The following is a 131,137-nucleotide window of genomic DNA, read 5'->3' as shown; positions in this document are numbered from 1 at the left end:
CATCTCGTCCTCTGCCATCCCCTTCTCCTTGTGCCCTCCATCTTTCCCAACATCAGGGTCTTTCCCAGGGAGTCTTTTCTTCTCATGAGGTGGCCAAAGTATTGGAGCCTCAGCTTCAGGATCTCTCCTTCCAGTGAGCACTCAGGGCTGATTTCCTTAAGAATGGATAGGTTTGAACTTCTTGCAGTCCATGGGACTCTCAAGAGTCTCCTTCAGCATCATAATTCAAAAGCATCAATTCTTAGGCGATCAACCTTCTTTATGGTCCAGCTCTCACTTCCATATAGTTAAAGCGATGGTCCGTATAGTTAAAGCGATGGTTTATAGGTCAACATTTCCTAATTCATATTCATGATTATTATTCTACTGTCCAGACCCATGTTGCTGAGTCAGTGTTTTTTCAGCTGTGCTTCCAGAATGGAAGGAGGTAAGCATGTGTGGCACCTGCAGAGGAATAACAAGAGGTAGGGGATTGCCCAGAATCTACATCGGAATTATTGGGTATGCAAATCACATCCAGTGCAGAGATAGGACTACTGATCTATGTTAGGCAGAGGTACAGACCGGTAATTTCAGACTCTAGGTTTAATAGTCTTGGGGGTGGGAGGAAACTTTTTAGATAGCACTGTGTCGTCTCTTACTTCTGACACCAGTGTTGCATGCCACACCAATCTCTGAGCAGCAAGAGATTCCCGGGGGTCCAGGTGGTTGCCCAGGGTTCCCGTTTCCTTTTGGAAATGAGGCACAGCAGAGACTGTGGTGTCTTTATGATATATGGCTTATTTGCGCACGCACACATACACACACACAGCCTGAGCCTATGATGGAGGGGCTCCCAGCATTACACTCTGGCTTCTCCCATAGCTGAAGCCTTGGATTCAAACAGACTTCAAACATGATATAAAACATTCTAAACTCTCCATTCTGTTCCAGAAAGTCTCCTTTTGTCTTCTACCTGACACAAAGCTGGAAGAGAGGCCCCTCCCATTTTTATTCTGGCACAGAGCCTTTGCCCTTTGTCGCCTTTTAATGCCCATCTCCTCAGAGAATTATTTCATCAGGAAGCCAGCCTGGCTTACATTTTAACATTTGCTGGGTCCAGGGGTTAAAAGATCTGGAACCTACAAGTTTATAACAATATTATAGGCCAGCCCTGCTGAGTTTGGTGGTCATCCTGCTAATTCAGCTGAGCAGGGCCCTGGGCCTTTGTCCCAAAGTCGTGTCCTAATTGCATCCCAACCCAGAAGCGGCCAATTGGAAGTAGTTATTACCATATCAGTGAATTATACAGGCACAGCGGGCAAGCCCATTGGTCAGTGAATACTTTGAATTCACAGGAGCCTTTCATTATTTTTTATTTTTATTTGTCATGACAGATCATAGTTTCCTCATGGCACATAGTTTGTATTTACTGGCATAGGAAGAATACTTAGGAATGCTGCCTTCCCAAACTTCAAAAGTACCGGTATTTTGTAAATCATTGACCAACAAAGCTGATAGTCTTGTTCTAGTTCATGATGGCAGATGAGAACGACAAAAGGGCTGGTCATTCTCAAAAACTGTCCTATCCATTTCTACTAAGAAGTAAGTTCTGTTGAATTCAATGGTAAATAGGAAAGGATTCCAGCCTAAATAATGATGGACACTTACATGTCTTTGATCCAAGAATCTAAAAGTGCTTTCATAGCAATAATTATATCCTGCAGTGCATCTCTTAGGTGGGAGGTGAGTAGGGATTAATCAGTGCTCATGTTTTATATTGCTTTCAAAGTGCATTGCTAGCAAAGTTTAAATTATAGGCCTCAAAAGCTACAGAAGCACCCGTAACACCTGGGCAGCATGGGGAAAAAATGTCTATCAAAGCCTAATTAGAAACATCCTGGGAAGCAACACTTACTATACCTCTATGATTCTTTATGTCTGGCAACAGATCTTGGTGACTTTCTAGTTTCTGCTGATACTGATTGGAGGATGGGGAGAAAATGGTTATATCTATATTATGTTGTCTTCTTTATTAACTTCTCTCATTCTTACCTTAGATTAAACTATACAAAGATGGGGGTGACGGGACTTGAGAGGAACACTCTTCTTCCCTGTATCATTTTGGCTCTATGTCATTCTCTGTTGTGAATGGCAAGAGCACCATATTGCAACAGAGCGGTCATATGTTACCTGCCCCAGCCCACCCATTTCTCTGTAGGGATAACACTGGACTACATGGAGGGATTAATCAGGGGTCAGCAACTTTTTCAGCAGGGGGCTGGTCAACTGTCCCCCAGACCTTGCGGGGGGGGTTATATGGGGGGGGGAATATGAACAAATTCCTATGCCCCACAAATAACCCAGAGATGCATTTTAAATAAAAGGACACATTCTACTCATGTAAAAACACACTGATTCCCGGACCGTCTGCGGGCCGGATTTAGAAGGCGATTGGGCCGGATATGGCCCCCGGGCCTTAGTTTGCCTACCCATGGATTATCAAGAGCCGCTGATGTGCAGCCAGCACTCCCCCAACATTGCAGGTAGCTAATGTGGTGCCCTCCAGAAGCTGTTAGACCACAACTCTCATCAGCCTTGCCCCAGGCAGCATGGCCAACGATCAGGGATAATTTATTATTATTTATTATTTAAATGTTATACGGCTTTGAGCATATGAACATGATGGGAGTTGTAGTCTAGTAAAATCTGAAGGGCCCCAGTCTACAGCAACGGATACTAACAGCGGACTTGTGTTACAGAGTTGTTGCGAGTCATTCCCTGGTCATTTCAATAGATAATGAGTTTCAAACAACTGCAGGGTAATTTAGTGCCTATGCATAGTAGAGGCCGTCAGACAGAAGTGCATTTAGAAATGATGGAGTTGTGCCAGGGTGTTTCTGCTTTTCCATCTGGTGGCCTCAAAAACAGCAATCTGGAGATTTCTATCCTGGTCTGCACTGCAAGGCTGTATTTGGCCATTCGCTCTCAGTCTCAGCTCCTTGTTCTCAAATGTAGAGGAATAAGACCTTTAAAAATAGGGCGCAAGCATTTCAGCATGTTTTATGGATGATTTTCATTTTATAGTACGGCTTTGCTGGCTTTTATTGGTATTATGACTATTGTTTCTATGTCTTTTATTTGTTTGTATGCTTTTTATTGTAAGCTTATTAGCAACTGTACACTGCCCTGGGAATACTGAAGGGGGACCTTAGAAATTACTTAAATAAATCCCATCTCTCACAATGCCCCATGCAAAAGCAGATAATAATATTGGACAATTTATTTCTACCCAGTTTAGTAAAGGGAACATACACAACCAAGGCTTCAAAAAACAAACAGGAAATTCTTTTGTTAATCAGGAAACCCCAGCCAGAAAGACCCAGAAAAGGTTCATTCAAATTTGCAATAGCAGTCCAGAGCCAGGAGATGCTGCTTTAAAGGATAGTCCCCTAAATGGCAAAGAAATGCAAATACAGAATATAGAAATCCTTCCCCTCACTTGCACCTGGGATTTGATGTTATGATGCATTATGATATGTGGCTATGTTATGTAGTTGTGTATATGCAGTATATGTTATTTTAGAATATTACTTGCTTCTTAAAATAAAAGCTGATGGGAGCTGGAGCTCAACAACCTCTGGAGGTTCCCATCTATGTTCTGTGGAGCAGCTAAATTGCTCCCGCCCTCTGCTTAACTTTCATCTTGGTTTGTGCCCTGTTGGTCCATTTATTTCCATGGTCTTCAGTACCAGTGATATATTTTCAACGGATTTCCTAACCTTCTTTGGAATGTGACAAATAAATTAATCACTTTTTTCCAGAAATCTAATTTGCTCTGCCAGTTCTTTGCTTTGAAGCCTTCCTCCCTGCTGTCCTTTCATGTTATTCTTTACTAGTTCTGGTTGCCTGGTAACCCCAACCTCTATCTTTCTCTCTCACTAATTTCCTTCCCTCCTCCACCCCCTGCTCCCCTCCCTGTAATACATGATAACATTCATACGCACTATAATATGTTTCTTCACCATCTGCGTCTCTTTGACGCTATCTCTTCCAAGACTGCCAAGTGACCAGCATATGGAGCTCAGCCTGTTGTTTTGCTTTTGCAAGAGATTAGAAGTCGTTTAATGACCTTTTCCCCACTAAGGGGAAGAAAAATTTACACAGCTGAGAAGGCAGAAGGTTTCACCCTTATGTCTTCAAGCACCACACGACATCACCCTCATGCCTCTACTGTAACTTCCAAAAAGCTGTGTCTTGCAGTTTGTAGTGAGGGCCCTTCCTTACAGCATGCTTCCCCTCTCCGTTTGCTCCCACACAGACAGCCTCCACACCAGGTGTAATAAGCATGTCCTTTGTTTTGAGTGTGCCCCTGTATATTCTATATCCATATGCACAGAAAAAGCATGGGGCGGGTTGTACTGGGAGAACAGGCAGCCATAGCTTGTGGCAAACTGGAGAAGAGACATTGTGTCCCTGGGCTGGATCTAGACTAGGCATCCCCAAACTGCGGCCCTCCAGATGTTTTGGCCTACAACTCCCATGATCCCTAGCTAACAGGACCAGTGGTCAGGGATGATGGGAATTGTAGTCCAAAACATCTGGAGGGCCAAAGTTTGGGGATGCCTGATAGACACATCAAAAAAGCGTTTCATTTTAAAGTTGTAAATTTAAAACAGGGAAAACGGGTAGATAAAAATGGGGCTCCACGTCACCATCTGGTGGCACAGTGTTATATCACACATATGATGCATGTACTGTAAATCGCTTTTTCTTTACCACTCTAGCCAAGTCCCTGGTTTCCATATAGCTTTATACTTCCCTTTCCCCCCATTGTTATTGCATGTGGCAAGGACTGGGGGCAGACCTAACTTTTCCCTCAGGGTTTCCAGTGGCTGTTTAATTGGGTTCTCCCTCCTGCTGCAATTAGTGAGAAATGGCCAGAGGAAACTGTTCCTAATTAACCTAGGTTGAAAAGATAGGTTGCATATCTTTGTGACATTCCCCTACAGAAAAAGAGTTGAGCAACAGAGCCCTGTAGCTGCTGCCTGACAAGCCCCTGGGTGTGACTGCAGAATGTGCTAAACAAACTTCCCTGCTTAGTGTAAGGGAAATTTTGTGCTACTTCAGTCTATGGTATATATAGCTATACCTCAGACCTGGAAGCTAATTGTGGCCCTCCAAGCTTCTCTATCTGGCCCCTTGGAGCCACACCCTCTCCTTAGGCCATACTGTATACCTCACCAGCCCTGCTGCGCGCGCGCACACACACACACACACACACCGTGACACTAGTCTACTCAAAGCATGGGAAGGCAACCTAAGGCCCATGGGCCAGATGCGGCCCAATCGCCTTCTCAATCCGGCCCGTTGACGGTCCAGAAATCAGCATGTTTTTACATGAGTAGAATGTGTGCTTTTATTTAAAATACATCTCTGGGTTATTTGTGGGGCATAGGAATTCGTTCATTTCTCCCCCCAAAAATATAGTCCGACCCACCACATGGTCTGAGGGACCACGGCTGAAAAAGGTTGCTGACCCCTGCTCTAAATACTCTCTTTTCCTGTCACTTCACACCCAGTTACCCTGTTTCTCATATTTTAAGACATACCCATAAAATAAGCCATAGCAGGATTTTAAGCATTCAAGGAATATAAGCCATACCCCGAAAATAAGACATAGTGATAGGCGCAGCAGCAATGCCGGCTGCGGCAGGAGGAGGAGGAGGGAAAAAATAAGACATCCCTTGAAAATAAGCCACAGTGTGCTTTTTTGAGGAAAAAATAAATATAAGACATGTCTTATAATATGAGAAACACGGTACCCAGGCAACCTTCTGTTTTGCCAGGCCCAAGAATTCCTCTCAGATTGGCTATCAGCACCTTCTTTTATGTTGATCCCAGGTGAGGCCCTGGCTTAGAAAGAAAGCTGAGCCTCTCCTTTTCCACGCAGTACTCCAAAATAATCAAAATCCTACCAATTATTAATTGTTAGAACAATCTATAACAATATAAATTCAAAAGTCAGGGATATTGTGCAGTCTTTGTTCAATGAGCCATGATACAATACAGGGTATCCTTCAAAACCAGTGTCTCCCCAAACTTGGGTCTCCAGCTGTGTTTTTTTGGACTACAATTCCCACCATCCCTAACCACTGGTCCAGCTAGCTAGGGATTATGGGAGTTGTAGTCCAAAACAGCTGGAGACCAAAGTTTGGGAAACAAAGCCTCCAGGGCAACCTCCTTGGGACTAAGCCATAAACTAGCATAGATGCACAAAAGCCTGGCCATATTTTATTGGGGTGGCGGAAGATACAAATATACCTGATATTCTAACAAAGAAACAATGTTCTGCAGATCCTACTGAAATACTGTACTTTCCCATATACAGTGGTGCCTCGCTTAACGAATGCCCTGCTTAACGAAATTTCCGCTTAACGAAAGGATTTTTCGAGCAGAGCTTGCCTCGCTAGACGAATGCGTTTTACGAAAAATTCGTCTAGCGAATCGCGGTTTCCCATAGGAATGCATTGAAATTCAATTAATGCGTTCCTATGGGCAAAAAAAAAATTCAAAAAAAATATCAATGCATTTCTATGGGATTCGCTAGACGAATTTTTCACTATAAGAAAAGACCCGTGGAACGAATTAATTTCGTCTAGCGAGGCACCACTGTATAAGACTAGATTTCCCCCCTTTAAAATCATGCTTAAAAGTGGGGATCATTTTATACATAGGTAGTGCATAGAGTGGACGTAGGATTGGTTGCTGCTGCGGCTGTCAGCAGTTATTGTGCGTGTTATTGGTTGCTGCGTCAATGGGTGGTGTTGATTGGCTGACACTGTGGCAATTGCGCTGGCGATTGGCAGCTTCTGCTGGCGAGGGGACAGATGGGAGGTGGATTTTGCGATGCGTGAAGGTGAGCAATTTTCCTTAAAAAAACTCAACAACTCTTGGTAATCCTCCCCCAAAAAAGCTCAACAACTTTTTGCCACTACCCCTCCCATTTTCTGAAATGTCACCCAAAAAATAGGAGGCATCTTATATATGCGGGCATCTTATAGATGGAAAAGTACGGTAACTTGCTTGTTGCATGTTCAATTCTGTGTCCAGGGCAGCTGTTTATCAGCTCCATCTGGTACGCAGGCTGAGACCCTACCTGCCCGCAGACTGTCTCGCCAGAGTGGTGCATGTTCTATTTATCTCTAGCTTGGACTACTGCAATGTGCTCTATGTGGGGCTACCTTTGAAGGTGACCCGGAAACTACAACTAATCCAGAATGCGGCAGCTAGACTGGTGACTGGGAGCAGCCACCGAGACCACATAAGACCGGTCTTGAAAGACCTACACTGGCTCCCAGTACATTTCCGAGCACAATTCAAAGTGTTGGGGCTGACCTTTAAAGCCCTAAACAGCCTTGGTCCAGTATACCTGAAGGAGCGTCTCCACCCCCATCGTTCTGCCTGGACACTGAGGTCCAGTGCCGAGGGCCTTCTGGCGGTTCCCTCGCTGCGAGAAGCCAAGTTACAGGGAACCAGGCAGAGGGCCTTCTTGGTAGTGGCACCCGCCCTGTGGAAGGCCCTCCCATCTGATGTCAAAGAGAAAAACAACTACCAAACTTTTAGAAGACATCTGAAGGCAGCCCTGTTTAGGGAAGCTTTTAATGTTTAATAGATTATTGTGTTTTAATATTCTGTTGGAAGCCGCCCAGAGTAATAATAATAATTATTATTATTATTATTATTATTAAATCCACATTAGAATGAACTCACAATTTGTAAATTGCCAGGAAAGGGGCATGTGATTTGGAACCCACATTTCGCCATTCTGCCCATACTGTGGAAGGCAGCTGATCCACCAAATGCAGAGCTGGTAACAATCCAGTATGAGAGGTGAGGGAAAGGCCCCTGAGATGCAGATGGGTGCTTTCCAATGCTTTGCACACATCAGTGAATTTCCATGTGGTGGAATTTTCTCTGCAGGGCCAGATGGGGCTGGTTGCTTAGCATTTAGAATAGGAATATTCGGGGCGGGGGTGCGTGTAATTAATTAGCCTCACAGTACACGGAAAAGAAATGCATTCCAAGTACATAACTAACCTGCTCTTATGCAAAGAGCCTAATTTGTATAATTAAAGTTCCATAATGGCTTCCTGCTTTCCATACCAGATTAAGACTCATCCATATGTGTGCAATGCAATTGTTCTGCAACCTGCAGTGAATATCAGTATTTTTCTAGGAGCGCAGTGAGGATGGAAGCAACGTAGCACAAAACATTACTTATTTATATAGGCAAACAATTCTCATACAGGTCAGGGTTCTCACTTCCCTATTTAAGAAACAGGGGGAAAGGGAAGACAGAAGAAAATGGTAATTATGTTAATTAGCATCTATAAGACATCAAAGACTTAGTGCAGGCAACTCATTTGCACAAAGCCCTCCCCAGATAGGTTCCTCTTGTCCTTTTAACACAAGGTGAAGACCTTTTTATTCCCCCCAAGCCTTTGAATTTTAGTGCATTTTAAATCTGTGACATTTACTATTTTCTCCCTTGTTTTTTTATGATGGTTTTATGTGTCTTAGGTTGGTTTCATAGCTATTTCTGTTTATTTTATGCTGCTACAGATATTATATTAACATTGCTTTAGTTTATTTTTATTGCATTCTTTATTTTTCATGGGGGGTTTTTCTTGGTAAAGTAACCACGGGATTTGCTTCATAGGTGTATAAAATGCCATAAATAAAATTAATACATTAGCACATTGACACTGTTTCATGTATCTCCTAAAAACAAAAGAAGAGGCTGCTGGATCAGACCAGTGGCCTTATTTCAGTGGTTCCCAACAGGTGGTCCGGGGACCCCCAGGGGTCCGCGAGCTATGCCAGAGGGGTCCGCAAGATGCTATTAGAATAAAAAATATATTAAATATATTTCGTATGATAACAGATTTTTTGTTTTGGCCGCTTCCTGCATGAGCAGAGTCTAGCGCAAAACTAGAATTAGATAGAGGCAGCAGTTCTGCTGTATGCCGTTAGGTGGCGCTTTACAAACACTACTGTTTTGCAAAGAGGCAGTGCGCGCATTCTACTAACGCTCACCTCCCCAAGATGCTTTGCGCGCGTCGGCTTCATTTGTGCACTACTGCGCAGGTACCCTGTCTTCTCCATTCCCCTCCCTCCTCCCTGGCGTGCGCTGCCTCTTTGCAAAACAGTAGTGTTTGTAAACAAAGCGTTGTTTTTCACGGAAGCTACAGTTCGCGTAGTTAAAAATGGACCGTTGGTTAAAAAGTGGTCCGTTAAAACGACAAAGGCCCACAGATGAAGAGGAAGAACTGTAAAAAACGTATAAATATAAAATATAAAATGACTCTTAATTTGGCTCTCACTTTTTAATTTTAGGATTAGGAATTAATGGGGGTCCTTGTCACAATAGCGGCTCGATGAGGGGTCCTCGAGAAAATTTTGTTGGGAACTCCTGCCTTATTTAGTCCAGCATTCTGTTCTCACCATTGTCAAGCTAATACTTCAGGAAAGCCCACAATCAGGACCTGAGCCCAGCAGCACTCTCCCTTCCTGCAGCTTCCAGCAACTGCCATTCAGAGACATACTGAAAGTCAGTGTTCTCATCCCTACACACAGGTGGTGCTGTGGTCTAAACCACTCAGCCTCTTGGACTTGCCGATCAGAAGGTTGGTGGTTCAAATCCCCACGACAGGGTGAGCTGCCATTGGCTCTATCCCAGCTTCTGCCAACCTAGCAGTTTGAAAGCACACCAGTGCAAGTAGATAAACAGGTACTGCGGCGGTGGGAAGTTAAGCAGCGTTTCCATGCGCTCTGGTTTCCGTCACAGTATTCCATTGTGCCAGAAGTGCTTTAGTCATGCTGGTCACATCACATTACCCGGAAAGCTGTCTGTGGACAAATGCCAGCTCCCTCAGCCTGAAAGCGAGATGAGCTCTGCAACCCCATAGTCGCCTTTAACTGGACTTAACCACCCAGGGACCTTTTATTATCCCTACATAATAATAATAACAATAATAACAATAATTTATTTATTTATACCCCGCCCATCTGGCTGGGTTTCCCTAGCCACTCTGGGCGGCTTCCAACAAAACATTAAAATACAATACAGTAATCTATAAAACATTAAAAGCTTCCCTAAACAGGGCTGCCTTCAGATGTCTCCTAAAAGTCTGGTAGTTGTTTTTCTCTTTGACATCTGGTGGGAGGGCGTTCCACAGGGCAGGTGCCACTGCCGAGAAGGCCCTTTGCCTGGTTCCCTGTAACTTGGCTTCTCGCAGCGAGGGAACTGGCAGAAGGCCCTCGGCACTGGACCTCAGTGTCTGGGCAGAACGATGGGGGTGGAGACGATCCTTCAGGTATATTGCTAATAAGACCTGAGGCAGAGCACCAAACTAAGATCACCAAGTGAACTCATGGTAAAAGTGAAGTTAGAACAATGGCTACCTGGTTCACAGCTTACTTTCTGAGTGACTGTGCTACACTAATTCACAACATAACAGTCTGTTCATTATATCTTGGCTATGGCACTTGGAGCTTAATAGTACTAAATTTGCTGGGCCACCTTCCAGTTTATACAATCACCTCCCTCCATAGATATCGGGGTGACATAAGTGGATCTTCCTCCCATTTCAACCTCACAACAATACCCTGTGGGGTTAGGTCCAAAGTCACCCAATGAGTTTCATTTGTGAGTCAGCATTTGAATTCAGGTCTCTGATGCCAGCAGGGCTTTCTGGGAGTGCTAATCAGTTGATCAATGAACCCCAGTAAGTAGGGATTGGCTGCGCTAGGGAACCCCCTCTGCTGGCATCAGGGGTGGGGCAGGGGAGCAGGGTTTGGTGGAAATTGCCAAATAGGGACCCCTGCCTTTCGGCATTTCAGCACCGTGGAACAGCTCTGGCATGCATGCTCATCGCTGAAGGCTGCAAAAGAGCGTTGAAATGACAAATGGCCAGATAATTTTGTAAGATTACTCACAGTGTTTCACTATTCCCAGAAATACATTATTGGCACTTTTCTCTTCTTCATAGATGCAGCCAAAGCACTCAGTCATGTCAAGTAGTTTTTGTATCCCAAGCTATAAAAAGATCTGGAGGTGAGGACATCTTTGGAAATTAGCCAAAGCAATTGGACAGGCACTAAGACACAAGAGTGGTTGAAAACACTGGACTGGTGAGTTGCACGGTGTGATTGTCATGGAGAATTGTCTGGTGGGAGAGAAGTGCTCAACTCTTGCTCTGCCTACCACTTTCCCCTCTGCACAAACTGTGAGTCTAGTTTAAAGGTAAAGAACCGTAAGCACAGGCCTTGAAGTTGATCATCTGAGGAAGCATGAGCACCTGGTTATTGCCTTCTCCAATATTTCTAGATTCACATCTATACATCTAAATCAGCGTGTTATGCAAATTCGTGTGTGATTCATCTCCCCCCTCGCTTTGTAGATGTGTGATCGCCCCCCTGGTGAGCTCTCTTTCCATACTGCTTGATGTCTCTGAATTTCAGTTGCTCATAAGCTCTGCTGTGGGGAAGCAAATTTGAGGACAGGCCCTTAAGAGCTCTGAGGACCCACTTGGACAGCTCACAGCCAATATAATCCTCCCATTTCATCCCTTTCAATGTACTACATCCCCCTGAGGTTTTTATGCTAGACTTCCAGTGTGTCCTTATCCCTTTGGGGAGAGGAGGTCCAGTGAGACCAATACTTACTTATGCTTCTTTTTTCATTACTTGGCACCTTTTCAGCTGTAAAGCAGGCACATCCCTTCCTTGAAGAGCTTGTCTAAAAGCCTCGCATGAGAATTTAAATAGAATCTCTGTGTGTTGCTATTACAGAAATCATGTGATGGAGTTGCCCGCTTGAGAAGTCCTTCCAGAACTTAATTTCCAGGCATGCAGTTGAAGCTGTCTAAATACAGATCTGTGCTGCTTTCCCCCGCAATATGTTCTATTAATTTGACTGCAGTGAGAGGGCAAGAGTCAGCAGAGGAACCACAAGTGTGTGCTGGGGAAGATGCAGGCAAGAGCAACAATGGGAAAGATTATGATAGGGCAGAGTTTGGCTTCAGTTGTACCAACTGAACCTTGGGCCCTCCAGAACTCCAATTGGCCATGAGTGATGGTGCTGATGGGAGCTAGGGTCTGAGACATCCAGAGGACCACAGGTTCCCCATCTGTGATTTAAGATGTGTATACATCTGGAGTTGGTACAGGTTTGTTTTGTATTGTTGCAGGAGACACTCATGCTGTGACATATGCACCTGACTCTGTTCAGAAGTTTCAATAACGAACACATGGCAATCAGATTCAGTTGCCATGATCCGCTTCTTCCACACATTCATATCTGCATGAATGAGCATGTGAATGGGGCTAAATGCAGCAACACACATCTTTGCGACTTACAAAGTGGATGGTTCTGTAAGACTTTAAAGTGTGAGTTTGAATTCCTCTTGCTGTCTGGGTAGGTTCCTCTCAGGGTCTGGGTAGGTTCATATGGAAAGAGAAGAAATAAAATTCTTTCCATATGAACCTACCCAGAACCTGAGATCATCTTCTGAGGCCCTCCTTTGTGTGCCCTCCTCCTTGAGAGGTCCAGAGGGTGGCAACACAAGAACGGGGCTTTCTCTGCAGTGGCTCTTCGTTTATGGAATGCTCTCCCCAGAGAGGTTCACCTGGCACCTTCATCACACATCTTTAGGCGTCAGTCAAAACCGTTCCTTTTTAACCAGGCCTTTGGTTGACCTGATTGACATCCTATACCCTTTTAAAATGTGGCTCTTTGGGGGAGGGGGTGTTAATTGAGTTATTGTTCTTATTTTGATTTTATATATTGTGATCTTTTCTGTGAACCACCCTGAGACCTCTGGGTATAGAGCGGTACCTTGGTACCTTGGTTTAAGAACAGCTTAGTTTATGAACAACTTGGATTAAGAACGCTGCAAACCCAGAAGTAGCTGTTTTGGTTTGTGAACTTTGCCTTGGAAGCAGAACATGTTTCGCTTCCTGTTGAGTGTGTTCCATTTGTAAATTGAGTCCCCCGCTGCCATGGGAAAGCACGCCTTGGTTTAAGAACGCTTTGGTTAAAGAACGGACTTCCGGAATGGATTAAGTTCATAAACCAAGGTACCACTGTGAATTCAATAAATAAATAAAAATTAAAAATAAAATATGCATGGACATGGTAAGAATACAAAAGAAAAACAACATAAATATAATTCTTGTAGTATGTTTACAGTATACGTTTAGAGAAAAACCAATGAATGAGCAATAACATCTAATTGTAAGGAAAAAATAAGGGGAAAATAGGCAAGCAACCTAAGTCATAAATGGGAAAAGGAAACTGGGAAAGCGCAAATTATAGCCACCGTATATACTCAAGTACAAGCCAACCCGAATATAAGCTGAGGCACCTAATTTTACCTCAAAAAACCTGGGAAAACTTATTGACTTGAGTGTAAGCCAAGGGTGGGAAATGCAGCAGCTACTGGTAAATTTCAAAAATAAAAATAAAAACCATCCTATGCCTTCCCCAGCTGTCGCCACTTCTCCCTCCCCACCACCTCGCACAGAGCAGGCATAGGACGGGGGTTCGGAGAGTCGCAGCGCAGCGTTTCTCCGAACCCCCGGTCCTGTTCCTTTCTCCGCCGCCACCTGCCTCTCTCGAATATAAGCCGAGGGCGGTTTTTTCAGCACTTTTTTGGTGCTGAAAAAGTAGGCTTATACTCGAGTATATATGGTACTTCCAAATGAATTCATATTTTATGGGAACTATATTGAGATAGGGTTGGTTAATAAAAAAAAAAAACATCACAAGGGTTCACCAAATGTCCACGTAATCTTCAGGCTCCACAATTCCCCACTGCGTTGCATTCCTAGCCAGTCAGATCTTCTGTCAGCACAGGACTTGGTAGCAATTCCAAAAGAATCGGTCTGAAAAACTGAATTGGGAGGAAAACATCACAGGGAGTACCAAGGCTTCTAGGGCCTATTCCTTGAGGTGGGGGAGGTTTGTGTCAGTATTATTTTACCATCTTATTTTGAAGATGACTACGCCTGTGGGTGGAGTGGAAAGACTCCCACTTCTTGTGGGTTAAGAGATTGAAAGAAAACTTGGGTGTATCTGAATTCATACCTACAGGATTTCCAAATATTGTTGCGGCACTCCTTAACTAATCAAATGTCACCTTCCACAAATGACAAGACAGTGTGGTATGCAGAACATATCATCCAAGTCATAGGGACAGGTTGCTGGAGAAGGGAGCATAGTTGGTGTGCCTTATGGCCCACAAGGGAGGGAACCCAAGGTGAATAAAAGGTAGGCAATGCGTAAGCCAGAGAGAAAATAGATTGTGTCACATAAAGGCCACAGTCCAGATGTAATTGGGTGTGACCTTGGCAAGCAGACTGGGATACATGAGGGAAATCATGCAATATGAATGCAGACTAGGCAATGTGCTTCTATTTCTATCCCAGCTCACTTAGTTGCAAGCACACACGCACAAATCACCCCTAATAATAGCAAGATTTTGCAACACTTCTGCAAAGAATTCAGAGATAATTCTGACAAATCTCCAGAGGGAGGGAGCACAATGATCATAGAACAGCCATTACAAATATCTCTGTGTGCTCCTGATAGTGGAACTTGATGCTAAGAAGGTGTTCTTGGCTAATCGGAGGGTTCCAATAAGATGAATATTATTCTCATCTATTTTGGGGAGAGTGCTCTTGAGCTCAGTCCTGTTTGTGGGTTTCCCACAGGCACCTGTGGGAGGCGATGCTGGACTAGATGTGCCATTGGTCTGATCCAGCAGGTTCTTATGTTCTTATATTCTTAAGTAAGGATGCTGGAATCGTATGCTACTAAAGAGACCCAACCTTGTTAAGATGAAGGCGATGCATTCCACTGAACTGTTTAAACTTCAAGGGAAGCCCCATCACGAGTGCCTTGCAGGAATCTATATATTTGCCAGGGACTGGGCAGAGGAGGAATGGTGGAGACGGCCTCCCCAGCTTGACCCTTCCAGAGAGGAGGAAGAGGAAGGCAGTTTAAATTTACAACAGGGGTTTGAGGGAGGTCACAGCTCAGAGGCAGATGGGGGGGGGAGTTGGGAAAGGGGAGGAGGAAGAGGAAGCACCAGGGGAGCGACAGCTGCTGGATACAGTGTCTTTAGAAAGCACTCCAGACCCCCACCCCACCCTTCTCCCAAAACCCAGAGAGCCTTGAAAATAGGAGAGCAAAGAGCTCAAAGACAGAGGGCACGTAGCAGCACCCATAGGAGTGACAATGCGAATGACGAATGAGGAAGTGGGAGAGATGGGGGGTGGAGATTCACTCGGAGCAATGCCATTATCCAAGAGGCTGGATTCCATAGCCGCCTTCTGTAAATACTGAATAATAAGTGGGCGGTAAGAAACATGACCTTGTCTTTGTACGTTCCTTGCAACCAGCTGGGAGTCACTGGCAGCAGCCTGACAATATTTGTATTGTATTGTATTGTATATATATATATATATGTTTGTGTTTATTAGTATATACTGGTAAACGACGTTTCCATGCACTCTGGCTTCTGTCACGGTGTTCCATTGCGCCAGAGGTGGTTTACTCATGCTGGCCACATGACCCAGAAATGTCAGCTCCCTCGGCCTGCACCCCATAGTCACCTTTGACTGGACTTAACCATCCAAGGGTCCTTTACCTTACCTTATTAGTATATGCTATAATAAATTTTTCTGAGTTTAAAATATTCCAGCAGTCCATCCTTGAGGGTAAAATATAGCATACTGTTGTCACACTGCAACACAGTTTAAAGGAGAAGACAGAAATAAAAGAAAGCATCCAGTTGAAATTGAGAGATTAAAATATGAGACGGGAAGCCACAAGAGGTGGCAAACTCAAACCACGTGTTGTCTGATTGCTTGGCACCAGGAACCTATGAGTGGCAGGTTTTAAAGACATCAAAAAATGTGGAAGAGCCCTCCTGTGAAGCTTAGAGATATGAAAGCAATGGAATCTTGTTCTCTGCACATCAAGAACGAGTTCTGCAAGAGCTATGATTCTAGTCTTCTATGAAAATGGGTTAGATGGGTGGCAAAGGCAGAGCACCACTGAAAGAAAAACAATGAAGGAAGCAGGGGGATGTGTTGTAACAATACAAGCTCAACACACAAATGCTTGATATTGTTAATTAGATGGCTGCCATGCATCCCAGTGATGAAGCAAGGTGAATTTCAAGTATTTGATTGTTGACTGCAGATCATGCTGTATTGTATTAAATAGATTTTGCCAGTATCAGATCTTTCTAGTAGTAACAGTGAACTTATAAAGCATGATCTAAAACACAACGAAACAACTGATCCTATCTATTCCCAGTGTGAATTTAAAAAGTGGAATCCTTCTTGGAATATAAGGTGAACAACATGACAAACTATTATTTAAAACATGAAATGAATGGTGAGAGTAGCTGATCTTAAAGTGGAGGCAGTGGAGGATCCCATCTCAACCTTCATTTTAAACAGACAAAAATGCCAAAACATTACCAGACAACTGGAAATAAGTTGTACATTGTTCAAACTGCAGCCTTCATCATTTAGAAACCAGTGTTTCTAAAGTGTTTAGGCAATTGTTTCGAAATATGTATATCATATACAAAAGATTCCACTTATTTAATGCAGAATCAGCCTCCTTGTAGAGAGAGGTGAAATGTTGTGCTCTTTTAAACGTTAGACTGGCTGACGCAATGGTCGGTCACGACTGGACCTAATGGTCAGGGGTCCCTTTACCTTTACCTCTCTGCCCAAAGCATTGGAGTCAATCTGATATTGACCTGGGTAAATCTTTACAGTACTCTGCATAGACTGGATGATGGTGCCATAATGCATAAGGTATTGTGTGCATGTGTAATATTTCTCTGAATCAGGATGGCTCATTCTGAAATTGCACTGCAAGCATTCAGGTGACCTAGGGCAACCACTCCTTTGACAGAAGCCAGGTTGCCCCCAGGTCAGGGTGAGTTGTCTCCATCATTTAATGTGTACTTTCTAACCTACCAGTCCAAAAATATTTAGCTTCCTTAAACCTTCATCCACAAAGGCCTTCTCAGGTCTCTGCCTTGTGAGTTGGCTATGATAAGAGAGCTGCTCAAATAAATGTCTACTCCATAGACTAGACTCCCCTGCTTGGTCATCTATATGCTACTTGAGTTTCAAAATCAACCCAGTGGTAACCTTTTAAAAAAAAAAGTCTCAGCCATGCCCTGGAATGTGCCTATCTCTACAATAAATACCTTGATGGACGTTTCCATTCATGTTTGGACATGGACAGACTTTTCGTCCCATTTGCACTGTGTCCTTAAAACTCTTAAAGTCAACAAACACTGTCTTTTGTGGCCATAAACATGCTGACTAAGCAGATAGTCACAGACAAGGAAAGGCTGAATATATCCTTGTCCTAGTCATCACCCTTTGCCCATACATCTGTGCTTAATTCTTTAAAACGAAGTAATCGCAAGAAAACAACACACCTACACACAACAACAAACTGCCTGGGCTCCCATTCATCCCTTCATCCCTTTGCTTCACCCCTCCATCTGTTCTCACCCTGGCCCCACCAGACTTTAGATTGTATGCCCCTGTCGGGGACTGGGCAGAGGAGGAATGGTGGAGACTGCCTCCCCATCCTGACCCTTCCAGGGAGGCGAAAGAGGAAGACAGTATAAAGTTACAACAGGGGTTTGAGGGAGGTCACAGCTCAGAGGCAGATGAGGGGAAAAGTTGGGAAATCATGGAAGAGCCGGAACAACACCTGGCTGACACGTTGTCATTAGAGAGCATTCCAGACCCTCCATTTCCTAGAACCCGGTGAGCCTTAAAAGTAGGAGAGCAAATTGCTCAAAGACAGAGGGCACGTAGCAGCACCCGTAAAAGTGATGAATGAGGAAGTGGGAGAGACAGGGAGTGGAGATTCACTTGCGACAATGCCATTCTCCAAGAGGCTGGGTTCTATAGCCTCTCCCTGTAAAGGTTGAAATAAAAAAAGACTGTAAGAAACTTTCCTTTGTCTTTATACTTTCCTGGGCGACCAGCTAGGAGCCGCTGACAGCATTCTGACAGCGCCCTGAGGAAGAGGCCTGACTACTTTCTAATTATTCTCATGCTGCAGAACGCCCTGCGTGTGCACTGTTGGGTTTAAACAACAAATAAACAAAAGATCTGGATGCAGGGACTAAGGCCCTGGAGGTCAAAGAGCAACAGACAGATTGCAATCATGTTTAAAAGAGAGTGTGCAAAGTGTAGCGGTTAGAGTGTTGGACTAGGACTTGGGAGGCCAGGGTTCAAATCCCTGCTCAGCTATGAAACTCACTGGGTGACCTTGGGCCAGTCACAGTCTCCCAGCCTTCTTCACAGAGTTGTTGTGAGGAAACAAACATTTTAAGTGAAGAATATTATCCCAGCCTGTATTAGATTTGAAATTATTTTTATATATGGGATTGTGTAGAGACAATGCCAGGCTAGGACAGACCAATGGTCTAACATGGAATAAGGTTCCCTCCTATCCCCATCTCTGCTAGATCCATTTTACTAACAGGAAACCAAGAGCAACTTGCCAACGGTGGATATCATGTGACTTCATGGCTGAGCCGGACTTTGGAAGCAGCGTCTCAGGTCCAAGGTCAACACTCTGTTCATTGGCCCAGCCATCATACAAAAGGAAGAAACTCTGCATAATAAAACTGATGTTCTTCAGTAGCTTTTTGAGCAGAGAAAATGCTTAGTTAGACAGTACATTGTAAGACTAGCCGTGACTAACCAGAGTGTGCAGTATGTGTGTGTGTGTTGGATGTGACATTTGTAACATGTCTATAATGCAAAACACAGAGACTTCATCATTTATCTGGATGGTCTATATAGCCCTGCTATGCTGATGCTAAAATTCTTTTTCTGTTGTTTAAGTGCTTCCACCCGCTTATTTTATCTCCATTTCCAGGCTCTATCTGCCTAGCTTTTTCTGCACTAGTAAATCCTGCCATGTTTAAGAAAGTGTGACTTGTGCTGCCATATTCCCCTCAAGCCCTTGTAGGAACTGCCTGCCTTGTTTGTAAGTATCGCTAACTCCCTGGGACAATTTCCTTTTCCTCCTTTGGCAAAGAGAATACTCTAAAATCCAGCACTGTGCATTTTATTGCATGGAATTCATCAAAATGCAATTAAATGCCATCAACAAAGAGACTGATTGAGTCGTTTATACCTGAACAGGAGATAGTTGCCAAAAGATGACTAACGGCAGTCTAGTAGGATTTTTGTCTCTTTAACACACCCACACACCGTATCTGTAATTTATATGATTAAAGCTCACAGGTTCTGTCTCTGGTTTCTACCACACACACCATTATTTGTTGCAGAAACATACACTCAAACACCCAGGGCCAGATGAACTACACCCAAGAGTATTAAAAGAACTGGCAGAGGTGATTTCAGAACCACTGGCAATAATCTTTGAAAATTCCTGGAGAACAGGCGAAGTTCCAGCAGACTGGAAGAGGGCAAATGTTGTCCCTATTTTCAAAAAGGGGAAAAGAGAGGACCCAAACAATTACCGCCCAGTCAGCCTGACATCAATACCAGGAAAGATTCTAGAGCAGATAATTAAGCAGTCGGTCTGTGAGCACCTAGAAAGAAACGCTGTGATCACTAAAAGTCAGCATGGGTTTGTGAAAAATAAGTCATGTCAGACTAATCTGATCTCATTTTTTGACAGAATTACAAGCCTGGTAGATGAAGGGAATACTGTGGATGTAGCCTATCTTGATTTCAGCAAGGCCTTTGACAAGGTGCCCCATGATATTCTTGTAAAGAAGCTGGTAAAATGCGGGCTAGACAATGCTACCATTCAGTGGATTTGTAACTGGCTGACTGACCGAACCCAAAGGGTGCTCATCAATGGCTCCTCCTCATCCTGGAGAGTACAGTGGTACCTCAGTTTATGAACACAATTGGTTCCGGAAGTCTGTTCATAAACTGAAGCGTTCATAAACTGAAGCGAACTTTCCCATTGAAAGTAATGGAAAGTGGATTAATCTGTTCCAGACGGTCCGCGGAGTACTTAAACTGAAGCGTTCATAAACTGAAGCAAACTTTCCCATTGAAAGTAATGGAAAGTGGATTAATCCGTTCCAGATGGGTCTGCGGAGTACTCAACCTGAAGCGTACTTAACCCGAAGCATGGGTGTAATTGGTTCCGGAAGTCTGTTCATAAACTGAAGCGTTCATAAGCTGAAGTGAACTTTCCCACTTGAAGTAATGGGAAGTGAATTAATCCGTTCCAGATGGGTCTGCGGCGTTCGTAAATCGAAAATTCGTAAACCGAGGTGTTCATAAACCGAGGTTCCACTGTAGTGACTAGTGGGGTGCCACAGGGTTCGGTCTTGGGCCCAGTCTTATTCAACATCTTTATCAATGACTTGGATGATGGGCTTGAGGGCATCCTGAGCAAGTTTGCAGATGACACCAAATTGGGAGGGGTGGCTAATACCCCATAGGACAGGATCACACTTCAAAATGACCTTAACAGATTAGAGAACTGGGCCAAAGCAAACAAGATGAATTTTAACAAGGAGAAGTGTAAAGTACTACACTTGGGCAAAAAAATTGAAAGGCACAAATACATGTTTAGTGAGCATTCAACCTGAGCTGTTTGTGGAGGGGTTGCACCACCATGCCAAATGTTACCCCACATTTTCCAGAGCAGTTCGCCACTTTACTTACCACAAGAAATAACTAATTTTTTTTGGGGGGGGGGGTTCATTGCACAACAGCTCCAGATCCACTTTAATTGGGCAACCTGAATCCAGTCACAATGGAAATAGGGCAAAGGTGTCATTTGGACACAGCCTTAAGCAGAAGTTAATATGGCCAAGGACCTGGGCAGAGGGGAAGCATGTGGAAACTTTTAGGACTGGGAGAATGGGTTGTGGGTAAGCATGGGAGAGGGTGTACAATTGGGCCAACAAAAGAGATGGTTGAATGCATTGAGGACAAGGCTATCAGTCATCATGATTGCTATGAGCTCCCTTCACAGTTGGGAGGCGGTAATGCTTCTGATGTATGGATGTGAGAGTGATGTATGGAAGTGAGAGCTGGACCATCAAGAAGGCTGATCGCCGAAGAATTGATGCTTTTGAATTATGGTGCTGGAGGAGACTCTTGAGAGTCCCATGGACTGCAAGAAGATCAAACCTATCTATTCTTAAGGAAATCAGCCCTGAGTGCTCCCTGAAAGGACAGATCGTGAAGCTGAGGCTCCAATACTTTGGCCACCTCATGAGAAGAGAAGAATCCTTGGAAAAGACCCTGATGTTGGGAAAGATGGAGGGCACTAGGAGAAGGAGACGTCAGAGGACAAGATGGTTGGACAGTGTTCTCGAAGCTACAAACATGAGTTTGACCAAACTGCGGGAGGCAGTGCAAGACAGGAGTGCCTGGTGTGCTCTGGTCCATGGGGTCACGAAGAGTCGGACACGACTAAACGACTAAACAACAACAACAACAACAATGCTTCTGAATACCAGTTGCCATAAACCACAGGAGGAGAGAATACTTTCCTGCTTGAATCCCACAGTGGCTTTCCCATAGGCATATGGTTGGCCACCTTGAGAACAAGATGCTGGACTAGATGGGACATGGGCCTGATTCAGCAGGCTCTTCTTATGTTCTTACTATGACAGTGCAGGAGGTTCAAGAGATAAGGACACCTTGAAAGTTGTAGTTAGGAAGATGTATGATTTTCTGGACCAACATTTCAAATTGTGGGGCACAGGAACAGGAAGGAGATTATCGGACACTAAGGTCCACTTCTGAGGGTCTTCTGGAGGTTCCCTCACTGTGGAAAGTGAAGTTTACAGGGAACCCCGGCAGAGGTCTTCTTGACCATGGCGCCCTCCCTGTGGAACACCCTCTCATCACTTGTCAAAGAGGGGAAAAAACAACACAAACCTTAGAAGACATCTGAAGGCAGCCCTGTATCAGGAATTTTTTTAATGTTTGACATGTTGTTATTTTTAATATTGTTCTGGAAGCCACCCTGAGTGGCTGGGGAAACCTAGCCTGATGAGCAAGGTATAAATAAAATTACTACTACTACTACTACTACTGGGGGTTGTACTAGATGACCCTTGCAGTCCCTTCCAACACTGTAATTCTTTGATTCTATGACATGAAGGACAGACCTTCCAAAGACTCAGAGCCATTTGAGGACGAAAGAAAAAGGCTCTGCATGCAAAAAGCCCAGGTTGGATCTACGGGCATAGACAGGATTTTTGTTGGGGAGGGGGCAGGCTTTTGTTGGGAGGGCACTGGGCAGAACCTCAGATTTGTATTGATTCTTATTGTTTTACTGATTTGGGGGGGCAGCTGCCCTCCTGCCCGTGGTGGCTGAATTCCCCCAGCAGCTCCTGGTAGGGCCGGGAATGTCCTCTGAAAAGCAGCTGCCACTCAATGTGGGCAATACCGACGAGACTCCGAGTAAGGCAGCTCTTCGGCTCTGAAACCAAATGAATCGATCATGCCCTCCAACCTTTGGACTTCAACCGTCCCGCCACTGCCCCCCTGAGCTTCCTGTCCTCGCGCCTCCGCTCCAGTCGCTCAGCGCAGCTCCCATTTTGCGGGAACCCAGCACGTTCTACGCAGAAGTCTCCCTCGTGCCATAGACAGGCGCCGCCCCTCCTCTCCTCTCCCACAGCCAAGCGCAGGCGCCGGAGAGCCCCCACCTCCCCGATTTCTGCCCCTAATCCGAAAGCACCGCCTGCGCCTTTAAGAGCTCGCGTACCTATGCTGTAAACAGCGAGGAAGGTGGGGCGCCGCGGCGCGCGCGTGGCTCAGCGTCTGTCCCACCAATTTGTCGCGCGCACTTTTTCCTACTCTTCCCCTGCCTACGGTACGTCGCCTCCTAAGATTTTCTCGTTGCCCCTTAGTCCTGGCGGCGGTGTTAGGGGAGTGAGGTGAGCTGAGCTGAGCTGATCAGGGATCCGTGTCTCCTCGCCCCCACCTCTCCTCCCCTCCCGTCCCTCCCGCGTGCAAAGCGAGAAGCTCCTTCCGGGTTAGCCAGAATTACCCCCCTCGCAATCCTCGCCCCAACATAACACAACGCGGGAGGCGGCAGCAGCCAGACACCCGGCGCGGGGAGAAGGAGCAGGAGCAGCGGCATCTCCCTCCTGGCCGCGGGAGGATGGGAGCGAGCAGCCGAGCCCAGCCGAGAGGTGGCACCACCAGCCGCAGCCAGACGGGAGGCTGTGGCGCCGCCTGAGTGTCCGGGCAGGCAGGGCGAAAGGCGGCGGCTCGCGGCGACGAGGAGCGAGGCAGTGGGCATGGAGCGGCAGTGCTCTGGCGCGGCCGGGAAGCCCAGCGCGGGCAGCCGGACGGCCCCGGACGGCGCGCGGGGCTCGGGGCCGTCGTCGCTGTCGTCGATGGGCGCCCTGCAGCGCGGGGGCAGCCAGAGCGCCGAGCCGGACGAGCTGATCCGCAGGGCTCTGGATTTCAAGAGCCAAGGCGCGCAGTGCTACAAGGAGAAGAAATTCCGCGAGGCCATCGGCAAGTACCACCGCGCGCTGCTGGAGCTCAAGGGGTTGCTGCTGGCCCAGGAGGAGGACGACGACGGGGACGGAGACGCCGCCAGCTCCGCCGCCGCCACCGCACCCTCGTCCTCCTCCGTCGGCGCCGGCGGCGGCTTGGGCAGAAGCCTCACGGGCGAGCAGAGCCAGCTGCTGGAGAGTATCGAGATCGACTGTTACAACAGCTTGGCAGGTCAGCAAAAGGGCTCTTTCGTTCCTTCTTGCGGGAGATCACTCGGAAAATCTTTGGAGGGGCGCGCGCCGTTCCGCTGTTCTCGCCCCGACGGCACCTGTTAATAAACTTTGCCCGGAGAGCAGAGAGTGAGGGGCGCCGGGGAGCGAGGGAGGGATCTTGGGGAAGTGTGCCCAGTCTAGCCCCCTGCTTACAAGGTCGATTGGATAGCGCCGCGCCGTCGACAGGTGCCGTTTCCCTCCCACCCCATGGCCGGAATTCCGGACTTGGGTGCAGATGGAGGCCGCCCTGTGTTTCCCCAGGGTCAGGAGAGGCCGCCTCTCCAAGACGTTTCAGGAGCCCCCCCCCCAGGGAAGCAGCAGATTAGACGCTCCTGACTCAGGATGGCAGGCGGCTCTCTCCCGTCCCTGTTGCATGTTGCCTCCTAGTCTTATTTATTAGGAAGAGCCAGCAGGCGATAGAACTACCGTACTGCCAGGAGCCCCAATATCTAATGCTGGAGTGTACAAACGTGCGGGTCAATACACCATGGAACTTTCTCAAAGTAAATCATGGAGGTAGGTCTCTGCCCCAGAAGATTGCCATTTAAATTTTAGCATTAGCGAGGGAGAGAGAGGAGGAGGAAATGTCTGTCTTGTGGCACCGTAAAGACCACATTTTCCTCCTGGCATAGGCTTTCATGGACAAGAGCCAGCTTTGTCAAGGGAAAGCCTAGCTCAGCAGTAGAGCATCTGCTTTCCATGCTGCAAGTCGCAGGTTCAATCCCTGGCATTGTCAAGTAGGGATGAGAGAAACCCTGGGGAGCATCTGCCAGTCAGTGTGGACAATACTGAGCTAGATGGCCGAATGATCTAACTCCGTGTAAGGCAGTATCCTGTGAGGTGACAGATAGAAATAGGTATCGTGTCGACTGTGAGTAACACTTCATGCATCTGCCAAAGCGGGCCCTGCTCCAGGAAAGCTGAAGCAACAATAAATCTGTCAGGGCCCCTCCAGATGGGTGTTTTTCTGCAACATGTCATCGAGGCAATAACAGGGCATTAGTGGTGGATTTATACCCGGCTGTCCACACATCATTCTGCTTTATTAATCGCTCTGCGATGCTTCCCGAATGATACTGCATTATTGCCTTCCGGGGGTGCACTCTTGCGCACAGTGCTGCAAAAGCAGAGCAAAAACAGCCCTGGAACATTGGGGGGGGGTTATGAAAAGTCACAAAATTTCAGCAGGAAGTTACAGGACGTTCCCTGGCTGGAAACGAAATAGTCTGTCTACCCCAAAACTCTTGCAGGTGTTGGCAGGATTGAAAATGGGATTGCATATAAATGTCCTTATACTGTACCATCCTCTACAGATAACCATAAGATGTGCAATAAGGGAGACACCAGGAGAGGTCCTTCATATTTAAGGTCTGCGGGTTCTTTCTGCTGTTTTTCGTTGCAGCCAAATAACACAGCTCTGCCTCTGGAATGGGACACCAAGGGGAATTTAGCATCAGTGTAGGTCTCTCTCTCTCTCTCTCTCTCTCTCACACACACACACACACACACACACACACGAGAGGAGAGGCGGGAGCACAGCAGCAATGACATGTTTTTAGAGAGCGTAGGGAAGCAACAGCAAAGTTCTTAGCTCATGGTGTATAATTTGTGTCAGGAGACCAAGAGGTTAAGCCAGAGGTTCCACTAAAGAAGAGAGAAATTGGAAGAAATCCAATGGTGGTGGTGGTGGGGTATTTCCATAACTGTGTGGTGAAGAGAGGGGGACAGGAACAGAGGGGCAGCACTCAGCAGATCTCTCTTGGAAGTTGGAGCAGACGAAAAAACAAGCAAAGCCAACTATAGTGCCTAGCAATGTTCTAACTCTTAAAACCCATCATGCAGTGGGGTTAACGGCTCTGTTCTTTATGTCTCTCAAGAGCTGTGTAAAAGGGAACCTGCAGTTCTGTGGGGCAGCTGCTCTGATGTTGAAAGTGCTTTCCGTCCTCCGAGCTTATACACCAGCTTTTTCCGCCTGCCTGTTTCCTGCAATTGTTTTTACCGTGGCTTCAGTTCAGTCATTTGGTATGAGGAGCGTTGCAGTGGGGAGCGGAGTACTTGTCTGTCCTAGGATCAGTCACCATCACATATGTTGGGTGTTTTTGTTTTAATTGTAGATATCAAATAGGTCAGTTAAATTTTAATTTGTGCCAGCTGTGGGGCACCAACAGGAACTTGTGGCCAAGCCTGGATGTACAACTTACAAACAGTTTTATTCTGTTCCTGTAGTATTTACTCCAACCAAAACTGACCTTAGCTCTGTTTGTTTATTTGTGTGTGTGTGTGTGTGTGTGTGTGTGTGTGTGTGTGTGTGTGAGAGAGAGAGAGAGAGAGAGAGAGAGATATGATGCAGTGGGGAGCATATGCAAGTTTCTCTTTCTTGTCCTGCCCTCTTTCTCAAGCTTTTAAATACTGTACACATTTTATTGACTATATGCTACGAATGTATAAGAAGCCTACACTTTGGTGTAGAGAAGAGTGTGACAGCCCCATGAAAAGGATGGCAGTTGTTCTATACTGGCAGATTTGTTTCTGTGCTTTTTGTAAGGCATGCAATTATTGATAACAAAAAATGTTGACTGTGACCTACGGGATGGCAAAGACTGGCCAATCCAGTCTTTGCACTTTGAAAACACTTTGAGTAGGGCAAAGGCAAATGGAAAACCCTGTCAAGAGAGGGTCAGCTGAATGAGAGAGCTCTGGCCTACTCCCGTGAGCCACAATGGCTGAGAGTGGCACAGCTCCAAAGGTCTGGCAAGGAGATTCCTACCTTGGGATGAAAAGGCAGCTCATTGCTTGTTGTGTTCAGCCCTGCTCGATGCAGCAGCATCCTTTGCACTGCTGGGTGCCAATTCTCCTTCTCCAGCTCTTAGGAAGAAACAGTGACTGGTGGGTTGCTCTGACATGGGTGGGGAAAGGAGCAGGGCACAGCAGCCTTTTTGTGCCCACAGCAGCTCTGGAAAAGGGTTCAATTTCTCATAGCAAGGGATCTTTCTATGAATTGCACTTTGCATTCACAGAACAGAGGCATGAGAAAGCCAAGAATTCAGAAAGCTCTCTTGCTCCTCTCCTGCCTGCCTTTTGCATGTTTCTCAGGTCTGCTGGATCTCCATATACCTAGGAACCGTTTAACATGTGCCTGTAAATCAGTTGATGCTCCCTGCCATGTGAACATGTGAATCACCACCTTTGAGAAGGTTGGCATTTGAATGTTGTCAGATGCAATGCAAGGTCTCTTTATGGCGTTTGATCTGCAATAGCTTTTTCTTGCATTCAACCCCTCCTGGGATGTTGCAGTCAAGGAACGATAAACATTTATGTGTGAACTCCCCCTGAAGCTATAAGGCTGAAACTCTTTTGCTTGCAAGTCAAAGCAGCAATTAGCTTCTCTCAAAACACATTTGATGATTTTGTGCAATGCCGTTCCTTCTTTTCATCCAACATGCAATTTTTCTTTTTGCTGTAGTGGAACATTTTGGAGAGAGAACATCAAATGACTTTGGGTTGTCCCCACATCACACCCCCAATTCATTCTTGTATATGTATAAATGCTGCAACATTGCTATCCTTATCCAAGGCTAATTCTGCATCTTTTGTAAAAGAAGCTACACTACACTACACTACACTACACTACACTACACTACACACATTGATTTGTTTCCATCTCCCATTGCACTTTGTGCTTGCAAGGTACTATATACATTATCAGGGCTGCGGCATTAATAATTCAGCAAATGCTGAAGTGCTCCCTAGTTTTGAAAAATAGATATTGTTAACTGGAAAACATCTGCATGATCGTCAGTACAGAGATGTCAATCAAACAGATCCGAAATGGCTTTGGGTGACGTTTTGGCAGTGCTGGTAGCCTTTCCGCTGAGCCTGCAACTTCCCTTGCTGAAAATGTCTACCCGGGCGCTCAGAACTGTTTTGCATCACAATAGCGGTGTATGATACGACGTGCTTTTTCTAATTCCTTGCACTGTACGGCTTTGTTATTGTTCTTTCCACATTTTACTACAACAGAGGGGAGAGCACATTTCTTGCACTTTCCCTCAATGTTCCCACAGGGCTTTTTGCCTTGGAGTGGCAAGGATGCCCACTGACACTTACCAGCCTTTCGTTTTGTGTACCAGACAAGTGAGACACGTTTGTGTGCCGTCCTTTCTGTATGAATCCCACAGTAGTACACACTGCTGTAGATCAGGTGTACAGGTCTGTGTCGACCTACATGATTTCATAAGGGTCAGAATGCTTTCAGAATGGCATAAAATATGCCCTTTGCTCTGACCTGCTTTGTCCTATCCAGGGCAACTCCATTGATCTATTTCTTCCTATTTCTGACATGTTAGTACACCTGCCTGCCATGGCTCCTCTGAATGCACCCAGCTTCCCTTCTGCATAGCTTGACATCCCAAGTCACCTTGCAATGTCAGTGCAAGACAACTGGCTTGTTAGAGAGGACAGCATAATTAACCTTAGCAGCAAGGACAGTCTCATCCACAAATCACTGAAATACAGATACGCATTGACACTAATGGGACTAAATTAGCTGACATCCAAACAACCTGGCATAATTTATTGGTGGGTCAAGCCAACAGGGTTTCCCTGGCGACCGTTCCATACCTTATACAAAATTTGACTGTAATGCGTGATCTCCTGCTCCTCCGATGTCTCCAGCTGTATTACGGAGCTACAAAAGGGAGCACAGCTGTAGTGACTTCAGCGCATTGTTTCAGGTGGGGTGTGTGTGTGTGTTACAGTGTATTTGAAGGATGCTTGGCATATCAAAATGGAGTGCCCATCACCCATTTTCTCCTGCTGCTTTTCCACGGTGAGTGCCTGCCTGCAGATTTGGGGTGAGTGGGGACTTCAGCAAGATGCTCTCAGTGGTGCCCCCTCCATCAGTAGGCCTGCCTCCTCACTGATGCCACCACTGCCTGCTTGTTGATTGTCCTAGGAAAGGAAGAGCTCCTTGGCTACCCCTGTATTGCTCTTAAAGATGTTTGACTTATGTTCTTCTGAACAAGTTGCCCATTTTAATCTGCTAAATAGAGTACATGGACCTGGGAGGGAACAGGATTCAAAGCCCAAGCTAGTTTTCTGATCACTATCACTACATAACCAAGGCAACTGCTTCCTGAAATCGTTAGGGCAGGTCCTATGAAACCTAAAAAACCCTCCTGCAAAACTAAATCCCATCATGTCGGCATATGATTACAAGGCAAACAGAGCTCCGAGCAACCATTTGGTTATGACTCATTGCCTGTCTGTGACTTTGAGCAAGGGAAGGACTTGACCTTCTTTTGCCTCTGTCAGAATGAAACCACAAACAACGGGGGGGGGGGGGGGAGGGCCGGGAACGACGTCTTGATGTTGCCACAAAACTGAGATTAGCTGGGTCAGTAGGTTAGATTCTAATGGTCCTCTCCGCAGTCAGTAACAAATAACGGCTCAAGTGAATAATTGCTCATTTCCACTGTTTTGCCTGCTCTTTTTATCCATTATTAAATCACAGGTGACCCTTCCACCCATTTCTGTTCTTGAGCTGTCCTGAACCTCTTGTTGGAGGTATTGAAGGCACACTGTTAACGCTTGCTGCTTTCCATCTCCTGCCCACCTTGCTTCTGATGTGGAAAGTATTATTTCCTGCAAATGTATCAGAGCAATAAACATTGATGAAGCGGAAAACAAGAGAGGGGAGCTTCAGAGGAGTTCCCTCGCATGTTAATAGCAGGCATAAAGGGGCGGACATTGCACAAACAAGTGTTTAGCTCTGCCTGCTGGCTGCATCTTCCTCTAAGTCAGGCATCCCCAAACTTCGGCCCTCCAGATGTTTTGGACTACAATTCCCATCATGCCTGACCACTGGTCCTGTTAGCTAGGGATCATGGGAATTGTAGACCAAAACATCTGGAGGGCCGCAGTTTGGGGATGCCTGCTCTAAGTACATCTTCAGTGAACACAAGAGGGGCCTTAGGCATGTATGAATGGATCTGCATAAGAATATTAAGGAGAGTCCTGCAGGGTTAGGCCTGTGTCCCATCTGGTCCAGCCTCTTGTTCTCATAGGGCCAACCAGATGCCTGTGGGAAGCCGGGAAGCCAGGCATGAGCGCAGAGGCTCTCTCCCCAACTGTGATTGCCAGCAGCTGGTATTCAGAGGTATGCTGCCTCGGACAGTAGAGGTAAATTCCAGATTGTCCTAGGTTATCAACTTACATCTACCTGTGCACATTCGTGTATGCATAGGGTCCCTTCTTACAGTTGCTGAATGCATGACTGGCAGGTGAGCTCTGGTTGGTGGGTGTGGCAGAGGCCAGGCTAGGCTGCTCTGCCATCCCCTCCTGAGTGGTTCTAATGCAGGGATGGGGTGTGTGATCATCTTTAGGGACTGTCCAAGGTCTGTATACATCTTTAAATGAGACTATTGCTGACCCTAATATTCTCCCACTCCCCATTATAGGACTCTTTGGGAATGAATAAGGTAAGGACATTTTGTTGCATCTCCTGAACTTAGCAGTTACTAGCAGCTTTTCAGTTGGCGCCAAAGTTTGTTTAGGTACTGTATCTTTTAAATATTTTAACAGTATTTTTTTAGAATACTGTATTTTTATAATACTTAACTGTTTTTCATTGTTTTAACTGTTTTTAATTATGAATTTTAAATTATTGTAACCTGCCCTGAGACCTATTGGTGAAGGGTGAGTAATAATAATAATAATAATAATAATAATAATAATAATAATAATAATAATATCCAAAGGAAAATTATTATGTACTATATCCCTTATCACTTTTATTACAGCTTTTTTTTAAAAAAAAATGGTACAGTTATTCCACAAGCACCATGTGATATTTTGATGATTCAAAAGCATCTGAACTGGCTGCCTATATGCTGAACCCAATTCATGGTGTTAATGCTATTCTATAAAGCCCTAAATGATTTGGGACAAAGATACCACTCCCTATACCAGACTGCCTGGTGGTGTTGCTACACCAGCTTTAGTTTCAAATGGATTCTTGTGCTTTGGACTTTGGAGGTGTTGTTGTCTGGGTAGCCCAGGACCTCCATACACACTGCCCAAGCTTGTACCCCAAGGAGGTCACTTTGGGGCTGCTAACACAGTTGTTTGACTTCACCCTCAGAGTCGCAATCCGTTGTCTCTCAAGACAGATGGATGCCAACAACAACGTGTCCTGGGATCATTCATTGTATCAAGTGTGGGCTAGAAATACAAATCAATCAATTATCAGTAAATAAAATATCTTCCATACCGAAAACATGACCTTAGGGCTAAAAGTAACCAACCCTGACTTGGCAGAACCTAATAGCCCATTCTTTTGTCCATTTCCCAATGCTCAGAGAAATGCAAGAGCCAAAAGAAAGAAAAGAACAAAGATGTTTATCGTGCTGATTAAGTACAGAGTTGTGAATCAGCAGCTTTGGGTTTTAATCCTGACTCACAGGCTTTGTGATCTTGGGCTGGCACTATCAAAAGGAGATAATGAAGCTTACTTACCATCTCAGCGGGGTGGTGGTGGCAAGGTTTAATTAATTACATCCATTTCAATTTTCATCTTAATTAACATAATAAATGTTTCTTTTTTAATCTAAAGAGTTTGAAGAGGGCCATTAGGCACCGTGGCTGAAGGTGCTGCTTGTGTTTAACTGTAAAGTCTTATGGTTATGGGTTGAGATTAGCATTCAGCAATCAGAAGACCAAAATTAGCAACTTCAGGATTTAAATATATTCTCTGATTGTCCTCTCAAATGGAGGATGGGATGGGGAGTAACCAATACAGAATGATGGGCTGCCTTCACAGCATATTGCAATTGGGGAGGTGTGCAATAAATTGGCATGTTATGCAACTATGTAAGTGCCCAGAGGAAAAATGATGGCAGCTCTGGTCCTGCTGCGCTTACGTAGAACTAAACTATGGTTTGGTTCAGCATGTTGTCCAAACCAAGACTCGCAATCTGTCATCTAGACAAAGCACAAGTGGTAAGCCAAGAATTAACATTGGCTTAAGTGCATGGCTTCATTAGAGCTACACAGACTGTAACATTATGGTTTTGCTGAGCCCAAACCATAGCTTAGCTCCAGGTAGTGTAGGAGCAAAGTGGCCGCCATTTTTCCTTTGCGTACTTGCAGGTCTGCTGCTTCACTCTCAGCCACGGTTTGGCTGAGCATTATGTCTGAACCAACCCTATGAGTATGGGTCAGGAATGTATTCTTCCTTTGGATTCAGTATCACAGTCTCCAAGGACAAATGGTTCTTAGTGTGTTCTTTTTCTTTTATATCAACTGTAGCTCAAATCCAAGGCTGCTCTGTCCTTAAACAATTGGACCGTTCAAGTTGGTTTTGCGTGAGTATCCTCTAGGGGAGTCAGAGTAACACAGCAACACCAAGCCAGCCATCCTGGAGCCTTGTGGATAAGGATCCCTTGTATGTGTAAACAAACCAGTCCTACCCATTGGGGCATTAAAGGATTTCAGTCTGCTTGGTGCAAAGGCTAGGAACTATTTTGTTCCTAGGACTTAGTCATTTTTAACAAATACTATGAACACATTCACCCTGCAGCTTTACACCAATGTGCCATACTAGTCACGGTCCCGTGCTCTCGCAGCAGCAAAGTTCAAAGCACAAGAATCCACTGGGTACCAAAGCTAATGTAGCAACACCACCAGCTGCTTCCACAGTGCCTCTGGTCATTCCTTTTACCCTCACCCATCCTTATGGTTTTTGCTGGTGATGCTCCCATGGTACCAGTGACATTGCGTGAGAAGAGCCAGAGGGGCGGTGGCCCCAAGCCCATTTCGGGGACGTGTTTTACTCCTCGCCAGCCGTACGCTGTGCTGCGCCCCTGCGCAGGTACAACAAGCTCTACCCCCCTGCACTGCTTTGCGATGCTGCAGGGCTGCGTGAGGAGGATGCAGTGGGTAAGCCCCTAACTCACCAAGGGTTTGAAACCCATTGGCTGCCCTCACCTGGTTTAGCTGGCCTGTCAAAGCCATTTCCAGGGTGTGGCTGCTGAGTGCAGGGTAGAGGCCAAAGGTGGACACATTACCCCAGAAGGAGTGTGACATACTACCACTCTCCTAACACCTCACACACAGCATACACACACCTTTAAGGCCACTAAAATCCTATATGCATTACATGGAAGTGAAAACCATCAAAACCAGACTTTCTATGGCTATATATGCCACTTGGCTGCCCATTTCTTTTGCAAACAACAGCAGTGTGGTCAGCCACTTACTTGAGAGGTTCATTCAGACAGAGCATACAAAATAGCCAGAGAACCATGACTGGACCACTTCAGGGAGCCTTGGTGAGCCTCCAGAGGCAGCGTGAGTTTTGTCCTGTCTTTCTGTCATGATTGTTGTATGCAGGTAATGAAGCTCTCAGCTTCTCCATAGAATTCAGTCAGCAAAGACATTCACAAGAGACTAGCATCCCTTAGGGATAATACGTTCATCTGCTGCAGTAAAAACAACAGTGAATTCTGGCACCTTGGAGATGATCACGGTATTATGGTATAAATGGACAAGACTAGAGCCTGATTTGTCAGGCGTGTGAAATGTGTATGTGTACGTGTAGGAGGTACCAGTAGGAGCAGGGAATGAGATTTCCAAACAAGTGAACATAGATCCTGAAATCAGAGCGGTCAAAGCAGTCTCACAGTTGGGTCCAAGAGAAAAGGAGGAGGAAAGGACAGAATGATGCAAGGGATCTTTCTGGGAAAGAGCAACAAGGAAAGAAAATAAAGGGGTTTTTTTTCAGGCAATCTTCTGCTGCTTCCAGGCAGGAACTTGGTTTGTAAATAGGTCATTGAGATATTGCAAATGGGAAATTGGCAACAGGTTTTGTTTTTTTTAAAAAAGCTTGGTTTTCTCCAGATAAGGAAGCTCCAGATTAATTTTTTGGGTGGGGAGGAATAGGGGCTGGTATTTTGATGCCAACAACATTGCATGGATGCTGCCAAAAAACCTGCATGCATGATGAGAACATAAGAAAAGGCTGCTGGATCAGGCCAGTGACCCATCTACCCTGTTTCCCCGAAAAAAAGACATACCCATAAAATAAGCCGTAGCAGGATTTCTAAGCATTTGCACAATATAAGCCATACCCTGAAAATAAGACATAGTGATAGCGCAGTTCTGGAGGGCGCCAAGGAAGAGGCGAGGCTGGACGCGTAATAAAAAATAAGGCATCCCCTGAAAATAAGCCATAGTGTGTCTTCTTAAGGAAAAATAAATATAAGACTGTGTCTTATTTTCAGGGAAACATGGTAGCCCAGCATCCTGTTTTCACAGTGGCCAACCAGATGCCTTTGGGGAGCCTGCAAGCAGGATCTGAGCACAAGAGCATTCTCTCCTCCTGTGGTTTCCAGCAATTGGTATTCTGCTGCGGAGGCAGAGCTTCGCCATTGTGAGCCCCAATCCCCCAATCCACACCCATCTAAGAGTCTGCTTCCTGACATGCCTTGCAAAGGGGGGAAAGTAAGTCAGGAAACGAAAAGGAAGAGCCTCAGCAGGCTCCGCAAGATGAATATTGATTCTGAAAGATAAAAGCGAGGGCAGAGATGATTGGGGTAATTAAAAAAAACACACAACAGGAACAGAGATGAAGAAACTCCCCAGGGCATTTAACCTGCTTAATCAACAGTAACAAATAAAAAATAAAAAAACCAACCCACAACCAGAATCAAAAGGAACAGTAGAAACTGGCCAGAAAGCAGAGGAGGTTGGATGGGCGGGGGGCGGGGGGGATATTCATCAAAGCAACATAAGCTGGTTAATACAGAGAACTGGGTCTTGCCTCTACTGAGTTCCTATTATTTATATGGTTTCAGCTTTGTTAACAATGTGAGCAGTACCCAAAGTAAGGCTAAAAGTCACAGTGAAACTGCAACCCACAGAAACCCTAGAGAAGGCACTGTGCGCATGTGATGAAAGACTAAAGATGAAAACTTCCTCTAAGCTGGGTAGCCTTTGAAGTTGCATCCAAGCCCATACTTTTCCTATGCCACGCTTTCTTTCCTTAAACTTGGTTTCTCATTTGCCTTTCCATAAGCCTGGGCTGAATGGAATGGAGTTGACTGACCTTTAAATGAATCTTACCACAAACCACCTGTTTGCTTCAATTGACAAATGGTTCTCATTAAGACTTACTAGAGTCAAGTTTTCATGATTCCGGAGCCTCTTGGTGTCTTGGGGAACAAAATAGGGCACATGGTGTAAAGCAGGCAACCCAGTGCCTGACCTGCGACATGCAGTGGTCCAGTTGCACCCAGAGGCAGTCCCATAGTTGTCACAGTGGCCAAGAAACCCTCATCAATCCTAGACAAGAAGGCCTTGCAAGGATGTCCCTTACTACCAGTAGTCAGGGTCCTCAAAACTGAGCCTGAAACAGCTTTTGTCAACTTAGGTTTTCCTTCTACTAGCCATGATGGCTCTATTTTACCTCCATTGCCGGAAACATTATGCCTCTGAATGCCAGTTGCTGTGAATCGCGAGTGGAAAGGATGCTCAGGTCCAGCTTGCAAGCATCTTGTAATGGGCATCTGGTTGGCCACTGTGAAAACATGATGCTTGGCTATTGGCCATTGGCCAGATCCAGCAGGCTCTTCTCATGTGTGTCTGTTGGGTGGTGGGGTGGTTGATGCACTAGCTGAATCCCTGTTCTGTCTCCCAGATCCAGAACTGGGCACAAGGAGCCAATATAGGTCACCTTTCCCCATGCAAAAGCTGATGGTGGAGATTTCATCCCTGTACTGGCCGCTGTCTCCCACACTCTTTCCCTAGGCTGCTGCAGACATGAGAACTCAATGGGAGACAGCAGAGATAAAGTAGATTTTTCTCCTGCTTCATCCAACCCATCAACCCATCACTGACCTATCTTTGCACATCAGAAGCTATAGCCTCAAAAGCCTTTATCTCCCAGAAATCCCAGGGTTGCAGGGAAATTCAGAATTTAAGGTCCCGGCTACCTTAGTATTAATTTCCCTTGCCTGCCCTGTAGTTTTATTTATTCAAGACATTTGGGGCTATCTATGCACCCCTTTACCAAAAGGCTGCAGGGTGGTTTGCAAATTTAAAATTGTATAAATGCACCAGCTCCTTCCCCATTCCGAGCCTGTTCTGCCAAACACATCTCCCAGCAGAAAAGAAACAGTTGAAAACATTCCACACTGTTGTTGCTGTTGCCTCCACTCACCCCATGCCCCCAAATTGCTAAGTCTACCTTTGGGCCCCTGAATCTTGCCTGGTGCAGCACAAATCGATTCTGGCTAGATTTTCAGGCTCACACACATTTTGCTGCACTTAGTGCCACATTGTATGGACGCTGAAGGGCATAGCTAACATAATTTTAATAAACTAATAGGAAACTTAAATGAATCAGCTGTTAGTTGGAAAGTGGCACTTAGTTTTTTTAATTTTCCCATTTACCACACTACGTCTGCCAAGCAGTAGTATAGCCAACGGATCTAATTAATGCCAAACACTATCAAGGAGGCTGTAAGTAGCATGTCATTTGTGAGACAGTCGGAAAACCCTTTTTGTTTGCAAGCTGGTAGCAATGGGAAACCTCTTAAAGAGATGTGCTTTGGGGTCCTTAGTAATATGGACAGCGATGCAAAGGATCTTTTTAAGGAATGTTGACAGCACTGGGTCAATGTGGGAAAGGATGCCCATAGACTTAACTCAGGGGTGAGGAACCTCAGGCCTGGGGGGCCTTATAGTGTGACCCCTGGGACTCTCCCTAAGCCATGCTCCCTTCCCAAACTACACCTTCCACCGAATCTGCTCTACATTCTCTTTGACTGTTTTTGCTTGGCTGGAATGGGTCCTTGTGATGATGCTTCATGCTTCCTGGATAGAGAAGGGTGTGTGTGTGAGAGAGAGAGAGGTGTGTGTGTGTGTGTGTGTGTGTGTGTGACTGGAATGTAGCCTACCCTGTAAAGGTTAAAATTTGTGTCCATTGCATCACTCACTTTTACCTCTGGCCCTTCCAACCCCTGGCATGTGGCCCCTGAAAGGTTCCCCATGGCAGAATAAAGCACCTCAAGCTGGGAAAGATTCCCTAGCCATGGCCCAAGTGTGATACAGCTATCAGATGAACACTGGGAGCTGCCTTACGCTAAAGTCAGACCATTGAGACATGTAGCCCAGCCCTCTTTACTCTCAGTTGCATTTCCAAAAAGTAGCCTTCCTGCTTGGGCCTCTCACACCCAAAATCAGAATGGTGAGGTGAGATCAACAAGCTTGGCCTGTCGCCTTTCTAACACTGAAGCCCAGGCTCTCTTCAGGGGAATGGGCAAATCCTCATCAATGAAGATCTGACAGAGTTGCTAGGATTGAGCAGCTGCTCAGAATAATGCAGTACTCTATAAGGCAGGGGTTGGCCGGCAGATGTCGTTGGGCTACAGCTCCCATCATCCTTTACTGGCTTGCTGGCTGAGCTTGATGGGACTTGTAGGCCTTTGCTGTAAGGGAAGGGGTGTAGCTCAGTGGCAGAGCATGTCATTTGCATGCAAACACTCACAGGTTCAATCCCAGCCATCTCCAGGTAGGACTGGAGAAAAAACCCTGAACAGCTGCTGTCTGAAACCCTGGACAGCTGCTGTCCATGGGCTGCGGGTGAGGGACCTGTGGCCCCTGCAGATGTTGTTGGGACTCTAACTCCCATCAGCCCCAGCCAGGATGGCCAGTGGCAGGGGTGGTGGGAGTTGCCATCCAGCCACATCTGGAGGCCACCAGGTTCTGCATCCTAAATGCAGACAAACCTGAGCTCAACTGACTGATGTCCTGACTTGGTAGCTACCTGTCAGATAATTAACGCTAAACATGTTGATGCCTGTAGCACTGCCTTACTTCACCTTTCACACTTCATATAAGTTTGCTTTCTCCGGGACCCTCCGGCACCGTTCCGAGACTATCCCGTGCCGAGGGATTGCTCTCCAGTGCTGTTGGACGGGCCTCTTGGATACCTCAAGGGCAGCTGCTGCCAGTGCTGTACCTGTTATTCGACACATAAATATAGAACAGCAGTCTCCGAGCTGTCAAGGGCTCTAGCATGAAATTCACACTTTAAACGCTCAAAAGTGTTGAGAGAGGGAGGGGGAGAGGAAGCCTAGGCAGGATCATTTCAAGCTCTGTTAGAAGCGGGGACAGGAAATCAGCATTTGAGAACCAGGAGAGAATAGTAGTGAATAAAAGAAGTATTTTGCACATCATTTTTGAGGCTGCACCGCAGCATAGTTTGCTATGGAAATCTGCTGTGTGTGCCCTTCTCTGATGACAGCCACAGTTTTAGAGGTTTACACCTCCCCACAACCACCACAGGGATACAGTCTGTAAAGCTCATTTCTCTGAGATGTAACTAGTCCAGACAGCTGCTTCCCGCCCTGCTGGCTTCATGATTGGCTGCACTGAACTGGAAGCGAAGGACACAAGATGAGCAAGAGAAGAGAGGGTTAAAGCTGCATGGGAAGCTGACAAAACAATTCCTTGGCTGGCAATCCTTGTTGGGAATCCCAGGTGGCAAGCGGGCTCTTGCCCTCAGGTCCTGTGTGCATGGACTTCCTACGAGCACCTGGTTGGCCACTGCAGGAACAGGATGCTGGACTAGATGGGCCATTGGCCTGATCCAGCAGGCACTGATGTTCTTCATTTGGACTGTGTCACCCCTGCTGGTCCTTGCTCTGCTTAGTCTTCTGCTGCTTGGATCAGCTCAGGGGCCAAACTAAGGCAGGACCTTTAAATGGGCATTTGCAATGCAATGCAGTGTGCTCTAGCACTGAACCGCAGCCCCACCAATGAGTCCTGCCCACAAAGCCTGAAAACAGCCTCCTGCTATGCAATTGCCACTTTGTGTAAGCAGAAGGGTTGCTTCTTCAGCAGTTGTTAAGTACCTCTTAGTTAGTGACTCAGAGGCTGAGCTGGGAGTGCTCAGGAGAAATCTTGTCTCTCCCATGAACTTTAACAGACAGCTCTTGGGCAATTCAGTCCACTCCTCATTTGCAATATGGGGGGATATTATATACTGACCCGGCAACTTGGATAAAGGATACTAAGATAACGTATGAGAAAAGCTTTACTTTAAAGTGCTATGTAGTGGTATTGTTAGAGGGGTATAGAGAGTTGGGTGAGTCTGCAGGTACAGTCCATGAATAAGACCTGCCCAAAGCAAACTATGAACAATAAACAAATTTTGGGTTCCTATCCTCATCCTTTTAGAAACCCCCCTTTGCTTTATAACATAAGGAAGCAGCATTGCTAGTGCATGTGTGTTGCCGTCCTTTTAATTCTCTCTAGTCATAACCCACAACATCAAAAGAGAAATCACAAGAGTGAGAAAGATTAAGAATAATGTGTATCTTTGTATTCAGTAACCTATTATGTTCAGTTTTTGGTTTTTTTAAAGTCCTCCCTTTGTTTTGATCTGCTTTGAAACTGCCGGTCACAATTCACTGCCCACATTCACTTTTCCTTTGCTAATTCAAAGCCACCCACCTGTTTTTCTAATGTTTGCTTCCTAGCCCGCAGAGAATCCCTGCCTCTTTTACAAGGAAAACAACACCTACCAATGTATGTTTACTGAAATATCTAATAATAGGCCATTTCTCTTGAGATTAAGGACTGACAAACTGGATTTGATGCTCAGGCTAAATGGCCGTGCCATTTCCTGAGTCATCCGCATCCCCTCTCGCTCGCTCTTCCCCCAGCAGTGGTGAAGAAGGGGAAAGAGCAGCTCTCTAAACATTGTCATTCATTTCCTCTTCTCTCGTAGCCTGCCTCCTTCAAGCTGAGCTGGTGAATTATGAGAGAGTCAAGGAATATTGCCTGAAAGTACTGAAGAAGGAAGGAGAGAACTTCAAGGCACTCTATCGGTCAGGCGTAGCGTTCTACCACCTGGGAGACTACAACAAGGCACTTTACTACTTGAAAGAAGCAAGGTCTCGACAGCCAACAGGTACAAGTAAAGAGGAGGAACCACTGTCAGGTTGCATCTGAATTTGTGCTCCCTTAAAAAAAGAACTCCCCTCTTCTCATCCTAGTAGACTTCTCTTCTTCTCCTTTCACATTTGTCATCCACAGAGAGCACACACATAAGTCAGGAAGAGGTATTAAACTTGGGATGGAGTTGCTGCTCAAGACTTCAATGTGTTTCCTTCTCCTCCCTCTCCCCATTTACCCGTGTCATAACATCATCGCATGCCGCATTTCCCTGCACCATTTCAGCAACTAATGATGACAGAATCAGGGAAACACACAACATAACGGTGCCTCCGCACAGATAGGCTATGATGGATAGGCCTCCTGTGCTGTTTCAAGAGATGGCTGGGAGCACTCACAATTCACAAAGGGAATCGCTAGCAGGAAGGGCTTCAACCTGCCTCATGGAGCGCTTTCTCCAAAGCTGATCCTCAAAAGCAAAAACCCAACTCTTAACCCATTCAGCTCTGAGACGCATCAGCTCTGAAGCCTCAGGTAGAGGGTCTTTTCCAGCCCTGGTACTGGAGGACTGGGGAGGAATGGACCTGGGAACTTCACCTATGCATGTCATGGGGACCACTAAGCTGTGGCACATGTTTTAAAAATAATTGGCTTTCTGCCAGAATAAATGCTTTCCGCACCAAGGATAGTACATGCATCGGCCCTTGCTGCATTACAGGCACATCAACTAAAGACTGCTGGCAGAGTCCATTTTGGTAGTAGTAGTAGTAGTAGAAGAAGAAGAAGTAGTAATTATTTTTATTTATTTATTTATTTATTTATTTATTTATTTATTTATACCCCGGGCCATCTGGGCAGCTCCCAACCACTCTGGGCAGCTCCCAACAGAATATTAAAAACACAATAAAACATTAAAAAGTTATCTAAACAGGGCTGCCTTCAGATGTCTTCTAAAAGTCAGATAGTTGTTTATTTCCTTGACATCTGATGGGAAGGTGTTCCACAGGGACCTCTTTTGGACAGAGGTGCTGAGTCACCTTCATGGTGCCACCTCCACCAGTTATCAGCGCAATCAAAACAGCCACCAGCAAGCATCTGACTGGCAAATGAATGGAGCAGGGGCAGAATCTGCTCATAAGGACTCATAGATTGGGACTCTAATATCCAGATGGGTTGAGGTCAAGGTCTCTACTTTAGTCAAAAAAAATGCAAGATGCGTGGTGCTCCGTTTTCCGCAAGACGTGCAACAAATTTAGGCTCGCTCTGTCCTCTTAATATCCCATGTGAGGCATTTTGTTTCCATCTGTTGTGTTTGGGCAGCATTCTGCCTGAAGCGGTTTCCATTTGGCTTGAGCAGCTGCACACCCTATCCATGCTCAGCCAATGTGTTTATACACCCTTTCAACTAGCCTGGCTAGATTAGAGGCTACCATCCCTCCTCTGCCTTTCAGTTAGTTCCAGGAAATGCCTCGTGAAGATGACAACTAATGAGAGGAGAGAATTGAATTACCCTCAATTCTTCTTCTTGAGGTCCAAGTAAGGTTCAGATACAGGCCAGTTTTTCCAGCCATTGTACATTGCATCAGAATCCCTTTTATGGCATACAACCTGCTTTTATTCATTTATATCATAGATGTTTGTTTACTTTTTAAAAATAAGTTGCCTCGAAACCACATTTTTTGAGAAGAATGTTTAAAAACTAGAGTGAGTTCCTGTTTATGTAAAGAAAGAGAACTGATCTGAAACTGCCAACAAACCATGGTAGCCCACCTCTTTGTTTTCAAAAACATCAGGACCAGTTGCCACAGTTTAGCCGCCCTTAATTTAGGAGCTGGGAGCTGTCCCTGGTCCTGCCCTGCTTGACCCAACTTTAGCTATTTGGGTCCTGGCTATCTGGCTACAGGGATGCTTCCTCTCCTCTAGCCCTTATTCAGTTGCCCCTCATGGCTTTGCCAGAGGAAGATACCTGTCAGTGTCTTCCAAACATTGGAAATGTCTCCTGGATCTCTGCATTTTGAGGGGAGAGTGGTGCAGCCAAGAACAACTGTGACAGCTCTTTTTTTTAGAAAAAGGCTGGAGTGGTGATCTAAGGTATTTGGAGCACTCTCAAAAGGAATGTGTTATATAAATGTTTATTATGACTCTTAACTACCATTCTAGCCTTCCTTGCCCCCAGTTTTTCTGTCTGTGAAATGGTGGCATTTATTTCTCCTTAGCTTTTTGTGAGTCCTCACGCTTGAAGTATCCCAAGAGTGTGCTGTCTGAGTATATCTATTTAATAAGGATGCATTAGGACAAGCCGGTGGAAAATTACTTCTCCAAACAAAAGAATTTCTTAAATGGCCAGCAGGAGTTTGCTTCACAGAAGGCTCCTCTGTTCTGAAAGCCTGCTGGTGGTGAAGCAAATCTCTTAAAGCTATTTATTTTCCTGCCAAAGGCTTACAGAGCTGAAAACTAACCTGCCCAAATTGCTTTTCTCCCTGCCCCTTAACCTCAACCCACAAAACAAGCTGAGGTGGATCTGAGGTAATTCTGCAGTTCCCTCATTAAACAAGGCAATCTGAAGAAAGACAGGAGGCCATTAAAAAGTTGTGGCAGCTTCTCATACTCCATAGGGACCCAGGTGGCGCTGTGGGTTAAACCACAGAGCCTAGGGCTTGCTGATCAGAAGGTCGGCGGTTGGAATCCCTGCAATGGGGTGAGCTCCCGTTGCTCGGTCCCAGTTCCTGCCCACCTAGCAGTTCGAAAGCACATCAAAATGCAAGTAGATAAATAGGGACCGCTCCGGCGGGAAGGTAAACGGCATTTCCGTGCACTGCTCTGGTTCGCCAGAAGCAGCTTTGTCATGCTGGCCACATGACCCGGAAGCTGTCTGCAGACAAATGCTGGCTCCCTCGGCCTATAGAGCGAGATGAGCGCCGCAACCCCAGAGTCGGACACGACTGGACCTGATGGTCAGGGGCCCCTTTACCTTTACCTCATACTCCATGCCAGTTTGATATGAGCTAGGCTGTTGGTACAGCTGAAACTTTTGACTCTTCTTCTGCAAGGATTTCCCTGTGTAGAGAACCTAACAAGAAACTCATTTCTGGTAATTTCCTCTCTGGAAAGGTAGGCAGAGGCTGGCCCCAACCATCAGTCCTACATTTACAGAAAGGAGGAAAGGCCTCCTCTATAAGTTGCTCCCACCATGCCTGACCACCAGCCAGGCAGATGGGACTTGGAATCCAAGAACTTACGGGAGAGGGGCAGAATAGAGGATACTATTACTAGAAATGTGACAGTGATAATGTCTTCTTCTTACTCTTCTACTTCTTGTCACCATCAGAGTACAAGGCACTTTTAAACATACCAGAGGACAGGGTCCCTGCCTCAGAGAGTTAACAGTTCAAAATTTGACATATGGGAAGTAACAGAGGGAAGGGGAGGAAGGGGTAAACAAGGGGGTCATATGCAGCTATTTCAGTGGCGTGTCCTTAGGCTTAGTTACAGGCTGGGTCGCAGAGGTTCATGAAAACTAGGAGGTTGTACCAAAAGCTTCACAAAAAAGGTGGGTATGGAGGAGGAACTGAAGGAAGTAAGAAATGTTGCATCATGAAGGAGGCTGTATCAAGCATGTGGGGCAGCAACAGAGAAAGGGTGGAACTATTGGCAGTTTAGCAATGTACTGTTTACTTGCATTCTTTATTTCCCAAGTATGTCAGCTCCTTTAGAATATAAGACCTGCAGACCTAAGGCACATCTAGTCTAGCATCCTGTTCGCAGAGCAGTCAGCCAGATATCCCAGAGAAACCCACAAGTGGGATAGGAGCACAGATGCAACTCTCCCCACTGGTGTTTCTCCAACAACTGGTATTCGGAAGCATGTTGGAGATAGTACACAACCTTAAAAGACGAGCAGCCATTGGTAGCCTTATCACGAAGGAATCTGCCTATCCCACTTTCAAAGCTGTCCCAAGTCGGTGGCCATCAAAAAATATTTGATGTGGGCTGTGACCACTTTGCCGTGCTTGCAGTCATATCTGGTGCCTTCCCAGTACACATTCCCAGACCAACAAACACTCTTGGGGGTGCCCCAGCACACACATAAAATGGTACAAATTTTCTGATGAAAAAATGTAGCATTGCAAGACATTAACCAAATGAAAAAGAGGTAAGGGATGTTAAGCTGCAGTATTATCAACTCCAACTGAATGCAAAGCCATTCGTACTCAACTCCTCAGAAGAGAAGAGGGCCTATTATCAATGGAAATGTTTGCAAAAATCAAAATTTTTGGATTTTCAAATGCCTGGATCAAAATTTCATTGAAGAGTTTCTTTTCGTGGGGGTCGGGGCTTGCAGGTGGGTGTGGAAGGACTAGACCCCACAGGATCTTCCAGACTTTGCTTCTGAGAATATAAGTTTTGTTGTTGTTCTTGTTCTTGTTCTTGTTGTTTTTTTAAAAAAGGTCTGAGATTCTGTGCTAAGACTTGCCTGAGAGACTTTTAGCTACCGTGTTTCTCCGAAAAGAAGCCATTGTGATAGGCTGTTTAACCTTGTAGGTTAAACTGTACCATACTTAATTTTAAAAAATAAGACATCCCCTGAAAATAAGCCACCGTGTGTGTTTTTGAGGAAAAATAAATATAAGACGGTGTCTTATTTTTGGAGAAACACGGTAGCAAGCACTGAGAGTGTCTTCTGGCATGTTAACTTGCTTCTATTCTGCCCCTAGCTCTTGAAAACAGAATGTCTTTGAGAAATTATCTAGGTGGATGGATATGTGCTGTGTTGGGTCACTGCTTCTCTTTTTTGGGGTGCTGATGGTCTCCAATTGGCACATTATTGGGCTGATCTATTCCCCCTTCTCCCTCCACTTTTAGGTATCTGGTTGCTGCAAGCTTCAGCATGTGTGATTTCCTAGCATGCCCAGGCAATCAATGCTCACTATGTTCACTTGGCATACATTCAAGATGGTAAATGTATGTCATGAGGAAATTTACAGAGGATAAGAGAGGAAGCTGCATTCATTACCTTGGTTCCATTTGGGGGTTAAGATCCATTTGGAGTACAATGACTTATATTGTAGTTCCACATATTTCAAATTTTCAGCAAGGAGTCAAATCTGGTTTCCTTTCCTTAATATGAAGGGTGCTGAAGGGAGCTGATTAGCCACAGAGCTTGTAAAACATGCACAGATTTTCCTAATTGCCCACCATGTTATTTATTTTGATCCTGCTGTTCCGTCCAAGGACTCTCAGAAGTGGTGTGCAGATAATTAAAACAATTAAAAAAACGGTGCAACAACAATACCCACATTAAGAACTGGGAAACTTAAGATAGGAAAGAGATGTACTCAGTATGTGCACAGGTCTTTTGGGCTACCACTTCCTCAGCCTCAGTTGTGTCAAGTTGGCAAAGACTGCACTATTGGTTCAACAAATGATACCGTACCTCTTATCTGTATGAACTGATAAAGCATTTAAACCAAGAAAACAGCGCCAGTGATCCAGCTGACTAGATGGTGGTGGTCACCAAGGGAGGCTAGGAAAGAATTAGATAGACCATAAAATCATAGAATTGTAGAGTTAGAAGGGACCCCAAAGGTCATCTAGGAATCCTGCCCACAGCCATCCCTGAGTGAGCCAGAACTGCCCACTTTCTGGTTAACAGCTTGGTGCATTGACCTACGGTATATTGCCACTCTTCTCAGTACCAGTAGACAGAGGGAGATGGTGCATTAAAGGGAAACAACAGTGAAGTCTGAAATCTATGTACTGTACTGTAGTCATACCTTGGTTGTCAAACACCTTAGTTGTCGAACAAATCAGCTCCTGAACAATTGAAACCCGGAAATGTGTGTTTCAGTTTTTGAAGTTTTTTGAAAGCTGAACGTCCAATGCAGTTTCCGTGGCTTCCAATTGGCTGCAGGAGCTTCCTGCAGCCAATCAGAAGCTGCGCTTTGGATTCCAAACGTTTTGGAAGTCGAATGGACTTCCAGAACGGATTCCGTTCGATTTCCAAGGTACAATGGTACTGAGAATGGAAAGGTCATCAGATGTTTTTTTAAAGGTGATTGGGGATATGTAGCCCAAGATCTTTTAAGACCTTGTAAGGGAACCCCTGGGTACAGTTCTTTGATCATGCAGTATTGTCACTTCAGACTGCAAAATGTCACAGACACTCACCTTGATTGCACGTGGAGAATCAGATTTCTTGTTCCCTTCTGTCTCTCCCCCCTCCCCAAGGTTAGCTGCTAGGATCTCAGTTTTCATCTTTCTTAAGACAATGAATCTGCACACACTTGACTTCAGTAATTAAAACCACCCTTCCTGTATGTGTGATCACGTTACAGGGCACAGTTGGCCGGGAACGCTGAAAGGTTGCAGCAGCATCTGTGTAGTATCATAACTTCCTGAGATTTTCATATTTACCTAGCAAGATGGGTGGGGGCAAATTGAGAAGGGAGATGAAGAAGGGCATGGGTAGAGGAAAAGAAAAGATACGCAATGGAGGCCACAATTCCAAACAGTTCCAGAGACAGAGATTTTTGCCATATTCTGTGAAGCAAGTATTAGAATAATTTTATAATAATTTATTCTTTATACCCCGCTCATCTGGCTGGGTTTCCCCAGCCACTCTGGGCAGCTTCCAACAGAAAAATACAACACAATAATTTATTAAACATTAAATGCCTCCCTAAACAGGGCTGCCTTCAGATGTCTTCTAAAAAATAATAACCCTATCAAGTCTAAAAGTCCACCAAGAATCCTGTTTCCAACAGTTAACCAGCCAGAAGCTTCCAGAAGGCCCACAAGCAAGGTGTAAAGGCAGCAGCCCTCTTGTACCCAGAGGCACAGCCTGACCCTGGCAAGGAGGCATTTGAGAATGCATTTTGATAAAATAGCTGGTGTTGCATTTGAAGTGCAAGGATTTATCATGACAGTGCCCTCCAAGATGTGCCCCAAGCAAAATCTAAAAATCCAGACCTTTGTTCTTACTCAGTGCTATTTTTCTCAGTATATTCTATTTTTCTAGAAAAAGAGGTGCCAGAACTCTCCAGGAATGCCTTCCTTGTTCTCTTAATAATGGCAATGGCTCTCCCCTGAGAGGTGCTGGAAAAGGAGTTCCATCGAGTTCCAACTGGGAAAAAAGCCCTGCTTTTATCCAGCAGGTGTCTTCTTAAGTTCTAGCGTGCACAGCGACCTGAGAGTAAGGCTGACTGAACTCAGCAGTGCTTACTTCTGACTGCATAAGTTCAACTTGTTAAACAGAGTGAGCTTTAACAAAAGACCTTCAGCCAGCTGAAATGCAACCTTGAGCTTTTAATTAGAAATGAAAATGATGGCACAAAGAAGTGTTAGCATTGAAACTGCTAGTTCAAAGTAGGAAAGGAAAAGAGGCACATAAGCTTTTTCTCGATGATCTCCCTCTTCTCTGGCTCCCTCCGTGCTAACCTGTCAGATGCAAATGTTTTCACTTCACACAGCAAAGAGGGCCCATCAATTATCCTGGCTCTCTGGCAGGTGACATCATTGCTCCTGCTCTGGAAAAAGTCCCAGAGTTGTGCTTGTGTATGTCCTCCCCACTGCTCTGCACCAGTGCCTCTCTTCTATGAAGGATACATGTCAGGCTGTAGTTCCTTTTTTGACATGTCCACCTGGAGTCACTTAGCAAAGTCCAGCGTGTCCAAGAAACAGAACCAGGCAGGGTTATGCAGATGAATGGGTGGGGTTATGCTGATTGGAATGGACTCGCTTCTCAGCAGCTCCTGTTGAGTTCTATGGGACAAAGCAGATAATCTGGGGGTCAGAGCCTGCCACATGTCTGCCATGGTGTTGCTAGTGATCCCTGCAGCATGTAGACCAGCCTTTGCCAACCAGATGGCCTCCCGGTGATTTGGGCTACAATCCGCCCCAGCCTCTTCCCTGTCTCAATGATGCCTATTTCACACTTAACAACTATGGTCTAACACAGGCATAGGCAACCTTGGCCCTCCAGATGTCTTGGGACTACATTCCCATCATCCCTGACCACCGGTCCTGTTAGATAGGGATCATGGGAGTTGTAGTCCCAAAACATCTGGAGGGCCGAGGTTGCCTATGCCTGGTCTAACATGACTGGCGCCTGTGCTAAGCTGGTGTCTTTTGATCCTCTTTCCCCCTGCAGATACCAACGTTGTGCGGTACATCCAGTTGACAGAGATGAAGCTTAGCAGATGTTCCCAGAGGGAAAAAGAAGCTTTGTGAGAAGGCGTCGGACTGCATGAGGGGATGTTTCCTCCCCAGATGGACTTTTCCTCTCTCATGGCTCCACCTTAGCTGACAGTCTCTTCCCACCAACTTCCTGCTTTACTTTTGATCCCAGCTGGAGTGCGGTGGGGTGGGGTGTTCATTGGTATTAGAAAGAAGAGACTCAAAATCCTGGTTCTGGCTTTGGCAGCTTGATGGCACAAATCGAAGCCCTCAAAGCACAATCGATACAGCCAATGGCCTTCTGGGACTTCTGGACAAAGGTTCAAAGGGAGCGATGGAAGGCCATCTCCTCCACCTTGTGCTTTTCCCATTCGCTGCTGCTGTCACACTCACCAGCAAACAGAAGGATCACCAGCCTTTCTTCTCAAATGCAGAGGCAACAAGGAGGGCTGAGAGTCTGCAGCCGCCTCACCAGAGCCAGACCCCCGTTGGGCAGCTTTCTACACTTGCAGATTTTTACGTTCCAGCAAGAAGCGGCCTCGCATCCCACAGAGGCTTATTTGGCAATACATTCTGATGAAAGCACACTGGGGAGAAATGTACTTTAAGCAAGTACTTTATATAGAGTCCAAAAACTGGGTGGGGCTTTAGGGACATGGAAGAACCTGAAACAGAATGTGAAAGGACACTGTATTGTTTGGGGAATAAAACTGTGGAATGGTTAACTAATATCAAATACACGTTGTTTAACAGGCAGCAACCCCATATATTATAACAATAATAATATTTTTCGGAAGGCGCACCTGGTCCCTTTGACCTAAAGAGGCAGCATGACCATGTAACTAGTCTCAGCTCAGACAGTGCAAACTGGAGCACCATATTATGATTTTGACATCATCTCGATAACCACCCGTGGGCAAGTCACTTACCCTTTCTGTGCCTCAGTTTCTCCATCTGTACAGTGGGGACTATTAACGCCTCCCTACCTCACAGGGGGTGTTGTGAGGATTTGTTTAGTTGATGTTTGTATAGTGCTAAATATTATTATTGATACGCTGGACTGACTCTGCAATCCTTCCGTCTCGTATTAGTGCCTCTCTGAATCGTCTCTCTTTCATTCGTACGGGGAATGCTAATGCCAGGCAGCGGTTATGCAGTGAAAACGCCTTAATCCAAAGAGCCAAACAGGAGGGATGGAGCAGGAAGACTTGGTTTAAGCCTCCCCTCCTCTCCTGGCCTAAGCCACTCAAATAATAATAATAATTATTATTATTATTATTATTATTAAAATTCTAAATCACACTTCATCAAAGAACTACAGGGCAGTTTACAATATTAAGTGCATGTGCTTTTTAGGCTCACTTATTTCATTGGGAAACTAAACATTTTCTTAATTTTCTCTCTCATGGAAATCAACTTTTAAAAAATGTAGTTCTTCACTCAGAGGCACATTTATTATTGCCAACTGGAATGTTGTTGTGTGTCATCATCACCCAACTCTCTGCAGACAGTTTCTGCAGTGTGAATGGTAGAAACACACTTCTCTTTCTTGCAGGGGTCAGCAAACTTTTTCAGCTGGGGGCCGGTCCGCTGTCCCTCAGACCTTGTGGGGGGCCGGACTATATTTTGAAAAAAAAAGAAGGAATGAATTCCTATGCCCCACAAATAACCCAGAGATGCATTTTAAATAAAAGGACACATTCTACTCATGTAAAAACATGCTGATTCCCAGACTGCCCACGGGCCGGATTTAGAAGGTGATTGGGCCACATCCAGCCCCCGGGCCTTAGTTTGGGGACTCCTGTTGTAGCACTTCATCATTTTTTAAAAAAATGCTTTTGGGGGCACAGCCCAGCACTCTTACACAGCTTCCTGTGGAGCAGCAGACGGAAACCTATCGAGCTAAGTGTTAATAGTGGTCCTGTTTTATGGGCAATGGTCCCTGTCACATACTACCATGCAAGTACCTTCTCACAGATATACCAGGTTATATCCAACACTATGAATTTGGTCTAAAACATACTTATAGGCTGGAGGCCAGTCAAAATCCTCATGCTGTCTTTGCATCCTGATGATGAAACAGTATTTTGTAGGTCATGTTTTTCAGTCTTCTGCAAGCTGTGGGCTATTTATTTTCCCTGAGGTTTGTGCAGTGCCCCTTGTTCTGCATATCTCCACTATCCTGAGAAAACCCTTTAATCCTGATTTTTATTTTTTGTTAGATTTACAAAAAGAAAACACACACCAGTAAATAAATTTTAGAAACGGAGATTAGAAAGCATTTTTTTTAATTTAAAAAAATCAAGACTCCTTGCAGTCCGCCCTGCTCTTCTTTTCTTCCCGCCCAGGGCGCCCTGCCTCAGAAACAGTTGTCATGTGGGGCTGGGCTCCGGGGGTAGCAGCCCCTCCTCCTCTTCCTCCACTCTCCAACAGCTGCTATGAGCTGCCCAAGAGAGGAGGCCAGCAGCAGTCGCCATAGAGAGGGCATGGGATGCTCCCTTGCCGCCACTGTTCAGGTGCAGCGCCAAGCTCATCCTGCTCCCTGAGCTTGGTGGTGACAGCACTGGTAGGAAAAACAAGGACATTGCGGGGTCCAATCAGAAGACAGGATGGTTTTCATAATTCCAGGAGTGTCCCTTGAAAATCGGGACACTTGGAGGGTATGGTAGCAGTATGGACCTGGGACCTCACTTTTGGTGAGCAAGGGTAGGATTTTTCTCTTTTTCAGCAACACATATTGCCGAAATTGTGCTAGCTTTGTGAATCAGCGAGCCATGAGCAACCTTGTTGCCTTTCCTTCCATGTATCAGAGAGCTGTGAGCTGTCAGTGGGAAGTCGAGTCAGTGTGGTATGGTGGTTAAAGCGCCAGACCAAGACACGAGAGACCAGAGTTCAAATCCCCACTTGGCCAGGAAATTCACTGGGTGACCTTGGGCCAGTTACTGCCTCTCAGCCTAGCCTTCCTCACAGGGTTCTTGTGCAGATAAAATGGAAATGGGAAGAACCATGTATGCCACCTTGAGCTGCTTGGACATAAAAGGTGGGGCGTTTAAATCAATAAATAAGAGGCAGAAGTGAGTGGCAGGCTGGATGGAGGCCGAAATCCCTTCAGGATTCCACACAACTTCAGACTTTTCCTGGTCTAGAGCCAGCCATTGGTTTCCTCATTCCAGCTTTAGGGAAAGAGAGGCCACTTTTACCATTTCCATACTTGCATGAAATCAATTAGTTTATAACCATATGTGATTTAGGCCTTGGTTGTCACATTAATTTGCAGTGCATTATTAAGGCCACTATGGGGTCTTTATATCATGCCTTCCTGCATCCCCGTGTGATAAATAATATGCCTTCCTAGGGTTGTTGTTTTTTTAAAGCATGCCAGAATCCATTTCAGTTTTCAGAGTTTCCCCTTGACATGGTGAAGACACACAAGAGTGCCTTCAAGTATCATATTGACTACACAAAACTGATACAGTGAAACACACACATAGCAACTCCTCCCACCCTTAAAAAAAAGGAGGGGAGAAATGTTTGGGGGAAATTGCTACAGCCGTTGGACAGCTTTTTCACCACACACATGCTTGCGTTTGAAGAGACCAAAGACATACAGAGAAAGGGGCAAGCCATTGCCACAGACAGAGTAGAACAAAACAAGATTGGAACAGGCCCCGAGTGAAGGCAATGTAGTGCACATAGAGAGACTGACTTCCTTTTGCCTACCCATTAAAAACAACAATACTTAGGTTGCACCGGGACTTCTAACTGTTATCAGATGGAATTGCCCTTTAAAAGTTTCTAAATGGCTACCTTCATAAAGTTCTTAGCTTGGCTTCATTCACTTGCTCAGAAGGATGCCCAGCTGAACAAAGATCCAGGTCTTGACAAGCCTTCCAAAGAACAGAAGTGAACTACAGGAAAGTTAATCGCTTCGAAATAGAAGATGATTGCGTGACTTGATGCTTTTTCTATTAATATTTACTGTAGGTGGAAATGAAAGAACACCTGCAGATGTAATGATACCACTCACTTCACATTTGCTATTGGGCAGGCATACATTTCTGTCAACCATTATATATGTGTGTGGGTGGCTGCTTGGCGCTCTGTGTGTGTGTGTGTGTGTGTGTGTGTGTATGCGTGCACATAGGTTTTCGGTTTGTTTCTTAAGCCACAACAAATTGACTCAAAAAAGAGAGAGAGAGAGGCACAAGTCGCTTCAAATCCACATTAAACTCCCATGTGGATGATGCAGGAATAGTCAGGCCTGGATTAGACAAGAGGGCAAAGCAGCTAAGAAGGGAATTTGGCAGACTTTGATAATATGGTACCTTGAGTGAGGACAACATTTGATTGCCCCACCCTTTTTAACATGCCCTCCTCCCTCTCGCCTTCCATCCTGTGTCCCTTTTTCGGTGCCTCCTCAGCCAGGCACCCTGTGCAGGGGAACTGCTTGCCCCACCCTAAATCCAGCATTGGGTGCATTATCACCATTTGGGCCTCGGAGAAATGAAGATGGTTATGCATTACAATGTGATAAGACACTCTCTAATTTTTAAAACAACAGAAGCTTTCTTCATATGTTACTTGCCTGAAGGAACACAGACAAGAGAGGGCTATGGAGTTGCACATTTAGACTTGGCCCTGAGGTTGTGTGGCTCCTTTCAGCCCATCACGTGCTGAGGGATAACCTCTGCAGCCAAAGAAGTAGGTGTATATAAGCAACCTTTCCAATTATTACTACTATTATTATTACTATTATTATTATTTCCCCCAAGGCAAAGTGTGAAAAAGTGATAATAAAAAAATAGATGGAAATCTCCATCAAAACTAAAATTATGAAACAGGGAACAATAATAAAAAGCGGTGAAAATGCAATAACGTCATTTCAATTTAGCTAGTCAGTTTAGCGTGAAATTTAAACAGCCGCGAGAAAAACATAACACAAGCCTGACTTTAGTGATGGTTGGTGCACATTGGGACTGGTAGGGTGGAAAGCAAGGAGATCAACAGCCAGAGCCAATGACAGCCAGAGCAAACTCATTCTGGTTTTGTTCCCATCCTCTTCCCTGCTGAGATCTACAAGCGCAACACAGAGACTAAGAAGGAAACTGTCAGGCAGCTCCACCTCCTGGGCTGGTTGTAAGAAGGCAGGTGAGTAGGGGCTGACTGAAGGCAGACAGAGATTGATGGGGCAGTGTCTCATGGACACTGATGGAGCAGCCTCGACTGCCTAACCTATCTCTTCATTAAAGCACTGCAAAACAGAACTATTTTCAAGACTCGTGTATCTCCTTAGGAAGAGAATTATGTAACTGCCCGAAATCCTTGTCTTTATCTTTTCTGCCTGGCAACCTAACCATCCCCTCCGTGGCTGTTCTTTATATCTGGGTAGGTTCATATGGGCGCAGACAATTCTTTGAGTAGCTTGGCCCCAAACTGTTCAGGGCTTTAAAACTGAGAAAATGGAGGGGTTCACAGCACTAACACCCCAAAAGGGTCTTGCTTCTTCCATAGCCACAGCCTTGGATCCCAGCAGAAATCAAACATGGGTCTCTGGGCTGCATCAATAGGAGTATAGCATCTAGATCAAGGGAAGTAATAGTACCACTGTATTCTGCTCTGGTCAGACCTCACCTGGAGTACTGTGTCCAGTTCTGGGCACCACAGTTCAAGAAGGATACTGACAAGCTGGAACGTGTCCAGAAGAGGGCAACCAAAATGGTCAAAGGCCTGGAAACGATGCCTTATGAGGAACGGCTTAGGGAGCTGGGTATGTTTAGCCTGGAGAAGAGAAGGTTAAGGGGTGATATGATAGCCATGTTCAAATATATAAAAGGATCTCATATAGAGGAGGGAGAAATATTGTTTTCTGCTGCTCCAGAGAAGCGGACACGGAGCAATGGATTCAAACTACAAGAAAGAAGATTCCACCTAAACATTAGGAAGAACTTCCTGACAGTAAGAGCTGTTTGGCAGTGGAATTTGCTACCAAGGAGTGTGGTGGAGTCTCCTTCTTTGGAGGTCTTTAAGCAGAGGCTTGACAGGCATATGCCAATAATGCTTTGATGGTGTTTCCTGCTTGGCAGGGGGTTGGACTGGATGGCCCTTGTGGTCTCTTCCAACTCTATGATTCTATTATTCTCTCTCTGCCTTGCCATCCTCCAGCTCTCGCATCTAGCTTCTAGCTCAACTCTCAACTCTCAGGCCATTTGTATTTCTAACCAGCAGACAGGGAGGGAACTGTCTCTGGAACAGAGGCACTTCCTTTGTTCCCTTAAGGATCCATACTTGTTGTTGTTTAGTTGTGTCCAACTCTTCGTGACCCCATGGATCAGAGCACGCCAGGCACTCCTGTCTTCCACTGCCTCCCGCAGTTTGGTCAGACTCATGTTGGTGGCTTCGATACTTAGGATCCATACTTATGGGTCCATTAACAGGCTGGCCTGGTGTGACGACCCTGGTCCCACTCTGCCTTACTATCACTGCGACACAGGAATCCAGAGGGGAAAACACCCACCCTCTTCCTCCTGCCGCCTCAAAAATAAACCCCTTTTACTAATGGGTTTCTAAGTAAGGAGAGCCTTCCAGCCTGCGTGACCTGGTACCTTAAGGAACTCTAGGCTGTCCCCCAGGAATAACCTCTTGCCTCCAGTAAAGGGTCTCCCTCAGTTGGATTCCCTCACTGTAGAAGTTTGCCCTCTGCACTCTGGCAACTTCTTGGCACCTCAGGTTACCCTTCTAAGCCTCCTCCGTGTAACTTCAGGACACAAACCACCACCTCCCTGCCTGAGGTGAGTTTTGCCCTCTCTTGAGTCACCACGGCTGTGAGTCCTGGTACCTCGCTGGAAAAATACAGACGGACCTCTTGTTGGCAAAAACAAAGATGAAGTTTTATTGTGTTAAAAACATAAGTGATTCTTTAACGTGTCATTTATTAATTAGCTTTGTTCCAGTTGTACAAAATAAACTCAGTCAAACATTTAACTTTAAGTTTTCCTAGCCTCTTAACTGTCTTCATATAAGCCACCACATAACATCACACCACACCTTCCTCCCTCTCCCTCCTCCTCACTGCTCAAACCGACACTCCCTCCTTTCAAACCGGGCACAGTCCCGCCCCCATCAGAGTTCTATGCCAGTCAGGCTGGAGGTGGGTTAACTCTTTGCCAGCCGGGCAGGAATAAACATTTTAAAAATGCTTCAATTTGTCACATATCTCCCCCACCACAAAGACATTGCGTCGGCTTGCTCTTAATTAACTAGAGCAATGCCAAAGCAATGGGCTTGGGGTCCAAAATACTTCAATGCATTCTATAACATTCATATTACAAAGTCAACTAAATTAACATCTCATAAACTTGTACACAGATAAACCATGTTTGGCATGTGTCAGATTATAACGCCTAAGCACAAATGTTCTGCTAGGGTTATCACCGTTTCATATAATCATTTGCACCATTCTATACCTCTCAAAAATACCTGGATAAAGCGTCCGCTATGATGTTTTCCTTCCCACTTATGTGCTTGACATCAAAGGTGTAATCCTGTAACTGCATGCTCCACCTGATTAACTTGCTGTTGTTACCCTTCATTTGGTTTAGCCATTTCAGCGGTGAGTGATCGGTATATAGGGTAAACTTTCGGCCCCACAGGTAAGGCTTCAGTTTACCTACGGACCACAAAATCGCTAGGCATTCGAGTTCTATGGTGGAGAGGTGCTTTTCCCTCTCCAATAGCTTCCGGCTGATATATAATACTGGGTGTAAAAACCCTCCTTCTCCCTCCTGTGCCAGCACTGCACCTAAACCAACACCTGAAGCGTCCGTCATTAAATTAAAAGGGCAAAAGAAATCAGGTGCTTTTAAAATGGGCTCTGTCATCAGAGCAGCCTTTAAAAGTTCAAAAGCTTGTTGACACTGTGATGTCCAGATAATCTTGTCCGGGCGGCTTTTCTTCGTACAGTCACTCAACACAGCCGCGTGAGTGCTGAACTGGGGGATAAAACGCCTATAATAACCTATAGCTCCTATAAAGGCACGCACCTGCTTCTTAGTTTTGGGAGCCGGCCAGCTTCTGATGGCTTCCACTTTGTTAGTATCTGGCCTGATCACTCCCCCTCCGAGAACATGGCCTAAGTATTTAACCTGTCTTTTCCCCATCTGACACTTAGCCGCTTTTACTGTTAAACCTGCCGCTTTTATCCTCTGGAAAACCACACTTAGGTGTTGTAAGTGATCTCTCCACGATGGGCTAAATACCGCTATGTCGTCAATGTAAGCAAGGGCGAACGTTTGCAGACCCCTTAGCATCCTATCGATGAGTCGCTGGAACGTGGCTGCCGCGTTCTTTAATCCAAAAGGCAACACTTTAAATTCAAACAACCCATCTCTAGTGATGAAAGCGGTTTTGGGCTTGTCTAAGGGATCCATTTCCACTTGCCAGTACCCTTTTGTTAAGTCAAGTGTAGATATATAATTCGCTTTTCCTATGGTCTCAACCAAGTCGTCCACCCGTGGCATGGGGTAAACGTCCGACACGGTCACCTGGTTCAACTTTCTGAAGTCTACACAGGGACGAAAGGTATTGTCTGGCTTCCTGACCAAGAGCAGGGGCGATGACCAGGGGCTGTAAGAGGGCTCAATCAATCCCAGTGCAAGCATCTCCCTGATCTCTGAAGAGACCAAGTCGGCGTGCTCCCCCGTCACTCTGTAAGGAGGGGTAGCTATGGGTCTTGCTTCCCCCGTATCTATTTTATGAGATGCTAGGTTGGTCCTCCCTGGGATGTTTGAGAAGATCTGAGCAAACTGAGCAAGGACTATTTTTAACTGCTCCTTTTGCTCTGGGGTCAGACCTTCGTCGAATGACACCTCTGCTAGAGTTGTGCCCTTACTTAGCTCTCCCCACCCAGTTAAATGAATCCCTTGGGTCACCTTCCCCTTTACTTGTAACACCAACTTATTTCTGTCAAAATAAGGCTTAAGTAAATTTACATGAAAGTTTTTACATCGGTTCCCTTCCCCATCTAACTCTACCAAATAGTTCACCGCAGATATCCTCTCGACCACTTTGAAGGGACCGTCCCACGACATCTCCAACTTCTTTCGACGTCTTGTTCTTAACACGAGCACACTGTCACCAGGCTGGAAAGATCTGTCTCTTGCGTGTGCATCATACCACTGCTTCTGTCGACGCTGTGCCTGCTGCAAGTTGTGAGCAGCTTGCTCCCGTAGCTCTTGAAGGTCGCTCTGCAGCTCATGTAGATACGTCACAACATCAGGGCTGTCGATCTGCTCCTCCCCCGACCACGCTGCTTTCATCAAGTCTAGGGGTCCTCGTGGCTGTCGTCCAAATAGGAGTTCAAAAGGACTGAACCCTGTGCTCTCCTGCGGCACTTCGCGATAACCAAATAGGAAGTGTTGCAGCCTCTCATCCCAGTCGTTAGGATGATTGATGGAATAGGTTTTTAGCATCCGACTCAGGGTCGAATTAAATTTCTCCGTCAAGCCATTCGACTGTGGATGATAAGCCATAGTTTTAACATGCTTAATCCCACAAAGAGTTAAAAGCTCTTCCATGGTCTTGGACGTGAAGGATGTCCCTAAATCTGTTATAATTTCCTTGGGGAATCCAAGCCTTAAGAACACCGACATGAGGGCTTTTGCTACAGTCTTTGAGTCAATGTCCTTCAGAGGTATTGCTTCTGGATAGCGCGTAGCATAATCCACGAGGCATAAAATAAATTTATTCCCACTTTTTGTAACTCTGGAGATAGGCCCGAGGATGTCCACTCCTACTCTGGAAAAGGGCTCAGTAATTACGGGAATAGACTGTAACAAGCCTCGCGTTTTGTCCGCTCTTTTGCCTGCTTTTTGGCAGATCACACAGGACTTGCAATACTCTTTGATGTCCTTGCCCATCCCAGGCCAGTAAAATCTTGCTTGGATTCTATCACTAGTCTTTCTAATGCCTAGATGCGCTGCTGAGGGTGCGTCGTGTGCCATTTGTAGCACTTGCAACCGGTAAGCTCTTGGCAACACTAACTGTTTCTTCCTTTCCCAAACAGCAGCAGTTTTCCTCCTCCTAGAAATTCTATACAGTCTTCCCTCAATGGTGGTAAATAAGCAGGGGTTTTCCACAGTTACTTCTGCAGTAGGACTTTGTGCTTTACCCCACAGCTCTTTTATAGTTTCATCCTCTTTTTGATCACTCAAGAATTGGGCACCGTGCTCCTGGACCACTGGCACGCTAATCAGCCCTTCATCCTCACCAGGCTCTATGGGTGTCTCTATAACTGCAGGAGGATTACTCTCAGTGACTTGAGACTGTGACCTAGTTATCACTTGAATACGGTGCTTCTGACTAGCTAGGTCATTCCCTATTAAAAAGGGTACCTCCAATTCATTTAGGATTCCTACTCTCCATTTGCCACAAAATCCTTTGTAGGTAATATCAACTTCAGCTAATGGTACTTCAAAATGTGGGCCCCATATGCCTTTTAAACTATAGGACTGACCCTTGAGGTACTGCTCCTTTGGAACAAATTGTGATTTGACCAGTGAGACTTCTGCTCCAGTGTCCCTCAAACCTAAACAAGACTGACCATTTAATTCAATTGGCTCCATGTAATCTTGGTTGCACTCCTGCTCAGCCCTCCAGACCTGTAAGACCGCCTTCTGTCTGAGGCGAGCTATTTTCCTGTGACTGCATTACCAGTTTTACTTGTTTAGCTGCAGTAGGTGTAGTTTGCGACTTAACCAGCAGGGGGCACCTGGCACGTACATGGCCCTCACGATTACAGAAAAAACAAGTGATTTTCTTAGACCCTGTCTTGTCAGAAACTGATTCCCTGACAGGAAAATTTTCTTGCCTGTCTTTAATTTCTCTGTTTCTCCATGGATTACCCTTCTGTGAGTGTTTTGGGAATGCTATTTCATTGAAATCACCTTGTAGTTCGTCTAAGACCTCGGCAACCTGTGCCACAGTTTTCAGTTTTTTATCCCTCAAGAACCAACGTAAATTGCTAGGGATTTGCTTAAAAAATTGTTCTAAACAAATTAATTGTTTTAACTCATCAAAGTCCTTCACTCCACTCCCTTGAATCCATCTGTCAAGTAATTTATCTAAGCGGCTAGCTAGTTGGGCATAAGTCTCTTTATGTTCCTTTTTTGCCTCACGAAAAGCCTTTCTGCTTTGTTCAGCCGTGAGTCCACATCGAACCCTGACCCTTTGCTTAAATACTTGGTAACTTGACAGCTCTTCTTCCCTCAGGTCAGCATAAATTTCACTTAGTATCCCACAAATTTGAGGTCTTAAATAAAGCATCCAGTTCTCCTCAGGTATTTGAAATTCCACACAAACGCGTTCGAAGGTAAATAGAAACGATTCGACATTATCGTCTTTTCCAAATTTGGGGAACCTTTTTAAATTAATTGCAGTACTATCATTATTAACTGGACTCTGAGTTAATTCTGATCGCAAACGTATCTCTTCAAGCCTCATTCTGTCCTGTTCTAATTGTGCCCTTATCCTCTCTGACTGCATTCTCTCCTCAGATGCCATCTTTTCCCTCTCAGCTTCAATTCTAGCTTTTTCCCTCTCACTTTCAGATGCTATCTTTTCCCTCTCAGCTTCAATTCGGGCCATCTCAATTCGTAGTTTCATCAGTTCTACCTCAGAACCTGGGCTTCCCTCAGCCCCTTCCGTTCTTTCATCTCCTTTTGCCTCTCTGGGTTTTCTTACGTGAGTCATTTTCCTCACAGGAAAATCCTGACAGACTCAAACCAAACTAGGCGCGTGAGCTTTGAATTTCGATCCCACCGCTGCCACCAAAAATGTGACGACCCTGGTCCCACTCTGCCTTACTATCACTGCGACACAGGAATCCAGAGGGGAAAACACCCACCCTCTTCCTCCTGCCGCCTCAAAAATAAACCCCTTTTACTAATGGGTTTCTAAGTAAGGAGAGCCTTCCAGCCTGCGTGACCTGGTACCTTAAGGAACTCTAGGCTGTCCCCCAGGAATAACCTCTTGCCTCCAGTAAAGGGTCTCCCTCAGTTGGATTCCCTCACTGTAGAAGTTTGCCCTCTGCACTCTGGCAACTTCTTGGCACCTCAGGTTACCCTTCTAAGCCTCCTCCGTGTAACTTCAGGACACAAACCACCACCTCCCTGCCTGAGGTGAGTTTTGCCCTCTCTTGAGTCACCACGGCTGTGAGTCCTGGTACCTCGCTGGAAAAATACAGACGGACCTCTTGTTGGCAAAAACAAAGATGAAGTTTTATTGTGTTAAAAACATAAGTGATTCTTTAACGTGTCATTTATTAATTAGCTTTGTTCCAGTTGTACAAAATAAACTCAGTCAAACATTTAACTTTAAGTTTTCCTAGCCTCTTAACTGTCTTCATATAAGCCACCACATAACATCACACCACACCTTCCTCCCTCTCCCTCCTCCTCACTGCTCAAACCGACACTCCCTCCTTTCAAACCGGGCACAGTCCCGCCCCCATCAGAGTTCTATGCCAGTCAGGCTGGAGGTGGGTTAACTCTTTGCCAGCCGGGCAGGAATAAACATTTTAAAAATGCTTCAATTTGTCACACCTGGCTATTCCAAGAATTAGAAGGCGGGCCCAAGCATTATAAGGGTCTGGGCCTACCCCCCTCCAAACTCATAACAATACAGAAAGGCAGCTTCCATGGATGATTCAAGTTTCTCTCCTTTTCTGTTAGTTGATAGAGATGATAATGTGTCCTTAGCAGTGGTATAACCTTGCTTCCGCCAACTTTAGACTTCTCTGTTTTCTGCTCTGAACTTATTATTTATAAATTCATGCATTCTCAGCAACCCCTACTCAAATGTTGGCATTAAGCACGCAGTTTAAATGCATTGTAATTGCTGACAAAACTTTTAATGTTCAGCTTACCCAGAAGGAAACATATGGACAAATGTCTTTCCCGATTTTGCTTAGCAAAGGCAGCTGGGGATTTGAAGCTGGAGGTAGATGCTGATCACAAAGGGTTCCCCCCTCCCCCCCATGCCATCTTTCAAGCAACAATGGTTCACAAGGCTAGCTGATTTGTCAGCCATTTTCATTCCTTTCTAGGTTTTGACAACCTGAGACAGACAGCTTGGAACAAACTTGGGGAGAGTCAGCTTCCTGGGCAAATTGTAGGAGTCAGCTTGTCAGCTTGTTCAGAGAACCTTGCAGAAATAATACAGAGCTATTTTGCGGCATTGCATTAATCAGTAAAAAGCTATTCCTGGGGTGTTTTGAAGTGTAACAACTGCTATAGGAAGAAGGCTAGCTACTTCCTCAAAGTTTATATTGTGAAAGGAAGACAAAGAGCATTTTATTTGGTGTGTTTTCACAACACAATAGCTCTAGGAAAAGGGAACAAAATCAAGACTTTGTATTTGTCACTCTCACCCAAACCTTTGAGCAAAGATGGGTTCCTGGGAAGAAGCTCCCTCGTGTATTTGGCTGCTTGGAGAGATGTCAGCATGGCTCAGTTTTCCCATGGAGTGATGAGGGCGTACAATAAGAATCGTAGTAAAACAAGCAGAACTTTTTGTGACACAAATGGCACAAAGTAGGCTTTGTATCTTGGTAGCGCTCCTTTCAGGTGACAGAAAGCAGAAGAGAGACATTTGAAAACCAAGGGGCCATTGCAGCCAATGCACACTTATATTAATAATAATAAATTTTTATTTATACCCTGCCCTCCCCAGTCAAAAACCGGGCTCAGGGCGGCTATTACAGGCATAGGAAATGCAAAGCGAAACCTGCAATCTCAGCATAATGTTGTGAGTTTGGGGTAGGGCAGGCTGTATGCCTGAGTCCTTTCTAATTCCTAGATCCAACATGGATTCAATTGCTGGACTAGCCAGGCAAGTTTATTGGAAATGGCCTCAATATGGGTCATTAAGGCAACAAACAAAGTGGCTCTGTGCCAGAGATCAAAAGGGCTGGCCCCTTCTCTCAACTGTCTGCCAGAAAGACAAAAGTCAGAACTGAGGTGTGTGAGCTAGAAGCAGGCTAGGCAGCTGAGAGACATGCCTGATTGTGGGAGAAGCAAGACCCTCTTGGGGTGTTAATGCTGTGAGCCCCTCCATCGTAGACTCAGGTTGTATGCGTGTGTAAATAAACCATACATTATAAAAACACAACAGTCTCTGCTGTCCCTCATTATGAGGAAACCAAATCCTGGGAACCCCTGGAATCTCACACCACTCAGATTGGGGTGCCATGCGACAATTACAAGTGACAACAATAACCCCCCAATTTTATATTGTATTCATATTCTTTGCCACTGTATTGCATTTCATTTAAGCTGTAAGCAGTTCTGGGTGCTCCATGAGTAGAAGAGATGGGGTAAAAGCAACCACAGAATAACTTTGCAAATTCTCATATTTGCTCATTTTATACCATTAGCGTAATTCATGCAAATTGTAAAAATTAAGATTTTCTTGGCAGAATGTTTATTCAATTTGGGCCCCCCAAAAAAATGGAAGTTTGGTTATAGCACCATCTAAGCCACAAACTCATGAGAGAGTTCCATTGCTTGATAGTTACTCTATTTCAGATTGCCAATATACAGTAGATCCTTCTTTCCTTCCAGTAGACAACTGACAATTTCACTAAGTAGGGAAAGAACAAGTGGGCTTTTTAACCACAGATAGTATTTCTGTGCTAACATCAGCAGATATGATTTAGCTCTCAGAACGGGGAGATATTGCTATTTATCAGGAGCCCCTGTCCCGGGAATATAATTAGAAAACGTTCTTAATTGGACTGTGAAGATGAGTTCTGTATTTCTTTTTGCTTGTTCAGCTTATTGTATGGTCGAACAAGACATTCACTTTAAGAGGAGATTGCAGACTTTAAAGAGGGAAAAGGAAGTGTCAGCTCAATATGCCTTGTCGGAATCTGAACAGCTATGATTTCACAAGGCTGAGGAATCCCTCTGTCCTCTATTTAGAAACATATCATGGGAAATATTCAAAGGAAAAAAGATGATTAATCTCCAGGGGTGGCTGTGCAGTGGATGAATATTAACAACATCATAAACTCTGCCTGGACTGCTTGACTACTCTGTACTCACAAAGGCTTTTGTTTCTGCAGTATCCAAAATGAAGACAACACATTAACTAGAGTGAAGATTAAACACTCAAGTGACATAGAAGCCACACTTGCAGGAACAAGAAATATAAATGGGTAAGGGCATCTGAGCCAATTCCAACAGTTGGAGTGGCTTTAGATCAGAGGTGGTTCATGTGTTGTCCCCCAGATGTTGGTGGGACTCCAGCTCTCATCAGCCCCAGGCATTATTGCAAATTTGTATTATGTTTTGAATGCTTGTTGTAAGCCACTTTGGACACAGCTGATGGTAGAAAAGTGGCATATAAGTAATCTTAATCAATCAATCAAATTATCAGGGGTGATGATGAGAGAGACAGCCCACAGAAAACTTTTGGACCCTTAACTGAAGCTGTCATATCACTGTCCTGTCAACACAGGTGGCAAGATTGACATGCTGTGCACATTTTTTATATGTTCACACAACACAGACTAAATCAGAATGCCTCAGCCATGAGATATCTGGGAAACGTTTATCTCCATTCCCATTGAATTGCTGAGAAAACTGCAATGGTTTCCACAAAATCCTTTGAGCATGCTGGTAGCCATATATTCCATTTATTTTGTATACTTAGTCAGGGTAATTAAGAGGAATGAAAGGGGGAAAAGATCCGTCCAAATGTTCCTGCAAACTAGGGAGTTTGGTGCAAAATGATATGAGTTTGCGCATATATCACAATTGAATTACTTGTCCCTGCTATTCTACCAGAGCTTTTCCCAAAGATGCTGCATTTGCTTCAGCAGATGTGTGAAATTCCAAAAAGTATTACACAAAGTGGCCAGAAAAAATAAAAACAAAGGTCTTTGTTGCCACTTTGTAAACAGTACAAGACTCTGAAAATAGGCTCTTAGATCATTGCATACAGAGATTTTTTAAATATGGCATCAAATACAAGGTCCACTGGGAATGGCTGCACATGAGAGCTCCTGATCAGAACTCCCTTGGACAGGTGATCTCTGCCTTGAGCAGGGCTTGCTTTTGGCACTGCATTTAGCATCAAATGCAAGACCTGCCCCAGATTCTTCTTTTACAGTAAGGGCTGGAATGGAAGCCTCGGGAGTGCATGCTCAGCATGCTCCCAATTCTTCATTTGAAGCATAATCACCTGATGACAAATGACATCAGGTGATTGGCAGGTGGGTGCCTCTGCTTTTATGTCAAAACTGGCCAACAGTTTGGATGTAGTCTGCCTGCTACTTCCAGTTCATCCCTCCTGCTCTACATAGATGGCTGTTTGAGGAACTGAGCATGCAAATCCTTGAGCAGTCAGCCTAACAGGTTGTGACAGATATACCATTGCTGGGTTTTTTTGCCACTGCAGGCAGCTTTTTAATTGGAAGAGAATATATGCATTTATATCAGTCATTAAAAGGCACCTGTAGCAAGGGAAGCAAAAGCACAGAGATGGATGGTGGTGTGCTAGAGTGTCTTAATAAACATCTGTGCTCCTGTTTCTTCAATAGGAACATGCAGAGCTTCTTTAGTTGGAAACACCTCTTGCCAAAAAGATAAAATGTCAAAGTGTTTCATCGGTGAGTAAAGACCCTGTGAATTGTTTTCCGTCACATGTAAAACTAGCTGGAAGGAGCTGCAGAAACTCAAGTATGATTGTTGCTGAATACAAGAACAGTTTCCGATGCTGAATAATTCATCTGAAGCCAGGAGCAGCCAACGAGTCAACGAACAAAAGCAGTGTACAATGCAACATAATTATGAAGTGGCGGCAGCAAGTGGAACACACAGATGGAGCTTTCAGATCCACTGATTATGACATCAGACACCAGGCAATAATGCCAGATGAGCACCCTAGTCTGTTTTCATCTTTAATAATGGTGCTTTGTTCTTGTAAGATGAGCCTCTTAAAACTGCTTTTAATCCTTGATTACACTTCACAGGATCACTGTGAGACACCCAAGCAGCAACCTTTGTAATCACAGGGAGAGAAATTATTTTTAAATGCTTTCCCCCACCTTTAAAGGTCCCTGCTGGGTATTGATGCTTTGCTGTTGACTGAAGAGTGAATATAGCTGCACAGGAAACATTGGTGCGTGATGCCAAACAATTTACATACACCTCAGTGATAAAGTGCAAGCTATAAACCCTGGGTACCTGAATTGCTCAAGTAGTTCTATACTAGGGGTTGCCATACATCTGGAATTTCCTGTCCAGGTTTTCACTTTTTGAAATATGGCAACCCTACCCTATACTATGGGACCCAGGTGGCGCTGTGGGTTAAACCACAGAGTCTAGGGCTTGCTGATCAGAAGGTCGGCGGTTCGAATCCCTGCAACGGGGTGAGCTCCCGTTGCTCGCTCCCAGCTCCTGCCCACCTAGCAGTTCGAAAGCACATCAAAGTGCAAGTAGATAAATAGCAGGAAGGTAAACGGTGTTTCCATGCGCTGCTCTGGTTCACCAGAAGCAGCTTTGTCATGCTGACCACATGACCCGGAAGCTGACTGCGGACAAACGCCGGCTCCCTTGGCCTATAGAGCGAGATGAGCGTGCAACCCCAGAGTTGGACATGACTGGACCTGATTGTCAGGGGCCCCTTTACCTTTACCTTTTACCCCATAATGGCATATAGATAAAAGGATTTTTATTATGTTTGGTTTAGCAGTTTACATTGAAACCAGAAAAAAGGAAAACAGCAGCTGCTGGGAAGCTACAAGTGGGTAGTTTGATGTTTTGCCGTCCAGAATGTACAGGGATTCTAGGAAGGAGCAACAGACATGTTAGGGTCAAAAACCACCTGTCTGCAAATAATGCAGCTCATCTCTTTAGAACCTCCTCCCAGAAGGATTTCAATGGTGAGCATAATGGTGCCAAAAGACACCATTATTATCTCATTATTATTTCTTCAGCATAAGACACTACGAGAGCATTGGATATGACCCATAAGCTATTGTGTAAAACCAATGGTGAATTAACAGAGTTTTCCTGAATATAAGCTGGCACAAAGGTAAATGGTTTTGTGGACCATTATCCATCTGGCCAATTGAGCTATAGCCAGGTCAGCTCCCACATCTCTCTCCCCAGACTGCCTCCAAACCCATAAAACGAGAGAACGAGGCTTCCAAAATGATAGAATAAATCAAAGAGACCATGTCCTTCTGGTGACCTCACCGCCAAGCTTTCAAAAGCTATCAGAGACCTCTTTGCTTGACCTTTAATGGTGACATCTGATAGAAAATAGCTGGACTGATGAAGTTTTAACCTGTTTTAACTAGAACTCCTAAATCTCCTTGAGTGCTGTAGTTTAGTCACTGGGAAATTGTTCGGAAAATTTTAAGGCATGCACTTAAAACTGTAACAATGAAAGAGACATCAGTGATGCTTCAAATCAGACATTTGTCTAACACAAGATCCTGTACACATGTACAGCTGTATGCACTTTGATATGTCTACTTTGTTCAATCAGATTATATGGAAGCAGCTGCTTGCTTTTTTTTTTTAATGGGGCTTCCTTCCACTTCTCCCACGATGCCTCTCCCAAATCTACTCTGGAGGGTCAGGAATATCCCCCAGAACAGGGCACAGGGGGAACTTGTGCTGATGGAACAATCAGAAGACTGTTACGTTGAATCCCCCTCCTAATTTCCCAGTATGTCTTTTAGGGTGGTATTCAACCACATTTTACTCCGAGTACACCCATTAAAATTCATGAACACAACCAAGTTAGGTCCGTTAATTTCAATGGGTCTGCTCTGAGTACAATTTAGCTGAATACCAATCCTGATGTTTTAATCTAGTTATCAGAGCATTTAGTTTATTGTGCTAAGGTTTTGGTTATGGGGGAGGGATGGTTTTTACTAGAAGTAACAGAGCTTCATGTGAGATAAACAGGAGTTACTTACCAGGGACTAACGAAGGAAGCAGCGGGGTGGGGGGTTAAGAACAAAGCACCTATCTGTAATGTTGTCACTTGATGCCCCAGTATACCACAGAGTATAATCTCTTGTGCTTCCAAGTCTCAGAGGATTTAGGCATATTTCTGATATAACTTCCATATATTTTTCCTTGAGCAAATTTGTACCTTAGATATACTGTCGTTGATCCTAAAGGCAAGTGACGGTCTGCTGCACTCAGTCACTCTGAATAAATTTCCTGGCTACAAAAGGCCTTCAAGATGAGATTGATCTAAAAATGTGGGATTCTCTTCTGATGCTCATTCATCTATTGCATACAATAATAGGATGCCTGCTGAAAAACTGTCTTGACATTAGAAGTAATGAACAGGATTTTTTTGTTTGTTCATAACTTACCAGAATCCTGTAACCCATGGCCTCAAAAGCAGTGAGTAGAAAATGGATCATATCTCAAGAGACCGATCATTCACATACAAATGTTTAAGATATTCTCAAATCTTTTCCTACATTGTCATAAAAACCCTATGAGACAAAACCCTGTGGGCGTTTTATCTTCCATTTCCTTACACACAGTCACTATGTTTCTCAGGAAATTAAAGGCGTTTCTCAACCGGATGCCACCAACAGATTAATTAAGATTGTTTCTGAAGTCTCATTTAATTATCTAAATTGATGACAAATTTGGCAATTAAGGAATTTATCTAGGTTTCACTTTGTTGAGCAGAGTGGGAGAGAAGGGATATGGGGGCATGTCTAGCAACTGCTTCTACTACATAATACAGCTTTAAAATTGTGTGGTTTAGTAATAATAATAATAATAATAATTTACAGTGGTACCTCGGGTACTTAATTCATTCTGGAGGTCCGTTCTTAACCTGAAACTGTTCTTAACCTGAGGTACCACTTTAGCTAATGGGGCCTCCCACTGCCGCCGCACGATTTCTGTTCTCATCCTGAAGCAAAGTTCTTAACCCGAGGTACTATTTATGGGTTAGCGGAGTCTGTAACCTGAAGCGTCTGTAACCTGAAGCATCTGTAACCCAAGGTACCACTGTATTATTTCTACTCTGAATATTTCGCTTTTTCCAACAAAAGATTAAAATTACATAGAACTAGGGAGGACTGGGATCCAATCCTTGTTCTGCTAGGTGGTCTCAGAACACTATTTTGCAGTCTAACATTCCTAACTTAACTCACAGGAATGTTCTTTGAGGATAAAATCCCAGCAAGGCTGTCACGAACTTCTTGGAGAAAACAGAAGGATACAAATAATACTGTTATGAGTTTGTGGGTGCCAGGCCCCTCTTTTCCCTGAATACAGCAAGTGTAAAAATCTAATCAAGCCTTCTGATCCCTAGATCCATCAAGTGTTAAAATATAAGCCAGGCTAGTTTCCTGTTGAGGCGATCGCCTGGGCGATGGGCCATTAATTACAAATGAAAGGGGGCTCAGTGCCAGAGGGCAACTGGGTGGGGCCCCTCTTTCAACTCTGAGATAGTTAGAGGGACAAAAGCCTGAGTTTAGAGTTGAAAGGGGCTGTGATGTGAACTAGAAGCAAAGCAGCAAGCTGGAAAGCACCGTCAGACAGCAATGTTTGATTTCTATTTGAATCCAAAGTTGTGGCTATGAAAGAAGCAAGACTCTTCTGGGCTGTTGATGCTGTGAACCCCTCCATCGTAGGTTCACCTTCTATATATGTGTAAACCATATATATGTGCAAACAATATATCATAAAGACATCACAGATTCCACTGTGCCTCATTCCAAAAAGAAGCATGAACTCTGGCTAAGTGCCCAGAACCCTTGAAATCTCGCACCACTCAGAGATAGGGGTGGCATGCAACAATACTAATACAAGCTGGAACACAAAGCCCTGGTTCTAAGGGACAAAGCCAGAATGCCTCAACTCTATTTCTCAAATTTCTCTTGGAACTTACCCAAACTGGGGTGGGGGAGGCAGAAGCTGCAGAGCTATTGCATGAAGACAGTATCAAACGCACATGTAATGGACTGTGGACATGGCATGTGGAAGGAGGTTAGCTTTGCAGTAAGGGTACAAAATTACGGTTCATTTGTTTTTGTTTTTTAAAAAAGTATCAAGGGAGATAAACAACATGAGCAGTGGAGCATCTAGTCTTCAAAGCTCTAAAATACAAAAAATTAAAGTTCACAAAATGTCAAGCCATTGCTTGCTTTTTAAAGGTAACAATAAAAACAGCAAACAAATTCAAGTCTGCCCACTTTTCACCAGCCCTTCCTAGAACTTTTGGTGCTTCCTCACTTCCCTAATATACTAAAGGCAAAATATCCATTATCTTCCACAAACCACCAGTTTTACCAGGGTCATATTCAAGGATGCTGTTGATCTCCAGAGATGCTCAGTTTGCAATGCAAAGCAATCGTGAGAGAAAGTTTACATAAATAATAAGTGTGTATTAGCTGACAGATGCCTGTATACTGATTTATGAAACTGATTTATACTCAAGGAGTAGTTGTGGGAAAATAGTTTAGGTTCAAAGGTCTAGCTCCTCAGAGAAATTAGATTTCCACATGACTTGTTCAAGCTAAGGCAGGAACAGTTCACAGAGTCCCTGGAAAAGCTTATAGATATTCCCTACACACCTGATATCCTCAATTCCTTTAACATCTCAGTTGAATAATCCTAGTTGCTGGGTATAATCCAGTGAAAAGTCTAATGGAGCTGCAGAATCAATGGACACAATCTCTTCAAAATGTATTACTGCAGAATCTAAATCCTTGCAGATTCATCAGCTATAGCTGGAGATCCTGAATACTCTCCGTGATCCCTTCAATCTAAAAGACATTTTTGCCACCTTTGGGCTGCCTGAACATACTGTAGATAAACGTTCCTTTATCAGCAGTCACTGTGAAATAGCAAACAGCAGCAGAGCTTCGTTTTTTTGCTTATCAGACAGTACAGAACTTTAGAAACCCTGAACAGCTGATTACAGATGCTACTTAAGTCCAAGTGATGCAGCGTTCAATGTATTTCAAACTTCGTTATCAACAGCTCAAAGTAAACCACTCTAGCTGTGGCATTTGATCTCACATAATGCCTAATGCATTAAAGATTCATCTGCACCCCATTAAGAGATTTAAGTATGGAAGACCACCAAGGAGGAGGGTCAACACTGAAAAATGACCACTCTAGTAAAAAAAGAAGAGTGAAATCTGAATAAGGCATCCCCCATCCAAAGTAAAATATTTGTATGAGTAGTAATTTAGCTTAGAAAAAAGGTCAGTTATATAACATTGTGCATGGTGTGAAGAAAGTGGACAATAAAAGTTTCTCATTCTCTCATATTAGAGCCACTAGACCAGAATTGGACAGATTCTGGACAGACAAAAGAAACTACTTCTTCACAGAGTGCATAGCTGAACTATATAATTCATTCCTGCAAGATGTAGGATGTCTACCAATTCAGATGGTTTTAAATGTGGATTAGACCATTTCATAGCAGATGAGGCTATCCGTGGCCACCACCCAGAACTGTCTACTATCTCTACTATCAGAGACACTTTGCTTCCCCATAGCATCTGGATGGTCACTGTGAGAACAAGGCTGGAGACTCGGTGTGCCTTTGGCCGGACCCAGCAGGGCCCTTCTTACATTATTGGGGGTGGGTCCCTGAAAAGAGGGACCCAGGTGGTGCTGTGGTTAAACCACTGAGCCTAGGGCTTGCTGATCAGAAGGTCGGCGGTTCGAATCCCTGTGATGGGGTGAGCTCCCGTTGCTTGGTCCCAGCTCCTGCCAACCTAGCAGTTCGAAAGCACGTCAAAATGCAAGTAGATAAATAGGAACCGCTACAGCGGGAAGGTAAACGGCGTTTCCATGTGCTGCTCTGGTTTGCCAGGAGCGGCTTTGTCATGCTGGCCACATGACCTGGAAGCTATACGCAGGCTCCCTCGGCCAATAATGCGAGATGAGCGCGCAACCCCAGAGTTGGTCACGACTGGACCTAATGGTCAGGGGTCCCTTTACCTTTACCCTTTACCCTGAAAAGAGGGGCAGCTGAAGCAAAGGGAATAGATGCCCTCCCTGCCTGCATCATCATAACCATCTTTACACTATTAAGCTGCCTTCCCAAAGCCAAGTAAAGGAGGTGCTGGACTTTGGAAAGGAGGTGTCAGGGCTCTGGCAGGGTCCTAGAGTCCTCCTGTCTCCTTCCCAAAGCCTAGTTAGCATTTTCCCAAAAATTGGGTCAAATGACTTACATCTCATCCTTCAGGTGAACTTAGATCCTTCAAACTATGCAGTGGAATGCATCTTTAGTTTAAGGGGCGGGGGTAGAAGTCTGCTTCCAAGGATATGCATCAGTTGAGGATAATTCTATACCAACAGCCCCAGGGCATTTTCATTCCCATGAAAGTTTTTACCATATATTATGTCACAGAGTTAGAACAGATTAATTCCAGGAGATACATGCTGGATACATGCATCATGCTTAATCCATTCTTCCTGATCTCCCAAACTAATTTCATTATCATCTTGAGTTCATCCATTCTCTTTCACCTTCAGTGCTTTTGAAATCAGTTTATTTCCCCTCCCGAGAATATGTGGATTTTTATCAAGTTATCAGAGTCTACTCATCCATGCGTCTCTCTTCTGCCTCCTACATAAACATATTTTTAAAAACAGTCTTAAAATGAGAAAGATCTCCACAATCCGAGCTCACACAGTTTAAAATGGCATCAGCTCCCCTACAGTTGCTTCCAATTAGTCCAACCCTCAGCACTTAGGGTTCTCAAAAGGAGAAACTCATTGGCAATTGACTGCTGTTCTAAGCTGCTCCTTACCAACAAATGTAGTGGACAGAACTAGTCTGCATTTTACAGAATGAATACATTATCTCAAAGCTAAATGCAATGCACCATTTGCAAAGACAAAGGGAAGGGAAGCATTTCCAGAAGAGCAGCTGTGTTGATCTGTCACAGAAAAAAGCAACACAAAGTATTGTGGAACCTTACAGACTAAAAAAAAAAAAAACCTGAAGCTTTTGTGGGTGCTGCAATTCATTTCCTACCCAACCTCATTTCATTATTTTCAGTTCACCAAATGCACAGCTTATTGGAGTTGCTATTTTGAATAAAACAAAAGCCTTTCATCAGACAAAAAAAAAAAGCCCATGAATCAATTAATTTTATCAGAAACTGAAATAATTCATTTTCTAAAAAAAAGTTAGGTAAAACCTGCAGGTGGCGGGTGCCCATTTGAAAGTGGCACCCCCTCACTCTCACCCACAGAGAGGGGCTCCTAAGGTACTGCCTGCTGTTACACATGCGTGTTCACATTTTGAACCCTACTTTTGTGCAGAGGAGCTTTACTGGTTGTGTAAATCTACACAGAGTTAATAGACAGAACTGCAAGCATGGGCGTACCCACGCCCCCCCCAGCCACCCGATTGGCTGGCTGGCAATGACATGGCTGGGATCCCCCAGGAGGTGTGGTCAATGTCCACGTCCCCCAGAGGGGATGGGGCCGTTTCCAGCCGTTTCCGAGGTGGCACACGGAGCCACCCGCACTTGCGCTTCTGCCTCGCCCGCTCCTTTACCGGCAGTAGTGACTAAAATGAGGCAGCAGCAGCGAAGCTGCCTCCGTCGAGGGAAACCTGGACCTGGGCTAACTTCAGCCCACATTCCTTGAAGTCACAGCGAACACAGCACAGAAAGTGCTGCCCCACAATGCTCCGCGGGACCTCATTTGCATACATGTCCAGGTTTCCCTCGACGGAGGCAGCTTTGCTGCCGCTGCTGCCATTTCACTTCAGCTGAACAGGCCGAGGCAGAGCACAGCTGGCAGCGTCCCTGCCTGTCATGCTCTCCAGCTGCCCGCCGTGCCTGGCCCTGGCAGGGCATCGGACCATGGCGGCTGGTATAGTTAAGACGGCCCTACCCGCTGCAGCAAGATCGTGTACCCGACCGAGAAGGTGAACTGCCTTGACAACAGCATGCACCGCGAGCTGTTTTATACCAATTTCCCCTTTTTTGCTTCTAGGGGGGGTAGCTTCCCCCCCTGCTCCGCGCTGGGTACGCCCATGACTGCAAGTCCTCTTAAATCTGCAATTGTACACCTCCTCAGCAGGCTTTACTGCACAGAAAGTAGAACCCTGCCCCAACTAATTCGGCTTTTCTTCAAGACAGTGAGTGTTATTCTCCCATCTCTAAAGAGGCTTATATCTGTCAAATTTTCATTAGAAATGAAGGGGAATCAATGCTCATTAGTATTAGCTGTGTCAGATGGAGAAGTGTGAACTTTCCTCCCTTAATCAGATTATATTAGGAAAGCTACTAGGAGATTCTGAAAAGAATGAGTTAGTTGGTTCACAGGAGAATAAAATGGTTTCTATAGTGCAGTGAGCGCCATCTTCTGGCTACTGTGAACTTTTCAAATTTAAGAGATGGCAAGAAATATTAATGCTTAGGCTGCTGTCCTAACCATGTCTATTTAGGATTAAATCTCAATCAATTCAGTAGGGATTATTCACAGGTAGGCAAGGGTTAGGATTACAGCCTTTCTCTTCTAAATTAATCCAAGAGATGGCAGGTTAAATTAGCAAATGCTGGTGAGCAAATGCAGCCTGGGCCTCATAGAATTAATAAAAGAAAACTATTTGTTCTGGATTCAATTTCAGGTGGGTGGGGGAGAATGTTAAGCCGCATGGAGTGTTCCGAGATGGGAAGCAGTGGAAGGAGAAGAAAAGTATAGAATAAAAATGAATCACATCGAAGAGTATGGAAGGGGGAAAAAAGGAAAGAAAGAAACTTCTGGCCAAGTCTGGAAAAGCATGTTGTATGGTGGGGAGAAGAAATGGCTAGCAGGTGGAATGAAGACAATATTTCATGTCTATGCTACTTGAAGTGCAGTGTGGGCCATATTTATCTATTGCCTCTACTTAAAATGCTAAAAGTTGCTTACGAAACACACATGATAATAAAATCACTAAGGCAACAGAAAATATATAGCTTACCTCACCAGGAAACTTTAAAAGATGGGAGAAAAAAATGATTCTCCTTCCTATATTTGTTGTTCTGTCTACAGTTTGTTTCTGTTGCTATTGATACTGTCTCCCCTTTGACCTTAGGGCGGAGGCTTGATACAAACCCCTAAAATAAATAAATCCTGTTACTATTTACCTGGAAACGAGCCCCACTTGGTTCAATGGGACTTCCATAGGCAACCTTTCCCTTCAAGTAAACAGTTTTGCTTAGTTACCCTTACATGTGTATGGAGAGCTAAACAGTCAAACAGAAATATAGTATGTTGCCTATAAATGGACAATCTACTGTGTAGGAGGCACATCAGCTGCACAGTAAAAAGTTTTTGATTATGCTTCTAGTTGCATAAAGCCTCTATTTAGCAGTAAAGTAGCATGTTTTAATTCATAAAGCAGTGCTTGTTCAGGAAATATATGCTTTTCAAAATGGGAAAACTTATTTTAAAATCTATGATTGAAATAATCTTGACTGAAATCAATCCATGGTGCTCAGGCTCAAGACCGAAGAGAACAAACAAAGGGTGCTCTTCATCAGAAATTACCTGTACAGTGGTACCTCTATTTACGAATAACTCTACTTACGAATGTTTCTACTTACGAATGGAGCTCCGTCTGCCATCTTGGATGCGGTTTAGATAGGATTTTTTCTACTTACGAATTTTTAGATAGGGTTGCTTCTACTTACGGATTTTTTCTCCCAATGCATTCCTATGGGATTCGACTTACAATTTTTTCCGACTTACAAATGTGCGTTCGGAACGCATTAAATTCGTAAGTAGAGGTACCACTGTATTGGCAAAGCAGGTTAGGATATGATAGAAAGCAAGCACAATGATATAACATGCACACAACATCATTAAAGCCCAACATTTCTAGGTAACATTTGCAAAAGAGAGAAAATGAAGCTCCCACTACACAATTGGTGTTTATAATAGTTTTATTCAAGTTTGTGTGCTCTAATCTTGAGACAAGGCCTAGAATAGCATTACACTGTAATACAATAATAATTGTAGCCATTGAACCAAGCCTGCTTGGCATCCTTGGTTTACTTTCCCATCCCCCACCATACATCCAGGGAGGGGAAGCAAAGAGAAAAGCAAACATATATTATCAACTTCAATTAGCTCCATTTTAATTTAATTATTATTCTCTAGCATAAATTAAAAATGTATCAAAGATATACACATAACACATTGACAAAGAACGGAGATACAGTAGATTATGCAAAAGTATAACCTGTAGATGTGTTAGCTACAGTGAAACAAACCAGTCACTGATGCCATTTAATTACTATTTTTAAGCCCCAAAGGGTAAGAGGCAACAGGTTGTGTCACAAAGCTTGTTTTTTTTGGGGGGGGGGTGTCAGTCATTCCCACTGCCAGCTTACAGCTGAGCTGAAGTTAAAAGGCAGGTTCCAACATCACTTAACCACCATCACAAAACAAAGTACACAGTAGCATTTATGTAGTAAACAGACTAATATTACCGGTAATTTTGGAGTGGGTTGGGGAAGTACTTTCTAATGCTACTGCGTTAGAGATACTTTTGTGAACATGGCAATTGGGACAAAAGCCCTGAGGGGGGTTCAGCACAGTAGACTGAATCAGCAGATATCAAGAACCAAACTCTCTCTACAAGGTGCCTTACAAAACATTTGTCACATTGCACCTACACAAACATCAGACGTGAGAGTATGCTACACCTGGGCATGCAAGATCACAGGGGCTAGCCTATGAGAAACATCCTATATGTGGAATTATTCCACATGAACACAGCCTTTCAACAAAACATAAATCAGACCCATAAAGGAGACCCAAGCAAATCACCTTAAGTGCTGACAAACATGAGCTCTTCAAGGAAGCTGACTTTGCAAGCCAAAACAAAAAAAAACAAAAAACGTAGTTGTTTTGGATTTGGCAACATGATCAAAAATAGAAACACAGATATTAAATTGTAATTAGTGTTAAAGTAGTCATCTGCAGAGTTACACAAATGGGATCTCCAGGTATGCCTAGCAACCTCCAGAACCACAAGAGTTTGGGCTGGCAACCTAGGATGCCTGCCTTCTCCTCTCAGGAAGAGCTTGTGAGAAGAGGAGCGAGCACCTTTCACTCAGCTGTTGCGGAAGTAGTGAAGAAACTGCAAGAAACTCTTGCAGCAGAAAATGCAGAGGGGTGTTGTATGATTGCACAGAGGACCACACAAAGAACAGTTACAAGTAGGAAACTTGCATACTGTGGGCTTATAGAGATTACTAGGAAACTGATGCTCCTGAAGGACAATGTTGTGTCCTAAAAGGCAACAGCTTTAAAGAAATAGTGTACTGAAAGCTGCATTTGATGCAGAATGTACATCGGATGCAGAGCTGGGATAGCTCAGTCGGTGGAGCATGAGACTCTTAACCCCAGGGTCATGGGTTCAAGCCCCACATTGGGCAAAAGATTCCTGCACTGCAGATTGTTGGACTATGATTATTTAAATCATAGAGTTAATAGTAATGGGCCTGAATTCTTTAAAAAGGTATAGTGCCTAAACATCACTATGAAGTGGGAATAGGGAACCTGTGGCCTTTCAGATGTTCTTGGGCTCCAACTCCCATCAGCCCCAGTGGCCAATGGTCAGGTGTGATGGAAGCTGTAGCCCAACAGTATTTGGGGGGGGGCATGGGTTCCCCCACCACTTTCCTAAAGTTCAGAGTGCTCTACAACACCTGCTTCATCAAGGGCAAGACCCTGGCAGGGCTCGCCTGATTTCTTTTTTTTAATGGATGCAATCTAGAATAAGGAAAGTCGTTGACTTCAAATTACCAGTACCAGAGTTAGGAATGAACCACCCTTGACTTGCAGGTGCTTATAACTGCAGTTAAGTTAAATGCTAAGCAGGGCTTGACTCTTATGGGGTGAGCCATTTAGACAGTCTACATGTCTTCAAGAAAATATAGTTTATATTGGCTCATATGGACTGGCATAGAGCATAGACTCACCTTGAACTAGCAGATCATTTATATAGCACTAAAACTGCCAGAGGGGGACTGCTTCCTCAGCATATACAAGAACTCAAGAATGTTACAAAGTTGTAGAGCCCCACTTCTATTTAAGGTGCACTGATATGGTTCAACTTGCACAATAAGACTACACTTCTGCTGCATGAGGTAGCTCTTGGTACAGATGGAGAAACTGAGGCACATATGGCAAAAGTGATTTGCCCAATGTCATACAGCAAGCTGGTGGCAGAACCAAAATTAAACCTGAACTAGCACAGATTTTCAGATTTTTATTATTTAGTTGCTAGACAACAATATTTCTACAAGTTTACACAAAACCCCTTAAGAGTGACCCCTTTCTATTCCTAGTAATGATCTATACCCACTTTTTCAACAGAGATAAGTAGTAAACTGCTATAGCTACAATTCATGACATGTCAGGAACAGAGGCAAAAGGGACTACAGCCTAGGAATAAAAAGAAACTTACATGAGAGAGGTTTTAAATACCTTTTCCAAAACTTCAGATAGGTCTTTATTTTAATATGGCAACAATAATTTAAAATCAGATGGGAGAAATAGATCTAATCATAAAAGAGTGTGATAGCAGCAGGGGTCCAGGGATTTTGGCTAGCCTCAGTAGCTTGCCAAAATTCATGCACACCAAATTCATGCACACCATGACAAAATGCTTAACTTTGGAGGCACAATGAAGTCCTCCTGAAATCTGAGGTGGTGGGGGTGGGGGAGGAGATTGCAGAGGGCGGGGTAATAAGCTCTGTTATGCTCTGAGCACTATTTGATACTAGACCAGTGGGATGGCATGTGCTCTTCAGTTGCTGCTGAGACTTGGCGATACTTGGAAAGCAAAGAGAAGTCTCCAAGTCTTGTCATTAAGGTCAAGTGTGCAAGCTGTTTCTCTCCACCAGAATCTCTAAAATGCTCGCTGTGATTTTTCTTTTTGGAATAGCCATGTACATGGTATTGGGGGTGGGCTATTTGTCAGCTCAACATTGGGGAGACAAATTGATTATTAAATCTGGAAATTACTTACCTAAATGAAGTAAGATTTGGGGGGGAAAGGGCATATCCTGACTAGCAGTTTTTCATGCAACGTACTACCAAAATTTGTGCAAGAATGCAACGTTTCATATCAAATTACAAGATTAATCATTGTGTTTCACCACTTCCTGGTTGTGTCTCATTAAACTTCATGCTTCTGTATGATGGGTCTGAGCCAAAATCTCAGAGTCCCACCTCTATTTCCCCCCCAAATATATTTATTACAGTCCCACCTCTATTTCTCCGCTATCAGAGCTCCACCCCTTTGCCCCAATCCTTTTGCACCACTGTGACCTGAGACATCCCTTTCTTTATTTAACATTTACTTCCAGAAACTAAGAAACAGGTAGCTCCACCTTTTTTCAGCACAATGCCTAAAAAGCATAGAGGCGGGTGCTACGGGTCATTTGCAAGATCCTGAACCCCCCCCCCAGCAGCCAGTTCTAGGAGGAGGAACTGTATGCATACCAAAAGTGAGTGAACATTTGTTCTGGGGCATCAAGGGAGAAAAGCTCAATCAAATGCAACAAGAATGCTGGTTCAGACAGACTTAAACCTTTATATACATTCCTGTATTGTAACAGTGTAGACAAACACTGCTTATCATTGCATTTAAAAGGAAGGAGTTGAGGTTATTACAAAACCCATACCAAGAGAGTATCTGAGTTCTTGACAGTCAAGAATGGAGGCATACTTTCCCACATTAATTGTTGCTGTATAACACTGTAATACAAGGAAGACCACAGGAAGCCCCACAAGAAGAGTCAGCAGCTCTGTGTAGCTTAGCTACATGTACTTACAAAAGGCCAGGTACCCCAATACCGTATCTGTTAGTGGACACAGCACTGTGATATGACCTCAGCAGCATCTCTCTACTTCACCTGTCTTCAAAGTGCATTCTTAGTGCAAGAAGTAGAACTGAATCTAAAGGAGCTTACCAGTCCCTTGTGGATTTCATGCTAGGACCAGAACTCTTGTTTGAGTTCATATGCTGCAGGCTTGCGTGTTCTGAGTTCAGTTCTGCATAGCGGCACGGTGCTGTCCTGGCTCTGCCCTTCAACATCCATGTCCAACAGTGTCCGCTCCTCTTCAGGCAATCTGACACGGAAAGAAAGCAGTGCAGGCCTCTCTTCAACAGTGCTGCTACTGCTGGCAAAGCAGGAGTCCATGTTACTGGGAGTTTCAGTACTGGAGCTATTAGCAGAGGACTCGCCCCTAGCATTATTGGGGGATGCAAACCACCAGGGGTCAACCCGCTGCCTGTTAGCTGAAGGGCGTGGCCTAGGTAGGAATTCCAAGGTCTTGGGTCTCTCCAGCATGGAGTCTTGCTGAGCATTATAGCGCCTGGGGGTTGGAGGAAAGATGAGGTTGGGGTCTGGCAGTCGAGGGACTTCATTTGGACCCTGACTTGGACTGGGAGTTTTTAATACACCTATTCCCCCACCAGAAGGAGGAAAAGGGGGGAAAACACAATGAACACAAGAAAGGAAGGGGAAGGAAGGGAGAGAAGAAAGAGAAACCAACTGGTTAGACAACACTGATGAAGAGAGACACCGGGCTCATTAAGTAAACAAAGGGTGATGCCAGACAAAGGATTGATTCAGTTCACCTGATGCATGCAAACCACATGGGAACTGCAATGATCTTCATGCTGATCCCTGCAAGCTAAAATAGTAGATGTTGGCGGTAGCAAGGCTGACAGAGTCCAGATATGTAACTGTCTAAGGATTGTTGTGTGAATGCACAATATGCATCTCTGTACCTCCTTTTTCCTTGATTTTTCTTCCCACACCAGCATCTTAGTGCCAAAGTGCAACCAGCAGTATGGATGCAGCCATAGACAGGGAAGAGGATAGCATACTTAACGTTGAAAATATGTTGGATGCTCATAGTGAAACATGAATCTTATGAAGCTAATTTGCTTTTTTACTACAGAAATGTTACGATTACATTTTATTTACCAACTGTTCACAGCTCTTAGGTAGCTGTGTCTACATAAACATAACCCACGGCCAGAGAAAATCAATGAAGGTTCTGAAGTTTGTCCCCATTAACCATTGCTGTCTCTAGGTAATACATACATATTTTCAGGGGAGGGTATAGGTTTTATAATTAGGAAGTGTTAACTTGTGCCCTGAAGCTCCCATTTTAGAGCCAATTTAGCAATTCCCAAAAGACAAATGGAGAAGGAAAAGACTCAGCTTGGAATAGATCCCATTTTTAAAGGATGGTATTGGGGAGCTGCCTTTTCTACTTGCTGAGGAAATTTCACAATTCTTCCCAGAGGGGGTTGCGCAAGTGGCTGGGTCACTGTACCCAAAACAGTCACACTCTACCAGATGTCTTGCACCCACATCAGTTTGCTTATTATAGTTGGAACTGCACAGCACTGAAACAGAATGTTAAGGCAGAATGAAGTGGTAGGAATGGTTAATCCCAAGAGATGACAAGTTAATGTTAACTGATTAAAGATTTATTTCCTTGACTGTCTGGATTTCAATCAAATTTTTCAGTTAATTTATAGAATTCAAATGAATATTTGTATTGCAAAGCCTAAAAGGTGGCAGCACTAACCATCAATGAAGAAAAGGTGAGTTTTCCTTAAACTGTAATTGTAGTTACACCTTTACCCAACACTACCATTCACTGTTTGAAGTAAAAGGAATGTTCAATTTTTTCCCATTAAAACAGGGAACAAAGCACTCCTATAACAGTTAGCACATCTAGTCCAAACTAGAGTCACATTCAAGTTATTCTTAGGAGTGTTACTGAAGATTCATGCTTAAGCTGCTAGTTATGGATGACAGCTGGAATCAAAATGTAATCTTATGAGACAAGAAATGTAATTTTATTTTGCCATTCTTACTGTGTTTTATTGTATTAATTTTATACTATAAGCTGCCAAATGTAAACCAGATCAGTATATGAATGCTAAATAAAGAAATTAGGCACAGAGAAGGGAGGGAACTGATGCAATATAATTTATATGGCTACAGGCTTTCTCATCAATGTAAGAGTGTTTACTTTGCCTTAGAAATTCTGTTTTATACTCTACCAGACCCTGTGTCTAAAAGGTTTCTTATGACAATAGCTAATATTCAGTTTAGGGAAAGAAATGCCTATATTGGATTCTTTGGCTTTGACAGTCCAAGCCTATGTTGAAAATAAATCCCTCATTGAATGTCTATTACGCTGTTAGTAAAGGGAATAGATTAGGATTTTATGTTGCAGCAGTGCTGTTCTACCCAAAGTAGTATTTCTTTTGAAATATGGCAGAGGGGATGCTCAGTGACTTGTCATTCACCACTAAGACAATAAATCAAGAAGCAGAAATGCCTACTGGCATGAAATTTAAGCACATTCAAACAATTATGGTGAGAGACTCTGAATCACTTCCAATGCCAAATCTGATGTTATTACATGCACCAGATAGGGTTAATTCAAGACAATTTTTAAATGGGAGAGGAACTGGGTTTGAGGAAGAGAAGGAAGCAATCATTAGGGTGGCAAGAATTCTTGAGAGGAAGAAAATACTTGAGGACCTGGATACGTGCAATTTGTGTGACATGAGAAAAATGTGTTTAAGCAGGGAAACCATATTAAGGGAAATAGAGGAGGAGGGGAAGCTGGAACTAGCAGCCACACAGAAGGCTGCAAAGTATGAGGAAAGATGACTAAAGACCACACAAAAGCAGCCTTCATTGCTCCAGTGTTTGGGGGATTCTTCTGTACTGTCCACCCTATCCATACATGGAGGACAGCTCCATCCTCAAAGTATGCCTGTTGTTGTAAGCATCTGTCTGTCACGAGAGACAATGGACTGGGGGTGAAGTCAAACCACTATGTTAGCAGCACCAAAGTGACCTCCCCAGAGTGCAAGCCTGGGCAGTGTGTTTGGAGGTCCTGGGCTGCCCAGATGACAAGACCCCACTCCCTGCCTCCCAAAGGAAAGCAGAACAATACATTTGGCACCAGCTTGGCTGCAGGAGTTGCCAGAAGTAGGCATACAAGGCACCATCCAACCATCTTAGGGACTCCACTCCAGATTTGTGTAGGGTTTACTCATTAGTCTTGTGGCTAAGGCACAAGGCCGCAGATAGTCAGAATCAGAGTTTTCCTTCTCCTAGACTGGCTACTTTCCCAGGTTGATGAGCCCCACCTGCCCCTCACTTCCCTCTACATCATGTGCAGAAACCACCCTCTTGACTGCTGGATCCACTATTGGTCTCATTCGCATGCAGGGGAAATCCCTAACTCAATGAGGGTTTGAGACCCTCAAAGTACAGAAGTAAAAAGTATACATAGTGCCTCTTGTTTCCTTCAGCTATTGCCTTCCTTCAATCTTACCTCAGAGGCAACATCTGCAGGAAGTGCAATGGGCAAGGGCATTCACTTTCTGGAGTACAAGAATGGAAAAGAACAACGTACCTGATCCTAATGCTCCTGCAGAAGAATTCCTGGAACGGGATCCATTGGCAAGTGGACCAGTCACATTTATGGCACCATCAGAGGGAGTCCGCCTGTGCCCCCTTTGCCGGGCTTCAGAAGAGAGAGTCATATGTGTGGGAGTCAAGGACTGGTTGGGATCTCGCTTGAACCTTTCAACACAGATATTAACTAGTGGGTTACTAACTACTGGCAAGGGAGCCTTCACTGTCACTGGGCTGACTGGCATCTCATATACCACAATCTCATCGCTGTCTGAGCGTAAAAGGGAACGGGTTGAATTACATTCAGAAATGGAAGACAAAGAGAGAAGGGTCAGGGAGTTGGATGGCTCGCCCAGCAATAATGTGGGCTCCTCTTTTTTGAAGAGCTTCCTTGAAGGTGGGCTGGTGCTCCGACGGGAACGTCCAGCCCGCTGGAAAATACTATCACGTTTCTTCTTCTCTTCCTTGGGGGCATCCAGCTCATCTTGGCTTAGCAGCTGGCACTTGCCAGCCTCCAAAAGATCAAAGCCCAGGCCAGCAGCTGCTAACACAGCCCCACAGCCCAGAAAGGCAAGCTCGCATCGTTTGTGCTGGGAACCTCCACGTTTCAGGCTGTTAGTGGGGGTGAGCTGAGGGGTGCTTGTGGTAGAGTTCATAGGAGTGGTCTCCTCATTGGCATCACTGGACTGGCCATCCCAGTCCTCACTTCTCTGAAATGGGATGCAGAGGTATGATTGGTTAGACCCAGGTGATTGCTGCATCTTGGTCTCTCCATTTTTCAAAGAATCACTGTCTTCATTCTCTGCAAAAGAGATACAGACACACACACACAAAAGAGTGGGGCCTTGACATTTTGACTATGAATAAGAATGGGCTATGCTTCATCTTGTATGTAAAAATAGAAACACACTGCTACCATGGAAAAACATGTTTGCATTTTGAACAAAGAATATTGAAACTTTGTCACTTTCAAATGATGGCAGCTGTCAAATGTACATGCCACATGCAGTTTATTGGATTCCAATTTCAATATAAAAGCAATATAAGTTCAGACGATCTTCACTAAAAGGAGATTTGAAATAATGCACAGCCAAAACAGAAATGAGCCACTTGTTGCTCAAAGCAGCCACACGTTTCTAAGGACAGCTCCCTTCAGCCTAGCCGCTGAAGCAACACCAATAGAACAGAGGGAGGAAAAAGGAACCCTCCAGTATAAAGATCATGCATGGTTTGTGTGAGGGTGTGTGTGTACGTGTGTATGTACGTACGTACATACACACACACACACAGCAACTTCTCTCAAAATAGTCCAGTACTTAAATGGATCATATATATCAAGGAGAAAACACCTGAAGGTGAATGACAGCACACACATCTACCCAGGGAACTGTCTGAGGAATCACATTTTATAGCACTGGAATGTAAGTTTTTATTTTGCCATTTAATCACTATTTTAATACGGTGGTACCTCAGGTTAAGTACTTAATTGGTTTCGGGGTGCCATTCACACCCCAAAAAGTACTTAATCTGATAAAGGTCAGAGTTCAGTTCTGTGTGCGTGTGACAACAGAACCATAGAATCCCTTCATCATATATTATTCTGTTGCCCCTTGCACATGGTCCCTCAGACCAGGTTTTTATCCCCCTTAATATCAGAAACTTTGGTTGAGACTCCGGAATCTCAGTTAATATATCTACTACAGGACAACGATCCGGGCAGATCGCTCCTTGTAGCCAGATATCTGATTGCAGTTTTATCCTATAAGAGGAAAAATGGGTTACTTTATGATTATTGACATTCCATCCAAGTGTCTGATTTATAGTGAACCAAGTGTTATATTGCTCCTATTTTGTAAATGAAATTTATAATTTTCTTTTATCCTATTTTATTCTGCTGTATGATGTATATTATTCTGTGTTGGTATCTAAATATGGGCCTATGGCTGTAATAAAGTATTTGATTTGAATGGTGAATGGTACTTAATCTGAGCTCTGACAGCTTTGGACTCAGGTAGCCTTAAACCACATGTACTTGACTATGCATTAAGATAGTTGCATTAAGATAATTGACATCTTTATCTGAGTGTTCCCAATTTCTGAAGTGACCTGATAAATCTGGGAGGCAAGGAGCAGAATTGCATTTGGTCCCAACCAGGCCAATGGTGTGAACAAAACTTTCATGATACTGTACATATTTAAAAATACATTATGTGCAAGTCTTGAAATTTAAGATTACAGAAGCAGATTCTGAGGTTTGCTTTTTTGTAAAGAGGTAAGTGTTGGTGGACAGAAACAAATGAACATGAGATTGAATACAGTGCATTTAAGAAATTCATTTAACAAGTACTTACCCATCTCTGTTAGGCTTGTAAATCCTGGGAAAATGACTGGTGTTCTCTGAACTTTTCCTAGATTTGGCGCACTGGATGACCACTGTTTGGATCCATCCAAACACTTTAGACTAAAGTAAAGAGAAGAGAAGACACATTTGAATGCAGATACTTTATTTCCTCTGTCTGTTTTTATGACCAACATTTATCTCCTTGTTCTTAACTATTCTATCACAAATATTAGTTTACTTAGAAAAATAAGCTCCCATGGTGACAAGAACCAAATTCAGTAATAAACTAGAAAAATTCAGAAAAACAGCAGCATCACATTCAATAACCCAAATAAAACAAAGATAATTATTACGCATGCAAGAATATGTGGACATTAAAAAAAAATATTTGCCTTGACTCAAAAAGACACAGCATACATTAGACTAGCTTTTCTATTTAGCATCTTTCCAAAATGTAGCACATTTTGTCACCACCCTCCTAACTGCAGATGGTAGTGGGACTCTTGAAGGGGTCTTCCAAGAGCCAAACCTCAAGTCATTTAGGGCTTTGCGTATTACCATCAGCACTTTGAAATGTGCCTGGGAACAGACCATCAATCAACTGTTTACGGTATACAGCATTTCTTGCCAGCTCTTCTAGCAGATCCTAGTTAGTAACTTAACAATCGTATTCTATACCAATTGAAGTCAAGCCTATAAAAGCTTGTTTAAAATGTATGGAGGCAGTCCAGTCTTGAGGTTATCAGGGTAACCTTACCCCCAAAGCGTATTGTTACCCTTTGATGCATTTTCCATCACACCAGTAAGGCCTAGGGTCAGGTTAGAGCATGCCTTTTAGCTCAGAGCTAAACATTAGTGTGTTGGCTGCAGTGTGTAGGTGTGTTGTGCGAATGCCCCCCCCCCATGCTCCTCCCAGGGCTGGAAAGGGGTTAGTTCAACCTCTGGTTTGCTAGTAAAACTGAATTACTGTGTCACAAAATGATGCATGTCTAAAAAGTGTGTCACCAACAGGAAAAGTTCGGAAAGCTCCGCTTTAGCATATTGTACCCTCACAATGAGTCTGTGAGATAAGCCCAGAAAAGTCCAGTGAATTTATGCCAGTTTTAGTTATAACCATATACTCAAAATCTTACTCCCCTGCTCAGCGCCTGGAGGCCCCAGTCCTGCCACTCACCACCTGGTCCAGGGCGGGGCCTGATGGGCTTTATAAAGGACTGTTGCCGCCGCCGCCGCTGCTGGGCAGAGAGGGCTCCATTTTGTTTTGTTTTGTTTTTGGTTTAAATTCCTGTTATTTTTTACGTATGTTATTTTAAACTGTATTAAGGATGAATTCTTAGTATTCTATTCGGTTGTGTATTTTTGATGTGGTTTATGTATTGTTTGTGACTTTTGTAATTGTGCTATTGCTGTATTGTTTTGATATTCGACTGGAAGCCGCCCAGAGTGGCTAGGGAGACTCAGCCAGATGGGCGGGGTACAAATAAAAAATTATTATTATTATTATTATTATTATTATTATTATTATTATTATTATTATTATTTTCCTTGTGGACCAACCTATTACTGAAGGAATCAGCCCAACAGAAGAAGTTCATGTATTGCATATTTGCAATAAAAATTATTTTATGAATTTACCTTTGCAAGTGCACTATTCTCTTCTATGTTTCATTCATCCTTAGAGATAAAAAAATTATAGGAAAAGCATACTTGCAATGTTATTTATCATCTCATTTATACTCTGCTGTTTCTCTGAAGAGCTCAGAAAACCTTTGATATGATTCACAGCTGGTTTCTTATCTAGGCAGATCATAGGGATAAATCTGTGTGCCTTTAGAATTTGAACTGCAACATAAGCCTTACATTCAGAGCATTATATAAGGAGGACCCCAATTAAAGTAACTAGATAAACATCACTAAGCAGGTGACACATACAAAAGTGGAGTTAGCATGCTCACTTCAAAAATAAGAAGAGCCAAGGTAAAGTATGTAATTTGGTAGACGGCTGTATTCTTATCCTCCACTCAGTTAGGTTTGTGTTGCATTTCTTGGTTTTGCCTACTACAGGCAAAAAACCCTCTCATATATAGAGACAAAGTGCTGCCTTCATCTTGGTCTTGAGAGTTACACAGTGCTCTGGGTTGTCCTTTGTAGCATGGCAGAGCAAATATTGCTTCCTTCATAAATGAAAACAGAGGATGACAATTCTTTGGCAAGCCTTAGCTGAAGAACAAAACCTGTGAGTTGAAAAAAATATTTTTTTTTCTTATTCTGGAAAAAGTTTTCTATTTTCCTAGGTTGTAAAAAAAACCAAAGTGGTCACTAGAGGGTGCTAAAAACAATCCAGTCTCTTCCCTACATAGCACAACAATTAATTTACAACAAAGTAGATTGTACTTTATACCTTAATTCCATAGTGCCCTGGAATTGGGCTTACTCTGAGACATACTGAAAATGAGGGCCTATTTGAGCAGTGGGGTCAAGTATAAATTCCAAAGTATATATGAATGAATTTATGCCCGATTCACTGCCCACCTGGATTTCTGGCAAGTATCTATGTGGCAACAGTGCCCTTCCTGCCAATTCTATAATCACTGCACTCTTTCAAGAAATCTCTCCCTGGCTGCTCATCACCTTCCCACATGGTCTTCCAGTACCATAGTGCTTCTTCCCCAATCAGAATAGCATGTTGGTCTGCTCTATTTCTTTCAAAGAGATATTCCTTTCAGATAATCGATAGCAGGACTTCTGAACTAGCTCTCCCCAGATCACAGCTCTCCCCAGGTTTAAAGAGCCAGGAGAGGGAATATATTCCCATAAAATCCATTTTTTGTGCTGTGTGTGTTCATTATTTCTAATTTAGGGAACACAGCCCAAAAATCTTTGAAGACTTTATTGTCTAAAGACCTCTCCCTCCCTTTACACTAGGGTTGACATACGTCTAGAATTTCCCAAACATAGCTAAGATTTGGCCATCGGAAACAGTGTCCAGGCAGAAAATGCTGAAATGTCCAGGAAAATCCAGACGTATGACATCATTTAGGTAGTGTTGATTTTGGTGACTTTCCTTAAATACTGTAGCAGGAAAACTTTTGGGGGGGGGACTCAACAACTTTTGTGTCCAGATTTTCTCTTTTAAAAATTTGTCAACCCTACATTACATGAAGATGGAATACTGCACTATTGCACTGAAAAATGTAATTGTAGAACACTTGACATGATTATGTGAAGAGACTTTGGTTTTGATGCCTGACATAAGAAACCAAGTAATTATTGGTTGGAAAGACCAACTAGCCTGAAACTTGAAAAATCCTGTTCTTAAGTAAAGCTTAAAGAATAATCCCCCTACTGCTAGTGACTGCTACTTAACACCACAATCCAAAAGGAAAGCATGTGAGCCACCTCTCAAATTTGATGGAGTTTTACTTGCAGAACCTGTTTCATCCACATTCCCCATTTTCTGACCACATATACCAACTGTGTATCCACTTTAGCAATAAGCATCTTCTAGATTTCACTCTTAAAGGTAAAGGTAAAGGGACCCCTGACCATTAGGTCCAGTCGTGACCGACTCTGGGGCTGCGCGCTCATCTCGCATTATTGGCCGATGGAGCCGGCGTATAGCTTCCAGGTCATGTGGTCAGCATGACAAAGCCGCTTCTGGCAAACCAGAGCAGCACATGGAAACGCCTCTTACATACCATATATTCCGGCGTATAAGATGACTGGGCATATAAGACGACCCCCAACTTTTCCAGTTAAAATATAGAGTTTGGGATATACTTGCCGTATAAGAAATATGACCCAGCATATAAGATGACCCCCGACATTTGAGAAGATTTTCCTGGGTTAAAAAGTAGTCTTATACACAGGAATATACAGTATTTATGAAGGATGCGATCAGCTTTGGGGAGGATAGCCCAAAAGATATAGAGAATTGATTGCATTAACAGCTGTCACTTTTCACAGCGATACAGTGCTCCCGAGGCTCCTTGTAGTAATCACAATTTTGCCAACAGAAGGCTTAAAGATGAAGCTTGGCTGCTTTGTTCTGAGCAAATGAGTCTGAATCATAAAATATTCCTCTTCAAGGTAATCCTACAAACTGGTTGCAAACGTTACAGGCTGATAAACCACAAAACAGTAATTTGGTTGAATCCACTGCTCAAGAAGCCTCCACTGGATATAAGTCAATTGCACAGACTAAAGGAGTCCTTCTGTTTGTTGAACAGGTCTGAATCCACCCAATATGGTTCTTCCATTATTACTACCCACCACAACAGCCATTTGTATCAATAAATTTAGGTTCTTGACTCATGTGTAATTTGTTACATAATGGAGCCCAAAGTATGAGAAATGTAACACAAAACTCAATTGAAATGTGTGTCCCTTTGTCTCCTAAGAGAAATAAGTTTGTCCAAATCAAAGATATTACTGTATTAATAGGACAGATATTGCAAAGCTGGCCAAAGCCCAATGCACTTAAGAGGAGCTGGATGTTCTGCTTGGGTTTTTTCTTCAAGACAATTAGATGCCCAAGTCTCTCCCAGCCAATTAACAGAAGCGACTTCTGCCTTTCTCATTTTAGGAAAATGCCAGAAGTCCCGTCTCTTTTCTTCTGAAGGACAGCAGGAGGGTCATGGTGAAAATTTTGGCTAGTAACCAAGGCAAGCCAAGATTCGTTGAACCTTGTTGTGAAAGTAAGCTGCTATGTACACACTGTTTTTTGCTTCATAGAATATTTGATTGCTGTCAACTGCTATTACTTGGCTGGTCAAACGGCCAGCTGGCCAACCCTATGACAATGAAAGAATAATTTATAGCTTGAGCCAGTAACTTTAGCAAAATTCTCTCTGTCTGCATTCACCTAAGTGCCAGACTACAGGACAGGAAAGGCATTTCTATACCTAGAAACTGAGTAATAAACAGAATTCTGATTAAATGGGGTGGGCAAGGAAGCATGGAAATACTAAGATTACAGAACAATCTTTGAAGTAGCAGTGATGTTACTGGGAAAACAGACTGGCAAAGAGGAGATGGGATTTTGAACATGAATCTCTTGCAGATGAGATAGCTGATTTTGTATGTTTTATGCCTCCAATCTCAAAAAAATAGGAGGCAATCCTCTCCCTGTGTGTTAATGATCAACTAAAGAAATGATGCTTCAAACATCTTCAGATTACATTGTTAAAATTGAGAGCAAATAATGCCAAGACCTTCTCTGAGACAGTTGTACCTTTGTACAACCTCCACACAAATGCCCATGAGACCATATTGTTATAGTATTTAAGGGGACTTTTTTTGTTTCAGGTTTGAGTGGGGAAAGTTTCAAGTATTAAGACTCACAAATGTTCTGTTTTAATTTTAACAAGTAGGCAGTGATGTGAACCTTTTCTCTCTCTCTCTTTTTGCTATCTGCAGTGAAGTATAAATATTATTATTTATTAAATTTATAAAATGTCCTATACCTGCAGGTCTCAGGGCGGTTCACAAGATAAAATCACAATATAAAAACACAAAATATATAATCAAAACAAAAACAATCCAATACCCCCAACACATTTTAAAAGGGCATATTATTATTTATTAAATGTATAATTTGTTATTGGAATAAATAACATGAATGTAAACTGCAATGAATGTAAACTGCTTTGACAAACAATTATACCAGCTAAAGTATGGCAGGTTTGTGGGGAAAAAAGGAAGCAGGACTGAGGCTTTATGGCACAGTGGCAGCTAAGATTATGCTTCTCACCCATCCTCGTCTGCTGTTAGCTCCTTATGACAAAGAGAACTTGGGCCCCATGTGCGACCTTTCTTCTTCTGGCCTCTTTTTTCTTCTTCTTCTCCTTCCTCTTCCTTATGGCATACAGAGTTGCGTCCCCATGTTTTGCAGCTTTCACTGGGAGTTACTGGGGGGGGGGACAATAGTACAGAAAAAACATGAGCATGCATTAATGCCATTATTTTGTATTACTGCAAGCAAATAATCAGATGCCCATAGATTTTATTCTTCACCCTATGTTCTTACTCAGCACTGATCAGTACCCTACTGACTGCCCATATAATGAAAATAGTCTACAGGGGAGGGGGTATCCTTACTGTGGAAAAGATGACCATTTGCTACTTTTGATCTTGATTTTTTTAAAAAAGGTATTAATATAATGAGTTTTTATTTTATTTTAGTATCCCTATGTGGGTTTTTGTTAATTTGGTTTTTTTAGCTGTTAAGTCATTTTGAGTTGAGACAATAAATTCAATTAAGTATTATTATTATTATTATTATTATTATTATTATTATTAGGAAGGGGTTTGTGGGGAGAAAAGTTTGCTTGGGGGCCAGACCAGGACCTCTAATTGGGCATCAACCACCCCACTATACAGGAAGCATTGTGGAATCCTGTCCTAAACAGAAACCATAACCTATTGGGAGCTGGCCAAATTTTATAGCAAACTACTTACACTGGATGGCCCTGAGCCTGGGAATGATGGTAGGGCTGGCAGGAGGGCTGGAGCAGCTACTGATCAAACTTTTCCTTTTATCCATCGTTGGAGAGGCCTGTACAGTGAACTTGTGCTGGAAATCTGTTAATAAAACAAGACCTGATATACTCATTCGTCACTTCACTATGACATCACCTAAGGAAATGAATTGCTTCTTTCTGCTATAGCATTTCAGCAGCATTGTAATATGAATTTAAATTTAAATCCCCAGTGAGATGTACATTTTTCACTAAATGATCCTCTAATATGTACTTTTAGTGAATGCACTTTTTTCACACAAGCCCAAGAGGTGGTAATAACCAATTTATTTAAATTCATCTCACTTCTTTAACAGAATTCAGAGACTAATAGGAATAACCCCATCCAGCCATGTAGCTTGATTTATCTTCAGAGATTTGTACACTGAAGTATTTACCCCAATATAATGATAGATCAGTTGCTATTTGTCTTTTTTGGTCATCCCCATGATAAAGATATAGGAGACATATCTTTCTTTGTCAACAGTTGGAGAGAGAGTTTTGGCAGGTACAGCTAAAATTCTGTTTTCTACTCAGTTGTAATAGGCACAGGAACCAGAGCCCAATACTGCTCCCAAACAAGAAGGTGACAATTAAACAATTAAACTGTAGCCTGTAGACAAATCACAATGAGTTTTCAGGTAATCTGCAAGACTATAATAAAATAAGATGAAAATGTTAGCGGTCTCTTGCAGAGCACACAGTGAAGAATGAATAATTTTTAAAAAATGCATTATAGTTACAATGAAAAGCATGGGGAAGAGCTGGCTTAGTGGAAAAAATGTTTGTCAACTTTGCATATACCTCATGTGATGAGACATTTGCCAGTCAGATACTTATACTAAAAATGTATTTGTAGTACTGTAGTCCTTTTAAGATATTTCAACCACTGTCACCAAGATCACACAGAGCATATTCTATATACATGTCTAGAGGGAAGCTACAGCAAACAATTACCATACTCTTCCGTGTATAAGACTATGGTTTTTTACTCTAAAATAATGTTCAAAATTTTGGCTCGTCTTATACATGGATAATATCTCCCCAATAGTCCCCCCAAAATAGGGGGTGTCTTATAGCTGGAAAATGTGGTATATGAGTGCAATACAGAACTTTGTTGAGCCCTGTTATACTGGAACGTACCAGAAGGGAGACTGATGCGATTGCCATCTTTCAACTTGAGCCGGTTTTTCCTGAACTTGCCCATACGTTTTTTTACACGCGGCTTCTCCTGACACAGTTGGTGGATAATTATGTTGAGTTCCCTTTCCAATATGTCAATCTCCCGCTCTGCCAGCTCCTGCTCCCGTCGCCGCAGAAACTCCTCATGGTTCTTTTGCTCAACAGCAGCTCTGGTTAATTCTTCTTCCCATGTCCGCAGTTCCTGCAAGGAAACACGGCAATATTCCAAATTATAAGTATATTATATTATCTCAGTTCCCCACTGAAAAATGGCAGCAGGCTATGATTGGTAATCTTCTGCTCTTTAGTTCTAAGGCCTAAGAATGAAAACACTGAAAAAGGTTTACACCAGAGGTGAGGAAATGCATCTGGTTGGATCCTTAACTCTCCCACCACATGGGCCAAATTTATCAACCACCTGGTGTCACCATGACATGACGTAACCGGTTTTCCTCCTGTGTGGTGCACAGCACTTTGAAGCCCTGATAACCAGCTGATTGTTGGAGCTCCAAAGTGCTGTGCATAGCTCTCTGCAGCACCAACAGTCAAATGCTGTGACTTGCAATACACAACGCTTTGCAGGTGTCTCTGATCACCTGATTGGTGGTGTCTGCAGTGGCGTCGCTAGCCTTCTGGCTGCCTGGGGCGGCAAACCCGAAAGCACCCCGCCAAGGGGCGTGGCGTCCGTCGCACGCATGCATCACACGTCATGACGCACGATGCATGCGTTGCACTACGGAGCGGGTTACTGGGGGGCGGTGCTCCAGTGCCCGGATCAGAGGATCCCGATGCTAGAGCGGCGGCGCCAGCAACCCACTCCGTAGCTCGCTGATGCCCCTCGTCACTCCGCCTGAGCAGGAAGAAGCACAAAGCGAGCTACAGAGCGGGATGCTGGCGCCGTCACTCTAGCATCGGAATCCTCGGAGCCGGGTGCTGAAGCACCGACGCAGGCAACCCGCTCTGCGGCACGCTTTGTGTTTCTTCCTACTCAGGTGGAGCAGCGAGGGGCGTCTCCGCTGACGCCCCTTTCCGCTCAGCCCCAAGTAGGAAGAAGCACAATGCGTGCTACAGATCAGCTTGCCACGCGCTTTGTACTTCTTCCTACTCAGGCAGAGCGGTGAGTGGCGTCTCCGCTGACGCCCCTCGCCGCTCTGCCTGAGTAGGAAGTACAAAGCGCGCGACAAGCCGATCCGTAGCACGCTTTGTGCTTCTTCCTACTCAGGCAGAGGTGGAGCGACGAGGGGCATCAGCGGCCATCGCTGATGCTGCTCTCTGGCCCATCCCTTGCCTCCACCCCACCAGGAAGAAGCAAGGGGCGAGGCCAGCAACATCGGGGTCTCCGATGTCGCACTGCCACCACAGTAGTGGCAGCCATTGGTGGAGGTAGCGAGCGGGCGCCGTGCTGCCCCCCACAGAGTGGAGCCCGGGGCGCCGCGATGCCTCTGGGTGTCTGTAAACTCCTTCTTGGTGCTGCCACATCTTTAACTTCTCCATGTTTAATTTCCTAGGGATAAATAGGGAGTCCTGGTGAGCCTAACTGGACTCACAGGTCCTCATCACTGTGCTGTCAAGCACTGCAGAGAAATGGTAATCAATGTGCTGTAGCTTCTGATGGTGGTTTAGTTGCGTATACATATCATCTGAATAATAAGCCTAATTTATTTTTTAAAATAAGTCATTATATTGATCAGACTTTAAATAGAGTACTACTGGATTATGCCTGTCTACTTCAGTATTCCACTTCTACCAGCAGACTGAAGAAGAAATCTGGAGGAATCACCTTTTTTACGACCTTCCTATGTTCTTTTAACAAGTGCTCAGTCTTCAGGTAGAATTAGATATTTCATGTAGCCAAATAGTAGACAGTGTTACACAATATCTTATATTTGATAATATCCTTAATTTTAACAAGAATTTGCTTTCAAAACTGAAATTCACAGGACATTTCCAAAAGATGTGAATATTGGCAGTTTCTGCTTGACAAATTTAGACTGTGAGTATACATTCACGCAAACCACTGACCATGCATTATTTCTACCAGCATTGCAAGATCAGCTCTGATTAAAATAAAATCACTTAATTAATATAAAAATAATAATAACATGCTTAGTATAAAATCAATATCCAGTGCTGTTTACGTTTTCTTTGGCCCTAAGTTGGTCAAACATCTCCTGGATCTCAATTTTCCAATCTTCTTGCAAGGAATGGAATGAGTCCTTTGGCATTTCAAAGAAACCAGACTCCTCTATGTTGGTTAGATGGTTTAAAATATTGGCAAAGGAGGGCCTTGAATGAGGATCAGCATTCCAACAATCTAAACAGATAAAGACAAGACAGAACAAAAATCTACTTCAAAAGTTGCAAGGTTGCAAGAGTATCTCTAGGCCATGCCAACAACCTGTACTCTCTCAGTTGTTGATATCTTTAACCCTCTGGTCTATCCACTCTTGAATTCATATGATTACACCCCATTTGCCAACTTTTTTCTACACAACAGAATCCCAAATAATCTAAATTCTACACTAGAAACTAGCACGTTAGCATTATTACAACCATCTCTAAACAAAACTTCTTGTCATAGATCTCTCACATCACACCTACTTTGGCCCCATATTACAAAGCTTTCCAGAAACAATGCTAATTAATGCACACCATTCTACATCAATTACTTACTCACAGGTTCTCAATGCCTAATTCAGAAAAGTAAATAATATACTCACCATAGTTTGCCCCATCATTCCTAACAGCAAAACGTTTCACAAAAGTATTTTGAACTTAATAAGGATCTCTCTTGATGCCTTTTCATTCAAATATGTCACTACTGGCCTTTCCTACACCTCTGACTTTATACCTTTCCTTACACAAATTTGAAATTACCTAGACCAGGGTAGTCCAATGCATGGCCCTAGGCCTTTTTTGGGTTGCCCTCAGCAACATTTGACCATGAGTGTAGTCATGATTTCTGTTACATAACAGGTTACATAACATATAAACTATATACTAGATATTAGTGAGTCCTAAAAAGACTCCATCAGAGCATTTACTACTTAACACTATCAGCAGCAGACCAACTGACAAAACTAACTGTCACATAGAGGCAGCTAGTCCTCTCTTGGAATGTTGGATTTGACTGACATATCCCACAATATTTTATTGATTTGCATTGATTTAGGCAGGCAGCTGCCCCCCACCCACCCTTGTATAGAATGTCCTGGGAGATTGAAGTGGCCCCAACAACATCCAACATACCATCTCAGGACTATTTAATTGCTCATCTTCTAACATTGTGTATGCCATCAAATGCCAACAGTGCCCTTCAGCTCTCTATATTGGACAAACAGGCCAAACCCTACGCCAAAGGATAAATGGACATAAATCTGACATCAGGAACCAGAAGACAGAAAAACCAGTAGGAGAACACTTCAATCTCCCAGGACATTCTATACAAGATCTCAAAGTAGCTGTCTTACTACAAAAGAATTTCAGAAATAGACTGGAAAGAGAAGTTGCTGAATTACAACTTATCACCAAGCTCAAAACAATGGAGGGACCTGGTTTGAACAGAGATATCGGATTCTTATCTCATTATACATGATAAGCGATCTTCAGCCATCTCAACCCTTGCTTTTTCATGCAAAACCATTTGCAGTCATTTTCGGTCATCAACAGCTATCAGTCAGTCAATCACCCACTTCCACCACCCTTCTGAGTGATCTCCCCTCCCCATCCCCACCCCTCCCCACCCCTTCTCTACATAAGTGCCTGGGGACTTCTATTTCACTGTATCTGAAGAAGTGTGCATGCACACGAAAGCTCATACCAAAATAAAAACTTAGTTGGTCTTTAAGGTGCTACTGAAGGATTTTTTTTATTTTACTTCGACCCAGACCAACACGGCTACCTACCTGTAACCAGATATAAATATTTATACAAACCTTTAATTAAGAAAAATAATGGTTAAAGATGCAATCATAACCCCACTTATCTAGGAATAAGCCACATTGAATTCAATAGGACGTATTAAAAGGAGAAGACATAGTTAGGATTGCACTATTAATTGGATCAAAAGTGCCACAGAAAGGGGGGTGCTACTTTTTTGCAATTTTTCCCTATTCTATTCTCCCGTTATTAACCAGTTACTGGCAGTCAGCAAAATATACATATCCTGTGCCTGCCTCTTTGCATCAGGATTATGACAAGAAAGGAAACATGGCATACTGTAAAACGAAGTGCTGCTGCCAACAAAATGCATGAGTGAGTAAGCAGGCTAACTACTATGCAGGTGGCCTGTGCCTTTTCAGCTCCCCAGGCTTGAAACTGTCACAGTATTTGCACTAATGAGGACTGTAGTGGTATCCAAAAACCTTTCTAGAGACAAGAAGGCATGTTTGGTATTGTTAGCTTAGTGAAGCCCACCAGCGTAGTTAATGGAAGAAAAAAATAAAAACTGAATTTACACGGTGAGAGAATTAATGGGTGTGAGCCGCATTTAATAAAAGGCCTGAAGTTATAAACAAGATCTTCATCTAGTTTTATTATTTAAAAATCTTGAAATAACTGCAATGCATTCCTCAGTTCTTGTATAAACCACAAGAAGCCCTTTTGTATTTAAAGGAATAATGTCATCTCTATTCTCAACTTATTTTGGTTTTAAAATTAAGATTATTGGCCTATTGCTATAAACTTAAAGTGTTCAGTATTTTCTTAGGTTCTCAAAAGTGAACACAACGCATTATATAAATGTATAATAAAACAAACAAGTGGGGCCTGCAACAAAACATTACAGTGTGGAGTGCTTCCGTTCAGGGCTCCAGTCAGCCACTAACAACTTCTTAAAGCACACTCCATACCACCTCCAATTTTCAATCTGTCGCTATCAAATCAATATTCTGTGCCCACTGAGTATGCTCAGCCTTAATTGAATGGTTTAGGGTGTTTCCCCCTCACCTTCATTTTTTTCTTTTCCCCCCGAACTTCTGGAAACCTTGGGTTCCTCAAGCCAGCCGACAAAAGTCTTACAGTGCAATGCTGTTTATGTTTAGTCAGAAGTAAGTTAAACTGTTAAGTGAGATTTACACCAAGGTTAAGTATACCAAAGTATTTTTCTGGGCACTGTTGGGGGGGGGGAATGTACTCTTGTCAAAATTCAGAACAAAGATAGTAATTCAAAAGCCATATAAATGTAATTGCTTTCATTACAGTAAGATAAAGGTAAAGGGACCCCTGACCATTAGGTCCAGTCGTGACCGACTCTGGGGTTGCGCGCTCATCTCGCATTATTGGCCAAGGGAGCTGGCGTACAGCTTCCAGGTCATGTGGCCAGCATGACAAAGCTGCTTCTGGCGAACCAGAGAAGCACACGGAAACGCCGTTTACCTTCCCACTGTAGCGGTCCCTATTTATCTACTTGCACTTTGACGTGCTTTCGAACTGCTAGGTTGGCAGGAGCTGGGACCGAGCAACGGGAGCTCACCCCATCGTAGGAATTCGAACCGCTGACCTTCTGATCAGCAAGCCCTAGGCTCTGTGGTTTAACGCACAGCGCCACCTGCGTCCCAGTGTAACTTGCCAATTGAGAATTGTAGGTTTATATATGCAGCCTTTTGGAGTCAATAATGGATTACATCAAGTGCAACTCAAACCCTGGCACAATCTTTACTAGGTGCTACCCTCTCATGTGCAAAAGCTTCATCCATATAACAATCTGCTATTGCAGCAGAATACATACAGTAGAAGAACAGCTTTCTTAAGAACATAACAGACTCCTGGATCAGGCCAATGGCCTACTTTTCCAGCACCCTATTCTCACAGTGGCCAACCAAAGGCCTGTGGGAAGCCTGCAGACAAGAGTACAACAGCATTCTGCCCACCTGTCATTTCTGGAAACCGGTATTTTAGTAGACAAAGTAAACAACATACTGTATTACCTACTTGGTTGAAAAACTACAGAAGCCAAATTGTTTTGCATCTTCATAAAATCAGTACTGAACTGTGCCCCAATAGTAGTATGTATCTGTCAGGTCCAATGCAGTCAACACTTACCTTCCATCAGTCTGGCAAAAGGTTCCGGGCAGGTTGAAGGGATAGGAAGGGCAAGCTTATTCATGGCAACACCATATGCTACTGCTAGGCCATCAATTCCTCGAAATGGTACTTCCCCAGTTAGTAGTTCCCAAAGCAACACACCATAGCTATGAAAAGAAAGGTTTAATAATGTAATTCTCCATTAAAACCAACCAATTCTCCTAGAAGTGACAGCAGCAATTAAGTACACATGGGTGTAATGAATGAGTTGTGTGGAGATGTCACAGAGGGGATGGTCAGATCCTGAGGGGTGTGGGGAGCTGGATGAACTGGTAAGGGTTCTAGGGGAATGGGGGAGGAGAAACCGGGTCTCCAGGAAGTGTCTGAACCTAGGTAGAGGTATTCTGGAAGATAGACGGCTACATCCAAGCAGGTTGGTGAAGGAATGTTCCACCCCTGTGACATCAAACATCCCTGCCCTAATACCTCTGCCTCTTTCTGTCTAGGGAGGGAGGAGCCTCCCCTCCTTCTAGGGAGGCAACTGAGAGTAATGCTGAGCTGGCACCAACACCATCTTCATTGACAAAGAGACACCTCAGAGACCAAATCTGTTTACTTGCCCAGTGTCCAGAGTATGGCTACTGTGCCTGCCACAATATTCAAAAGGAAGATGCTAGGGGCATGCCACTGCTGGATCAACATCCTAGTTTGCTATTAGCCTTGTGTCTACACCTCATATGTATCTGCTTCACCTTATAACCTGTGCCACGACCATGTACCAATCCTATTTATGCACTGAAGCCTTTGGCAGAAACAGAACTAGGCTTTTTAGTTCTTTGCCCAGCAATGAGGGCCAAGATAATGGACAAAAGGTTAAGACTATAAATATAATAATTACACTATAAATATAAACACAATACTTGGAACAAAACTGGAACATCAGGTTTTTTTAAAAGGGCATTTTGGCATTTTACTGATTTGGTGATTCCAAGTTTTGTCATCCTTGACAAAAAATGTATGAGTCAGGAAGTTTCATGCTGGAAAGAAGGGTATCTATTTTAAGTAACTGACTTGAACCTGTGCCTGTTGGTAGTTTGTCTATTCTTAATACAGAAAACTAATGTAAGCCAAGGTACATCTAAATAAGCCAAGGTACATCTAAATAAAAGTGTAAGAATTTAGAACAAAGCAACCAGAAGCACAGGAAAAATATACACTATCAAAACAAGATGTGGGGAGAGCGATGCTTTGGTAAATCAACTGTTTGGGAATTCTGTTCAACAAGTAAACATAATTTCAAGCACAGAAAGTTAAATTAGGTATCCAGGAGCTACAAGTTAAATATTCCAATGTGTTTAGTGCCAATAAACTTACCTCCACACATCACTGCCTTTAGAAAACATGGAGGAACGGATGACCTCAGGAGCCATCCAAGCATATGTCCCAGCAGCACTCATTTTAGTCGTCTTATGCCATTCTCTGGCTAAGCCAAAATCTGTGATCTTCAAGTTCTTGTTGTTTAGGTCTCCATTTTCCACTTTCTCAAGTATCAATACTGGCACACAGGGAGGAAAAAGGTTAATGTTTAGTGAACATACAATTTATACTTAATGCTTCCTCTTTAGAAAATTTTTTTTAGATCTTGTCCATAGGTGCAGTGTTGGGGTGGGGTGAAGAAGTGACAGAACCTCTGCTACTGCAATGTCACATTGAATGTGTCTAAAGTGTAAGGGCAGGGGAGAATTTAATTTGCTTAGCATTTTTATTTAAGGTTATTTTTAAATTGCTTGATATATAAAATCTCTAAGTAGTGTACATCAAATTATGAACACAAATATTACAAAAATATACCATAAAACAATCAATACAAGCTACTGATAAATATGTTATTATCTGTACCATCATTAAAACGTAATCAATACCATTCTTAAGCAAATCAACCTAATTCACATCTCCCCTAATGGGAATGTAATAGACAAGAAATGCACTGATATTACAACTCTATGATTCTATGAGATAGCTATGAGATATCCATCTCTACTAAAGAGGCTCTTTGGAACACAGACAAAGTGGGTAGAAAGTGTCATTCCTGGCAAGCAAAAAGCCAGGCTGAGAACTAAGACATCAGCAAAGCAGCAGGCTGTATTCCTATGAACTTCCCACTATAAGATCAAATACCCAACATCAAGGCACTGTATGGTAAAACATTTGAATACTGCAAACTTACTGGGAATTTTTAATAACTTTGAAGATTATTATTATTATTATTATTATTATTATTATTATTATTATTATTAAATCACCATTCATCCAAAGATCACAGGGTGGTTCACAACATATACAAAATAAGAATACAAAATACACAATAAAACAAAAACAGCCCCAAACACATTTAAAATGCCATAGAATGTTAATCAGTCAAAGGTCTGATTGAAAAGAAACATTTTTGTGGTAGCTCCTGCAAATCATTTGATATCTTATTTATAAAGTCTGAAAATTTTCATACATGTTTTTAATTAGATTTGTCAAACAGTCATCTGTTAAGTGCACTTTTTAAATACCTTTCTATAGAGGTAAGATGGACGGGATAGAAACAAAGTTTTCCTTTAAAATAGTTAATTTTAAAAATAAAATGAAAACTGATTTAAATTGGGGGGCGGGATTGAAAACATTATGCTTTGCTTTTAAGATACATAGCCTGAGATTGAGAGAGCCCTAAATCGATTTGCTTTTTCTACAAATCTCATCCACCAACTCAAGGAGACATTCTCAGGCTGTCAGTCTTAGTAACTGCAGCAGGACTTGAGGGAAAATAAGCTCTTTGGGTATACAAGACCCAAGTCATTTAGAGCTGCGTAGATTTGAAGAGTGGTGTAATCTGCGTCTCCACCCCCATCATTCAGCCCGGACACTCAGATCCAGTTCCGAGGGCCTTCTGGTGGTTCCCTCACCGCGAGGAGTGAGTGAATGAATGAATCTTTATTTGCGTCAGCCATCGGCCATAGCAATTAAAACAACAATACAATATACAAAGAATAAAAATAAAAAGTCAATTATATAAAATACATTTTAGGGTTTTGAAACTGCGAGAAGTGAGGTTACAGGGAACCATGCCTTCTCGGTAGTGGCACCCGCCTTGTGGAATGCCCTCCCGTCAGATGTCAAGGAAATAAATAACTATCTGACTTTTAGAAGGCATCTGAAGGCAACCCTGTTTAGGGAAGTTTTTAACGTTTGATGTTTTATCGTGTTTTTATTGTTCTGTTGGGAGCCACCCAGAGTGGCTGGGGAAACCCAGCCAGATGGGTAGGGTACAAATATTTATTTATTCATTCATTCATTTTATGTACCAGTTGAAGCCAGTAAATGGTGTACAATCCAGAGTACAATTATGGCGACTTTGGGTGCTTTCAGTTTCTGGCCCCTGGGCATTATTTTGGTTAAAGTACTGCACTTGAATAGAGAATGCTGGTGATGCCATGCACAAAATGGCTCCCATGGAAGCATGACATAACATGAATTAGAGAGACAACAACCCCAATACAGTAGTTGACTTCCCATAGTAAGCATAAGCTTAGCGCTGCTAGTCCTGATTATGGCTCTCTCTCACTTTCATATGCATACATACACAAACACACACACACCACGCAATTGTTGTCTAATAACAGAGAGTATTCCTCAGTACCAGGAAAAATAAACAAGGTAGCAAACACCGATCCCATTTCACAGAAATCACTTAGAAGGTAACTGCCCATTTCGCCACATACCTTCTTTCTAAGAGTGCTAAGGATACCCTTTTAAAAAGCAAAAGAAAAGCTGAGAGACTGGAACACCTGCCCAGAGTGCCAATAGAAGCCTTCACAGGCACCATGGTGCCCACAGGCACTCGATTGGTTACCCTTGGTTTAGAATCTAAAATGGTTGAAGGCAACTGATCTAGGCCACTAGGACCACACATAGAATCAAAAAAATTGTATCTCCTCTCAATCTCCTCTTTATGAGGCTAAACATACCCAATCCCCTCAACCATTCCTCATAAGGCTTGGTTTCCACACCCTTATCATCTTGGTTACCTTCTGCACACGTTCCAGCTTGTCATAACCTTCTTAAATTGAGGAATGAGGACATGATGGGACCTTGTGGAATAATGAATACCCATTAATGAAAGTCCTTTCTGTAAGATCCTGTTCAAAATTAACTTTAGTGAAAAGCTGAGATAAAGCGATATTCTGTTCTCTTTAACCTGCAATGCTTCCATTTACACCAACAAAATGCCAATGTAACTGCATGGTGAGACAGATATGTAACTGCAGATATTTTTGATAGATGCATTTAAACAAAAGCAGATTCAAAGCCAAAGTTCCATCTACAAACTTCCTATCTAAAAGGCATCTTACCCAAGAGGGATCACAGTGATCCTGCAAAAGAACGCCTTTGGCAACTTGCATTTCACTGCACTTTAGCTGCCTGTGCTGCTTGATAGTTATCCATTTTTCATCTGCCTCTCCTATTGCTGAAACACGACACCAAAATGAATTGTAATAGATAGTAAATTGCATTCAGTGATGTCAGCAGAATGCAAGCAGTCAGACAGACAGAGGATACTGAGTAGTAGCAAGTTCAATGCAGTTTCAATGAAGCATATTTACTCCTTTAAAAATGGTATGAAGCTATTAGAAAAACTAGCAGAGCCAGTTAGAAAATATCATCATAGGAGAAGTAGCAATCAAGTGCCTAAACTTTTTCTTGTACACTTCTTCCCAACCAGACTACCTGGTACTCCAAGATTCACATTAGCTGCCAGAAATGATATTTTGTTCCTAAAGTGTTGCCCTCAAGATACTTTTACTATCCAGATTCATGTATTGGGGGAAAATAAAACGAAGACAGAGAACTTTGGAAAAAATGTATCATGTCTGCTCTCCAACTATGAGGGACAAAAACTGGATTTAAACAAAAAAATGTGGCCACCTTGTTACACACCATGGATAAGGACATGTCACAGCTTCTTGCTTGTAGCGGAATTTGTCACATTCACTTCATGTAATATGGCAGAAATAATGCTACTGAGCACAACTGTTGTAGTCCTACTATACTTTGCTAGAAAACCTATTTCGTCATGTTTTGTAGTTTGATATTGAATTTCACAGATATTTAACTAACTAGTTTTACGAAAAAAGGTTATTTAGTCACATCTCTTGTCCAAAGTTGTGAAAATGTGAACACATCTTATGAAGCACTTATCTGAGCGCTGAACTAACTACTTCATGTAGATATCTCCTTACAAGGAACAACGAATACCTAAATGGTTCTAAGACAAAATTATTTCCAAGGTCAAAGAGATTTAACACACATTGACAGCTAGCATCCTGCTAATTGTATTGAAAACTGACAGAGAGCAGCTTTGCTAAGAGGTTTATTTTTAATTAGTTCCACATTGCCTGCCAACAGTGTCTATTTTCTTCACAGTTAACAAACTTCACTTCTAGCCAGTTGAATAGAACTCCTCACAAATTTAAGTGAGAAGCTGGTATTGCACACACAAATGACAGGAGGGTTCTAACAAAATCCACTTTATCATCCTAGATATACCATACCAGAGAGGAGGAAAAATGAATCAAAATTAAGTTTGTTTCCTTTCTCCTCCACATCTAGGATACTGGCTCACCAAGAGTCTCACAAGGCTATCCAAATTTGTGTCATACTCTTACACATTCCCTCTCATCCACACGCTTGATTCCATCTTTCTAATGTGGGAGGAACAGTTAGTTGCTGCTATACTGAACCATACTGAAAAGTATCCAGATAGAGTATGCATGAAGTTCTAAGATGGAGAATTTAATCAGAATAACTCTCCTGTGAAACTGTTCCTAACAAAACACGTGGAACTGCTTCAAATGTTATACTTTTAGTCTATACATAATTCAGGTCCATAATATAGATAACATTAATCTCCTTTTTACATCATTTATTTCAAGAGTAATTTGCTAAGGTACTTTTTACAAATCAAATTTATTCAGATATGAGAGAAAAGCTTAAGTAACCACCCAGAGTTGCTACCCAACCATTCTACTGTTGCCAGTCTCACACCACCTTAGGGGCTAGACTGGCAGCAGGAATAGACCAGTACTTGCAGCTTTCATATAGCAGCCCAGTGTTATAGGAGGCTGCACATATGACTGTGTTGCCAAAGTAATGGAAGTCATTCTTTCTTGATCCAAGTGATGAGAAAAGTGATAAATTCAAGGTTCAAAGACTTCATAGGTAATAGAAGTCCTGAAGTCTGGACTCATAGACTGCTGATATGCTTCATGCTCATAAAAACGGGGCAGAAGGAGAAAAGAACATCACAATGTTCTTGCCACTACCACTTTTCACATCCAAACAAGCAAGGGCAATTAACTTTCCATCACCTTCACAACTCTGTTCTAAGTGTCACAAGTTTCCCTTAACATACCAGAGATGACAACTGGCAACAGTGCCTTAAAAGAAAGAGCGAGAAAGGAATTCACAATTCTGTTGGTAAAATCTTCAATACAAAAAATAAACTTCTAGGAGAAGGCTGTTCTCTAAACCAGGGGTAAGGAACCATTAGGCCAGAAGAGTCATAGAATCATAGAACTGTAGAGTTGGACAGGACCCTGCAGAACATCTAGACCCTGCAATGGTGAAATATGCAGCTGTCCCATATGGGAATCGAACCTGCAACCTTGGTATTATCAGCAGCATGCTCTAACCAACTGTGTCATGAAATACCTTAGGAATTATCCTATAGCCTCCCCATCTCAGCTCCCTTCCCCAGCCCCATCAGCAGTTAGGCTTAAGTTAACCTTCACATGAGTGGAAAAATATTTTATCTAAGCCTAACCACAGTGAATGAGGATTTTCAGCTGGTAGGTAAGAGGAGAAAGGGAGGAAGAGAAAGACAGAAAATGGGCGGCTCATCACCAGTTCTGGCCAAATGCACTTTATCTATGGCCTCGCCAATTGCTGACTCCAACCCCATCCATTATAACTCCCAAGAGTTGTCCTCAGGGGAGACAACCCTCATAATCAGAAAGGTTCCCCACCCTTCCTCTAAAGAGACTGTTTTCTTGCCATTCTGTTTGTATTCATTAGCAGTTCCTTATTTGTTTATTATATTCCACCATTTCTCCAATTAGCTCACAGTGTTTGACATACATAGTTCTCTGTGTTTTAATTGTAACTCCTCTGTGAGGTCCAATGCCATACAGTAGGATTAATGGCTGAATGGGGATTTGAATCTGGACCTCCCCAATCCATCTGTCTAGCCGCTACACCACTGGCTCTCTTAAGAGTAGGTATCATGGAAAACTTTCATGCCCCTGCCTTTCCTTCTACCCTACTCATCAATTTTGTCCTCAAGCATATGTGGCTGGAATATATTTCAAGTTGCTAACATTTTATCTATGCTGTCCACTTCTCTGTAAGTCACACCCGCTATACTCCCCACTTACTGTTGCTGGACTTCAGATCCCGGTGTATAATAGGAACAATTGCTTCATCATGCAGATAGTTCATTCCTCCAGCAATCTGGACAGCCCAATTCACCAGTATGTCTGGTGGGATTCTTTTACCAGACAGCACCCTATTCAGTGACCCTCCACGGGCAAATTCCATGATTAAGCAAAGGTTGGGTTCCTTTAGACATACGCCTTTAAGTGCAATTATGTTGGGGTGTTTTAGCATGGCAAAGAGCTTGGCTTCTTGATGGACATCTTCAATAGCCTCACTGATGTCTTCATCTGGATCATACCGAGCTGCCTTGACGGCAACTTCTTCTCCAAGCCAAATTGCACGATAGACCTTCCCAAAGCCTCCAATTCCAATGATTTCCTCCAGAACCAGTTCAGAGAAGTCAATCTCCCGTACTATAAATGGAGAAACATAAGTTATTTTTCAAGATTAAATATTGTCAGTAGATCGCTTCAGCATTATTCCTTGCCTTAAATAACATTATTGTGCCATTTAAATTTAACAGTTTAGGCTTGTGTCAACAAATTCTTAAGCTCTTATTCCTATCAGAACTTGTCTGGAAAAATTGTACCAAGGTAGTATCATTAAAATGCCCTACGCAATTTTGTTGTAAGCAACAATTCTATATACCTATTTTAGGTCATTTTATAATAAAGTTTTATTGGTGGCTTGAATTATAAAGTTGGAAATATTCAGCAAAAATGCAATGTTTCATTGCTAAAAAGATACACACAACATGTTTCACAGGTAGCTTACAAATGAAACAAAATGTATTTCAACTTTGCTTGTGCTTAACATGTGGTTATTTCCATCAGTATAAACAATTGTTATTGCAATGAAGTTTTTTTTTTGTAAAGGCAGACATTTCGCTTTACTATTCTTTACTACTATGGTTTACCCTGTACTACTCTTTTCATATAAAAAGCATCGGCTATAAAAATGTACATCTGCCAGCAACCTAATTCAAGTGTGCCAAATAGACAGAACATTTTACATTTTCGTTAACTGGGCAAGTGCCACACATAACCTATTGGAATCAGTACTCATATTTAATGGCACTTTAAGGTTGCAACATGATACAGCACATATACTGCAATAAAACTATGACCAGTATGGTAAGGAACTGCCCAGAAAAGGCAGCAGTATTATGAACAATTTGTTTATATTTTAACTCACCTCCCACCTGAGGTTCAAGGCTGGTTATTTTCAGGTTAGACTACTGCAATGAATTTTATGCAGTGCTGCCCTTGGAGCCTGGTCCTATTACACCAGTGTTGTATCAACTGCATTAATTCCCAATTTGTTTCTGGCCACAATTCAGACTACCTCTAATGTTTTAATAATTTGGGGCCTTTATGCTTGAAGGATCAACTCCCCTTGCATGAATCTATCCACATGCTGAAGTCTACATCTACCTCCACCCTGTGAGATGTGGAGGACAGAACACAGGCCTTAAGGCCATAGCACCCTGACTACACATGACTAGTACGCATCTCTTTTGATGGTTGGTCAATTACACGAAACCCATTGTAGCCCATCTGACTAGGAGCCATCACTACTGAAGACTCACTAAAAGAGTTCTGAAACTTAAAATACAAAGCCACTCAGAAAGTTTCTGTTGAGAGAAAAACAGGAAATCTGCATGCCAGTACCAGGAAGCATTCTTGCCAACTCACATACTTTCTTCATTTAGGGAAAAGGAAGTCGAAGCGTGTCATAATGCCTGACAGACAGCAGGAAATACAGTTCTGAATTCCCTACTTAAAAGTGCTTGAAATTACATTAAGTCATTTGATGAGCTATTTCAAGAGCAGTGAGAAGCTCTATTACATTGAGTAATACCATGGGAGCATTTCTCAAACTGCAGACCAAGGACCACTACTGGCCCTCAGCAGTGCAACCTACCCCCATCATGCAGTAGCCTTTTCTACTGTCTTGGGATTTTGAGCCATTGGGCTGTGCAGATGCTAGCAGCATCAGCTATAATAGTGTAAGTAGTGTAGTAATCTGGAAAACAGAGAGGAAGGGAATGAGAGGAAAGATGTCATAGGAGAAAGTATTGAAAAGAGGAGGAAGGATGAAAGAAATTGGCAATTCGGGAGTGGGCACAGGATACAAGTTTGAAGGGAAAATATGGAAGAAATAAAATGTTTTTAGAGATATACAGAGGGGGGGGGGGGGGATATATGAATAATTCACTCCTTGAAACTTCCGATCAGCAACTTCTGGCTAAAAGGGGAAGAATTAGTCATGAGACCTCTAGAGCCAAAGCCTGTGCTTAGCTTGAGGAAAGCTGAACTATGGAACTCCCTATGGCAAGGAAACTGCTGTAGTAAAGAATTTAGCAATTTCGAAAGAGAAATGAGGCATTAACAGAAAATGGTATCAGTGATTGACATGATCGGCTAACAATCTCCACCTCAACTTTCTTATTGGCTCTCCCCCTGTACCCCTATTTTGGGATTGGTGGGCCTCCATAATTTGGGCCCTGGGAGTGGAATGTTTGCTGTAAGATGCACACTAAACATCTCTTGAGCATTCTTAGAGGGAAACTGAGGATCTAAACCAAACAGTGCTGAAGGGACAGCTCCTTTAATGATACAAATGGTTGTTAACACGGCAGCCATTATTCTTAACATTCTAATGTAACATTGCTGTTTTTGTGTTCTGAAGTGCCCTCTAACCACTAATGCATGATTTACCCTGCCTCAAATGCAAATAGAGTCTGAAAATAAAACATGCTGCTTTTTTGCCGGGGGGGGGGGGGGTTGTAGGTACAAAAAGCCTAGCACACACCATCTCAATTATTTTGCAAAATAGTATAAAAAGGATATAGTTTAAATACATATAAAGTCAGTAAGAAATGTAATGTTTAAGAGACACTATGGCCTCGTAACTTGCCTTTCACCAGTGGCAAGAAGCAGTTACTTGCAAACAAGTACTCAAATGACAAACCAATTCAAGCCCTTGTCTGTAAAGTAAAGACCAAGGTATATAACCAGGTCAATTTTTAACAGGTGAGCACTGAGTAGATTGCATGTACAAGTCAAGAGAGATGGGCCTCTGAACCATCTGATAAGGTTGTGTTGTATGTTTTCCCTAACATCTACTGGCCTTCTAAGACAGAAAAAGTCGCATATGCAGTTTGTCATAGCAGTTACAGGAACTATGCTGCTGCTATTTGCCTGGTTTCCTGATCCAAATGCATCAGTGATAATCTGTCCTATTCCTTTCCTAACTCCTAGAAACAAACACCAATCCCTGGCCATCAATAATTTATAGATTAAACCCCAAAAGGAAGATACAAAGTCTTACAATCCCTTGCCCACAACAATATGTTTATAATGAAATATTAATATTTCAAATATAATTTCATGCAACAGAATAAAAGTCACAATCCTGCATAAGTCTGTGCTTCAATTCCTTTGCATCTGCTTGCATGCAAGGAGAGCAGTGCAACATCAACATTGACAGAAGGAAGACATCCTCAAAACAAGCCCACTTGAAGGCAGCTGATGCAGAATACCTTTGAGCAATGGGTTAGATTTAGAAGTATATCCATGTGTAGGGATGAGAAAAAAGGAAGGCCTACAAGACAGGACATACCCAAAGATACAGGAAGTTACAGTCTCTTTGCAGCTTCATTGTAAGAAGTAATGTATCTTCCTCATAAACTCTCTCAAAATGTGTTTTCTCTGCCTTCTCCTAGCACTGAACTTTATGCTATGCATTTCTTAACTCCTTCATAACAAGTTACTTTTAAAAGATGTAATTAGCAAAAGTAAGAATAGAATGTGGAGAATGAATCACATTGTGATGGATTTGAAAATGGAGAAACACACCCTGGACATAACAAGATGTCTGACAATAAAGAAAAACAGTGAGCTGGACAGATGGAAAATGCAGCTACATTCTATAGTTTTAATCTCTACTGAGAGGCAGGAAAACGTTTGGTTTCATGAACTATAAGGTAAGCACATATACACTCTACATAAACCATTCAGTAACAGACGACAGTACTGTACTGAAAGCTGTCCTGGTTCTATCACCAGGTAGTTACAGTGAAAATACCATTAGAATGAATAACATTCATCTGACCTGAAGCAGCCTGGCATTTAATTAGCTTATTAAGAAACCCAGATGAGAAGGGGCGGAACAGAAGAGCTCTTCACTGGTGTTGAGAGCAAAGCTGAGACAGAAAAAGCAGTGGCAGGATAAATATAACCCAGCGCCCAGTGCCACGCCCCTTCCTTGCAACCTCTCGAAGCAGCAAGGTATATAGGTAAGTTCACATCCTTGCAGTTTCGTTAAACAGGGAGAGGTACAGGGACAACTGCCACCTCTAGGTAAAGATCCCACAATCGATCAAAATGTGCAAAAAATCCCACGTAATTAACCAACATGCAGCTTATATAGATAGCATAGGTCGAAAACTCCAGCCACCTCGTCCTGCCTAGAAGAAGTAAATACTGTAACGCTGAAGGATCGTCTGCAGAGGCTCATGCAACAGGGAGCCCCTGGAGCTGGGACTCCAGCCTCTCCCAGGAAACAACGGCCTAAAGGAATTAAGGGATAAGCACTGTTGGTTTCCTTCCCCACCCCCCGCCGCCGTGCCCTCCTCTTCTCCTCCCGCCTTCCCTCTCCTACACTGTATGGCGGGCGTCTGCGAGTAGCGGGACTGGAGCTCGGTGGCGCCCCCCTGGCGGAGGCACAGGCGGCGGCTGCTGCTGCAGCTGCTGGTCACGTAGTTGCTGGGGAAGATGCCGACGCGCTGGTCGAGCTGGCCGGTCCACCACCCTTCGTCTCCGGACACCTGCGAGTCCTGCGAGAGCACCTGCACCACGTCGCCCGGGCGGAGGCTCAGCTCGTCCTCGCCACACGCCTCGTACTCGAACACGGCCGTCCACAACAGGCCGCCACCGCCGGCCCCTCCGACGCAGCCGCCCTCGCTCGAGGCCGCTCCCGACGCCGCCGTTCTCCAGCTGTAGCTGGCCGTGGCCGACGCCGACGCCGCGCTCTCATCCTCTTCGCCGTCCGCGCCCTCCGCCGGCAGCGGCGGGCGAGCGGGGCGGCGCGGGCTGCGGGCTGCGAAAGGCTCCATGCGGGGAGAGGAGGAGGAGGGCGACGAGGGAGCGGCTCCTCCATAAGGGGGGAGGCGCTGCCCGCGAGAGGAACCGCCGAGAGCTCATGCGGCTGCCGGCGGCAGGTACGACCCTGAGGGGGCGCCTGGGCCCGGAGCGGAGAAGAAGAGCCTCCTCAGCCCGCTGTGACGAGGCGGCGGCGACACCCGGCCTCCCCGCCAGAGCCGCGTCCCTCTCAGCCGTCGTCGGCTCCACCACAGGCTGAAGCACCAACCGCGCATCCTGAGGCACCTGACTGACCGGCAAGCCGGGGGAGGAGGGGGCGGGGCGGCCTATAAGGCCCGCCTACTCGTCGTTCAGATCTCCATCCCCGTTCGCGGTTGCAGCAGTCCTTCAAGCTCCTCCCTTTACCTGATTGAAAACCGTCTCCCTCTCCCGCCCCCGCTTAGCCGCAGCCCACTCAGCCGTGTACAATCCCCGCCCCATAGACTCTTACTCGTACTCCCCGCCCCACGCGCTCCAAAGTTGCCCTTCCCATTGGTCCGTTCCGCGCCGACGGTAGCTTCACCTATTGGCTGGGATCTCGCCTCCTCCGCGCAAGGAACTAAAAATGCATCTCTTGACTAAATTATCCTTTCCTTCAGCACTTCTCAGATAGAGTACTAGAGCTTTCATTGGGCTGCGAATGATTGCGCGTGGCTTAGAAAAAGAAATAGAGGGAGGGAGACGGGGTGGGGTGGGGTAGGGAGAGGCGTTCTATTTGGACTGCTCACAGGAACAACGCTTCTTTGTTTGCTATTGGTTCATTACGGGAAAGTATGTCCAATGGTTGGTCTATAATTCTATATTTCATCCGGCAAGGCCGTGTGACACCTGCTAGGAAAGGTGAAAGGACTGCAGCTTTCTTACCTCTCTTGGCAGCAGACGCGCCAGAGAGAGAGAGAGAGTGCCACGAGATCATTGTGATAATGAGTTTTATTAGTTTTCAGTTACAATAATCCAATAATAGCCTCATTATATCAATGCCAAATGACAATACAATTCCCAATGTCAATCATTCAGATACCAAATTAGATAATTTAGGTGGCACCCCACGAGCTAGAATTGATGAGTTGTTTTATTTCTGCAGTCCAAAATTTTATTTCGATTACATTCCAGTCACAATAGTAATCCCTTATACAACAGCTGCAATATTTATAACTTTTACTCTTATTGATGCATTTAATGATTTATAAGTCTACAAGAGAAGATCTCCTACTGTATCCTTGTTCTTCCTGTGTATGCCATTTATTCTGTCCATGTTGTTTCTTCCTGTCCTTGTAAAATATTATGTCTATCTTGGTTGTTGCTATTATCCATCATGCCTTGCGTAGAGCTGGTGTCCCGATGTTATTCCAAAAGTTTCTCCCTCACTGCCACAAGATAATTGGTGCCTTAGTTCCTTGTTTTCAGACAACATGGGATACATGTTGGAATACAATTTAAGTCCCCATGCACAAGGGTTATCTTCACAAGAACAGTCTCTTAAATGCATGTATCTTAAATGCATGGAATCTTCAGGCTGATTCATGGGAAACAAAATATATGTGCTGGGTTTTTTAAAGAGATGTATACAAGTAAAGAGGAACACCATCAATCTCTTGCTCATGTGTGCTGTTGAATCGATCCTTCAAAATATGTGATTTCCTCCTTTATGGTTTATTTTAGTATGCAGAATACATGTACACCAAAAACATAATATGAAGTTGCTATCATTTACTAAAAAAAATTGTTGTTGTTGTTGTTTTGTCATTTAGTTGTGTCCAACTCTTCGTGACCCCATGAACCAGGACACGCCAGGCACTCCTGTCTACCAGTGCCTCCCGCAGTTTGGTCAGACTCATGTTGGTAGCTTCGAGAACACTGTCCAACCATCTCGTCCTCTGTCGTCCCCTTCTCCTTGTGCCCTCCATCTTTCCCAACATCAGGGTATTTTCCAGGGAGTCTTTTCTTCTCATGAGGTGGCCAAAGTATTGGAGCCTCAGCTTCACAATCTGTCCTTCCATTGAGCAATCAGGGCTGATTTCCTTCAGAATGGATAGGTTTGATCTTCTTGCAGTCCATGGGACTCTCAAGAGTCTCCTCAAGCACCATAATTCAAAAGCATCAATTCTTCGGCGATCAGCCTTCTTTATGGTCCAGCTCTCACTTCCATACAGCACTACTGGGAAAACCATAGCTTTAACTATACGGACCTTTGTTGGCAAGGTGATGTCTCTGCTTTTACAAAACCACTAAAACATGCATTTAACTAAAGAAGGAAATGCTTTGAGGATGTGGTAACTTCCAAAACATCCCTCCACAACAATGATCAGCAATCTGTTTCTACAATTCCTCCAGTCTAGCAAAGTACTGTACTTTAATAACTTAAAAAATAAGCAGCACTGCCTTCTTGTGGTTGACATTGGAATAGCTTTTCAAACCTGATGTAAGATTTGTTTTTCTTGGCAAAGCAGAAAAAGACTGCAGTCCTCAGGCAGGCATCAATGCAAGCTCAGTTCCTATTAGTGGAACTTTTCTTTTCTTGACTGGGTAGAAACCATTCTTAATTAAATTGTACTTACCAATAGACAAACAGGGAAATTAAATCTAGAATTTCTTTCCACACCTTCTCAAGTTATAAAAGAAATACTGTCCTAGGAGCAGGCTGCAGAAGATCCCATTGCTAAATGACAGTTTAGGGGCCTAACTGAGGTTTGATGGGGAGGGAGCGAGGACTTGAGGCACAAGTGCCATAGCTCAGCAGTAAAGCATTTGGTTTCTATCCAGAAAATTCCAGGTTCAAGTCTTCAGGCAGGACTGGGAATATCCCCACTCTGAAGCCCTAGAGCAGTGGTCCTCAAACTTTTTTCTCTAAGCCACATTTTCAGAATAAAAAATTGCTTGCGCCACACCTATTTTTGTATTGATAAGGCATACATTGGAAAACAAAAACAAAAAGAAACTGGTTGCTGAAGTTATTGGAGGAAAAGCTGATATAATGGATTAGAGGAAAATCCATTGCTGACATTTATTAATAATAATAATTAGACAACCCATTTTGTGTTTTTTTTGGGGGGGTGAATTAATTTGAGACATTTGGGTCTGATGATTGGGGAAATATTGCTTAACAGAAAGTAGAGCAGTTGGATTCATCCTAGAGTGATTGTTTTGAATAATTTCTTTTATGTAACCAACAGATAGAAAATTGGAAATCTGTTGTTCTTTTTTCTTCTTCTATTGTTTCCTTATTCTTTCTTTTTTATTTTGTTTTTATTTGGTGTCCCCTGCTCTGGGCCATTATTAGGGTCCAAGGATTACACACACATGAAGGTGGTGGGTGGACCCTGAGTAAGAGGCAGGGAAGGGAAGACCTCCCAGTGTGAGAGCCTGGGAGAAGAAAGGAAAGCTCCCAGGTGAGAGCTGGGAGGGTCTGTCTCTTTCTGTGAGAGACAATTACCTATGAGAGAGGATTCTCTGTTTTCTTTTTATTTCTCTGTTTTGTTGTGCTGGGGGCACTGTTATACAGTGGTTCCGCTTCTTCCTCCTGGGCCGTGTTCAGAAAGTGGTGGTGGGGGATGAGTGTTCGGACCCCTGGGGTGCCTCAGGGTTCTGTCCTCTCCCCCATGCTTTTTAACATCTACATGCAGCCTCTGGGAGAGATCATCAGGGGGGTTGGGCTGGGTGTTCATTAGTATGCGGATGATACCCAGCTCTACCTCTCCTTCAAATCAGAACCAGTGAAGGCAGTGAAGGTCCTGTGTGAGTACCTGGAGGCGGTTGGAGGATGGATGGCGGCTAACAGATTGAGGTTGAATCCTGACAATACAGAAGTACTGTTTGTGGGGGACAGGAGGCGGGCAGGTGTGGAGGACTCCCTGGTCCTGAAGGACCAGGTGCGCAGCCTGGGAGTCATTTTGGACTCACAGCTGTCCATGGAGTCGCAGGTCAATCCTGTGTCCAGGGCAGTTGTCTATCAGCTCCATCTGGTATGCAGGCTGAGACCCTACCTGCTTGCAGACTGTCTCGCCAGAGTGGTGCATGCTCTAGTTATCTCTCGCTTGGACTACTGCAATGCGCTCTACATGGGGCTACTTTTGAAGGTGACTCGGAAACTACAACTAATCCAGAATGCGGCAGCTAGACTGGTGACTGGGAGCAGCCGCCGAGACCACATAACACCGATCTTGAAAGATCTACATTGGCTCCCAGTACGTTTCCGAGCAAAGTTCAAAGTGTTGGTGCTGACCTTTAAAGCCCTAAATGGCCTCGGTCCAGTATACCTGAAGGAGCGTCTCCACCTCCATTGTTCTGCCTGGACACAGGTCCAGCACCAAGGGCCTTCTGGCGGTTCCCTCGTTGCGAGAGGCCAAGTTGCAGGGAACTAGGCAGAGGGCCTTCTCGGTAGTGGCGCCCACCCTGTGGAACGCCCTCCCATCAGATGTCAAAGAGAAAAACAACTACCAGACTTTTAGAAGACATCTGAAGGCAGCCCTGTTTAGGGAGGCTTTTAATGTTTAATAGATCACTGTGTTTAATAGATCACTGTGTTTTTCTGTTGGAAGCCGCCCAGAGTGGCTGGGGAAACCCAGCCAGATGGGCGGGGTATAAATAAATTATTATTATTATTATTATTATTATTATTATTATTATTATTATTTAGATTGGTTTCTTCTTATTGTATTCTGAAAAAGCTTTAATATAATCTTATTTTAAAAAAGGAAAACAAAAAGAAACAACTCCTAGCGGTGCCTGAATTATAACATAGAACACAACTGCTTTATAATATGACTAGCTGGCCCTGCCACGCGTTGCTGTGGCTCATCCCTGTGACTGCCCCCACACTGTGTTGATCCATGACATATCCCACCCCTCCTACCCCCACCCTGGCTTATCCCTATGATTCCCCCCATCCTGTCCCGACCCATGACGTATCACGCCCCCTCTTCCCCCCACCCCGACTCATCCCTGTGACTGGCCCCACCGTGTCCTGACCTATCCCGTCCCCTCCCCCAACCCCCACCCAGGCGAGTCAGTACCTCCATTCGGCCTAGTCTGTAAAGGCTTCGGGCTAGTATGTAAACGGGAGCCAAGGTGCTGTTGAGAGGGAAGGTTTTATAGGTGCAGTACCAGTGTAGCTGCCACTAGAGGGCGCTGGTTTGCACCCTGGTTCTTTTCCCAGAATGCATTTTTGTCTGAGTGGTGTGTTTTGAAACATGAGGTTTTTGGGGGTTTATGTGGCACAGGTGTGCCTTCTGCCTTTGAAAATGTACGGGCTTGCTCTCATATTCGCATGTGGCATTGTGTCAAAATTTAAACGCAATCGGTCAAGCGGTTTTTGGGAAACGTGGATAGTAACAGACATGGCAAGTTTACATTTATATATATATAGATCATGTGACATCCAGAAAGTATAAAACAACCCAGCTACTTAAGAACAGGAATCATTCCTAAAATTTAATTGCAGTCATACCTTGGTTCTTGAACGCCTTGTGACTCAAATGTTTTGGCTCCCAAACTCCGGAAACCCGGAAGTGAGTGTTCCAGTTTGTGAACGTTTTTTGGAAGCCAATTGTCCGACGCGACTTTTGCGGCTTCTGATGAAATGCAGCAAGCTCCTCTTTTTTCATGTTGTGTTTTATACAGATCAGTTTCATTTGTTGTGAGAGACTAGTGTTGCACCCAGTAGTAGGTTAGGAAGGAAAGGAGGAGGGGGAATGGTGAGTGGGGTGGGGTCGGGTGGTTATGCTTCTATTCTTCTGCTTAGTATATGTGTGGGTTTTTGTGTCAGCATCAATTATATAGGTTCTCTTATTATTTGCTTGTTGTAGTTCCTTATGCATCACATGTTTTTATGTTGTAGCACCAGCTCTGGGATTGATTTTAATGATTATAAATCACATAAGTAAATATAACTCAAGATTCTGCAGTGCACTCTTCATTCACATGGAGAGCCCCGATACATGAATGAATCTGGGTTTTTGTACTGCTTCCAATGTAAACTCAGAATTTACCTGAGTTTTCTAAAATACCCTAGACATAAGGAGATCAGGGGCACCCACTCAGTTTGCAGGGAGACCCACAGCCTATGGTGGTTAAAAAAATAAAAAAATAAAACCATGTTAAATCAGCCCTGACTTCAGGGGGGTGGAGTTGGAAGTTCCTTAGTTGATTATAATATACACTAGCAGAATTCCTGACCTGGAAACTAAAGCAATAGCACTCTCATCAAAGCAGGAATCCTGAAGCAAACAGAAGCCAGATGCCTCGAGCACATTTCACAGTCTTTTCTGATAAAATTAATTTGCACTCATTTGGGTAAGAAAGCATAAATAATTTAAGAAAAATTATTGTAGGTCATGGTAGAGTTTTATAGGGCTGCAGAACATGTAATGACAACTGTATTTAGTGGCACTAATGCAAGAAAAACACTGTTAGAAGTATTTAAACATTTCTTTACTGGATCAGGCCCACATGGAACAAGAGAGCTTGACCAAAAGTTGCCCCCCCCATTTCATCATTTTGACTTTTTAGGATGTTTATGTTCCTAAAATTTAATCACTCTGCATTCCAGGCCCCCCTTATGCCAGGCTGTGTGGGGTTCCCATTGAGCAGAGAGACAACTTTCTGCTCACTTCTGCTGGCTCAGCCAGCCTCCTGTCAGTACAGACTTCGCCCATGCACTCACCAAACAGGTGGTCAGGAGGCTTGCCAGCAGTTATCCCTGTCAGGGAACCCCGAGGGAAGGCCTTGAAATGGAGCATTCTGAGGGCAGAGTGGGATTGGTTGGCGCCCATCTGTCTTGGGAGACCATGGAAGAGTGCGCCTTTGGGGCTGAAGTCAAACCATTGGAGAATTACAGCAGCGTTTCTCAACCGCTGTTCCGCGCCACACTAGTGTGCCGCGAGACGCTGGCTGGTGTGCCGCGACGTGCGGCGACGAGAAGGGTGATTTGCATTGTCACGTGCCTGGCGACCGCCAATAGACTACGCTGACCCGCCGGAAAGGAAGCCGGCCGGGTCACGACGCGGGGCGAGCGCAGCTCTCAACAGCCACCACCATGGGAGGGTGGTTTTAGACAAACTTAAAGAAGCTGGCTGGATGAGCTCAACCTGAAACTTGCTGAGCAAAGGATTGTGCTGGCAGAGAAATCAGCGGCTTGTGAAGCCTTATTACAGGAGATTGCAACCAACACAGCAATTGGCAAGTGTTTCTTACAGTCATAATTATATAGTCAATATAGGGCGGCATAGAGTTAAATTTTTTAACTTTTTTAATGGTGGTGTGCCTCGTGATTTTTTTCATGGAACAAGTGTGCCTTGGCCCAAAAAAGGTTGAGAAACACTGAATTACAGCACCTTCAGGCTGTAGAGAGGGGTTTGTTTGTTTGTTTGTTTTTATTAAAGGTTTTATTGGTTTACAAAGATACGTGCAATGTCTTTCATAATATTTTACAGGTTTTGTTGCAGATGAAGGGGTCCGTTTGTGCTGATTCAGGTGTAGCATGGTGTTTCTTCTCTCTGCACTCCTGCCAGGAGCCATCTCTCCTCTGGCCACTGCTGTGGATGCACAACCAGTCTGTCTCCAGGTGCTGCGGTCATCTGCAAGGCATTCTTTGGGGCTGAAAATGATCACAATGGCCCTCTTCCCACTTGTGATTCTTGACAAGTAGTATTCAGAGGCATAGCACCTCAAATACGGAGGGGGGGGGAAACAAAATGGCGGACGGCACTCACCGCGGGGCCTGCAGCGCCCCAGAGCCACGCATCTCTCCTGGGAGTGACGTGGTGGCTTGGGCACCTGCAAGCTCTGCGCTGCCCCAAACGGTCTGCAGCTGAGTGGGAGGAGGCAGGCAGACTCCCCCGAGGCCCAGTGGAGCGTCCTGCCCTGGCTTGTCCCGCCCCCTCAGGCAGCTGGCCCCACCCCAGGCGCCCAATCGGTTTGCTCCGCCACTGCCTGGGAAACGGGGAGGTCTGGCATGCTTTCCAAAGACACTGACTCTGTCAGCTGTCTCTCCCCTGGTGCTTTCTCTTCCTCCTGCTCCTCTCCCAATATTCCCCAGCTTCTCCCCTCTGCAGCCTTTGAACTGTGACCTTCTGTAAACCACTGTTGTAAATCTATAGCAGGCATAGGCAACCTCGGCCCTCCAGATGTTTTGAGACTACAATTCCCATCATCCCTGACCACTGGTCCTACTAGCTAGGGAACATGGGAGTTGTAGTCCCAGAACATCTGGAGGGCTGAGTTTGCCAATGCCTTGATCTATACTGCCTCCCTCTTCTCTGGGAAGTGCAGCAGGAGGGGGGCGGTCTCCACCATTCCTCCTCTGACAATTCTGCATGGGTTGTGTTCCACTTACCTTTATTCAGAGTGGACACGCTGCAATTAATAACCATGGTTAACATGTCTCTTAAAACACAAATTACTCATTCCTTGATGCATGTATTGGAATGTAAATTGAATGCAAGAAGGGGCTGTTGCTGTGGGATCCAGCACCCAACTCTGGATTCCACAAAAAGTGTCCTTTATCCTTTTAAAAGACACCCTAATCTTGGAGATAGTTCAGTGATTTGTATGCTATATGGTAGTCATCTGCTCTGGAGACTCTCAATGAGCCTAATATGGATCCCTGGACTTATGCATGCTAACCAAGGCTTATGAACTTCAAAGTGAGGTTACAGGGAACCAGACAGAGGGGCCTTCTCGGTAGTGGCACCCACCCTGTGGAACGGCCTCCCAGCAGATGTCAAGGCAATAAGTAACTATTCTACTTTCAGAAGGCAGCTGAAGGCGGCCCTGTTTAGGGAAGTTTTTAATATTTGATGCTGTACCTACTGTTTTTAATACTCGGTTGGAAGCCACCCAGAGTGGCTGGGGAAACCCAGCCAGATGGGCGGGGTATAAATAATAAATTATTATTATTATTATTATTATTATTATTATTATTATTATTATTATTAAATGCTTATGTTTTTCAGCAGATTTAATCATTCTTAAGCATGGTGTAAGTCTGGAGCCAAACTGTAAGACACCAACTTTACACAATTATCTATTTAAAAAATGGGAAACTATTGCCTGCGAGAAGAGGATATTTGAAAATTATATTCCATTTTAAAAATAGAATGTAAGTGGATTAACTTACTGCTCAGGATTATAAACATCGGACTACAACAATAAAGCGGTGGTCTAATAGTCATAACAGTTATTTTTCAGTTATTCTAAATGAGCAGTTAGCATTCGCCTGCTGTCTTTTTAAATATGGAAATACCAGCTGAAGTTGTTTGCACTGTTAATTAAGGTTGCTATGCAATTATATGACTCTTCTAAGCTCCCCCCCCCCAATAAACGTGAGTTTTATGTTTGCCTAGCAACTAAAATCCAACATAGTCTGTTATCCCTTTTACCTTCTACATGTTTCTAACTACTGATAGATTCTATTAGGGAATTTATTTCACCCCATTCTAGTTAAGACATAGTCTATAGCAGCTTTTGATAGCAAAATAATCACATAACAGTATTTTCTGCATAGGTTTAGTCATATATTCCAGTTTAGATGGAATAATGAAATAAATTTATAGTTACACTAGTTAACCCTCCGACGCATTGCTGTGGGTTATCCCTGTGGCTGCCCCTATCCTGTGACGATCCATGACGTGTTGCTGTGCCTGACTCAGGGTCATAGCTGTCAAGTTCTCCCTTTTTTAAAAGGGAAATTCCCTTGTGCTGAATAGGCTTCCTCGCGAGAAAAGGAAAAACTTGACAGCTATGCTGCTCAGGGTCAATGTTTCCCAGCAAAATAAAAAAATTCCTTCAGTAGCACCTTAAAGACCAACTAAGTTTATATTTTGGTATGAGCTTTGGAAAGGGGGAGGATGTGTCCGTTTTCCCCTGGACTATGTGTCCCCCCCCCCGATTGTGTCTCATCCCTGTGTTTACTCCCATCCTGTAGCGACCCATGAGGTATCCTGTCCCCCTCCCCCCACCCTGTGGCTCTCCCCACCCTACATCAGCCCATGACCTATTTGGGCCCCTGCTCCTCCCAAAAAATAATAAGCCAGGGATCCAGTGGATCATTAGTAATATTACTCAAGCTTGATGACAACTGCTCACACAGCAATTAATTTCCCCTCACCGAGAAGGGTGGAAATGTAAAAATGTTATTTGCTGGATTAAGCCCTTTACCCATAAATCATGGATTTGTAAACTATTCCTGTGTGGATGTTACATACTGAGTAGTCACAGGTTTGTTGCTTGCCCAATCTGTCTTTTCTTCAACTTTGCTTTCAAGAAGATAAGTGCCACAACATGACATTTCCAGTAACCTTTCAGAATTCATTTTTGGCTGTTGTTCTCAGTGGAAGAGGAAATCTTCTAACCAGCAGGAGTTTTCATTAATTGGCTATTCTAGTCTTAAAGGACCTCAATTAACCCAGTAGAAGACTGAAACTCTGTGTGTGAAGACATGTAGAGGAAAGAAAACAGTTGACAGGTAGCTGCATAAAGGGCTAATCCTTTGCACTCCTGGTAGCGAGCAACATGACATTTTGATCTGTTCAGCCCTGCAGTGAGTTCCGCCAGTGCTCATCCAAGCTGTTTGTCAGTGTGCTGGATCAACATGTAATTCCACTTTGGGTTCCACATTTCCCCTGCATCTTTGTATTGTTACTGGCCACCCCAATCTTTGCCGAGCGGTGCATGAGATTCCAAGGCAGGCATAGGTAAACTCGCCCCTTCAGATTATGGTTACCAGATTTTTTTCAAGGAATCCGGGGACACTTTATTTATTTAAAATTTCATGCTTTATTATTTTAGGAAAGGGTTGCCCAGAATTCTTGACCTTTTTTTGGGGGGGCAAAGTTGTTGGGCATGCACCTCGACACAAGGCAGGCGGAGAAGCCCATCTACAAACACACAAACGCCCCCCCAAAAGAGGCTGGGGGGGGGGGAGAGAGATTGAGTAAAGGCGCTCACTGGTCTTGGGAAAACACGCACTAAAACACACACACACAAGGCTCCTTCTCTCTCTCTCTCTCGCAACGCAGCACAACTCTTTTATAGGCTTCTCCTCTTCTTCACCGCCTCAGTGCATCGCTCCCCCCCCCAGCTCGGGTGCGCAGAGCCCGCAGCAGAAGAGCTCTGCACGATTTTGGGGCGAGCGTTCATCAAGGAAGCGAGCCAGAAGGAAGCTCTCTGCCTCCTGCCTCAGTTTAAATAGCCCCCCCCCCAAACCAGTGGATTGGCTGGCTGGAACTTTGATGTGGCTGGGACCTCCAGTGCTGCTTGCTGCCATTGCACCCACCATGTTGCCTCGCCAAAAGTCCCCAGGCATAAATCAGGGGACAATCTGGGGAGTTGGAGTCCCAAAAGATCTGGAGGGCCAGGTTTGCCTATGTCTGTTCCAAGGGGGTCTTGGACTCAACCAGAGTCTGTGTTCCTTTGGGGAAAAGGAGGCATGGTGGAGTCTGCAGTGTCTATGAAATATGATTTAAAAAAATAGAAAAATTCCTTCCAGGAGCACCTTAGAGACCTACTAAGTTTGTCATTGCATGCACACTTCTTCAAATATGATATATGATTTATTTACACCGGAAGCTTTCAATGGAGAGAGATTTCACAGCATTCACATCTCATGAAGAGTCCATCCTTCAAAGCAGCCTAGCGTTGAATTCCCAGACATCTCTGTGCCTCTCTCCCAGCCTTCCTTCAGTCAGCCCACTAAGATGGTTCTGGCCTTCACAGCAGCTCATCAAGTTCCTCTCCTTATTTCCCAACCTCTACATTTCAAAAGGACACATTTTTCATGCCTCCTGTAACTCACCACCCCAACTCTGCCAGAGTTCAGCTAGAGGGTCAATGACTGACCATTGTCCAGTAATAACACCTTGATGGCCCTTCTCCCCAGGAATTTCCTGGTTTGGCATGCATAAATCTAATGTCCAGCATCTTCCCTCCAAATATTATCTAAATTCTACAATGTATTAATTTCTAACATTCTCTAACTCTAGCAGTTGTGGGTGGTCTTGCACCCCCAAACTCTGTTACCACAGATCTGGAAACAGTATTAAGGTGTTTGTAGCTCATCAAAACACAGTTACATACACAGTAGTGGCTGGCATCTATTGAACCTGGCAGGGCTGCTAAGAAAACAAGGGGGTATGGCCATGAGACCACAGGGGTATGGTCACTTGTTCTGGCGTGCTTCCCACCAACCCTCTTGCATTTTTAAAAATATATATATACATTATAGATACTGTGAACACTTTTACCCTCACCAATATCCTGTAAAGTAAATCATGGTGCATTTTTCGCAAAATAACAATAAAAAAGAACAGCAGCAGAACCTTGAAAACCAATGAATTGATTGTGGCATAAGATTTATTGGGCTACAGTCCACTAGCTCCATCATTCTTGGAAATCAATGAAAACATATGTAATAATACTGTTGAGAGTGGGGGGGAATTCTATTGAAGTAGCCAGGCTAGCTTATTCCTAAAGGTAAAGGTAAAGGGGCCCCTGACCATCAGGTCCAGTCGTGTCCGACTCTGGGGTTGCGGCGCTCATCTCGCTCTATAGGCCGAGGGAGCCGGCGTTTGTCCGCAGACAGCTTCCGGGTCATGTGGCCAGCATGACAAAGCTGCTTCTGGCGAACCAGAGCAGCGCACGGAAACGCCGTTTACCTTCCTGCCAGAGCGGTCCCTATTTATCTGCTTGCACTTTGATGTGCTTTCGAACTGCTAGGTGGGCAGGATCTGGGACCGAGCAACGGGAGCTCACCCCGTTGCGGGGATTCGAACCGCCGACCTTCTAATCAGCAAGTCCTAGGCTCTGTGGTTTAACCCACAGCGCCACCTGGGTCCCCAGCTTATTCCTAATGGCCCCAATTACTGGGTCGTGGTGAGAAAGACAAAGCCCAGACTAGTGTGTAAGAGAACTGGGCTAGAAGGCGGCAGAAGTCTGAGAGTGAGAGCCATGCTTGATTACTGCTTGAATCCAAGGCTGTGGCAAGACTTTCTGAGGTGTTAATGCTGTGAGCCCCTCCACTGTTGGCTCAGGTGTATATACATGTAAATAAACCATATATCATAAAGACATCACAGTCTCCACTGCCCCTCATTCCAAGGAAACCGGACCTTGAGTAAAGCGCTTGGAACCCCTGGAATCTTGGACTGCTCAAAGATTCGAGTGGCATGCAACAATACATTTGCCAGCCTTTAAAGCACTGCTCCCCCCAACCCCTGCTGTAAGCACAATTAACTGGCTACCTCTTTGTGTGAAAGCATACCAGAGTAATATGCCCAATACTGCCAAATAAGCCTGTGACAGTGAGGAGGAATTTTAAATTAGGTCTCCAGATCTTCTGGTGCAGCTGCCTAAAAAAAGAGAGATGTAAATGCAAGACTTTTGCCAATTGCCTTAAGGAGAAGGAAAATGTGCTGACATTATTAGGAATTATGAGCTTCAGAAATAAATGACGTTAGTATGCAAAGGGTGCACCTTTTTCACCAATATGTAGTAGTAGTTTTTATTACGGCCATTGGCCCATATCAAAACAACAATAACAACAATACATCATGTAATCATTTACCGGTACAATTTGAACAATTTTCCGATTTAAAACGGGTTTTTCACCAATACTGTATGGTCTCTGTTTGTTTTTAATTGGATGATTCCACAACTGCCACTACTGGCCAAAACGAAATAGGCTTCCCAGCATAAAGTTTTGCTGCTTCAGGATTAGCAAACACATTTTCAAAAGACACAATGTAAGTCCTCCAAATATCCCCATTCATAAAAGCAAATTGTCTTAGGGGGGAAAAACATTTGATTTTACAAACAAGACACTTGCAGTGTGTCCAGTGGGGGTCACTCATTCAGAAAGGCAGTAAGAGAAAAACAAGCAAATGGGGAACAAACACTTTTGAGGCTGGCTGCATAGGTGTGGTCTTCCAAGGAAACAGTTCTGAGCATCCTCAGAACACATGTCAAATTGGCTCCTGGGTCTACCTACTAACAGACTTGGTAAGGTTAGAATCCACGGCTGGATTGTCAGCACGGCAGCAGGAGGGAGGGGGAAAGTGCTCAACCAGAGCTAAGAGCCAGTAGCTCTGATAAGATTTTTTTAAAAAAATACAGATCACATAGTTTTTCTGCCTGGAGACAGATGGGTGGGACATCCTGGCTATAGCAATACTCTTGAATTGAGATTGGCTGAGTGGTGCAGAGAGCTGATAGGCCATAGCATGGGAGACTGACAGAAATAGCCCCTCTCAGTTAAAATGGATTACAGAAGGATGCGTGGGATAAGAGTATAGCTTTGAAATCATTTGCGGGGAGGGGACAAAAAGAATTTTACTTGGTAGGGCTGAGCCCTGTTTTTTTTAAAAAAAACAAACATATTTTTATTAAAGATTTCTTGGTTTACAAAAGTATGTGCAATGTCTCTTTTTTCAAGTTACATTTTCTACAGATCAGTTTCATTTGTTGAGACATTAGTGTTACATTAGGAAGAAAAGGGGGAAAGAGGTGATGAGTGGGGTTGGTGGTTGCGTGGCAATGCTTCTATTCTACTTTGTGTGTGTGTGGTTTTGTGTCAGCGTCACTTGTGCGGGTTCTCTTTACTATTTGCTTGTGTTTCTTTGGTGGTGAGAGAAGTTGGGGTTGGCCTAGGGCAGGCATCCTCAAACTGCGGCCCTCCAGATGTTTTGGGCTACAACTCCCATGATCCCTAGCTAACAGGACCAGTGGTTGGGGAAGATGGGAATTGTAGTCCAAAACATCTGGAGGGCCGAAGTTTGGGAATGCCTGGCCTAGGGTGTGGTTGTTTGTTTGTGAATGGCTGTGGTGAACTTTGTTTTCATGTGTGAGTGGCTGTTTTTGGATCAGGGTAGCCATATTGATTCGTTGGCTGTTGGCAAATTCTTGTCTTTGTCTTGTTGGGCTGTGATGTGATAAAGGGGAGCCATACTGGGGTGAAGGCATCTTCTCCTATTTGTCCCCATGTTAGTTTCAGTTTATTGGTTAGTTTTTCTAATAAGGCTGTTTCCCATACTATTTGATACCATGTGCTGAGCCCTGGTTGTCTTACCATACCAGTGCCCACAAGTACTTCCTGCATTTAAGGGTGTGTGTGTCCCTGCCTCTCCTATATATTTCCTAGGGAAATTAGAACTCATGTAACAAACAGCGAGTGTAGTGACTAAGAGGCTGAGCAATGAACAAGGAATTTAGTAGTCTCACTATCCCCTCTTGCATGAAAACTCAGCAGCTGCCCTTAGGCAAACCACTTTCTCTGCTCCTCAGCTTGTCATCTGCAATATGGAGATAATAATACTGACCTACCTTACTGGGCTATTGTAGTAATTACAATATAATTTATGTGAAGTACTCGGAACACACACATATATGCTAAGTATTATTAACCAATGGTATACTAACAACAGGACTTGCATCAATTACATTATCCCCCAGCTGAAGTGCATCAGCTGTTAAAGTTGCTGGGGCCCCTTACAGGTGAGACGCCTGAGGTAATTATCCACCTCATTGCCCGCCCGCCCACCCACAAAGCTTGCCAAAGTGACATACAGTATGCTTAAAAGAAATGCAAATGAATGATTTATGGCTCCCGAACTTGGTGATACAGTCTAGGTTCAAAGCTCTTCCTCCAAGAAGTAAGGAGCAGAAGGGACTAAAGATGGATTCAGGCTGTTAGCAAAGGTGCCAGAGTAACTCACAGAAACCATTGATCTTTGTTGCAAACATGCTTCCTTATAGGAATAACGCACTTGAGCTGGTCTACTGAGGGTATTCCCTTACCTGAGCTTTTGCCCATCGGTACACTGTCCCAACACTTAACAATTACCGTACTTCTATAACAGGAAACTCTGTCCCGTTATCATTTGCACCAGGCATAAACATTCCTCTTCTCCCAGGCCTTTGGCTAATTAGGCAACCTATAGCCTAATGTGTATAGATAGTCTAACCACTGAGCCTAGGGCTTGCCGATCAGAAGGTTGGTGGTTCGAATCCCTGCGATGGGGTGAGCTCCCATTGCTCGGTCCCAGCTCCTGCCAACCTAGCAGTTCGAAAGCACGTCCAAGTGTGAGTAGATACATAGGTACCGCTACAGCGGGAAGGTAAACGGCGTTTCCGTGCACTGCTCTGGTTCGCCAGAAGCAGCTTAGTTATGCTGGCCACAAGACCCGGAAGCTGTACGCCTGCTCCCTCGGCCAGTAAAGCGAGATGAGCGCCGCAACCCCAGTCGTCCGTGGCGACTTTATTTATTTATACCCCATCCATCTGGCTGGGTTTCCCCTGCCACTCTGGGCGGCTTCCAACAAATACCAAAATACATTAAAATATCACAGATTAAAAACTTCCCTAAACAGGGCTGCCTGTTTTATAGCAGCCCTTTATAGCCTTTTAAAATTTACCTTTATAGTCTTTTAAAATGTGTTGGGGCAGGGAGTGTTATCATTTTGTTTGTTGCTACGGTATGTCTTTTTATAATGCAAACTGCCCTGTGATCCTTGGACGAAGGGTGGTATAGAAAGTTAATAAATAATAATAAATCCTGTTTGCATCAAGCTGCTATTTGTAGGATATTGTCCCTACATCCTCCTAGCATGGTGATCCTTGATTAAAGGACTATACAGGAGTAAGCAACCCTTGTCACAAAATGGACTACCCCTCTCATCATCCAGGCTAGCTGGGGCAGATGGGATTTGGACTCCACGCACAGCTACCCCATCCCTGAAAAAAAAAGTAATTGAGATACGTAGGAATGCACTGGCACGCAGATGCCCGAGGCTGGAAGACAGCCAGAGATTTAGGAGTAAGATGTGGCTCACCGCCCCGAAGCCACAGAAGGAAGTTTCGAAAGGCTCATCAGTCACTGCCGGGAAGAGCAGCAGCAGCTCAGCGGCCGGACTTTTCAGCGGGACAACCAGGAACAAGTGTACGGAGGGCAGCCCTGTCGCCATGGCAACAGAGACGCTTCCCTGTGTTCTCGCAGAAGCACGCAACCTCGCGAGATGAGGGAGTGAGGCTTCGGGCGTCTACAGCCGCTCTCCGAAGATTTAACAGAGTTCGTTGATTCTTTTTAGTCTGATGAATCCAGTGGAAACCCATGTTAGTCGTCTTCAAAAAAATAAAAATCTGCAGGCTTCGGAATCATCCCCCTTCGGGGGGGCTGGGGAAAGGGGGTGTCTCTGCAAGGGACACTTTCTGCACAGGTGTAAAATCAACAGGGGATGTACCCTCAGAAGCTCCGTTTTGCAGCCTCCGGGGAGATATGGGGCTGCAATCCCAACCGTCTGTTGGGATTGTAGCCCCACCTCTCCCAGCTTCTGGATCTGCCTCAACTAAGGAGTGACTATGAAAGTGCAGTTTTACCCATCACACTACTGTACAACCCTCAGCGTTGGCAGCTGAAACTCTGCGGTTGCACTGATCAAAAGACCCGTTTCAGCGGCCCATGCGTCCGAGGTGGGCGGCTTGTGTCTCCGGGAAACTAGGCTGCAATCCTAACACATTTTACTCCTAAATCTCATTGGATTCAACAGAACTTGTTGCGGAATAGATATTGTTAGGATCGCAGCCGTGTGTGTGTCTTCCGTATTTCGACCCCAACTTTGGGGCAAAGCGGCAAAATAATTAAAAGCAAAAAAAAAAAAAAATATGGCCGAAACTCAAATCATTGTTTTATTTGAAAAATAAGAAGAGGACATTCCTCTGGGAGGTATTCGCTTGGCGGCCTTTCTCTGGTAGGAACTTCTGTCGTCAGTCTCACGGCTGAAACCTTTCCCAGCTTCAACCCGCCACCACTGCTGTGCATCGGGGCCAACAACAACTGAAACGTAGGGGAAAAATACAACGCGGGCTCCGTGCTGCCAACCCAGGGCCGAAAGGAGCGACGTCTGTAATGCCTGCGCTTCTGGGTGCTTTGTCGAGCAGATCCCTGGCTTGTGGGGGGGGGGTGTCCCTCCAGCCGCTCACCTGCTTCGCTTGGGGGAGAGCTAGAGAACGCGCTGAGCCGCCGGGGCGCCGCTCTTCGCCTCGGCATCTCCTCGTCTCCGCACCGAGGGAGCGGCAGAGCCAGCAAAACGCGCGCAGGAGGGCGGGGGTGGGGGTGGGGGTGTCTGCGGCCTTGCCGCGAGCGCCGCAAGGGCCGCCGGTCCATCGGCAGCCGAGCGGCGGGTGCGCGCGCGCGCGACCCCGGGGCCCGGACGTAAGATGGCGGCGGCGTTGGCGGGGGGTGGGGGGAGGAGGAGAAGGCGGAGGAGGGGGTGGCGGCTCCTGTGGCTGTCGCGAGGCTCGGGCTGTGGAAGCGGCGGACAGTTGTGCCCGGTCTCGCAGGGCGGATAGAGCGAGCGGGGGCTCGGGCCTGGCGGGACCCGGGCCAGGGCGCCATGGGCTCCCAGGTGCTGCAGATTCTGCGCCAGGGGGTGTGGGCGGCTCTGAGCGGCGGCTGGTACCAGGACCCGCACCAGGGCGCCGGGGTCAACGCGCTGCACCTCTACCTGTGGCTCTTCCTGCTCGGCTTCCCCTTCACGCTGTACATGGTGAGTGAGGGGCCCGGCCTAACTCTCTCTTGCCCGCCGCCGCGAGGACGACGAGGCTCTCCTCGGTCCCTGCCTCTTCCATTCAGGGGGTCTCCCTTCCCAGCCGGACTGCGCTGGCTAGCTGCCGCCCGACCCCCTCAGACGCCCTCTCCCCTTCACCCCACGTTTCCACTTTATTTTCGAGGCTTTTTATCCGAGGCGGAGGGTGGCTCTGTTCCACAGGTACCGCTGCCAGTCCGTTCAGATGGAGCGCTTGCATCTGGCGCGCCTGGAAATGTGAAATCGGCCGAACGGGGAGGCTGCTTCTCCTGCCACTTAAAAACGTAAACAGAAAATGAGTAATGGAAATGTGACATCTGGCCCGTCGGGTGTAATGGCTCTTTGGTGGTTCCTCTCCCTTTTTTTTTGCTTTCTGTTTTAATATACTGTGAGGGTTGGTCGGCTGGTTTGGGGCCGCTTCATACGCAACAGAATTTATGCACAAAAAGTGCTTTGTGTAAGTGTCGAGGTGATGCTCCGTCTCTTGTGTAAATAGTAGTGGGTGGCAGTTTTACACGTGGGATCTCATGCTGTGTCTGTCTTGTGCCCTCTGAATCCTCTACTGGCTGCAGCTTCTCAACATGTGTACACTGCCCTGCACGCAGCAGCAGTGAAAGGCCTGTGCATAAATCACAACATTGCACATCTTTGCTGTGATCGTTATCGTTCGTTGTGGTCCCTAAAAGTACAGAAACAGCTGGAAGGGAAATGTTACTGCTAATGTTGCAATATATATCTGTGTGGTCGGGTAGAAGATGTTCTCTCTTGCACAGAAAATACCACCACTGGAGTTCCGATAAATACCCAAAGGTTCAGGCCCTGGCTACTCTTTTTCTCTTTGGTTGTGCTGATGTCTGTTGCTAAGTTTAACTTGTATAAATGTAAGTTAAAAGGCTGAAGTATAGAATGCCTTGCGTGGAATGTTGCCCTGGTAAGTATAGGAACACTTGTCTTTCTTCTAATGTGGAGGGTCAGCACTTAACTACTGGGATAGGACAAAGATTGCACACAATTATGAAAAGCTACGGCACTTTCTGCTACCGGTAGTATGATTTAAATTTGGAGCCATAACCTTTCAGATGTTTTTGGATTGCAACTCTTAGCCAATGGTCAAGGATGATGGGAATCATACTTGAGCATTATCTGGAGGGCCACAGCTTTCCCTTGTATACTGTAAGTTAATATGTGGGATGAATTAAGTGGGATAGCAGTGAATCAAATTCTCTTGCCATTTGATATTATATTTGTTGTTGTTTAGTCGTTTAGTCGTGTCCGACTCTTCGTGACCCCATGGACCATAGCACGCCAGGCACTCCTGTCTTGCACTGCCTCCCGCAGTTTGGTCAAACTCATGTTTGTAGCTTCGAGAACACTGTCCAACCATCTCGTCCTCTGTCATCCCCTTCTCCTTGTGCCCTC

The 131,137-nt window shown here is 44.2% G+C and overlaps 3 protein-coding genes across 7 annotated transcripts in view; 2 read left to right on the top strand and 1 right to left on the bottom strand.

Annotated features, from left to right (window-relative positions):
• The first annotated feature begins 22,760 nt into the window (after positions 1–22,760).
• TTC9 (tetratricopeptide repeat domain 9) lies at positions 22,761–48,493 on the top strand. Of its 2 annotated transcripts, none has more exons than XM_035097464.2 (3): positions 22,761–23,793; positions 39,628–39,816; positions 47,944–48,493. In XM_035097464.2, exons 1-3 carry the CDS (start codon positions 23,358–23,360, stop codon positions 48,021–48,023), a joined length of 705 nt encoding a protein of 234 aa, XP_034953355.2. In that variant the 5' UTR covers positions 22,761–23,357; the 3' UTR covers positions 48,024–48,493. The 2 variants fall into 2 exon arrangements, with proteins under 2 accessions (XP_034953355.2, XP_060129725.1); XM_060273742.1 differs by having other exon boundaries at positions 22,771–23,793; positions 39,628–39,810.
• Positions 48,494–48,497: 4 nt separating this feature from the next.
• Positions 48,498–111,399, bottom strand: MAP3K9 (mitogen-activated protein kinase kinase kinase 9). Of its 4 annotated transcripts, none has more exons than XM_035113169.2 (12): positions 110,668–111,399; positions 106,002–106,415; positions 99,898–100,078; positions 98,542–98,690; positions 94,638–94,813; positions 92,461–92,701; positions 91,259–91,381; positions 90,552–90,708; positions 84,810–84,919; positions 82,457–83,260; positions 78,967–79,460; positions 48,498–48,634 (listed from the first exon to the last, which is right to left on the bottom strand). In XM_035113169.2, exons 1-11 carry the CDS (start codon positions 111,119–111,121, stop codon positions 78,988–78,990), a joined length of 3,282 nt encoding a protein of 1,093 aa, XP_034969060.2. In that variant the 5' UTR covers positions 111,122–111,399; the 3' UTR covers positions 48,498–48,634; positions 78,967–78,987. The 4 variants fall into 4 exon arrangements, with proteins under 4 accessions (XP_034969060.2, XP_060129718.1, XP_060129719.1 ...); XM_060273735.1 differs by having other exon boundaries at positions 78,967–79,177; XM_060273736.1 differs by having other exon boundaries at positions 78,967–79,174.
• Positions 111,400–129,381: 17,982 nt separating this feature from the next.
• LOC118083950 (pecanex-like protein 1) overlaps positions 129,382–131,137 on the top strand; it is a 71,044-nt gene continuing 69,288 nt past the window's right edge. The window contains exon 1 of the mRNA XM_060273733.1: positions 129,382–129,679. Coding sequence (XP_060129716.1) covers positions 129,527–129,679 — 153 coding nt within the window. The 5' untranslated portion in view covers positions 129,382–129,526. The remainder of the gene's footprint in view (positions 129,680–131,137) is intronic.

This window comes from Zootoca vivipara, chromosome 1 (assembly GCF_963506605.1).
Source record: "Zootoca vivipara chromosome 1, rZooViv1.1, whole genome shotgun sequence".
NCBI classification, from domain to species: domain Eukaryota; kingdom Metazoa; phylum Chordata; class Lepidosauria; order Squamata; family Lacertidae; genus Zootoca; species Zootoca vivipara.
This window is presented reverse-complemented; position numbering and strand designations above follow the sequence as displayed.

Coding starts and splice junctions, on each gene's coding strand:
- TTC9 (XM_035097464.2), top strand. CDS start 23,358: ATGGAGCGGCAGTGCTCTGGCGCGGCCGGGAAGCCCAGCGCGGGCAGC. Junction 23,794..39,627: donor CTGTTACAACAGCTTGGCAG/GTCAGCAAAAGG, acceptor CTTCTCTCGTAG/CCTGCCTCCTTCAAGCTGAG. Junction 39,817..47,943: donor TCGACAGCCAACAGGTACAA/GTAAAGAGGAGG, acceptor TTCCCCCTGCAG/ATACCAACGTTGTGCGGTAC.
- MAP3K9 (XM_035113169.2), bottom strand. CDS start 111,121: ATGGAGCCTTTCGCAGCCCGCAGCCCGCGCCGCCCCGCTCGCCCGCCG. Junction 84,920..90,551: donor CTAACAGCAGACGAGGATGG/GTGAGAAGCATA, acceptor TCTTTACTTTAG/TCTAAAGTGTTTGGATGGAT. Junction 79,461..82,456: donor TGCAGGAGCATTAGGATCAG/GTACGTTGTTCT, acceptor GTGGGGGAATAG/GTGTATTAAAAACTCCCAGT.